General features: G+C 38.2%; 2 protein-coding genes and 1 pseudogene across 12 annotated transcripts; 2 read left to right on the top strand and 1 right to left on the bottom strand.

Annotated features, from left to right (window-relative positions):
* Positions 1-32,824: 32,824 nt before the first annotated feature.
* Positions 32,825-87,457, top strand: HNRNPC (heterogeneous nuclear ribonucleoprotein C). Of its 11 annotated transcripts, XM_015541688.2 has the most exons (11): positions 32,826-32,980; positions 33,604-33,649; positions 37,009-37,172; positions 37,503-37,528; positions 59,506-59,783; positions 65,241-65,355; positions 65,954-66,001; positions 85,771-85,931; positions 86,472-86,585; positions 86,828-86,988; positions 87,088-87,457. In XM_015541688.2, the coding sequence occupies exons 5-11, from the start codon at positions 59,543-59,545 to the stop codon at positions 87,169-87,171; spliced, it is 924 nt and encodes a 307-aa protein (XP_015397174.1). In that variant the 5' UTR covers positions 32,826-32,980; positions 33,604-33,649; positions 37,009-37,172; positions 37,503-37,528; positions 59,506-59,542; the 3' UTR covers positions 87,172-87,457. The 11 variants fall into 11 exon arrangements, with proteins under 11 accessions (XP_015397181.1, XP_015397180.1, XP_015397174.1 ...); XM_015541695.2 differs by lacking the exon at positions 37,009-37,172 and having other exon boundaries at positions 32,825-32,980; positions 65,241-65,316; positions 86,831-86,988; XM_015541694.2 differs by lacking the exon at positions 37,009-37,172 and having other exon boundaries at positions 32,825-32,980; positions 86,831-86,988.
* A 14,139-nt stretch (positions 87,458-101,596) lies between these two features.
* On the bottom strand, positions 101,597-101,926 carry LOC107180495 (annotated as a pseudogene).
* Positions 101,927-113,672: 11,746 nt separating this feature from the next.
* LOC102949737 (olfactory receptor 5AU1) lies at positions 113,673-114,677 on the top strand. Its single transcript, XM_015541678.2, has one exon. The coding sequence runs from the start codon at positions 113,688-113,690 to the stop codon at positions 114,621-114,623; it is 936 nt and encodes a 311-aa protein (XP_015397164.2). The 5' UTR covers positions 113,673-113,687; the 3' UTR covers positions 114,624-114,677.
* Positions 114,678-133,028: the final 18,351 nt, after the last annotated feature.

The following is a 133,028-nucleotide window of genomic DNA, read 5'->3' as shown; positions in this document are numbered from 1 at the left end:
TTGAAAAAATCATAGAAGACAGCAGAGAATCTATTGCTACAGAGATCAAGGAACTAAAAATTAGTCATGGTGAATTAAAAAAAAAATTTTTTTTAATGTTTATTTACTTTTGACAGAGAGAGCATGAGCAGGGGAGGGGCAGAGAGAGAGGGAAACACAGAATCGAAAGCAGGCTCCAGGCTCTGAGCTGCCAGCACAGAGCCCGACACAGGGCTCGAACTCACAGACCGCAAGATCATGACCTGAGCCGAAGTCAGACGCTCAACCGACTGAGCCACCCAGGTGCCCCAGTCATGATGAATTTAAAAATGTTGTCAATGAGGTGCAAAGTAAACTAGAGGTGGTGACAGTGAGGATTAAAGAGGAAAAAGAGAAAATAAGTGAAACAGAAGATAAAATTATGGAAAAAGAGGAAGCTGAGAAAAAGAGATTAAAAAATTCTGGAACATGAGGGGAGAATCAGAGAACTAAGTGATTCAATGAAATGTAATAATACCCACATCTTAGGAGTTTCAGAAGAAGAAGAGAGAGAGAAAGGGGCGGAAGGTGTACTTGAACAAATCATAGCTGAGAACTTCCCCAATCTGGGGAAGGAAACAGACATTGATATCTGCGAGGCACAGAGAACTCCCTTCAGACATAATAGGAATCATGCTTCTGCATGACATATCATAGTGAAACTGGTAAAATACAAATATAAAGGGAGAATTCTGAAAGCAGCTAGGAACAAATGGGCCTTAATCTACAAGGACAGACACATAAGGGTGGTAAGCAGACCTATCTACTGAAACTTGGCAGGCCAGAAGGGAGTGGCAGGAAAAATTCAATGTGCCGAATAGGAAAAATATGTAGCCAAGAATCTTTTATCCAACAAGCCTGTCATTCAAAATAGAAGGAGAGATAAAGATTTTCCCAGACAAAAACTGAAGGAGTTCATCACCACTAAACCAGCCCTACAAGAGATCCTAATGGGGGCTCTGTGGGTGGAATGTTGCAAAGACCACAAATGACCAGAGACATCACTACAAGCATGAAGCCTACAGATAACACAATGACTCTAAATCCACATCTTTCAATAATAACATCAAATGTAAATGAACTAAATGCTCCAATAAAAAGACACAGGGTATCAGAATGGACAAAAAACAAGACCCATCTATTTGCTCTCTACAAGAGGCCTATTTTAGACCTGAGGACACCTTCAGATTGAAAGTGAGGGGATGGAGAACCATCTATCATGCTACTGGAAGTCAAAAGAAAGCTAGAGTAGCCATACTTATATTGGATAAACTAGATTTTAAACTAAAGTCTGTAACAAGAGATGAAGAAAGGCATTATAGCATAATTATGGAGTCTATCTTTCAAGAAGAGCTAATAATTATAAATGTTTATGCACCCAATTCGGTGGCACCCAAATATATAAAACAATTAATCACACACATAAGCAGTCTTATTAGTAAGAATGTGGTAATTGCCGGAGACTTTAATACTCAATTTACAACAATAGATAATCTACACAGAAAATCAATAAGGAAACAATGGCCCTGAATGATACACTGGACCAGATGGACTTGATAGATATATTAAGAGCTTTTCATCCTAAAGCAGCAGAATACACATTCTTCTTGAGTGCACATGGAACATTCTCCAAGATATATCACATACTGGGTCACAAAACAGCCCTCAATAAATATAAAAGAATTGAGATTATGCCATGCACATTTTCAGATCACAGTGCAATGAAACTTGAAATCAACCACAGGAAAAAATTTGGAAAACCTCCAAATGCATGGAGGTTAAAGAACATCCTACTAAAGAATGAATGGGTCAACCAGGCAATTAAAGAAGAAATTAAAAAATACATAGAAACAAATGAAAATGAAAACACAACAGTCCAAACCCTTTGGGATGCAGCAAAGGCAGTCCTAAGAGGAAAATACATTGCAACCCAGGCCTATTTCAAGAAACAAGAAAAATCCCAAATCCAAAGTCTAATAGTACACCTAAAGGAACTAGAAGCAGAACAACAAAGAAACCCCAAGACCAGCAGAAGAAGAGAAATAATAAAGATCAGAGCAGGAATAAACAATATAGAAAAAAAAAAAACAACAATAGTGGATCAGATCAATGAAACTAAGAGCTGTGTTTTGAAAAAATAAACAAAATTGATAAACCTCTAGCCAGGCTTCTCAAAAAGAAAAGAGAGAGGACCCAAATAGATAAAATCACGAAAATTGAATTATTACAACAAATCCCTCAGAAATACAAGCAATTATCAGGGAATACTATGAAAAATTATATGCCAACAAAATGGACAACCTGGAAGTAATGGAAAAATTCCTAAACACCCACACACTTCCAAAACTCAAATAGTAAAAAATAGAAAATTTGAACAGACCCATAACTAATGAAGAAGAAATTGAATCAGTTATCAAAAATCTCCCAACAAATAAGAGTCCTGGACCAGATGGCTTCCCTGGGGAATTCTACCTGACATTTAAAGAGATAAATGTCTGGTAGATAATACCTTTCCTTCTCAAGCTGTTCCAAAAAATAGAAAGGTAAGGAAAATGTCCAGACTCGTTCTATGAAGCCAGCATTACTTTGATTTCCAAACCAGACAGAGACCCAGCAAAAAAAAAAGAGAACTACAGACCAATATCCCTGATGAGTATGGGTGCAAAAATTCTCAACAAGATACTAGCAAATCGAATTCAACAGCATATAAAAAGAATTATTCACCATGATCAAGTGGGATTCATTCCTGGGCTGCAGGGCTGGTTCAGTTTTCACAAATCAATCAGTGTGATACATCACATTAATAAAAGAAATGATAAGAACCATATGATCCTGTCAGTAGACACAGAAAAAGCATTTAGCAAAATACAGCATCCTTTCTTAATAAAAACCCTCAAGAAAGTTGGGATAGAAGGAACATACCTAAACATCATAAAAGTCATATATGAAAAGCCCACAGCTAATATCATCCTCAGTGGGGAAAACTGAGAGCTTCCCCCCCAGATCAGGAACATGACAGGGATGTCCGCTGTCACCACTGTTGTTTAACATAGTTTTGGAAGTCCTAGCGTCAGCAATCAGACAACAAAATGAAATAAAAGGCATCAAAATTGGCAAAGAAGAAGTCAAACTTTCACTTTTCATGGACGACATGATATTCTAGATGGAAAACCCAAAAGACTCCACCAACAAGCTGCTAGAACTGATCCATGGATTCAGCAAAGTCACAGGGTTCAAAATCAATGTACAGAAATTGGTTGCATTTCTATACACCAATAATGAAGCAACAGAAAAAGAAATCAAGAAATTGATCCCATTTACAATTGCACCAAGAACCATAAAATACCTAGGAATAAACCTAACCAAAGATGTAAAAGACCTGTATGCTGAAAACTATAGAAAACTTATGAAAGAAACTGAAGAAGATACAAAGAAATGGAAAAACATTCCATGCTCATGGATTTGAAGAATAAGTATTGTTAAAATGTCAATACTACCCAAAGCGATCTACACATTCAATGGAATCCCAATCAAAATTGGACCAGCATTCTTCTCAAAGCTAGAACAAGCAATCCTAAAGTTTGTATGGAACCACAAAAGATCCCAAATAGCCAAAGTAATGTTGAAAAAGAAAACCAAAGTGGGAGGCATCACAATCCCAGACTTTTGTCTCTACTACAAAGCTGTAATCATCAAGACAGCATGGTATTGGCACAAAAACAGACACATAGACCAATGGAATAGAATAGAAAACATAGAATTAGACCCACAAATTTATGGCCAAGTAATCTTTGACAAAGCAGGAAAGAGTATCCAATGGAAAAAAGACAGTCTCTTTAGCAAATTGTGCTGGGAGAACTGGACAGCAGCATGCAGAACAATGAAACTAGACCACTTTCTTACATCATACACAAAAATAAACTCAAAATGGATTAAAGACCTAAATGTGAGACAGGATACCATCAAAACCCTAGAGAAGAAAGCAGGTGACAACTTCTTTGACCTCAGCTGCAGCAATTTCTTGCCTGACACATCTCCAAAGGCAAAAGAATTAAGAGCAAAAATGAACTATTGGGACCTCATCAAGATACAAATCTTCTGAACTGCAAAGGAAACAATCAACAAAACTAAAAGGCAACTGACGGAATGGGAAAAGGTATTTGCAAATGACATATCAGACAAAGGGCTAGAATCCAAAATCTATGAAGAACTCACCAATCTCCACGCCTGAAAAACAAATAATCCAGTGAAGAAATGGGCAAAAGATATGAATAGACACTTTTCCAAAGAAGACATCCAGTTGGCCAACAGATACATGAAAAGATGCTCAACATCACTCATGATCAGCCAAATACAAATCAAAATCACACTGAGATACCACCTCACGCCAGTCAGAGTGGCTAAAATGAACAAATCAGGAGACTATAGATGCTGGTGAGGATGTGGAGAAACAGGAACCCTCTTGCGTTGCTGGTGGGAATGCAAACTGGTGCAGCCACTCTGGAAAACAGTGTGGAGGTTCCCCCAAAAATTAAAAATAGAGCTATCCTATAACCCAGCAATAGCACTACTAGGAATTTATCCAAAGGATACAGGAGTGCTGATGCATAGGGGCACATGTACCCCAATGTTTACAGCAGCACTTTCAACAATAGACAAAATATGGAAAGAGGCTAAATGTCCATCAACTGATGAATGTGGCTTATATATACAAAGGAATACTACTTGGCAATGAGAAAGAATGAAATCATGCCATTTGTAGCAACATGGATAGAGCTGGAAGGTATTATACTAAGTGAAATAAGTCAGTCAGATAAAGAGAGAGATCATATGTTTTCACTCATATGTGGATCTTGAGAAACAACAAAACCATGGGAGAGGGAAGGGGGAAAATAGTTACAAACAGAGAGGGAAGGAGGCAAACCATAAGAGACTCTTAAATACTGAGAACAAACTGAGGGTGGATGGGGGGTGGGGGAGAGGGGAAGATGGGTGATGGGCATTGAGGAGGGCACTTGTTGGGATGAGCACTGTGTGTTTTATATAAGCGATGAACACGAGAATCTACCCCCAAAAACCAAGAGCACACTTTGCACACTGTATATTAGCCAATTTGACAATAAATTATATTAAAAAATAAATAAAATAAATATGGAGAACAAACTGAGGGTTACTGGAGGGGTTGTGGGAGGGGGGATGGGATAAATGGGTAAGGGGCACTAAGGAATCTACTCCTGAAATCGTTGTACTATACGCTAATTTGGATGTAAATAAAAAAAAAACAAAATGAGGGTTGATGGGGGGTAGGAGGGAGGGAAGGGTGCGTGATGGGTATTGAGGAGGGTACCTTTTGGGATGAGCACTGGGTGTTGTATGGAAACCAATTTGACAATAAATTTCATATATTGAAAAAAATAAAATAAAACCATTTCCAAGGCAAAAAAAAATTAAAAGGAAAGAAAAAAAAGTTAAAATTAATAAATAAATAAAAATTTGGAAAAAAAATAAAAGTGGCACAAAGAGGAAAAAAAAGAAAGTGAGACTTTTATTATACACATATGTATATTATACATATATATTATACATACATTATACATATGTGTGTTATACATATGTATACACATTATACATATATACATATTTTATTATACGTATACATATTTTATTATACATATACGTATATATACATACACAAGGTGCACGGGCATGTGTGCATGCATACATACATACGTACAATGTATACATATATATACACACATACATACGATGTACATATATATATCTTTATTTATTCTTTAGAGAGAGACAGGGCGTGAGCAGGGGAGGGGCAGAGAGAGAGGGAGACACAGAATCCGAAGCAGGCTCCAGGCTCTGAGCGATCAGCCCAGAGCCCGACGTGGGGCTCAAACCCACAAAGAGCAAGATCATGACCTGAGCTGAAGTTGGACGCTCAACCAACTGAGCCACCCAGGCACCCAAAGACTTATTTTATTATAAAAAATACATTTGTTATTTCATTTTATGAATGCATATCAATGTATATTCATTTTCTGAACTATGGACATTCATGTTGTTTCCATTTTTTTGTCTTATGAATAACACTGCTATGAACATTCTGGTATAGGTCTCCTGGTACACATATGCAAAATTTTCTGCAAATTTTTTATCCAGAAGTAAAGTCTTACGTTCAACTTTACTAGATAATGCCAAGCTTTCATCCAAAGTGACTGCATCATTCATACACCCATGGCAGTGGGTAAAGTGCCCTACCTTTGAAAAAAAAAATTTTTTTTTAAGCTGTCTTTCTTTCGAGAGAGACAGAGACAGCACGAGTGGGGAAGGAGCAGAGAGAGATGGGGAGAGAGTGAATCCCAAGCAGGTGCCATGTTGTCAATGCAGAGACTGATGTGGGGCTTGAACTCACGAATTGTGAGATCATGACCTGAGCTGAAACCAAGAGTCAGACACTTAACCAACTGAGCCACCCAGGCACCCCTTTTTCTTAATGTTTATTTATTTATCTTGAGAAAGACAGTGAGAGCATGAGTAAGGGAGGGGTAGAGAGAGGGAGAGACAAAAAATCCCAAGCAGGCTCCACGCTGTCAGCGTAGAGCCCAATGAGGGGCTTGATCCCACAAACCACACCAACCATAAGATCATGACCTAAGCTGAAATCAAGAGTCAGACACTTAACTGACTGAGGTGCCCCTGAAAATTTTTTATAGAAGTAAAATCAAGTGAAAATAAAATCAATAGTAGCTATGATTAAGATTGAGGGGTGGGAGAGTAGGAACAAAGTTAACAAAAATATCTTAAGGTGTGTGTGTAAGCTCTTGTGGGCTGTGCTATTTCATCTCAAGTCGCCCACCTCTGCTCAGTGAGACTGAAGGACTAATTACATGGATAGAGGAATGAAACCATTCATTTGTTCTCAGCTTTTGTTGTGGTGGCATTTAGCTTTACCTCCTAAATCCACACAGTAAAACTTTTATTATAAGAATTAAGGAATAAAATTTTAAGAAGATTGAGGAAAAGAGTTAAGAGCAAAGCAGTCACTATGAAGGCTAGCCAGCTGCCCCACAATGACAGACTGAACATTGTCTTAACTCTAAAAGGTTTCCATCTTCAGGCACTGAATTTACCTTTTGATGCTGGTACCATCAGAGGTGTCCGTCTATGTCTGTACTAGGTCCTTTGATGTATTGTCCTCAGGAGATATGATGTCGTATCAGTTCCCAAGATATAGGACATCCCACAGGACACTGAAATAAAGGAAAAGTCCAGTCAATTATATGCAACTTTAGGATGTCTTCTGTAGGCTGTACTTAGGTTGTAGGAGGAATTTATCAACATCTTCATGATGGTACAAGACACACTAGCATTTTGCGGGGATGGTGTTGACCACTCTTTACTAAAGAGTAAGACTAAGTGGTGCCTGGCTGTTTCAGTCAGTAGAGCATGTGGCTCTTGATCTCAGGGTTGTGAGTTCAAGCCCCACATTGGGAATAGAGATTACTTAAAATAAAATAAAATGAAAAAAATACTTTGGGGTGCCTGGCTTGCTCAGTTGGTAAAGCATGCAACTATTGACCTCAGGGTTGTGAATTCAAGCCCCATGTTGGGTATGGAGTATATTAAAAAAAAAAAAAGAGTAAGATTAAGCATTCAGTAATAATGATGTTACTTACTTAAAATGAAATCAATTTTTCTGATTATAGAATTGATGCATATCATTTAGGGTCATTTTTTTAAGTGTCTGCTCATCCTGCAAGCCAATGATCATTGCTTTCTCTAAGAAATAAGCCTCTGACCCCGGCCTCCTGACTCCATTTATAGGGATTGACCCTCCAGTAACCAGTTTATACTCTATGATCCAGTACCCATTGTCACTGTTCATTGGACTAGGGGTAGACAACTGACCAAACTGGGCCAATCAGATTCTCTTTCTCAGGTGGTTGGAAATGGGACCAAGAGAGTTAAATTAGCCTCTTTGGATGGCTAGAACTATTATGTCAACTTGCAAGTTCTGGTATAGCCATATTCTGCTCTGTAGCCTGAGACATAGCATGAGTGGGGGAGGGGCAGAGAGAGAGGGAGACCCAGAATTCCAAGCAGGCTCCAGGCTCTGAGCTGTCAGCACAGAGCCTGACGCAGGGCCAGAACTCACGGACTGCAAGATCATGACCTGAGCCGAAGTCTGATGCTCAACTGACTGAGCCACCCAGGTGCCCCCAGAGTGACCTTTATAAAACAATCCAGGTCATAGCATTTCCTGATTAAAATTCCCTAATGGATTTACCTTACAATTAAAATAAAATCTAAACTCCTTACCATGGCTGACACAGCCCTCCACTATCTGACCATCTTCCCATTTCTCAGATCCATACCTTGAACATGACCTCCTCTAGCAAACCACACTCCTGGACACTGGCCTCCCCTCTGCTCCCACAACTGTCCAGCTCCTTGCCCTAAGCCCTCTGTACTTTAGAGTAATGCTCTTTCCCTTGCTCTTTACATGGCTGTTTCCATCTCATCCTTTAGTCTCTCAGCATCTTTTCCTCTGCCAAGAGGACTTTCTATGACCTTCATAACTAAAGTGAGCACTTCCTCAGTTATAGTCTGTTGTGTGTCCCTGTTTATTTCCCTTGTAACACTTACCATACTCAAAACTACCTCCATCTTTTATATTTATTGTCTGTCTCCTCTCACTAAAATAGGAGGACGTTGAAGGCAGAAAATTGGTTTATTTTGTTTACCTCTATTTCCCAGTGCTCAAATAGCTCCTGGAACATAGAACGTTTCTAATAAATATATGTTGAATAAATGAATAGATGAATGAGTAAACAGATCAAGAAAGAGAATGACACTGAGCGGCTGAGATAAGTCAAAAAGTCCTGGAAGCTTTCTGTTCTTGATTCTAGTCCTTTACAAGGCCAGTCTCTGTTCTTGCTCTTAGGTTCTGGAGGAGAGTCCAATGTCCTGTACAAAAAATACCCACTTTTTGCTGAAGCTAGCTTGACTTGTCAACTAAAGAGGCTTGTTACAAGCTTACTTTGAACAGAGAATTGTAATAGAGAAATTCTGTCACTGGGAGAGAATATTGATATTTGTTGATCTACTTTCCAAACAATTTAACTTGAACTGGATCATTCATATTCCATTCTGTAATGTTTCATTTTTTTAAAAACATAATAAGTGGAGAACATTTTTCTAATGACATATTTTTAAATGAATCTATACAGATTTCATAGCATGCCTATTTTAAAGAAACTAAACAATCACCCAAAAGTTGATGTGTTTTCACAAGTTAGACAATAATCCTAAGATCAGGACAGAATGGAAGCAATCAAGGAAACCATTTTGTTTTAAAGTAAATCTCACATTTAAGTAGCTTTTCAAGTTTGCTAAATTATCTCGTCTTCCCAGCCTCCTATTGTAGAGAAGTAACATGAAGGAAAAGGTGAGGTGACTGCATTAGAGCCCTTGTTTTCTGGACCTAAAGCCATTTGCAAAAATATAACTGTAGTGGAAGATGAAATGCTGTAGTTCTTGGGGCGACTGGGTGGCTCAGTCGGTTAAGCGGCCGACTTTGGCTCAGGTCATGATCTCGCGGTCCGTGAGTTCAAGCCCCATGTCGGGCTCTGTGCTGACAGCTCAGAGCCTGGAGCCTGTTTCAGATTCTGTGTCTCCCTCTCGCTGACCCTCCCCTGTTCATGCTCTGTCTCTCTCTGTCTCAAAAATAAATAAAAACGTTAAAAAAATTTTTTTTAAATAAAAAAATTTAAAAAAATAATAAAAAAAAGAAATGCTGTAGTTCTTTATTGAGTTCAGAGAAGACTGTCCTCATTTATGATCATTCCAAAATACACCACCAAAGACGTACAGCATGGTGGATCAACTGAAAAGTACCAAAATTAAAGTAAAAGAAGCTCCAATAAAGAAACACGGGTTCTCAGAATGCAGTAAAGAAAACCCAGGAGAGATGGTCAGTAGAGGTGTGATTAAAGGAACATCCAAACCCAATGAAGTCACCAGAGTTAATCTCTCAGGAAAAACGGATTGGAGAGGAGATGTAAGTAAGGAGGGTTTATCAGTTGTTTGAACCCAATGGAATGAAAAACTAAAAGAATTCCCTTGAAGTAATATTCAGAACTGCAGTGCACTGGGACAAAGGTAGGGTGAAGGAGAACAAAGAATAACCCTTTAACAGTGATAGATGCATGAAGCCAGCTCGATGACACCAGCAATTAAAATTAAACAGCCAGCTCCTCTACCTCTGATTTTATCCTCACCTCTGATTAAATTTGGAGGGAATGAACTGTAAATAGTGGCTATAATCAAAAGTGTAAGAATAAGAAAGACATGGATTCACATCTGTCCTTTATGTGTGACCAGGGACAAGTTAGTTAACCTCTTTCCTTAGCTTCCTTATCTATAAAACAGGGATGAAATACTAAACTCATGTGGTTACGAGGATCCACGAAGATGATACCTATAAAAAGGGAAGCATAATGGTTGGCATTTAGTACAGGCTCCGAATTAGTAAAATGCTAGCCGTTTTGTTGTGTCCACTGAACTAATCTCTGGCCAATTGGTAAGTGTACATTGTATTTATCTGTATATGTTAATGATTTATATGATGGTATATGTAATTTTCTTGCGTGTTGACTAATAGGAGTCAGTTTTCTATAGGGCTTATATATCATGTCTCTCCTCACTAGTCCATAAGCTCTTTTGAGGACACCGCTGTATACAGAGTACTTAATACAGTGCCTGGTACATGCAAATGTATAATAATTTTTCAGCAGATATTATGACATTGGATTATAGCAGAAATTGTTTCCCTTTCTGAAATTGTTTTTAATAATTTCACGAAGTTTTGTATTAATTCCCTTCCATACTCAAGAACATAGTGAAGTGAAAGCCACAGTGGTGTCTCCCACTTGAGTAGGAGAGGGGAGGATAAGAAAAATTCAAAAATCAAGTGAAAAATCTGCTCCAAGGAAAAAAATAATCTGCTCAAAGGAATGCCAATATCATTTCAGTAGCAATAGGAAAAGATGCTGCAAAAACATTCCCCTCTTTTAAAAATTAATGCATTAACTAGGCCTGCATGACAAAATATAGAAGTAGGATTTTAACTAGTTCAAATTGAATATGGATTGGGAATCCAAGTCTTCTCACATTATAAGGGACTAACTTTAGCAGGCCCCAAATAGTCAAGTCCCTGAAATGGGGGCTGCAGTTGGGCTCCTTTGACTTGAAAGTCTGGAGGAAGGAAGAGACAAATTATGAAAATACCTTTATTTAAGTTTATTTATTTAAGTAATCCCTACACCAGGGGTGCGTGGGTGGCTTAGTCGGTTAAGCATCCGACTTTGGCTCAGGTCATGATCTCATGGTTTGTGGGTTTGAGCCCCATGTCAGCTCAGAGCCTGGAGACTGCTTCGGATTCTGTGTCTCCCTCTCTCTCTCTGCCCCTTCCCTACTTGCATTCTCTCTCTCTCTCTCTCTCTCTCTCTCTCTCTCTCTCTCTCAAAAATAAACATTAAAAAAAATTTTTAAGTAATCCCTACACCCAATGTGGGGCTTGAACTCACAATCCTGATACCAAGAGCCACATGCTCCTCTGACTGAGCCAGCCAGTGCCCCAGTAGACTTTTATTTATTTTTTAATATTTATTTATTTTGAGAGAGAGAGAGAGAGAGCATGCATGCAAGAGCGGAGAGACAGAAAAAGAGAGAATCCCGAGCCCGACTTGGAGCTCGATCTCACACACTGTGAGATGATGACCTGAGCTGAAATCAAGAGTTGGATGTTGGGGCACCTGGGTGGCTCAGTCAGTTAAGCGTCCAACTTCAGCTCAGGTCATGATCTCATGGTTTGTGAGTTCCAGCCCCCCATCAGGCCCTGTGCTGACAGCTCCGAGCCTGGAGCCTGCTTCAGATTCTGTGTCTCCCTTTCTCTCTGCCCCTCCCCCACTCACACTTTGTCTCTCAAAAAGGAATAAATGTTTAAAAAAAAATTTTAAAAGAGTTGGATGCGTAACCGACTGAGCCACATAGTCTCCACCACCTCCACAGACTCTTAAATACAATATTTTTACAGTGAGTGAGAGAACTCAGGAGGAGCTGATCTTTTACGTAAGAGGATAGAAACAAATGAGATGTGTAAGTATTGTGAAAGAAACTTGGAACAGAGATAAAGGGAGAAATGTACAGGCTCTGTAACTGTAGCATTTGTTGTATGAGTGCTCAGAAAAGATAACCGGAATTCCTGGAATTTGGATTGAACTTAATTTGACAAGTATTAACCGTGTGCCCATTTTGTGTAGTTGCTACAGGGAGAAGAAAAATTGAGCTCTTGCTCTTAGGAGATGAATAATTGAGACAAAAAATGAGAAAAGCACACACTTAACTAAGGCAAAATATAAAAAGTCAATCAGAGAAGAACAAAGCAAAATGAGAATGTAAAGATTGAGATTCCCATTCACTTGAAGGATCAGATAAAGCTTTGTGGAATGGGGACTGTTGGTGTCTGGGAGAGATTTTGGCAGGTAGAGATAGAGTATCCGACACACAGAGGGCACTCTGAATAGTGTCAGGGGCGAGCAAAGAGCAGGGTGGTCTTGGACAGTAGTGGGTAGCTGTGCTGAGCTGGAGAAAGAGAGCTGTGGGAATTTAAGTGAAAGGAGGCATAGTTTGGAAGACCTTGCATAGAAGTCAGAGGAGTTTTATTCATTCTGCAGACATTTGGCAGCAATTATATATTTTGAGCACAAGAGCAGTAGGGTTAGAGCTGTGGCAGAGCTTTAGGAAGATTTCTCTGGTATTAGTGACTTAGTGAGACTGGCAGAGGGGAGGAAAGGGATACTGCTGTGGTTCAGACAAGTGGCCTTGAAATAGGAAGGAGGATGGCAGGGGGATGGAAGAGGGGGATGGATCACAAAGACACTGAGGGAGGAGAAAGAAAAGTCTTGCCAACTAGTTAGATGTGGAATGGAGTCAAGAGGGTGATAGGATTAAAGATGACCTAGTGACATGATGCCTGCATGCCTGGGAGACTGGCAGGATAATATCCAATGAATAAACGTATTTTACTGTTCTCAAAACTACCCTAGGCAAAGAAATGGGAGACTATGTGTATTACATATAAACTTACAGTTCTTGGGCGCCTGAGTGGCTCAGTCGGTTAAGCATTCGACTTCAGCTCAGGTCATAATCTCACAGTTTGTGGGTTTGAGCCCCACATCGGGCTCTGTGCTGACAGCTCAGAGCCTGGAGCCTGCTTTGGATTCTGTGTTTCCCTCTCTCTCTCTGCCCCTCCCTTGCTCACACTCTGTCTCTGTCTGTCTCTCTCTCTCTCAAAAATAAATAAACATTAAAAAAAATTTTTTTTTAACTTACAGTTCTTGCTTCCTCCAGAGAGTTCACTCTAAATTCTTTTCTGACTGTTCTGGTGTCCTCTGGTCCTCTAGAATCCTCTTGTCCTCCTGGCTCGTTAAGAGAGGAATTAATACAGTTCTGTTCAGCTATTAAGATATTAACCCTTTGTAGAACAGAGCTTGAAGGCTGTGCTCTTTCTCTATGCATGCTGTAGCTGAAGAAAGTATAGCTACCAGATTCCTTAACGTACCAGTTTCTCAACTAAAACCAAAACTGAAAACATTTATCTGATTTGAGATTAAACAGAAATTTGTTGGTATTGGGAAAATGATCTTTAAATCTCTTCCTAAAGGGCAACCGCAGTGGGAGAATTTCTGAATCCCTGAGATCTCTTTGAAGAGAACAAACCCTGCTCCATTGGTGGAATCAGTATCTGCTCAATCCACATATGCCAGAAAGTAAAAGAATGTATATCTCCCATTTCAGTGTGATGATAGTTTCCAAACCAAACATTGGGCTGTGATTATGCAACAGAACTTGATATTTGAAAATAGATGTTCTTAAAAATTCTGCATGGGCGGTCATTGCATTCATACCATATATTAAGTGGTATACAGTCCCAATTGTCACATGAAATCCTCTCCTTCATGTACACTGTGTGTAGGCAATGGGAAATTCCATTCTGGTTACTGTCATGAAGTACAGGGATTCCCAAAAGAGTGAACTCATGATTAGTGGTCCTTGTGTAACTTCCCCTATATCCTATGAAGTAATTAATAATAAATTAAATTAAATTAAATTAAATTAAATTAAATTAAATTAAATTAAATTAAATTAAAAACGAAAGTGAGGGAGGAGCACCTGGGTGGCTCAGTCAGTTAAGCATCTGACTTTGGCTCAGGTCATGATCTCACAGTTGATGAGTTTGAGCCCATATCAGGCTCTGTGCTAGCAGCTCGGAGCCTGGAGCCTGCTTTGGATTCTGTGTCTCCCTCTCTCTCTGCCCCTCCCCTGCTCACACTCTGTCTCTCTCAAAAATGAACAAACATTAAAAAAATTTTTAATGAAAATGAGGGAGATAAATAGTAAGTATAGAAATAATCTAGAACAGGCGTGCCTGGGTGGCTCAGTAGGTTCAGCATCCAGCTCTTGGTTTCTGCTCAGGTCATGATCTCACTGTTCCTGAGTTCAAACCCCAAACTGGACTCTATGCTGACAGTGCTGGAGCCTGCTTGGGACTCTTTCTCTCCCTCCCTCTTTCTCTGCCCCTGCTCTGCTCTGTCTCTCTCTCAAAATAAATAAATAAACTTAAAAAAAAAAAGAAATGATCTGGAACACACAAATTTCCCAGTGAAAATAAGAAAATCAACAATGTTTTCCCAGGTTTTAAGTGACAGAATTAAAAACCGGCCTTTTCTGTACCTAAGATTGCTTCCTGCCCAAGCTATTTCACAATAAATCTTAGGTTTTCTCTCCTTTTTTGGATGATCTAACCAGAGATAATGCTGGGCAAAATTCTGAAGCAGGCCAAGTTTGTGTTTGGTGATTTTGCTCTTTTCTGTATCTCTGATTTTTGTTGTTTTTTAAAACATTTTCTCCTGCCCCTTTCAGGCAACCAGTTACCTCCTGCTTTTTTCCTTGATATCCTCATTACATCTTAGAGTGAACTTAGACCATTTGATATTTTTTTCACCAGGCTTAATGTACTTTTAAATGTGGAATGTGGGGCACATGGTGGCTCAGTCAGTTAAGCTTCTGACTTCAGCTCAGGTCATGATCTCGTGGGTCCTGAGTTTGAGCCCCGAATCGAGCTCTATGCTATGAGCTCACAGAGCTAAGCCCTCCTCAGATCCTCTGTCTCCCTCTCTCTTTGCCCCTCCCACACATGTTCTGTCTCTCTCTCTCTCTCCCTCTCTCTCAAAAATAAATAAATAAACATTAAAAAAAGTGTAATGTAAAGCCTTGTTGTTAAAGGAATCTCAGTCATCACAAAGGAGTTGGACAGACAACATTTTTCTCATTACAAAAGTACTGTGTCCATGGTAGACATGAACAGAAAAAGAAGAAACTGAAACATACTAATAATCCTATCACCCAAAGATAATCATTGTTATCACTTTAGTTTGTATATGTATAAAAGTATACATTATATTTAAAATAAAAATAGGATCTTTTTTAATATTTAAAAAATTCTAACTGCAATAAAATACACATAAAATTTACAGTCTTAACTGTTTTTAAAGGTACAGTTCAATAGTGTTAAATAATGTTAAAAAACAAAATTTGAGTAAATTTTGAAGATCTTACTTATGAGGCGCCTGGGTGGCTCAAGTCCATTGAGCATCCAACTTCAGCTCAGGTCAGGTCATGATCTCGCAGTTCATGGGTTTGAGCCCTGCGTCGGGCATGCTGCTGTCAGTGCAAAGCCTGCTTCATATCCTCTGTCTCCCTCTCTGCTCCTCTCCTGTGCTCTCTCTCAAAAATAAATTTTTTAAAAAATATATCTATTTCATAGATGAAAATATGAACGCACTGTCCTGTTAATTTGCATTTCTTTGCTCTTTAATGTGAACTTTAAAAGTATTATTACTGTTTATTTCTTTTTTAAAATATTTTTTTGAGTATACCGACACACAATGTTACATTAGTTTCAACGATACAACATAGTGATTCTACATCTCTATACCTTATGTTTACAAGTATAGCTACCATCTGTCATCATGCAAGGCTATTACAATACCATTAACTACATTCCCTATGTTGCACCTTCTTTTCATGTGACTTACTCATTCCATAACTGGAAACCTTCTTCTCAGAATTCCCTTCCCCCATTTAACCCATCCCTCCTATTTTATGTTTAAGAGTCCCTGATGTATTAAGGATACTAAATTTTTGCACGTTTCTGCTTGGGTTATTTATTTCTGTTTTAAGTGTAAGTATTTTGAAACAGATTTAAGAATGTATTCTTTAAAAGCACGGAGGGGCGCCTGGGTGGCTCAGTTAGTCAAGCGTTGGACTTTGGCTCAGGTCATGATTTCACAGTTCATGAGTTCCAGCCCCATTGGGGCTGTCTGCTGTCAGCACGGAACCTGCTTTGGATCCTTGGTCCCCTTCTCTCTCTGCCCCTCCCTTCCTTATTCTTTCTCTCTCACTCTCTCTCAAAAATAAACATTAATAAAAATAAAATCATGGAAAAGTTTTATGTACTAGATCTATGCTGTTCAAAACGGTACTCACTAAGCCACATGTGCTTATTAGGTACTTGGAAGTGTAGCTAATGTGACTAAGGGAATAAATCTTTAATGTTGTTTCCCTTTTTCCTTCCAGTTTCAAAAAATAACTTTATTGAGGTATAGTTTACACATGGCTACTTCATATGTAAAATACGATCTTTTTAAAACAATTTTTTAAAATATTTATTTTTGACAGAGAAAGAGTGCGAGTTGAGGAGGGAAAGAGAGAGAGGGAGACACAGAATCCAGAGCAGGCTCCAGAAGCTCTGAGCTGTCAGCACAGAGCCCGACGAGGGGCTCAAACACATGGACTACGAGATTATGAGAAGTAAGATGCACAACCGACTGAGCCACCCAGGTGCCCCTACTTTATATTTAAATTCAAAGGGCACCTCACTGGCTCAGTCAGAAGAGCATGCAATTCTTGATCTCAGGATCTACTCCCCTGTCAGGAGTAGAGACTATTTACTTACATACATATATAAATAATCTTTAATTTTAATTTTGAAAACTGATACATGATTCAGTTATCAGAAACCTTACTCACACAGGATTTATTTTACTTTTTAAATAAAAATCTTTTAAATTTTTTTGTCTTTTGAGAGAGAGTGAATGTGAGCACACAAGCAGGGGAAGAGCAGAGAGAGGATGAGAGGGAATCCTAAGCAGGCTACAGGCTGTCAGCACAGAGCCTGATGCATGCCTTGATCTCATGAACTGTGAAAGTATGACCTGAGCTGAAATCAAGAGTTGGATGCTTAACCAACTGAACCACCCAGATGCCCCACTTACTCATTGTTTCTTTTAAGTAGGCTTCACACTCAACATGGGGCTCCAACTCACAACCCTGAGAATAAAAGTGGGATGCTCTACTGGCTAAGCCAGCCAGGCACCCCACGCACACACTTTGTAAGTCTTTCTTTTTCTTTCAAGGACTCAAATAAAAGGGAAGGGAGTTTTGCCAATTTAAAAATTGAATTACTTCATTTTTTGGTGTTGGGTTGTATAAATTGTTTATATATTTTGGACACTAACCCAAAGCGGATATGTCATTTGCAAACATCTTCTCCCATTCAGGAGACTGTATTTTATTGATTGTTTCCTTCACTGTGAAGAAGACTTTTATTTTGATATAGTCCTACTAGTTTATTTTTGTTTTTGTTTCCCTTGCCTCAGGAGACAGATCTAGAAAGAAGTTGGTATAGTCAATGTCAAAGAGGCAGTTGCCTATGTTCTCCTCTAGGATATTTATGGTTCGAGGTCTCACATTTAGGCCTTTAACCCATTTTGAGTTTATTTTTGTGTATGGTGTAAGGAAGTGGTCCAGTTGCATTCTTTTGCATTTAGCTGTCCAGTTTTCTCAACACCGTTTAAGAAACAGTCTTCTTCCCATTGCATATTCTTGCCTGCTTTGTTGAAGATTAATTGACCATATAATTGTGGGTTTATTTCTAGGCTTTCTACTCTGTTCTATTGATCTAAGTGTCTATTTTCGTGCCAGTACCATACTATTTTGATTACTACAGTTTTGTAATGTAACTTAAAGAATAAGATTGTGATACCTCCACTTTGTTTTTCTAGATTGCTTTTGCTACCACAAAAACAGACACTCAGATCAATAGAACAGAATAGAGAACCCAGAAATGGACCCACAAACATATGGCCAACTAATTGTTGACAAAGCAAGAAAGAACATCCAATGGAATAAAGACAGTCTCTTCAGCAAGTGGTTCTCGGAAAACTGGACAGTGACATGCAGAAAAATGAACCTGGACCACTTTCTTACACCATACACAAAAATAAACTCAAAATGGATGAAAGACCTAAATGTAAGACAGGAAGCCATAAAAATCCTCAAGGAGAAAGCAGGCAAAAACCTCTCTGACCTTGGCTGCAGCAACTTCTTACTCAACATGTCTCCAGAGGCAAGGGAAACAAAAGAAAAATGAACTATTGGGACCACATCAAAATAAAAAGCTTCTGCACAGTGAGGGAAATAATCAGCAAAACTAAAAGGCAACCGACAGAATGGGAGAAGATATTTGCAAACGACATATCAGATAAAAGATAAGTAACCGAAAATCTGTAAAGAACCTATCAAACTCAACACCCAAAAAACAAATAATCCAGTGAAGAAATGGGCAAAAGACATGAATAGACACTTCTCCAAAGAAGACATCCAGATGGCCAACCAACACATGAAAAAATGCTCAACATCACTCATCATCAGGGAAATACAAATCAAGACCACAATGAGATACCACCTCACACCTGCCAGAATGGCTAACATTAACAACTCAGGCAACAACAGATGTTGGTGAGGATGCAGAGAAAGAGGATCTCTTTTGCATTGCTGGTGGGAATGCAAGCTGGTGCAGCCACTCTGGAAAACAGTATGGAGGTTCTTCAAAAAATTAAAAATAGAACTACCTTACAACCCAGCAATTGCACTACTAGGCATTTATCCAAGGGATACATGTATGCTGTTTCAAAGGGGCACATGCACCCCAATATTTACAGCAGCACTATCAACAATAGCCAAAGTATGGAAAGAGCCCAATTGTCCATCAATGGATGAACAGATAAAGAAGATGTCGTATATATATACAATGGAGTATTACTCAGCAATCAAAAAGGATGAAATCTTGCCATTTGCAACATGGATGGAACTAGAGGGTATTATGCTAAGTGAAATTAGTCAGAGAAAAGACAAATATCAGATGACTTCACTCATATGAAGACTGTAAGACACAGAACATATGAACACAAGGGAAGGGAAGCAAAAGTAATATAAAAACAGGGAGGAGGACAAAACATAAGAGACTCTTAAATATGGAGAACAAACAGGGTTACTGAAGGAGTTGTGGGATGGGGGATGGGCTAAATGGGTAAGGGGCATTAAGGAATCTACTCCTGAAATCATTGTTGCACTATAGACTAACTTGGATGTAAATTTAAAAAATTAAATTAAAAAAAAGGTTGCTTTTGTTATTCGGGGGCTTTTGTGGTTCTATACAAATTTAAGGATTGTTTGTTCTTGTTCTGTGAAAAAAGCTGTTGGTATTTTTATAGGGATTGCATTAAATGTGCAGATTGCTTTGGGTATTATGGACATTTTAACAATATTTGGTCTTCGAATTCATAAGCATGGAATGTCTTTCCATTTCTTGTTTCATCTTCAATTTATTTCATCTTTTTTTTTTAAGTTTATTTATTTATTTTTGAGAGAGTGTGTTTTGGGGAGGGGCAGAGAGAGTCCCAAGCAGGCTGTGTGATCTCAGTGCAGAGCCCAATGTGGGGCTCTATCTCATGGACATTGAGATCAGGACCAGAGCCTAAATCAAGAGTTGGATGTTTAACCAACTGAGCCACCCAGGTGCCCCCATCATTGTTTTACAGCTTTCAGAGTATAGGTCTTTCATCTCTTTGGTTAAGTTTATTCCTAGGTATTTTAGAAAGACAAATACCATATGATTTCACTTTGTGAAATCTGTGAGATTTAAGAAAGAGCAAACAAAGGGGAAAAAAAAGAGACAAATCAAAAAACAGACTCTCAATTACAGAGAACAAACAGATGATTTCCAGAGGGGAGGTGGATGTGAGGGATGGGTGAAATAGTGAAGGGAATTAAGAGTACACTTATCTTAATGGGCACTAATACATGGAACTATTGAATCACTATTTGTGCATCTGAAACTAATATAACACTGTATGTTGACTACACTAGGATTAAATAAAAAATATTTTTAAAGGGAAGGAACTTTTTTTTTTAATTTTTTTTAGCATTTATTTATTTTTGAGACAGAGAGAGACAAAGCATGAACGGGGGAGGGTCAGAGAGAGGGAGACACAGAATCTGAAACAGGCTCCAGGCTCTGAGCTGTCAGCACAGAGCCTGACGCGGGGCTCGAACTCACAGACCTTGAGATCATGACCTGGGCCGAAGTCGGCCGCTTAACCGACTGAGCCACCCAGGCGCCCCAGGAACTTTTTTTTTTAATGTAGTTTTGAGAGAAAGAGAGACAGAACGTGAGCAGGGGAGGGGCAGAGAGAGAGAGACACACAGAATTTGAAGCAGGCTTCAGGCTCTGAGCTGTCAGCACAGAGCCCAACATGGGGCTTGAACTCACAAACTCGTGAGATTATGACCTGAGACAAACCAAGAGTCAGACACCTAGGGCCAAAACCAAGAGTCAGATGCCTAACTAAGTGAGCCACCCAAGCACCACAAAAAGGGAAGGGACTTTAATGATCTCTCCTCCATTGCTCAGATCTGCCAATTCAAATTCATGCTACCTTAATGATATATATATAGATATATATATATAGATATATATATATATATATATAAAATATAATAATAATTATATATATAATATATAATGCCAAATTCAGCATTTTTTTTCATTTTAAAATTTACCATTTTTTAACTCCTACTATTCTATTTTCACCACTCTTTAGAAAAGAGCAGCAGTCAGGGTTCTTTGGACAATAAAGAAGTGAGCAGGGGAGTGTGTTCTGAGGTTTTAGGCATCTGAGCATAAATGGAAATGATGAAAATGGCAGGATTCTGGGGGTGGAGTTGTGGAATAGGTAGTACTCAAAGATAAGAGTACACATTCTATTGGAAATGTTCCTCAGGCATTAAGAGACATCTCTCAAACTGTGTTTTAAAAAATCCCTTGGTAAACTTTAAAGTGGTCAGTAGTGTGAAAGATAATTACTATGTAAAATATAATTTCATAACTGAAAGGATCTGGGCCAGTTCACATGGTATTTTTATAACATTTTGATGGGTGCTTACAAGGTTAATTTCTACTTTAATAGTAAAATAAGTACTAATGATGAAATGTAAGGCTTGTCAACTGAAATGTACTCTGTACGCTGTATAAAGATTAGCCTAATGAAACATTACCAGAGGATAAAATCTTGTGCTTCAGAGCCAGAAGGAGAACAGATGGCGAGTGTGTTTAAAGAAGGCTTAACCTACAAGAAACCAGATTCAGGTCATTGCTGGGATGAAAATTACAAGAGGAGCAAAGACGACAAAGGAAAAGATGGAGAAAAACATTTGGTAGGAGGGGAAAAAAACAAATTGAGGAAACAAAGAAATATAAAGTTTTTTTTTAAGGAAGTTTTTTAAGTGAAAATATTTTCACAATATCTCCTTGAAGAGGCGAAGGGCCTATATTACACAGGTTCCAAAGTACCCCATACTTATCTTTAGTAGCACTTAATGCAATTTACTATAAGTAATTAATTATTCACGTAACACTTGACTCTGTTCTGTAGGGCAGGAACCACGGCTATTTATTTATTTCTGTGTTCTTATGACCTGGCATAGTACTTGGCACAATGCTTATTACATAGCATGTACTTCATAAACATTTGTTGAATAAATGGATAGGATTTTTCCACCTTGGCAAACTATGAATAACTGTATAATGGTTGTATGCACACACTCAAGAATCAGACTTGCTAGCATCAGAATCTTAGTTCCAACAAAAACTGGCTGTGCCACCTCAGGCAAATTACATAACCTCTCTTTAGTTTCCTCATCTTTAAAACGGGGATGAGATGGTGCACCTGGGTTCAGGTCATGATCTCACAGCTCATGAGTTCGAGCCCCAAGTTGGGCTCTGTACTGACAGCACAGAGCCTGGGGCCTGCTTTGGATTCTGTGTCTCCTTCTCTCTCTGCCCCTCCCTCACACACTGTCTCTCTCTCTCTCAAAAATAAATAAACATTATTATTTTTTTTTTAAAGAAGGGGTACCTGAGCGGCTCAGTCAGTTAAGCGTCTGACTTTGGCTCAGGTCAGTAGCTCGTGGTTCATGAGTTCTGGTGGTTCATGAGTTCAAGCCCTGCGGCGGGCTCTTTGCTCTGTGCAGAGCCTGGAGCCTGCTTCAGATCTGTCTCCCTCTCTTTGCCCCTCCCCCACTCCTTCTCTCTCTCTCTCTCTCTCTCTCTCTCTCTCTCTCTCCTCCTCCTCCTCTCTCTCAAAAATAAACAAACATTAAAAAATTAAAAAATGGGGATAAGAAAATCACCAAATGAATTAGTTTGTGTAAAACACTTAGAAAAGTACTTGACACATGGTATCTGTTCAATAAAAGTTATCTTTTATTATTTTAATTTGAAGTTGGCCAATGACACTCAAAATCAAATGCTACTCAACCTCAAAAATACTAAAGTGGATGTAATGATTCAAAATTTCTTTAATCTAACTTTTTCAAGCTTTATGAGTAAACACTTTTCCTTGTTTATTTTTTTAATTTTTAAGCTCAGGGTTTTGCCTGTTAAGAAAAAAGGTGAGGGTGCCTGGGTGGCTCAGTCAGTTAACCGTCTGACTTGGTTTCAGCTCAGGTCATAATCTCATAGTTTGTGAGTTCAAGCTCCACATTGGGCTCTGTGCTGAAAGCGTGGAGCCTGCTTGGGATTTCTTTCTTTCTTTCTCTCTCTCTCTCTCTCTCTCTCTCTAAATAAATAAATAAATAAATAAATAAAGCATTAATACATTTTAAAAAAGGATAAAAACAAGTCCTTGATTACAGATTATGATAATATTTAGGTAAAAATAAATTCATACATACATTTTCTTTAATCTGTACAGAGACATACCAAATAATTAGGAATGGATGCTTTTAGAGGATGGATCAAATAGAAACTTTAACTTTTTCTGTATTTCAAAGTTTTACAAAAATCACATATTCTTAGAAAAAAGAAAAAAGCTTATTTCCATATGGAAAGCTTTAAAATAATAAGATAGGGGAGAAAACACTGGAAGCCTTAAGAAGGCATATATCCAACTAAAGTGACCAATAATTTTATCAGCACGCATGAAGTCTTTTTTGTAGAATTCAGAAGCCAGATCATCAATAATCTATTCACTGGAGTCTATATTCCAAATTCCCTTAGTATGATTTTACCCACTGCCAAAGGCATTTGCAATGAAAACAGAAATAGATATGACAAGATGCTATGACAGATAGTCAAGCCATCAATCTATAAAATTTTGTGATTCACACATACATACCAAGTACAAAATGAGGTCCATTAATAAAAGAATTACACAACAAAAGAGTGCTATCTTGTTATGGGGTAAATAATAACTGAAATGAGTTTGAGTAGGGGTACAAGGCTTGAGGACTAAAACTATGTTATATCTGGTTTTGTGATGTCAATACAGTGAACACAGAAAACAAAAAATACATGAAGTACTGGTTGATTGAATAAGCAATTGAATCAATCATCATATATTCTTTAAAAGCATTAATTGGGACTTGAGTTCTGTTTTAAAAAATAGTTGGGCAACTATGTGGATGCAACTGGAGGGTATTATGCTAAGTGAAATTAGTCAGAGAAAGACAAAAATCATAGGACTTCACTCATATGAGGATTCTAAGAGACAAAACAGATGAACATAAGGGAAGGGAAACAAAAATAATATAAAAACAGGGAGGGAGACAAAACAAAAGAGACTCATAAATATGGGGAACAAACTGAGGGTTGCAGGAGGGGTTGTGGGAGGGGGAATGGGCTAAATGGGTAAGGAGCATTAAAGAATCTACTGAAATCATTGCTGCACTATATACTAATTCAGATGTAAATTTTAAAAAATAAAAAATAAAGTTAAATTACAAAGTTAAAAAAAATAGTTGGGACTATGGGGAAAGAGAATGGCAATGTGGCCTGTTGGAGAAAAAGGACTGCAGGGGCTGCCTAGGCATAGGGTCTTGTGGAGGGGATAACATTGACAGGTAAGGCGGGCTCAGTCAGGGAAGAGCTGTGAATGAAACAATGAAAATGTAGGACTGAAATAGAGAGCTATTATAGGATTTTAGTGTGGGAGTCACACAAAAAAAGCAAATGCTTTTAGATGATTACCATGACAGTAATTTGCAGAATGAGCTTGGGGGACAGATTCAATGTGGGAGAAACAGAATGCAGCCAAAGAGGAAGGGTCTTGAAAGTGATGTGTAATATCTTTATCATATTTTTTTTTCATATAGACTAAAGTTGCCTGTATAAGATACACTGTGAACAGTCAGAAAGGTTTCCAAATTAGTGTAAAGAATTATAAAGTAGTGTTAGGTAAATCAGGGAGCTCTGGAAGTTTAAACTTTTTTTTTAATGGTTATTTTTGAGAGACAGAAAGAGCATGAATGGGGGAGGAGCAGAAAGAGAGGGAGACACAGAATCCAAAGCAGGCTCCAGGCTTTGAGCTGTCAGCACAGAGCCTGACACAGGGCTCTAAACCATGAACCTGAGGTGAAGTCTCAACCAACTGAGCCACCAAGGCACCCCTCTGTGAAGTTTAAATTAAATGCTTTGTCTGGATTCTTCAGAGACCATGTCCTCACTCTCCAGTGGGAAATGCTTATGACAACCTTGGATGATGGAGGATGCAGAGGAAGAGAAGCAATGATGATTGACTAGTAAATTCCTGTTTGACTTGTTGAATATAATAAGGTAGAGAAGTACAACAAGGGTATGTAATATGATAGACATAGAGTACAACATTCAGCTAATTACTTAGGTAAAAAGTAACTTAGGCATTTCACAGATGTTGCTGCTTTTCCTTTCTCCTCCTTCTTCTTGGCAGGTGGCTTGGAACTGGGAGGTGGGACGGTTGCAGGGGATATATTACTCTGATAATAACTCCAAGCCACATAAAGCCTTCCTCAAAGAGAATTACTTCTTGAATGGAAAACAAAAGTTCAGGGGCACCTGGGTGGCTCACTCGGTTAACTGTCCAACTTCACTTCAGGTCATGATCTCATGGCTCCTGGGTATGACCCCCATGTCAGGCTCTGTACTGACAGTTCAGAGCCTGGAGCCTGCATCAGGTTCTGTGTCTCCCTCTCTTTCTCTGCCCCTCTCCTGCTTGTACTCTGTCTCTCTCAAAAGTAAATAAACCAAAAAAAAAAAAAAAGAAAGAAAAAAGTTCAGTTTTGTTTTCTCTTTAGCCCAAGGTAAGGAGTTACTACTTTGTTTCCTTACCTCTTCCCCAACTCTTCCTCCACTACTGGAGTCTGGCTCCTGGCTTGCTTTCTACTATTCACCACTACCAACAGAAGCATTCAACTTTAGAACTGTAAGGTGTTTAGAGTAAGCAGAAGAGATCAAGGGCACTTCCTACTTTTCATCTCGCCTACCTAGGTTTACAAAGCTTTAAAACCAGAGTCATAAATATGTGTCTTCAGCAGAGTGCTTAGTAGTTTGCCTTGTATTATGCTATTTTTGCATTGTTTTCTCACCGTTAGTAAATTCTAAGTTACTTGATGGAGGGACTGGTTGTCAATTCTTCCTGTATTTTCTAACTCTACCCCACCTAGCAAAGGGATGAACTCCTTGAAAACATAAATGGTCTCTTAAGTACTTCTCTTGCATCAAATACAGTGGTTAATAAGTAGGTCGTGATAAAGATAATGCACTAAAACAGATTTCTGGTAAAATGAAAATAAGTAGGTTTTGTTAACATTTTATGGATGTATTTATTCTATGAGAACAATGAGTAATAAAACATGTTAGTGTTGTGAAAAAACAAAATTCAATTGAGTAAATTTGAAGATCTAATTGACTTCATTCAATGACTCATGAATCAGGCAGCACCATATCTAGCAAATAGAAAGGAGCTCCAAAGAATTATAGGAAGGAAAGGTTTTCAAAGGCAGAGAGAGGGTGAGATAAGGAAGACGTAATGGGGGGGGGAGGGTTATTTCAGACAAGGTCACCTTCCTATGGAGGACAAAAGGGTCTATTAGGCAGATTACCTCACTGGTGCTGATCAGGAAATTTCTTTTTTTTTTTATTTTTTATTTTTTTTTTTTTATTTTTTAATATATGAAATTTACTGTCAAATTGGTTTCCATACAACACCCAGTGCTCATCCCAAAAGGTGCCCTCCTCAATACCCATCACCCACCCTGCCCTCCCTCCCACCCTGCCCTCCCTCCCACCCCCCATCAACCCTCAGTTTGTTCTCAGTTTTTAACAGTCTCTAATGCTTTGGCTCTCTCCCACTCTAACCTCTTTTTTTTTTTTTTTTTTTTTTTTTGATCAGGAAATTTCAGAGGGACTGGTTAAGATTACACTCCTGGAAGAGAATCAAACTGCAATTAGGTAAAGTATTAAGTTTCATTTTGGTAGTGTGGGCATAGCACGGGTGATTCCATCGGGGACTGTTGTTGCTTTTTAAACAGTGATTATTTTTATTTACTTAAATCAATAGTTACATGCATTGCAGACCAAGGAAGCCTCACAGCCTCTGGGTCCCTCTGAGTAAATGCTATATAAAATATATAATGAAGAAAAGACAGTCTACCTGTATGTCCTGGGAAAATAACAATTTCTCCTGATAAAGTTACTGATTAATACAAATTTCAAATACACTTTGTGTAAGATCCTGGAATATGCAGTAAGCCAGGGGAATACAGAGAGTAATATGAAACTCTGCTATCAAAAAAAAACTTACCAACCAAAAACAAAGCCCAAAGTTAATAAAAGGAAGGAAATAGCAAAGATCAAGGTGGAAATGAAATAGAGACTGGAAAAAAAAAAAAAAAAAGCAATGAAACCAAAGCTGGTTCTTTATCAATTTTGTTTATCTTTTCAAACAGCCAGGAAAAAAAGAAAACTTTTTTTTTTCAAGAAAAAGAAAAGAACTCAAATAAAATCAGAAATGAAAGAGAAGAAGCAACAACCAACATCAAAGAACAACAAAGGATTACAGTGAATGCTACAAAAACTTATATGCAAAAAATTGTACAACCTAGAAGAAACAGATAAATTCCTTAAAATATATAATTTTGCAAAACTGAATCAGGAAAAAATAGGAAATATGGGCAGACTGATTACTAGTAATGAAATTGAGTCAGTATTCAAAAACCTCCCCAGAGGCCCCTGGGTGGCTCAGTTAAGTATCTGACTCAATTTCAGCTCAGGCATGATCTCATGGCTTGTGAGTTTGAGTCCCACATTGGGCTCTGTGCTGACAGCGTGGAGCCTGCTTAGGATTCTCGCTCATATTCTCCTTCTCTCTCTCTCTCTCTCTCTCTCTCTCTCTCTCTCCCTCCCTCCCTCCCTCCCTCCCTCTCTTTCTTTCCCCTCCTCCCGTGCTCTCTCTCACAAAAAATAAAGAAAACAAAACCCTCCTCAAAACCAAATGTCCCTGACCCGGGGGCTTCACAGGTGAATTCTACAAAATGTTTAAAGAAGAGTTAATACCTATTTTTCTCAAGCTATTCCCAAAAAAAAAAAAAAAAAAAAGAAGAGGAAGGAAAACTTCCAAACTCAAGCCAGCATTACTCTGAGACCAAAACCAGAGAAAGACACCGCAAAAGAAAAAAAAAAAATACAGGCCAATATCCCTGATGAACATAGATGCAAAAATCATCCACAAAATATTAGCAATCCAAATTCAACCATACATTAAAAAAAAAATCATTCACCACAATCAAGTAGGACGGTGGGCACAAGGATGGTGCAATATCCACAAATCAATCAACGTGATACATCACTATAACAACATGAAGGATTAAACCATATGATCATCTCAGTAGATGCAGAAAAAGCATTTGACAAAATTCAACATCCATTCATGACAAAAAATTCTCAACAAAATGGATTTAGAGGGAGCATACCTAAATATAATAAAGGACATATATGACGAAACCATAGCTAACATCATAAAGGACATATATGACAAAACCAGAGCTAACATCATATTTGATGCTGAAAAATTGAAAGCTTTTCCTCTAAGATTAGGAACAAGACAAGAATATCAATTCTCGGGGTGCCTGGGTGGCTCGGTCGGTTAAGTGTCCGACTTTGGCTCAGGTCATGATCTCGCAGTCCATGGGTTTGAGCCCCGCATCGGGCTCTGTGCTGACAGCTCAGAGCCTGGAGCCTGTTTCAGATTCTGTGTCTCCCTCTCTCTCCGACCCTCCCCTGTTCATGCTCTCTGTCTCAAAAATAAATAAATGTTAAAAAAAATTAAAGAATATCAATTCTCACCACTTTTATTCAACATTATACTGGAGTCCTAGCTGTGAAAATCAGACAAGAGCTAAAAGGCATCCAAATTTGTGAGGAAGAAATAAAACTGTCCCTATTTGCAGATGACATGATACTACCTAGAGAAAACCCTAAAGACTCCACCAAAAAAGCTGTTAGAACAAATAAATTCAGCGATGCTGCAGGATACTAAGTTAAAAATACAGAAATCTGTCACATTTCTACACACTAACAATGAACTAGCAGAAAGGAAATTAAGAAAACAATCCCATTTATAATTGCACCAAAAAGAATAAAAGACCTAGGAATGAACTTACACAAGGAGGTTAAAGGCCTATACTATGAAAACTGTAAGACATTGATGAAAGAAATTGAAGACATAAACAAGTGGAAAGATATGCCATGATCATGGATTGGAAGAATTACCATTATTAAAATGTCCAAACTAGCCAAAGCAAACTATAGATGTAATGCAATCCTTATCAAAATACTAATAGTATTTTTCATAGACCTAGAACAAATAATCCTAAAATTTGTATGGAACCACAAAAAACCCCAACCAGTCAAAGCAATCTTGAGAAAGAACAAAACTAGAGATATCACTATCCCAGATTTCAAGATATAGTACAAAGCTATAGCAATTGCAACAGTATAGTACTGACATAAAAACAGACACACAGATCAACGGAACAGAACAGAAAATTCCACAATGATCCCACGCGTATATGGTTGATTAGTCTATGACAAAGGAGGCAAGAATATACAATGGGAAAAAGACCATCTCTTTAATAAGTGGTACTGGGAAAACTGGACAGCAGTGTGCCAAAGAATGAAACTGGGCCATTTCCTTATACCGTACACAAAAATAAAATAAAAATGGATTAAAGACCTAAACATGAGACCTGAAACCATAAACCTCCTAAAAGAAAATACAAGCAGTAATCTTTTGGACACTGGCCTTAGCAACATATTTATGGATAATGTTTCCTCAGACAAGGGAAACAAAAGCAAAAGTAAACTATTTATACACCAAAATAAAAAACTTTTGCACAGCAAAGGAAACCATCAGCAAAAGAGGTAACCTATTGAATGGGAGGAGATATTTGTGCAATATATATCCAATAAGGAGTTAACATCTGAAATATAGAAAGAACTTATAGGGGTACCTGGCTGGCTCAGTCAATAGAACATGTGACTCTTGATCTCATGGTCTTGAGTTCAAGCCCCATGGTGGCCATGGAGTCTATTTAATTAAGAAAAAAAAAAAAAGAACTTAGCTCAACACTAAAAAAAAATCCAATTAAAATTGGGCAGAGGACCTAAATATACATTTTTCCAAAGAAAACATACAGATGGCCAATGGACATGAAAAGATGTCCAACACACTAATCAGAGAAATGCAAATCAAAACCACAAAGAGATCATTTCATACTTGTCAGAATGGCTAGTTTCAAAAGGACTAGAAGTAAGTGTTGGTGAGGATATGAAGAAAAGAAAACCCCCTGGGGTGCCTGGTCAGGGCAGGTCAAGATCTCAAGGATTCTGGGATCGAGCCTTGCCTTGTGTAGCACTCTGCTTTGTGCTGATAGTAAAGAACCTGCTTGGGATTTTCTCTCTCTGCCCCTCCCCCACTTGTGTGCGTGTTCTCTCTCTCTCTCTCAAAAATTAAACTTTTGTGATTTCACTACTGGGTACTTATCCCGAGAAAACAAAAACACTAATTGGAAAAGATCTATGCACCCCTATGTGTATTGCAGCATTATTTACAACGGCCAAGATATGGAAGTAACCTAAGTGTTCTTCAATAGATGAATGGATGAAGGTATATGTATGCATATACACACACAATGGAATATTTATAAGACATTAAAAAGAATGAGATGTTGTCATTTGTGACAACATGGCTGGGCCTACAGAGTATTATGCTAAGGGAAATACATCAGACAGAGAAGGCAAATATCATATGATTGCACTTATGTGTGGAATCTAAAAAATAAAAAATAGAAAGAGACTGATAAATACAGAGAACTGGTGATTGCCAGAGGGGAGGGAGTAGGTGGGATAGGTGAAATAGGTGAATGGGATTAAGAGATACAAACTTCCAGTTATAAAAGAAATAAGCCAGAGACTTGAAAAGTACAGCATAGTGAATACAGGCTACCATAATGGAAAAACATTGTTTGGTAACTATACTTATTGTGGGTGGTGAGCACAGCATAATGTATGGCACTGTCAAATCTCTAGGTTGTGCACCTGAAATGAATACATTGTCAATTATACTTCAATAATAAAAATTAAGAAAAACAAAACAAAACAAAACAACTTACCATCCGGGACAAGACTGTAAAATTAACCACAGCACTATGAGAGAGTTTCAAATGCAACCTCAGCTTGAGCTGAGGCTTCAAGCACTTGTAGGATGTTTTCCTCTGGTTACTTGTTTAAAGTTGACAATTTGGAAAATACAGAAAAGAACAAGTAAAACAAAGAAACAACCCAACAAATAAAACAAAAAGTGCCTGTAATTCTCCCACCAGGAAGCGAACTATGTTAATAATTGAGTATGTTTTTTTACATGCTTAGATTTTGTTTCCAAATTTGCTTAAAAGCATATAGCCAAAAAATTCAAGCAGTATAACAAGGCATACCACTGAAAAAGATAAAGTCTGCTCCCCAAGGGCATGTTGAAATAAATTTCTAGATCCAAGATGGAGTCCCTCCTTCCAGGTGTACCCTATAAATTCTGCTTGACCGGAAATGCTATATACCCTGTTAGCCAATCCCCAAACGTCAAGCCAGCTCTGGCCTCTAAACTTGTTTCTTTTTCCTTGACCTTTCTAAATAAGGTCAGATATGCAACCCCAATCCTGTTTCTGAGTTGCCTCTTCCAATGCTACGTAAAAGTCGCCGTTGCCCAAACGTCCCGGGTAGACATTGCTTGTGAGGCACCGTATTCTCCCAATCCGTGGATTGTTTTCTCTTGAAGGAAAGACATCAAGCTAGTTAATAAATTGTTTTGTCATTTGACAGGTTAACAGCTAGCTTCATTGTGAATCTCTCTGCAATTCAGAATTAATTCAAAACTAATGCATAAAACTGCATTCACTTATACATTTACCCCTTAAGATGGATACAGATGAAATCACATTATCAGGTGTTCTGCATCCTCCTTTCCTTAACTGTGTAAAGAAATCTCCCCCATTCTTAGTAGAGCTGGAGCTATTTTGATTGCGTTCATGGCTGCTATAATATAACCAGAGGGTCTGGCAGGCGGTAACCCCAGGGAGTAGGTGGTAGGCCATTTCAAGATGAGGGGACTTGAGGGACCAGATTTGGACGGTGAGAGGAGATGGAGGGGTAAGCCAATTTGGTTGGCACTAGGGTATCAGCAGGATGACTTGAGGCCAGAGGGTGGGCCTAGTATTCCAGGCCAGCACTTTGGACTTCTTTACTTTTTGTAGTGGAAAGGAATAAGGAAGTTAGTTGGTTTGGCTGAGATATGGGTTGTCTGAAGCAAGGCTTGACAGGCTGACAAGTGGAGTTGTCCAGGAAAGGGCTGACATTCGGGTCTAGAACTGAGAAGGGACTTGGGTTGGAAAAACTGCAGGGCTGGTTTGTTTTCGGCAGCCTGATCCTCATTGCTCCCTTTCCTCTCTAAGAAAAGTCCTCTCTTTACCCACATTCGGTGGAGGATTCAGTAGGTGCGTCACCTTTTTCCTTGACCCGAGGCTAGGGCAGTTCATTCCAGCCTGCTATCTAAAAAAATCCCTCAATCCTTCCCCGCCCCCACGCCGCGGGAATTCCGAGATCTGGGCGGGCCTTCTACTTGGAGATCTAAGGAGCAGAGATAGGAGAATGCGGCCGCCAATCAGACCTCCCGGATACCCGGATGTGAAGCGGTGCGCGATACAAAGACGAGTTTCCACCCAGCGCTTCGTCAGGTACAGTGACCAATAAGCACTTCTCAGGTGATAAATGACAGGAAAAGTAGCCATTTGCAAACTAGTTTCTCCCACGCATGTGGAAATTCTCCCCAATAGTCTAACCCACTACTGGTTGTGATTGGGCAGCGTTGTGAAGAGCAGTAGAACTGTCTAATTAGAAGCGGGAGCGAGAAAAGTCGCAGCCAATAGCAGGATTCTCGGGAGCGGGGCGGGGGCTAGGCCTTCGCCTCGGCGGCAGAGGAGACTCGGGGGCCATTTTGTGAAGAGACGAAGACTGAGCGGTTGTGGCCGCGTTGTCGACCTCGAGCAGCAGTTGGCTTCTCCACGTAGAACTCGGGAGTAGGAGATTCAGAATCGAATCCCTTCTCCCTCCCCCCTCCTGGTAAGTGGAGGGGGCGGAAGCAGGGCAGGCGCTGGGTTCCTCCCGGAGCGCGAAGGGGTGTGGGAGAGAAGAGGGAACCCTACCCTCGGTAGAGTAACTAGGCCCCCATTTATTCAATTTGCGTTGGGCCATTAGGTTTTATGCAGGACAGAGTTTTATAGGCCTCAGCCCTTGCGTAGATTTAACCTGGTGTCCTCTGGGCCACGATCGGCAGGGGAAATGTCCTTTTTCTTTTTCGCTCTTTCTGTGTTAACGGCTGCTTCCTTTCATTTTCTACGACCATGAGGACTCCAGGAGAGATATGAAAGGGAAGATCGAGATGCTTCTTATTGCAGTGGAAGTTCCTGTAATGTCGATGCCTCCTGTTAAATTTAAAAATTGGGCGGGGGATGGGTAAGGGTTACCGAGTAAATCTTGTACCGCAAGCCTTTAAATTCTGGAGCGTGCCGCAGGGTATGAGTAGTAAATATAACAATAGATTTAACGTTTTGCCGATTACTTTTTTACACCTCTCTGAGCAATGGCGGACCTCGAAGTAGTTACTTTCAATTCTATTTTTTAAAAATTGTGATCGTTTGCATATTAACAGTAATAATTAAAGCTGGCTTACTTTTTATCTGCAGGTTACAAATCACTTGAAATATATAAGTTAGTGGAACTTTGCTTGAGGTAGGTACTACTATCTTTCTCAGACAGAAACTGAGGCTCTAGAGTGTCGGTTACTAGGGTCATACTAAATCAGTAGCGGAACTAAGGAATTTGACCACTAGGTTGGTTAGTCAAGTGGTTTTACCTAGCTATTTCAATAGTAGGTATTAAAAGTACTATATTTGAATCTTTACAAGAAACTAATTACAGCAACCACTAGCGGTAACTGGAAATTTCCAAACTGCACTTGGGGAAAATATTAGTTACGAGAATTGCAGCTGTTATTAATTTAACATTCTAAAATAAACTTAAAATTTGATTTTCAGGATATTCTGGCATTAATTCTCCCGAAATATCTAAATCTTTTTTATTAAGAAACTATTATAGTGCCTACTTTTTAGATCCTGAAATTTACTAAAAATGTTCACGAAATTTATAAAAATTACATAGGTTTCTAGGTATCACATTCACTTATCCAAGAAACCACTTTTTCTTAATACTCTGGGAAGGGGAAGATTTAGTTGATTTTATTTTTTATGATGTGTTAGAAAAACTTACTAAGCAAAATTTAAACCAATACTGCAGGGTAAATTCATCCTTCAGGAAACAGAAGGTAAAAGTACTTTTACCAGGAATAATGATGCATTTGTTAATTCCCTCACTCTGTAGATACTGTAATAGGGATTAAAAGCATTGCCCATTAAAAATGTAAACGTATATTAAGTGGGCTTAAAACTAAAGTTTATCACTGCAGAACTGTTAGAAATGAGATAAGGGTAGTGATTGGTTAAGTCGTTGGCAAATAGAGAAATGTGAAGAATTAATATTTAATAGCAGTTATTGGTAAGAATTGAAATTAATTGAAGGGCTCTTTTCTTGCCTCTAGGTGTTAGAAATAGGGGGTTTCTTAGGATCAGCATGTACCAAAGAAGCAATTACTTTAGTATCCAGCTGGAAAGATTTGACCCCAGAATTCATGTCTGAAACAATTTTAGAGGTGTTTTTAGATTCGTAGGATTTAGTAGCATTTTCATATGGCTAAAGAGGAAGGGTTTAAGAAGGGTGACTAAGTTGCAGGTCTCCTGACCTTCTGGTGTTTCCCATGCCCGTAGCAAGGGAATGCTTGGTGGTGGTTGCTGTTTTCTTCTGTAGAGAATTTAAATATTCCTTGTTATTTGTAATGAGGTCTTCACTGGGTTTCATATAGCATGCGACTTTGTTTTGAATGGAACTGCTGTAAGAACAAAAGTATAAATCCAAAATAGTTCATTATTGTAATATTAAAGATCACATTAAGTGGTTATTGTCTAAGGTGTTAACTGGGGAGTGACATAGTTAAGAGAACTAGACTTTATTCCTTATCTCCCCCACCCTCTTTATTGCGTTAGCAAATCATTTAAACCTTATGGCTTTCAGTTTTATACTTAACAAGGGGGCTTAGACATCTTACCTATTTTCATGTCTGATTTCTACTCGTCATTTGTTGTACGGAGGCTGAAAAGTGTACAGAAAGTTTTATTAAAAGCAGTTTTTGTATATTAGTAATTGTTTTCTACCTTACTAACATTTTTTTTGTCTTGAAAGAGTTTTGTTAATTATCTGGAGTGCATTACTCATGCTTAATAAGTATACTCATAGGGATCAGGGAAGATGATGATTTTGTACATATTAGATATATTAGAGAATTGGTGAGAACTGCTAGTACTATTAGTTGTTAGATGTATAACTGCATGTATTTTCTTAGATAATAGAAAGCTGGGGTGTGTTAAGGGGAAAAGGATTACTGTACAGTTTTTTAATTCTCTTGGTGCAATTACTATGATAGGTTATGATCTTAGATTTATTTTATAGTGCTCATACCTAAAGGGGTACCAGTTAAGCTCTCATAGTGGTTCTTAAATGTGAACTGACATTAGAATTAGCGGGGGGAAGAACAGTTGAAATAGTTTTCAAGGCTCTCCACCACCAGAGTTTCTAATTAAGTCTGGTGTGGGCCCTGAGAATTTGCATTTCTAATAAGTGCCACTTGGTGCTGGTTCGCAACCCTCACTTTGAGAATAGTCCTTTAGAAGAAGGGATCCAAACCTCCCAGAGGTTGGACAAAGTATTCTCTAGGTATAATTAGGCACTAAAGTTATTTATTTATTTTTTTATGTGTTGATAGCTCATCTATTTAACATAACCTTTTGGAAGATTTTCAGAATTGTGAATGCTTTTCATATTAACTTCTGTTTTCATAGTTTGTATAATTTTTTTTTAAAGATTTTATTTTTAATCTCTACACCCAATGTGGTGTTTTCAACCCACAGGCCTGAGATCGAGAGTCACATGCTCCTCTGACTGCGCCAGCCACACACCCCTGTAGTTTGTACAATTTAACACATCAGTCCAAGTATAAAAGTAACTTCCTTGTCATGCCTCAACTAGTCTGCTTTGAAAAAGTTAAAATTTTAGAGGTTTAGTACCTGTTCTGTTGCTGTAGTCATTGACACATAATTGATGTAAGGAACACTTTAAAAGCTCAGCATAAGATGTTTTAGTTTACTGACATTTGGCCGAATACTGAAATGTGAGGGCAACCAGTTCCTTATTTGCTCAGAAGACCTACAATCTAATTTCAAATCTTACCTGATGAAACAGCCAATCTGGTCATGTATGTTTCAGTGGGTGTTATGTATCAGATTCTTGGATTTCATATCTTGGAATTAGCTGTGTATACTGGCTTATAAACAGTGGGACCACAGAAACAAATTCCTCAAGGACCATAATTTATTTTTTCACCTATTTTATGACATTAAATATTCAGTAGCTCTAATAATCTTGTCCTTCATTTGTGGTTTTTCTATTGTCAGTGAGTGGAATGATGAGCTCCTTATTTATTTTTATGATGTGCTTCTTATTTAAAACACCTTTCCCCTTTTTGTAGAATCTACCAGGTCTTGTAGTTCGATCACTTACTAGTTTTGAGAATAGATATCATCTCTAGTATGTATCTTCGTGGTAGACCATTCCCCCTTCATAATCTTGATATTTGACTTATGCTCACTTCTTCATCTCTTTTGGCCTGGTTTTTCTATAATTTCCTTGCCCAAACTGCTGATGTTCAAGATGAACATTCAGTTGTAGATTTTTGTTTTTTTAGACCCTTTTGGGAATATAGGCATATATTTAGTAAATTTTAGTCACCTACTGATAATTGAAGAATTGTGAAGACAGTCACTGGAGGAGGGGATGGTTCTGTAGAGGCTTTCCCATCCCAGTGTAATGTTATGCTTTACCAAAATGTTTTAGATGCAGTGGACAGATGTTTCTGTCTTGGGGGTTTAGGGCACAACATTTCTGAGGAACTCTGACTCAATCTGTCCCTTCTCCTTTCACAGGGCAGCAAGGCGAACCCCATCCCTACTCACTGGAGCTCAGCTTTGATTTTTAACCTCCCTTCCCCACCCTTCCAGAACACACACATTCCCATTCCAAAACTGATTTTATAAAGACATTTTAAACATAATGATGCAACTTGGTGTGCACTACGGCAAATTTACAGGTGTTTTTTTTTTAATTGTTTCCAAAAACGGGCCTTGGATTTAAGATGTAATTTTTAAAATTTCTATTTCTATTTTTTCTGCAGCAGTTGGGTTAGAGGAGGAGGAGCCTTTTAGCCTCTCATAAACTGACCTCTCTACTTCCTCGTGTATTTTTAAGATTGATTGATGATGTGGAAAGGGCTTTGCTTGTCTGCTACTGAGAACTTTACCCTTGCGGTTTTTGTGGAAACTGCTTTTGGAGAAAGAAAAGAAATGAACTTTACTGACTTGACATTTTTGCACCTCCCGTTTTTCTAATCTGGGCTATTTTTATTTTTGTTTTTTTACAGTGAGATTTTTTTGATCTTCAGCTACAGTAAGTTATTCCAATTTTTTTTTTACATTTTTCCTGACTTTCCGCTGATTTCCTTTTTATTGTTGTTACTAGTTACTATTATTATTTATTATTATTATACTTATGATGGTGATGATGATGATGATGATGACACTGATGATTTTTAACCGGATTAAAATCGAGTTTTTCTGAATGTTCATAAGAATTTCTCCGGCCTCCTGATTGACTTTGGAGTTTTACATCTTGGGAGAGAAAGTGAAGGCATTAGCATTTTTAAGTGGATTGATCACATAAACCTTTTCTCTCCCAACCCCACCCTTGCCCTCATCCCCTTCCCCACGCTCGAAAGAATTTTACTGGCTGTTAAGTCTGTGACCTTATTTTTCCTGATCTTTAACTTAACTGTTTTAGAGCATCTCTGGACGTCTGTATTTTTAATTTTTTATTTTTGTTTTTTTATTTTTAATCTTTCATTTGTTAAATTTTTAAACTGTGCTGCAATAAAATGTGTGTGGTACTACTTAACACCTATAATGGTGATGGCATTTTCCCAGAAAGCCATCTTCCTCCTGTTTCCCTTGAAATCCCATCCTGCTTTTCCTGTACACTACTACCCCTCACAAACCACAAGCTGCAGCAACATGGATGCCCAGCCTGGAACAGCAGCAGCCAGGATGACCTGGAGCCAGGGGGGCCTTCGGAACAGATGCACACCCTTCCTGGGTGATGGTAAGAGGTGTGAGGTCCACTTGGTTTCATTGCAAAGTCTAGGAAATACACCCCTTTAAGTCTAGTTGATACGGTGTAGGTGGTAGCTTCTGGAAATGTTTAGGTTGAGATTTTTGTGTATCTCAGATGTTTCCCAAGGGATGCCACCTCAGTTTTTTGTAAACTATGATGGAATTATGAGTTTGTAATTGGGCTGACTGAGAAATTTTGGTAATTGGAAAGAGCAGCTGAAGGTTATATATACTTTAGAATGAAAATGGCTTGTTTTTATTAGCAACAAGACGTGGACATACTACGTGTTTTTTTTCTTCCTTAGATTATTGCTAATTAGTGTCATTCGGAGTAATCTTCATTGCGTTGTGGATTGTATTCTGTTTATTCTTAATAAAATTTAACATGAATCAAGCTGTAAGAAACATCCTGTAATAATAAATGCTGTCTCACTGGGAGTTTTTTTAAAAAAGGATAGCTAGGCTTTTTAATCTCAGAAAGTGAAATCTAACCTGTATCCAAATTAGGAAAGATCTGGGGCTGACCTCTTTCAGTGATGACTTGGGACCCAGCTAAATGTTGGGGAATCTGGTGTGTTCCCAAGAGTACTAGGAAGGAATGAGAACCTAAAGACTTAAGAAATTTAGCATCGTCTAGTATTTTACTGACAACAGTGGAATATTTTGATAACTCACTTTAGAGTTGCTCTAGTAGATTTTGAACTGAGGTTAAAAAGTAAAATGATTTTTAAACGCATTATTGAATGCTGTGTGGTACTAGGGTCATTAACATACATCCCTTGCTTGTACTAAAAGAATAAAGTCCGATTAAAGTGAACACTGAAGACATCCTCAAAGTAAACCAGAATGGGAGAAATTCTATGAACTGTACTGAGGTTATACGGAACAGGAATGGAAAATTTTAATAGGTCCAAGTACTATTGATGGCCTTTATTGTAGGAAAGCTATTTTTACCTGTTAACTCTCTGTCATTGTCATTGTGTGGTTTCTGTTCGCTATATGCTCTTTCCTGTTCATGCTACAAATTTATCTTGTGTTACAGTTTGGGAGATACAAAAAGGTGTAGTTCTTCAGGGACTCATAACCTTGTGAGGGAAATGGGTGAATGAGATGTCACCATGTGATTAAGAGGTAAACATAGATTCTATAAAAAGTATGCAAAAATGAGTACCTCATTGACTCTTAAAAGGTCAGGAAATGCTTTAAAAAAAAATTTTTTTTTTAATGTTAGAGTGTGCAGGCAGTAGAGGGGCAGAGAGGGATAGAGATTCTGAAGCAGCCTCTTCCCTGATCGGGGCAGGGAGCCCGATGTAGGGCTCGAAATCACAAACCATGAGATCATGACCTGAGCCAAAGTCAGGTGCTCAACCAATCTGAGCTACCCATGTGCCCCAGTCAGGAAATGCTTCTAAGAGAAGGAACTGAAGTGAACCTTAGAATTAATAATGCCAGATTATAAAAATTTTAATGCCATGCCAGGGAGTTTTTATTTTATCCAAAACCATTGGTGAGCTATTGAGGTTTTAAACTGGGGAGTGAGATCAGATTTTCATTTTAGAAATGTAATAGTGTGGAAAGGGCTTAGAGGAGGGTGAGATTAGAAGTAGGTGATAAGATACTCAAATACACAGAAAAATAATGAGCTGGCCTCCTCAAAAGCAGTGTAATTGGGATTAGAGAGGAGCTGATAGATGTTGGGTAAACAAAAGGAGCAGATTAGAGTTAAGAGTAGGAGAAAGCAATTTAAATACTGCTTTGTGAGGTAGACATTTGAGTGCTTATTCTGAAAATCACTGTTAGGCTGGGGCATATAGGGATGAACAAAACATTGTTCCCTAGCCCTCTTTGTTATTATAGATCATTGAGCATTTTATAATCTAGAAGGAAAAGAACAGGGTGAGATGATAGGAAGAGAACCAAATTTAGAGTATGGAGGTGGGAGGGTGCTGCCAGTGAGAGACCTTAAAGGAATTAGTGTTGAAATTAAGATCTGGAAGTGGATTATCCTACCTAAAAGCACAGATGATTGGGAGAAAAAACTTGGCTTCAGAGCAAGAAATAATTGGAAAGATAGGCAAGTACCAAGCATAGTATATAGGTCCTTGTAGGGCCACATTTAATATCTAGATTATTCTGGGAAGAAAAGGAGTCTTTTGAAGGAACTTGAGAATGCTGAGATCCTATTTCTTTGGAATTTCCTTCTGGCTATTGTATGGGGAATGTTAGTAATGAGGACAAAGTTCAAAGAGGACAATAAATTAGAAGAGTTACCAGAGTAGCCAATCAGAATGGTCACTATCTGGTTAATCTCTTAAAAAAAGCACATAATCCTACTTGCCCAGGTTTTTCAAATGAGTTTTTTGGGGGGGCATGTATTACTGAGCAGATGTAAGTAGTTTTAAGAGGGCAGGTTGATCAGATTGTAGGAATTAACTGGTTACTTCTCTGACAACCCCTTTGGTTCAGACATGATAGGATTGCTTCCCTATTTGAAAAGAAAAATGAAGTAGACACACAGTTTTTTCCTTTTGGAAGCGATAATATGGACACTTTACCATGTTTGTGTTCATCAGTGTTAAAATTCTTGTAACTTTTCTTAATTTATTTTAGAGGGGGAGGGGGCAGAGAGAAACTTAAGCAGGCTCCATGCTCAGCACAGAGCAGGGCTAGATCCCACGACCTTGGGGTCACGACCTGAGCCAAAGTCAAGAGTGAGATGCCTAACCACCTGAGCCACCCAGGCACCCTTGTGTGAACTTTTTAAATCATGATCGTAATCTTTGTATAAGTATTCACATTTTGGAGATGAGAATATTGAAGCACAGAATTTTTAAAATTTGCCCAGTTAGACATACTTAGTAAATGGTGACACATGGGTTTAACTCAGGCAGTTAGGCCTACAGATTTCAACTCTTAATCATACTAGGTTGACCTTTACTTGACATATTGAAGTGTTTATGGAAAACAAATCTTTATTGGGTTAAAGTTACCCTCACCTAATTGTGTTGGACCTCCATTTTTAAAGAGTTTCCAGCTAAATATCGTTACATATTTTAACTTAGGTTAAATGGCATAATGAAGTGTCCAAGGTAATGAATTACTTAGATGTAGCTTTGTGGTATAATCTTATAAAATATTTGGATGTGACAGTATTCTTTTGAGGAGGTAAATATACTTTAAAAGTGAGTTTTAGTCAAATAAATATTTGTATTTATGGTTTAAAAAAATACACATCCTAGAGGGTTGTGTTGCCAAATCCAGCAGTCTTTTTAAGTCCTCATCACTGTTGGTATGATTTAACCAGTGGAGCCATTTTCCTCCTTGAAACGTTTTTTTACTTAGCTTTCCGGTTTTTGTTCTGTTTCTGGGTCACTTCATTCAGTCGGATGGTTTTCTATACCATTTATAAGCTAATTATTCCCATGGTTCCATCACCAGCCTCGGCCTCTTTTGAATGACTTGCCAATCTGTTTAACTGCCTGGCTGACTACTCCCTTTAAGTGTATCAACTTAAAAGTCCAAAGCTGGGCTCTTGCAATTCTCTCAAACCAGTGTTGACTGTTTCAGTTAATGAAACTCCAGTTTTTATGTCAGTTTAGGTCAGATGTTGGTTAGCCATCCTTATCTGTTTTCTCTCATACCTTACCTTTGGCCTTGTGAAATATACTGTCATTGCTTCCTTTAAAATACAAGAATTGACCCATACTGCCGTTCCTTGGTCCAGTTTCAAGCTGTCATTGTCTGGTGCACCATTGGAATAGGTTTAGGTTTTTTTTGCCCCTCCCACCAGTTGTGGTAGCTGCATTGGTCCTACTGAAATGTAATGCTTGATAAATGTATTGCCTGAAGGAGTTTCTTCTTGAAACTCAACTAATAGCTCCCTATTTTCAGTGTTAAAAATTCACTGTGATTTAACAAAGTACATGATGTGTTGTGCTCCTCTTTACTGATAGTATACACACAGTATGCTCTAGCCACGTTGCCTCCTTACTGAGTCTTGAACACACTAGATGGTCCTGTCTCAGAGCCTTTCCTTGGAATGTTCTTCCCTGAGACATTCCTAAGATTAGGTTCCTCACTTCGCTCAAAGGTCATCTCCTCACTGGTGTTTTCCCTCTCTTGGCCCTTCAGGCTTTCCCCCCACTAAATACTCGAGCACTTTTTGACAGCACACGTATTAAGAACTTTGTCTTCTACGTAAAGGTGTGAGAGAAATATCTGGAAAGCTACATGTGAAAAAACATTGATTACCTCTGGGCAAGGAGGGATTTAAGGTTGGAAGGAAGCTTGCTGTGTGCCTAGACTGAGGACTATAATGAGCAACACTATTTCGTTTCTAATTTAAAAACTTAACTCCTTTTGTAGAAATGCTTCAATTCTTCAGATTCTGTGACTGAAGTTAAATAGCTAAGGCCTATGGTAGGGGTTTAGTAAACAGTTTTGTAGTTAAGTTGAAATGCAGTTTTAAGATAGGTTTGGCTGGAGGCAACTGGGTGGGTCATCCAGTTAGGGGACTTGGGCTCAGGTCACTATCTCCTGTGGTTCAAGAATTTGAGCCCTGCACTGGTCTCTGCGCTGACAGCTCAGAGCCTGGAGCCTGCTTCATTCAGAATCTGTCTCCCCCTCTCTGTACCCCTCCCCCACTTGCATTCTCTCTCTCTCAAAAATAAATAACATTAGAAAAAAACTAAAGAAATAGGTTTGGCTGTGGTGGAATGAGTTGAATTGTAATTTGAGGACATGGGTTGTGTTTCCTGGAATGGGGCTGTAGACAAAATTTGGAAGAACTTTGTCATTTTCTTAAAAAGTTACTCTCCAGGAGTATGCATACATAGGCTTTTCAGAAAGTCATGTCATACATACAGCACATAACATTCAAGTAGAAAAAATGTCTTGATGTGAATATAATATTAACATAAAATTAGATAATCTAAGAATTTTAATAGCTGCATACATTGCATACTTAAACAATATTTTACTTAAAACTATTATTTGGGGCACTTAGGTTCTTGCCATTTTTCCCTTTTATACACAATTGAACAGTCCTAAAACTAAAATTTTATAAGTGCTTTATATTTTTATATACATGTATGTGGATATTTGATGCTGTTTCAATTTTGTGAAAAATTCTTGAACTTACACAAAGAGGGATATAATCAGTTTCCATGAACTTGTTCCAGTTTTAACAGTCCTTGTGTAATCTTGTTTCACCTATACCTGCATCTACTCCCTCTGCTTCACATTATTTTGAAGTAAATCAAGGATTTACTTTTTTGCTTGGTCTTTCTGGACTTAGAGAAGCTCTTTTATTAGAGAAAAGTTTTTTGTTAATTTGAGTGAATCTTGGCATGGTTTTTCTCATAGGTGATAAAATTGAGTTCAGAGTAACAGAAGATGGTCATCTTATTGTCAGTTCTCAAATTTAGGTATAATCCCATGTTCTAGCTGCTTAGGTCTGAGTGATGGAGAATGTTGTAACTTTAATTCATTTCCTTATTAAAAATTATTTCCTTATAAAAAATTAAAATTTTATGACAAATTTTATCATCAGTTTGACAAACTCATTTGGTGACAGCCTGACTTCGATTGACTTGATTATTTACAGTCTGTTACATTAAGTGACTGTGATTATGCATATCTATTACTGTATAAAAACTAATACATTTGATTTGACAGCTGAGTGGTTCCCCAGATCCAGCTGGGGTGTAACATTAAAAAAAGGCACAGTATTGGTAAATACTGAAAAATCCTGATTATCCAAACACCTCTCTCCATGGTAGACTTTAAAAAATATATTTTGGGCACGCCTGGGTGGCTCAGTCAGTTGAACATCCAATTCTTGATTTTGGCTCAGGTCATGATCCCAGAGTTGTGGGATTGAGCCCCGTGTGGGCTCCGCATTGAACATGAAGCCTTCCTTTCTCTCTCTGCCTCCCCCCTGCCCCGACACGCTCTTTCTGTTTCTCTCTAAAAAAAATAAGTAAAATAAAACAGTATAAATTTTATAACTGAAAAGTATAATTTGTTGGAACTCAATTGCAAGATAAAAAAGAAATGAAATCTTGTGAATAAGTATCACTTTCTATTTGCTATTCAGAATATGGTCTGTGCTCCAGCAGCAACATCATCATCATCATCATTGTCATCATCATCATCATCATCATAACCTGGAAGTTTCGTAGAAATACAGAATTTTATGCCCTATCCTAGAACTGATGGGCACATCAAAGAAAAGTACTGGTCTAGACCACTTGCATTCCCTTATTATTGCTTACTTGTGATGTAGACATTTTGATGGGCTTTGTGGCAAGAGGGTTTTTTGGTGTTTGAGGGGAAAGTTGGGGATCATGGTATGTGAATTTGCAGTAATACAATATAGAAAAAATGTAAAAATTGAAATAATGACTCATAAATAGGATTAAGAATCAAGTAATTCAGACGGGTAATTTGATAAATGGTAGATAATTTGTGGATACCACTGAAGCTAGTAATCAAATATTTGTTGGTGATAAATGATAGCTGAAAAGAGAAATGTTTGAAAAACATAATTTTGCCTATCAATGTGGATCCGTGACTATAATACTTAGGAACATTTTTACCTTTTCCCCACGTTTAAAGAGAATATTCAGACATACAAAACTACTGTATATTATATATATATACACATACACACACAGATTGCCATGCTACTGTTTTCTTTTGAGTGTTACTTACTGAACCACTTAAGGGAAATTGCTGATTTAAGACAGATCCCTAATATTTAAAGCATTAATCTCAAGTATAAAGATACTGTTCTCTTGATCAAGAGTTCATGTGCACCTTAACCATTTTGTCACTATTATGCACATAGGTTCTCAGTGATACTAGAAATAAGTACTTCCTGTATTTTTTTTTTTTAATTATTTTATATATTGCATGTGTCCTTGATGTTTTAGTGTTTGGTCAAGGTTTATTGACTTTACTGAAGTAACTATGAAATGTCGCTCTTATTTCTTTTCCTGTGAAAAGCATTCTTTTACATAATCCTAATACTTGTTTGATACTTGTAGATTTGGGAACCTCTTTTTTTGAAATGGGTTGAAACATCCCCAGAATGGCACCAGGGTGGCTCATTAGGTTAAGCGTCCAACTTCAGCTCAGGTCATGAACTGTACTGTGACTTCAAGCTCCCATTGGGCTCTGTGCTGACAGCTCAGATTCTGTGTTTCCCTCTCTCTGTTCCTCTCCCACTTGCACTCTGTCTCTCTCTCTCTCTCAAGAATAAGAAGATTTAAAAAAAAATTCCCAGAATGAGTAGATGTTTGTTGAAGGGGAGTTTTGCTATGTAGAAGCTAGTCTAGTTAATATGATAGGCTTATAACAGAGAAAGACAGATACCATATGTTTTCACTCTTTTGTGGATCCTGAGAAACTTAACAGAAACCCATGGGGGAGGGGAAGGAAAAAAAAAAAAAAGAGGTTACAGTGGGAGAGAGCCAAAGCATAAGAGACTCTTAAAAACTGAGAACAAACTGAGGGTTGATGGGGGATGGGAGGGAGAGGAGGGTAGGTGATGAGTATTGAAGAGGGTATCTTTTGGGATGAGCACTGGGTGTTGTATGGAAACCAGTTTGACAATAAATTTCATATATTAAAAAAAAAGAATATGATAGGCTTTGGGGCACCTGGGTGGTTCAGTAGGTTAAGGGTCGGACTCTTGATTTTGGTTCATGTCGTGATCTCGTGGTTCATGGGATGAGCCTTACATCAGGCTCTGTACAGCATGGAACCTGCTTGAGATTCTCTCCCCCTCCTCTGTCTCTTTTTCTCTCTCTCTCTGCCCCTCCCCCACTCTTGGGTGCGCCCTCTCTCTCACTCTCTCTCTCCCTCAGATCATTTTTTGTTTATTTTTGTGAGAGACAGAACAAGTGGGGTTGGGGCAGAGAGAGAGAATCTCAAGCAGGCTCCACAGTGTCAGCACAGAGCTTGAAACCATGAACCAGATCATGACCTGAGCTGAAACCAAGAGCTAGACACTTAACCCACTGAGCCACCCAGGCACCCTTCTCTCAAAAATAAATGAAAGTAGCAGCCTTCCCTTTTTTAGGAAAAACAAACGGGATTGCCTGGGTGGCTCAGTTGGTTAAGCATCTGACTTCGGCTCAGGTCATGATTTCACATTTTGTGGGTTCAAGCCCTGTGTCAGGCTCTGCTGACAAGCTCAGCCTGAAACCTGCTTTTGATTCTGTGTCTCCCTCTCTGCCCTTCCCCCACTCATGCTCTGGCTCTCCCAAAAATAAATGAAAAAACACTTAAAAACAAGAACAATACAATACGCTTCTAAAATGCTGAGGTTTGCTTTTTTTCTTCTTTTATTTTTAAGTAATCTCTGCACCCAGCATGGGGCTTGTATCCACAACTCAGATCAAGTCACATGCTCTACCCACTGAGCCAGCCAGGCATTACCTAACCCCCTTATTTCCTTAAGTCTGATGTAACTCTGACTGAAACTGACAGGTAACTATTTAATAATGCCAACAGTTGATAATGAAGGTTGAAATGTGGAGAGAAGTACCTGTCTCTGTTGGGACTACTAATGAGATACCTTGAATTTGTGAAACACAGTATCCAGTGAAAAATTTGGTTGAGAGATGCCCATTTTCTAAAATTTTATATAGTTTTGAATTGGTCTTTGTGGAAGGGAAGCACTCAACCATTACAACTTGTTTGTGGGGGGAGGGTGGGTTATAGAAATCTTTGCTTATTCTAGGCCAAGCTGTGCATTATAATCTTTGAATTGCAATGTTGCATTAAGCTATCTTTGCAGAATGACGAATTATGAAAGCAATATGGTTGTTGAAGAAAAATCAAGGAAAAAGTACTTAAAAAATTAAGAATATTACTACATCCTGAGATGTCTAATACTTAGTAATTTAGATAACTTCTACAGTTGACCTTTGAACAACATGGATTTGAATTGTATGGTTCGACTTACATGTGGGTTTTTAAAATATAAATGCAAGCATTTATAAAATATAAATGCATTATATTTATATATATATTTATATATATTATTTATAACGCAAGGATTATAAGATATAAATGTAAGCATTTTTCTTAGGATTTAAAAAAACTTTTTTTTTTTTAGGATTTAAAAAAACTTTTTTTTTTAGGATTTATTTTTGAGAGAGACAGAGACAGAATGCAAGTGGATTAGGGGCAGAGAGAGAGGGAGACACAGAATGGGAAGCAGGCTCCAGGCTCTGAGCTGTTAGCACAGAGCCTGACACGGGGCTCGAACTCACGAGCCGTGAAATCATGACCTGAGCCAAAGTCAGATGCTCAACTGACTGAGCCACACAGGCGCCCCTTTTCTTAGGATTTTAGTAACTTTTTTCCTTATTTTTAAGGAGCATGTGAGCGGGGGATGGGGGGAGGTAGAGAATCTCAATCTCTCTTAATTACAATTAATTCTTAATTGTAAGAATGCAGTATATAACATACACAGAATACGTGTTAATAAACTTATTGGTAAGGCTTCCAGTCAGCAGTTTTTGGGGAGTCCAGTTCCGTTTGGCTTTTTTATTGCACAGTGGGGACGTTGGTGCCCCTTGCCTCCTGTGTTGTTCATGGGACAGCTGTATATCATGTGTGCTCCTTAGCATCTTGAACATCTCTCAATGTCAGTACGTTGTCATTTTTAAATAATTGTTGCTGCTTGTATTAATCAGATTGATGTACTGAAATTCATTAATCCAGTCCTATATTGTCAGGCACTTATTTTCTAATTTTTCACTGTTAATATGTCCAAATCCTTGTTTGCTTCAGATGAGTTCTCAAAAGTGAGATTGAGCCAAAGAATGTGTACAGGTTTAAGGCTTTTGATAAAAAAAAGTCCCATTGTCCGCTGAAAATAATGGAACCAATTCATAGAAAAAATGTATAAATATGACCATTCCAAGTTTAAAATATTTTTGCTTATTTGGTAAATGAAGTATGGTAATTGATTTCATTTATGTTTTCATTTTAGTGATGTTGAATTAAAAAAATCTCCTTAAACCTTTAGTAGTACTTGCTAATAACCTGTTTGTGTCCTTGGCCCATTTTTTTGTTGTTGGTATTTACCAATAATAGTAAATGATGTAGTAGTAGCAGCAGCTGCAGCAGCAACACTTCCTGTGTGCCAAGCACCATGTCAATGTTTTCTGTACTTTGTTTATGTCTCCTACCTCACCAATGAGACAAATACTATCAATGATACTGATTTTACTGTTGAAATAGCTGGTTTTTGGAGGAATTGGCTTCTCAAAGGGGTTGACCTTGAAAGTGAAACAAGTCTGTCTGACCCTAGTCTCAGAGCTCTTGATCATTAGGATGTATTCTTTTCATGCATTTTTGTGTATGTTACTAAGAACTTGAATTGTGGACAAATAGACATTACGGTTTTTTGTAACTTTTATTTTTCGTTATTTTTGTATTTTAGTGTGGGAATGTGTTGTATTTTTATGTTCTATTTAGGAAGTTTTCGTTAGTCACTATTGCAAGTGAAATTTGGTCATGGTGGCCATGGCTTGAACTTGTGGGGATACATATCTTCCATTTTGGTTTAAAAAAAATTTTTTTTTGAAAACAGTGTTTACCTAAACTTTTAATTTGCAATTTTTAAAGTTATTGACTCTGGTCCTGTTCAAAACTAAACCAGGATAGGGCTGATCAGAATACAGAAAATACGCAGAAGCACTTGTCAGTTGAGATTGACTTTTGGTTGTCATTGTTTTAAAACTAATGTGACATAGAAAAAATCTTGTGCTATCGAAGGAAAATTGTGTTAATCTTATTAAACTTCTCTAAATGATTTGGGCAAGATTCCTCAGGGTATGTTGAACAAATCAGTGAAGGATATGTAATTGTAAGTGACTGTTAATATTTTAATACTTAAAATCTGAATCTGACACTTCAGGCTGGAACAAGGGTCATTGAAATAGGTCTAAAAAGGATGAGGGGCGCCTGGGTGGCTCAGTCGGTTAAGCAGCCGACTTTAGCTCAGGTCATGATCTCGCGGTCCGTGAGTTCGAGCCCTGTGTCGGGCTCTCTGCTGACAGCTCAGAGCCTGGAGCCTGCTTCAAATTCTGTGTCTCCCTCTCTCTGACCCTCCCCCATTCATGCTCTGTCTCTCTCTGTCTCAAAAATAACGTTAAAAAAAAAAATTTTTTTTTAAATGAAGAGGATGAAATGGTATTCCAAGTGTAAGATGTAAAGAGACCCAACTCTATAGTCGTACAAATAGGAGTTAGCATTATATTAATGAGTAAGAATTAGGTTTTACTTTATGAATTCTGCATATGTTGACAAGACAAAAGTTAGCAGAAGCACTAGCATCTGGATAGCATCCAGAGTGTATTACATTCTTGAAAGAGCAACCAAATTTGGGCTGCTACTGTGTTCAAAGGGACATTGACAGATTAAATTGTTGCATGGGACTTCTTTCTTATTTTCACAGATGGTGAGGATAGATAACACTTTGAATAAGATGATTTATGTTAAAAAGAAAATTTTAATGCTAATGAAGAGACAAGGGAAGAAGGAACTAAAGAAATTAGTTAAAAGCCAATTAGGTTTTAGAGTTGAGTATCTTTAAATTGTGGATTCCTTGACTTTGGTGGCAGTTCAAGAAGCTAGATTATTAGTGAGCAAGGATGTTGTTAGGGGATTTTAACATGCTCTGAAGAATTGTGAAGCTGTTGAACTACATGATTTAGTTTTTTCATCTTAGAGATTCTGGGAATATTTTTAAAACCTACAGTTTAAAATTTGTTGTATTACGTTACCTATTTATACTTTGACAGGAACAATCTTATAAAAATGTTTATTAAAATTTGAAGGAAACATGTAAAGAAAATACTTAAAGCATCAGCAAACATAATCACTATAAATATTTGCTATCTTGGTCCATTTTTCTGTCTCTTAGCTATGGGTGTACCTGTACATCTCTATTTTTTTCGTATGTATTTTATATATTTATAGGTTTTTAGCAATGTGGAATTGTTACCATATGTATTCTTAGAGCATTTATATTGTAAGTGTTTTTCGCTTAGTTTTCTACAACATGCTTTTATTAGGGGGTTATCTAATGTTTTTTGTTATAGGGATCTATAAAAATTACAGGCGTCGAAGTTTCTCATTTTCAGTTCCAAATAGGATGGCCTGAAATTAATTTAATATTGTCACTTGGTTAATTAATGCAAGTATATAGACCTACCCGTTGCTTGGCACTTAACTTTAAGAATTTTCAGGGGCGCCTGGGCGGCTCAGTCGGTTGAGCTTTCGACTTCGGCTCGGGTCATGATCTGGCGGCTCGTGAGTTCTAGCCCCGCATCGGGCTCTTTGCTGACAGTTCAGGGCCTGGAGCCTGCTTCATATTCTGGGTCTCCCTCTCTCTCTGCCCCTCTCCGGCTCATGCTGTCTCTCTCTTTCAAAAATAAACCTTAAAAAAAATTTTTTTAAAATAATGAAGTATTTTCAAAGGAACCTATAGAAACATGTACTGGTTTACTTAGCTATAGCAGAGGAAATGCCATTTCTCTTCCAATTGGATGATCATTGATCATTGTTATATTAGTAAATCTAAGAAAAATGTAATTTTGCTATTTTCTGGGAACTTGTTAAAGTGTGTGACCCTGTATATATCATTTTCCCATTTGCCTAAACTAGCTTTAAGAAACTTTGGAACAGGTAATATTACACATGTAAAATACACCATCTGTGTTCCCGCCTTGTGCTTGGTTCTGGTAGCTGCTTCCTAGATTGCCATGTTTGTTCTCTATATGCGTTTTTTTCCCCCTCCTGAATAATTTTAAAATTCTAGGCATGATACTTCACTTAGGAACTTGAACGTGGCTGCACCTTGTAAGAAGAAAGATAGTATGTATCATCACATAATTATCAAAATAATATATAATATTCAATATTCTCTTGTGTACAGTCCATAATAAAATTCTCTAGTTGTCACCAAAAAATGTTCCCTATCCAGTCAAGGTTCATACATTGCTTTCTTAATCTAGGAAAGTCCTTCCTTTAACCTATTTTGTATGTATGTATGTATTTTTGAGGAGTTTCAATCAGTTGTATTGTTGTATAATGTCTCTACAAACTTGAAATTGATTGTTTCCGTATGTATAGGTTCAAGTATTTTACCAAGAATATTGCATAGGTGATGGTGTTTGTTACATCAGCAGGCATATGTCAGATCAGTTGGTTTAAGTTGTGGCATTTATGTCTCCATTGTAAAAGTACATTTTTCTGTTAAAATAGTATTCTTTTTGGTAATACTTTGAGATCATGTAAATCCTGTTCTACTCAACAAGCTTTTGCCCAGTGATTTTAGCATACATCAATAGTTGTCTGAATCAATTCTTAAATTGATGTAATCTTTACCACTCTAACAGTTTTAAGAAGTATCTTTAAAATTTTTCATTTCAGTATGTTTTTCTTTAAAACATTTGATTGATTTTAAATGATTTGTTTTGAGTTTCCTGCCTTTTATTTTCTCTTCATACTTTTTGGGACTGTTGCATGTTTTGTGTTGAGGTTTTGACAATTGCATATATAATTTTTTACATTTAAATTTTGACCCATTTATAATTTATTTTGGTGTACTGAGTTTGTTTTTAGATGGCTGTGTGCTATCATTTATTGAATTATCTGTTTCTCCCTATAATTTATAATATCTTGAGTATTCTTAGTTTAATTCTTAGACATAGCAGTTAGAATAGCTTATCTAAAAATGGCTAGCGTCCCTTTTTGTGACCTGAAAATGCCCTAAAAATAAAGTATACTGTTCTTTTTGCAGACAGATGGACAGTTCATTGTTGACCAGAGGGAAATAATTGAATGCAATAAAGATAACAGGCAGAGAACAAAGAAAAGGGGCCAGATTGGGTAAGAGGGAACCAAGAGGGACAAGTGATTTATAAAGGGGCAAAATAAGAGCTTAGAATTGTTAAAGGAGGACAATTTAGTGCAGATGATGACACTCTAATTGGGCAGAGAAATTTATAGTATCGGAAAAAGAAACTTTGTCAAGAAGTTGTGAAAGGCGGTGTGAAGTAGAAAATCTTTACACTCCAGATTTAGTCATGTATTTTTAAAAATGCCAACTCATTGCTGCCATCTAGTGATACTTTGCTTTTTATATTGAAAGAAAGATGGGAAATAACATTAGTCATGTATCTAATTTGAATTGGATGTATAGGGTAGTTAAAGGGTAATAAAGAAAATTTTAAGGCAGAGTTCTGAATTTTCTAGTTTGAGGCAAGTTATTTTTCTTACTATGATTTGACATCTGATAAGCCATACAGATGTTGTCTTTGATTTATTTTTTTTTCTGGAGTAAAAGGTAATGTGCTATGAGCAAGTTTAAACGTGATTAGTCTAGGTGTATAGGGTAAGCAGGTAGAGGTTTAGCTGAAATTTTTTTTTTGAGCAGCTGGCAAAAGTTTATTAGAATATAAGATGGGAAAGGAAGAAAATAGTATGAAAGCTCTCTTTACAGAGAGGGGACATTCAAAAGTGAGGATTGGCTGAAATCTTAAGTAGAAACCTTACGGCTTGTGTACTTAACTTTCTGCTGCTGGGATTTTTGTTTGTAGTAAACATGCCTAAATATTACTACTGTGATACTAAACACAGTCTGAATGAGTGGCACAGTTTTGTCAAGCATTTATCTTTCCAGTCCTTTTCCACTAAAGGTACATTTCTGGTGTCCCAGACATAAAAGCAAGGGAGCTAAAGTCTTGGTTCCAGTTATAAATTTGTTTTGGGCCAGCTCCCAGCAAAGTCAAGGACCTTCATAACCTATGTTTTTGGGCCATTTGAAACTCTTCATAATCAGAGAGTGTAATCTGAATCTCCCCTTGCTGCCCCTCTTCCCAGCAGAATTTACTTGACATTTAATGTGAACTTGAGAGATGGAGTAGTCATTAATAAACATCTCCCAAATTTTTAGATTGGCAGTCCCAAGTTAGGTTGGTCTCAAGAGGGCAAAGAATCGGGATAGTGCAAACCTGAGAATGAACAGTTGAAATAAAATTTGACAGGTTTGTTTGCATTCCAAACAGATGGAGATTTTATTTACCTTTTTTTTTTTTTTTTGGTTTTAGGATATAATTGGAATGGCAAGAGTGTGAATAAAAACATTTCTATATCCACAAGTCTTAAATATTTGTCCATCACTGCCACTAAAATCTCTTGGTTTTATTGCTTTAGCATAAAGCCTATGATCAGACACATAGATCCTTTGGTGTAATGCAATAAAGGTAACTGAGTAGTCCTAGTTTAGATTTACTTACCAGATAAAACACACCTTAGATTCTTTGATGGGATAAAAATATATATGTAAAGTATGTAGTATGCAAACACCTGCGTGCATGTGCATCTGTGCTAGTTTTGAGTGCTACAACCCAGATAACCTTTAGGAAAATGTTCATTCTTTCCTTCCATTGTATTTACTGTGTTCGAATTCTGCTCTTCTGGAAACCAGATCTATTTAAATCTTCAGCAGTGAATTACACAGGATGCAGAGTATCCAGGGAACATAATCATTTCAGAAGTCTACCCTGTTCATTTTACTTTTTCTTTTTATATAAATTGTTTTAAATGTTTTTATTCATTTTTGACAGAGACAGCATGAGTGGGGGAGGGGCAGAGAGGGAGAGACAGAATGGGAAGCAGGCTCCAGGCTCGGAGCTGTCAGCAGAGCCCGATGTGGGGCTTAAGCTCACGGACTGTGAGATTGTGACCTGAGCCAAAGTCAGACACTCAACCAACTGAACCACCCAGGCGCCCCTCATTTTACTCTTTGAAACCAATTTTAGAAAAGAACCTTTTTTATTCTGTGTAACTTTTATTTATTTAGATGTTTAAGAAAGAATGAATTTGACTTATAAATGAGTTCTGTGGGGCGCCTGGCTGGCTCAGTTGGAAGAACATGCGACTCTTGATTTTTGGATTGTCCGTTCAAGCCCCACATGGTGTATAGAGATTACTTACTTCCCTACCTACATACATAAACTTTAAAAAAAATTTTTTTTTCTGGTAACACCTGAAACTAATACAACACTATATGCTAACTAACTAGAAATAAAACTTTAAAAAAATGATTTCTCTGAGAACACTTTAAAAAAATTTTTTTTAAGTTTATTTTTGAGAGAAAGACAGGGCATGAGTGGGGCAGAGAGACAATTCAAAGCAGGCTCCTGGCTCTGAGCTGTCAGCACAGAACCCCATGTGGGGCTCGAACCCACAGGCCGTGAGATCATGACCTGAGCTGAAGTTGGGATGCCTAACTGACTGAGCCACCCAGGAGCCCCTCTCTGAGAAAACTTTAAGGATGTTACTAGACTAATTTCATCTATGAGGAATTTCATCTAGTTTCATCTACGGAACATTTAGAATGTGCTAGCAACTTCTGGTTGTCAGAAAAATGGGAGAAGTTGTGGAATTTATAAACTAGCTTGAGGAACTAGACTATGAAGGTCATAAGCATTAACCGAAAGCAGAGTACCCACAGGACAACATTTTAAAATATTACTGCTTTATCTTTTGTAAGCATGTGACTTTTATGTGAATAGTTTATATGTGCTTTCTTTTACCATACAGTTATATATGCTGCTTTTCAACCTAAACATTTAATCATAATTCCCCACATTATTTAAAGTAATTGCCAGATTTTTCTCTTTAAGTTTTTTGTTTGTTTTTGTTGAATCTCTACACCCAATGAGGGGCTCAGGCTCAACCCTGGGATCCAGAGTTGCATGCTTTCCCCCACTGAGCCAGCCAGGCACACCTAAAGTGATGTGCAGATTAGTCTAAAGACTGCAATTGCTGGTAATTAGAATGCTGAGTTAAAAATTAAAAATCTGCTGTACAAAAATGCATGTAGAATATAACATGCTATAGATATTTGTAAGGTAAAAAAGCAAAAGTTAAATTGTTCTGCAACTGCTTTTATACTGAAATCTGATGTATGTCTTGAAGACTGTAGCATTTGGATCTGATTATTTAAGCTAGGCAGCACTTCCACCCATATCTTCTTGCCTAGCACTTATTTTTAAAAAGCTAGGAGAAATCTGCCCAATGAGGAAAAATTACTCAAGTGTAAACCTTTATGACCCATAATGTAGCCTCAAATAAATTCATTTACATCTGTTCCATTTCTGTTAGGCCGAGAAAAATAATTAGGAAGCAAAACCTCTAATGACTAAAGTCCATAAAAATACAACTCTGCCAACAAGGTTTACACCTTGGAATGACCTGTGACAGCTGAGAAGTAAATGAAACATATTTAAGGAAAGAAAATGCAGTGATAAAATTTCATACCCAGCAAAACTGACAAGTATAGACCGCATAGGCCAGCTGTTAGTAACATGTAAGAACTGAGAAACTATTCTCATGAATTCTGAGTAATACGTTAGAGATAAACCTGAGATACTATAATTTTAAGTCATGGTAGAATTTAAGCAGTAATGTCACAAAAAAGACGTGTGTGTGTGTAATTGCACTAAGAGTATGAAATTATGGGAAATCCAGACTGGGAAACTTGAGGTTGAATACCCTGTACTCTTCAAAGAAGTTGTTTTGAGTTAAAAGGATGGAAGGGGAACATATCTAAAAGAAGTCATAAAAGACACATCAAATTCACTTTAATGGGTAAGACTACTAACTAGGGATATACATCAACATGATAGAACTATTTTGAAAAGAAAGTGATTATGGCACACCTGGGTAGCTCAGTCCTTTGAGCATCTGACTTTTGATCTCAGTTCAGGTCTTGATTTGAGGATTTTGAGTTCGGGCCCTGCTTAGGGCTCTGTGCTGGGCTTGAAGCCTTCTTCCCCCCCCAAAAAAAAAAAAGCGATAGTTAATTTTTGGAGGTTGGAAAGAGATTGAGAATGGAATGGTGCACATAGAGGGCTTCTTAGTTTTGAGATTTTGTAGAGGCTCTGGTACCTAGAGATTTTTACAATAGTGCCTTGTACTCACCCACACTTGGAACAGGAAACACACTCTGTTTCAACTGCTTTTCTTAAAATTGGTTCCCTTGGCTATCCAGTAAATGGATATTTGGGGATTCTTCAATTCCTGAGTCTATTTCCCCCATGTGGGCTGTTGCATGGGCCGTTGGCTTCCTTACCAGCCTGGCATTTTGGCATTTTCATTGGGGTACCTTGACACTAAAGCTCACTATCTAGTTGCTTTTATCTGGGGATTCAGAAAGATCAAAAACTATGCTCTGCTGTTGGTGCTTTCTTTTGAGAATCTGTTTTTTCCCAGTAGTTTCTTTGCATTTGGGATATTGGTCACTATCCACCCCTACCTCCCCAACAGAGATTTCAGGGGTAAGGTACCTTAAGGATTTAGAGGTAGGGTGAAAGGTGAACTGAGATAATTTGTATTTGTGAAATTTGTAAAATTTTGGGGAATCTGTTCCTCTCTTCAATTTTTTTTTTTTTTTAATGTTTGTTTATATCTGAGAGACAGACACAGAATCTGAAACAGGCTCTAGGCTCTAAGGTGTCAGCCTAGAGCCCTACATGGGGCTCAAACCCACGAGCTATGAGATCCTGACCCAAGCCAAAGTTGGATGCTTAACTGACTGAGCCACCCGGGGCCCTTTCAATAAAATATTAAACAGTAGTATTACTAGAGTGTAAACTCTGAGGAATTATAGCTGTTGCTGGTTTTCCTCTGAAGTAGCCTTGGTAGCTCGTACTTCTCAGATACATGTTCAGTGAAAAAATGTATTTATTTGTACTAACCCTTTTTTTTTTTTAGGAAGATGTGTTTCTCCTTGAACCAGGATTAATGAATCTTTGTGGGTTCATTTGTCTTTACTATTGCTCATAATTTGATTAAATCCTTACAGTGAGTATGGGCATTGAAAGCTATACCATTGACTTTAGCCAAGCCTTTGAAGTTGAGGTCAATATATTATTTTTCTGTTAACAATTCATGATTCTTGTAGCAAATTTAGAAACCATATATAATCACCTAAAAGATAAAATCATATTCTTAAATTCAGAGATGGCACCCAAATTTACCACCTTCTTATTTGTGTCTGGATGTTTCTTTACTGGCCTTTCCAAATGGAGTTGCTTAAGAATTAATCCGTAATGCCCAGTGGCATTCTTTATATATAATGAATTCTATATTTCTAGATTGGTACAAGCTATATACCTACCATCTTTGTGAAAATTGGAAAAACAGTCATATAAGTCCATTTGTTTTGTGGTTCCAAGGAGTATATTTGAAGCAGGCATTAATGTCCATTGTTTGGTGGTTTACCCTCTTGTTCAGTATACTGATAGCATGTAGAACCATCCTCTTTCCCCTTACAGGTAATTTCTAATTAAACCCAGGAAGATTTTTTCCTGTATTTATTATTATTTACCATAACATGTAGAATATATGTTTGTTTTTCATGAAAAACATTTGTAGAAACCTGGCTTAAGTTGTCCCCATTTACAATAATAGGAAACTTTAATAGCCAGCAGTAACATTTGAAACCAGTTACGCCTTTCATTTCATTTTTGTTTTTGGTGTTCTAAGGCTTTCTGGCACTCACACTTAGAGTTGAAAATGTGTTCACGACTCTCACGACTGCTGTTTGATAAATTTTTATTGCTTAGTCTTAAAATTTAAGAACTGCTTAAAAAGCTATAATTTAGAAACCAAAATCAAATAAAGACAATTTCTTGAATTTTAGAATGGCTAGGAGGGAAAAATGGTTTTGGCAGCTTTAAAATCAGTACTGTTTGTGGGGCGCCTGGGTGGCTCAGTCGGTTAAGCGTCCGACTTTGGCTCAGGTCATGATCTCATGGTTTGTGAGTTCAAGCCCAGCATCAGGCTCTGTGCTGACAGCTCGAGGCCTGGAGCCTGCTTCCGATTCTGTGTCTCCTCCTCTCTCTGCCCCTCCCCCACCGGTGTTCTGTCTCTATCAAAAATAAATAAATGTAAAAAAAATTAAAACAGAAATCAGTACTGTTTGAAAGGACTAGGTGTTTTAAGGGTCAGAATATTAGTGGTCCAAAAAAAAATACCAGTGGTCTGTATAAATGATACTGTACTATTTTGTTAACGTACATATATAGAATATATTTTTACATAATCCATGAGAACTAGTTTGTCATGATTTCTCCTGAGGATTAGAAAGACACTGATAACTGATTTGAGTTTCAAAAGGATGAATGGGGAAAAATTAATCTTAAGAATGTTACTCTAAATCTAAAGTGGGTTCATCTTCAGTTTGGTAGTTGGAGTGGGAAGGGGCAGCAGATAAAAAAGCTTAAAGAATGTCAAAACTTTTCTCACATAAAAAAAGACCTAAGATGGTAGTATCATGAATCTCCATGTAATTGTGATTGAACCTTTATAACATACATAAAGATAATTTTTGTTTTGAAAAAGTCTGAGGAAAGTAGTTTTCTTGGTCCCCTTTTGATTCATGCAGTGTTCTACTTACTAGTTTTATCATCATCATCATCTAGTAGTAAATGTCCCAACTGTATTTTGTAGATTATCACATAAAAAGTAAAGTAGGTCAAGAGTCAGTACATTGTGTAAAGTGTTAGTACTGATACTGGAGATACCTCTGGCATATTATAAGTCAATTGAAGTACCTGGAAATAGTTCCAGAGTGAATGAGTTGGGTCTATATATTGCTTTAGTATAATAAGGTTAATTATACTTGAGGGTGTCAGCTGCCCACATTTATCTAGCTAAAGAATGGTTGTTTGTGGGCAGAATTCAGAGTTTTATATATCTTTGGAATAGTTGAGACTCGTTTTAGTAATAGCACTGTGCAAGAAGGTGGAGTTCTTTATACGTGGCAAGGAATGGTTAGGTTAGTATGAGGGATAAGGTTAGAAATCTGAGAAGTTTGTAGTAGAAGGCTTAAGGATTTCAAATTTGCTTCAGAACTTTAGAACAGAGATGGTCACTTATAATTAATAATGTCCGTGATTGTGTTACTAGTAGTCTCTGAGGAGGACCCCCCCCAGCCCCTCATGGGATAGACTTGGGGAAGAGGGAGCTAAATTTTCATAAGAATACATATATTCAGGAGCTCTCCTCTCTAAAACAGATAACTTGCTGCTATGACAACCCTTTTGGTTGACTGATACTCTAGTCACAGTGGTTCAAAATAAAGCGTAGAAAGTTTCATCGAGGAGTATTTTGTTTTTATCTCCTTTTCACCTGAACGCATTTTTTTTTTCCTTCCAGCTTTTCAGCTTTGTGAACAACCATATCATCAAAGACCATGGCAAGCAATGTTACCAACAAGACAGATCCTCGCTCCATGAACTCCCGTGTATTCATCGGGAATCTCAACACTCTTGTGGTCAAGAAATCTGATGTGGAGGCAATCTTCTCAAAATATGGCAAAATTGTGGGTTGCTCTGTTCATAAGGGCTTTGCCTTCGTTCAGTATGTTAATGAGAGAAATGCCCGGGCTGCTGTGGCAGGAGAGGATGGAAGAATGATTGCTGGCCAGGTTTTAGGTAAGATCTGGGTTGAATTAATTTTTTCATTGATTGTATAATTCACATACCGGTCATTTTTCTTTTTTTTTAATGTTTATTAGTTTTGAAAGAGAAACAGAGACCCATGTGCATGTAGGGTACTGGTAGAGCGAATCCCAAGCAGGCTACATGCTGATAGTGTGGAGCCTGACACAAGGCTCAGTCTCACAAACTGATGTCATGACCTCATGAGCTGTAGTCAAGAGTTGGACTCAACCAACTGAGGCACCCAGGTGCCCCCAGATCTAGATTTTTCTATTCAAGCTTCTGTTTTTCTTTCCCTTTTCCACTAAGCTAACAGTCAAAAAATGTTAGGGTTGTAGGTATAATTGGCTAAGGATTTTATTCCATTTTGTGTAGCAGAGTTTGGATAAGCTTCAGTTGGCAGTCTTGAGTAAGATCAGGAGAGTAGGAATGACGTTACATAAGGAACAGTTGCTGCCTAATGGCTGTGTCCTACCATTCACAGAAGGGATGAGGTGAAGACAATATAGCTTAGTCATTCTTGAGCTGTGGAGCCGGGTGCTTGGCTCTGCATTGGCGATTCATAACTGTGTATTGGGCAGTCTGCATAGCTTGGCTGAGCCTTAAATTTTCTTAGTTTTTAAAAACTGTACCTCAGAATTTATTATCTATTCTTACCTGAGGTAATAGTACTTTGGTGTTATCAGGAATTTGTCTTAGTTGAGATGATTCATGAGAAGCTTCAAGTATAGTCTAGCATGTTACACTTAATAAAAGGTACTTATTATTAAATATATTTCAGCATTAGCAGCACAAAGTGGTTTTGTCGTAGGTGTTAGTTTTCCCAATAAGTGTCTGCTCTGATCTAGCATGTTCAGATATTTTAGAATGAGATTTAAGCCCTATTTAATAATAGTTTATATTCTAAACTTCAGAAGATTTCATTACATATTAAGACTTAGCACATAAGTCTTACAGAATTTCATCTCCTTGAATAGTTTTCTAACAACTTACCAGTTGCTAAGATTTGCTGTCAGAATCATAGTAATTTTATATAGCTTATATTTTCTTGGGTGTGAATAATATTAGGGAAGTTGAAGGGTTCAGTAAGAGAAGTCAATTTCTCTTTTTTTTTTTTTATTAATAAAAAGGAATAAGCACATATATTTTGAATGCCACATAATGGCTAGTGGCATTGTTGATGATACTGTGGTTATCAATTTAACAATTATTTAGGTTTATAAAGTTTATAGCAATTCATAATTGAGAACTTAGTTTTCTGATGATTCCTGTAGAGGCTTATTTAAGTTTTCATTTTGTTTTCAGCATTTTCAGGACTTTGTATTCAGTTGTATAATGTGCAAATTTGAATTCCAATTTAAACATTTTAACTTCTAACTGCCTTCCTCTCCAGGTTGGAGTGGGTTCTTTCCTCCTTAAGTGTATTCATGTTGGTGATTTTCCCTCTAATACTAGATAAAACTTGAGCATTTCATAATGATTGTAGCATTTAATAAATACTTTATATCGTGATTTATTGTAAAGTTTCAACAGCTTTTTAGACTATTTTGGATGTTTATGGTTTTTCAGTGGCTATTTCATGAAAGCCCTTTGATTTTAGAATAAAAGTTTAGTGTAATTTGTATTTCATTTGTAAACCCTTTTCAAATGCTGTTTTAGAAATCTTAACCACAATGGATTGGGAAGGAGAAATATTAGAAGTTAGAGAACCTTGTAATCCTTGCTATTGAAGATAAAAGTAACAGTTTTAATTGAGAATACATAAGAAATTTCCATACCCACTTGTCCTATATTCAAACTATAGGAAAACTCAAAGTATAGGAAAACTTTGATACCTGTAAAATGGGTGTGGTGGCAAAAGTGAACTAAAACAGTTTTCCATCATAAAATGAAGTCAGGTTTTTTTTATGATACTTGTTTATTTTTTAATGGTCATGGAAATTTACTAATACAAAAATAGAAGAGTTTAATGAGCATGTGTGTATGTCCATCTCACCTGTCTTACCAACCAGATACCAACATTTGACTAATCTTGTTTTCGTCTGTTGTTTCTTTTTTTTCCCTTTTTTCTCTTAAATTTTGTTAGAGTCGAGTCTCTTTTTAAGACTCCAACATATATTTAGCAGACTGGGACTTTTAAACCACACTGCCCTTATCACATACCAAAATAAAGCCTCCCAGAAATTCCTTAATGCCATCAAATATTCATTCCATGTTTAGATTTCTTCCTTTAGAGTCTGAAACTTTTATTGTTATTATTTTTAATGTTTATTTTGAGAGAGAGAAACAGTGTGAGTGGGGTAAAAGGGCAGAGAGAGAGGGAGACACACAATTCAAAGGAGGCCCCAGGCTCTGAGCTGTCATGTCAGCAACAGAACCCCACTCAAACCCATGAACCTCGCGAGATCAGTGACCTGAGCCAAAGTTGGATGCTTAACTGACTGTGCTTTCCAAGCATCCCTGGTCCCCTGGTTGCAAACTTTTTTTTTTAAGTTTTTGTTTTGTGGTTTGTGTGTTTTTATTTTTTATTTATTTATTTTTTTTTACTTTTTATTTTTTTGAGAGAGAGCTAGGGGTAAGGGCAGAGAGAGGTGGGGACAGGATCTGAAGCAGGCTCTGCGCTGAAAGCAGAAAGCCTGATGTGGGACCAAACCCACGAACTGTGAGTTCATTAACTGAGCAGGGATAAAAGTCGGACATTTAACTGACTGAGCCATTCAGGTGCCCCTCAAACTTTTTTTTTAAATAACTTGATTAATTCAAATCAAGATCCAGTTCATGTCTGTATGTGTGTTTGATTAATTCCCTCTTAGATGTTTTTAAATCTGAGTTTTCCTGTCCTTCCAATTTAAAAAATGTATGACATTTAATTTGTTGAAGAAAATGTGTTCCACACTGTGTACTGATTGATTCTTTGTGGTGTCATTTAATTGTTTTCTACCTCTGTTTTGTGTAATACTGCTACATCTAGAGCAGTGCTGTCCAATAGATGTATAAGAGAATATATACTTAAAACACATCTGAATTCAGACTAGCAGCTTACTTCCTTAGACTGCAGATCTAGAGGCTTGATATTGATAAAATTCAGATACTATTTATTTTGGTGAAAATATTATACGGACCGTGTTCTGTGTTTTATATTATACCACATCAGGTGACCTAATATGGTCCCATTTTTAGTGATGTTAAGGATAATTTGTGGGTTCTGAGTTTACATCCTGACACATCAATGATAAGGTTTCCCATCAGTTTTTAACTTTAATGGTGATTATCCATTGATGATCATTGCCTACGTATTTCATTAGGGCTTGCAAAATAATTTTTCTAAAACTGCTATGTAGCAATCATTAAATATAATCATTGCTTAATAATATAAACTCTTATATTTTAGCTTTTTTTATTTTTGTTTTTTTTCATTTTTTTTAACGTTTAGTTTTTGAGAGAGTGAGAACACGGGAGCAGGGAGGGGCAGAGAAAGAGGGAGACACAGAATCTGAACCAGGCTCCAGGCTCTGAACTCAAGAGCTGTGAGATCATGACCTGAACCAATGTCAGACACTTAACCCACTGACCCACACAGGCACCCCTAGCCTTTTTTTTTTTTTAAAAAAAGAAAGCTCTAGGGGTGCCTGGATGACTCTGTGAAACCTCCAACTCCTTAATTTCTGCTCAGGTCATGATCTCATGGTCGTGAGTTTGAGCCCTGTATTGGGCTCTGGGTTGACAGTGTGGAGTCTGCTTAGGATTCTTTCTCTGTTCTCTCAAAGTGGATAAATAAAAAAGTAAGCTCTGTTCTATGCCCAGCATGGGTTGAAGAACTCGCAACCCCAAGTACAAAAGTTGCATGCTCTACCAACTGAGCTAGCCAGGCATCCCCATAAACTTATAAATTGATACATTTTCGTGCATTGCAGATCATTCCTTAGAGCTTAAAATATTTCTTCTGTGGCCAGTGGATCACCTTCAAATTGGTTCCTATGTCCTTGAGATCTTACTCTTGTAATATTTTATTGCATCCTTAACTTTCTGGCATCACAAGATATTTCAGGTCATCTGATAGATTTCTTGACCTAAATCTCGATTTGCCCCTTTTTTCTAGGAGCCTTGGCTCCTTTAAATGGCACTTAACATAGAAACCATGATCTGTACACTGAGAGTGTTTATTATTGTTGAATTTTTAATAGCTTCTGTCTAGTTTCAGCGGGAAAAATAGGAGCACCTTGGTTTTTAGAAAACAAAACATAATTTTATGCATTGTGCCACAGTTTTAAAATAACTACGCCTATTAGGTTTTGTTTTCTGGTTTTTTTTTGTTTTTTTTTTTTTTTACCAAAATTAAGATTATTAAATGCAATTTTAGCTTTTAGTTTCTTTTTATTAGTATATATCCTATTATGGATATCAACACAGTACTATAGTTTAAATCATCACTTGAAATAATTCTTCTATAAGGTTGTGTAATTAGCATGATACATAGTTTATTGTATTTGTTTTAGAAAATTTTTAAAAACTACATTCTCAACAACAAATGTTAAAAATTAAAAATGAGTTTAGTGAACTAAGAACTGAAGATTATTCATAAATGTAGTGGTGCTCCGCAGATAGTGTACTGAAATTCTGTTTTTCAATTGGTCATTTGATGAACTGAGTTTTGGAGAGCTGGTTTTTGGCAAATGTATTCTTATTAGAATAAGAAAGCAATCATTAATTCTTTTGTTTGTTAGTGGGTAACGGTAAACAGCTGGCCATGTTGGAATATGTGTTTTAAAAATGATGAGGCATATGAAAACTAGGGCTTTTCCTTTGTTCCCTTGCTTCCCTTTTCTTTTTGTTCATGTAACAGTTGCTCAGCAGTTTAGTCTGCATAATATGTTTTTTTTTAATGTTTATTTTGAGAGAGAGAGAGTGCAAGCTGGGAAAGGGTAGAGAGAATCCCAGGCAGGCTCTACGCCCAGCACAGAGCCAAAGTAAAGAGTTCGACACTTACCCAGTTGAGCAACTCTACGTGCCCCTGCATAGTATTTCTTAACCAATTTTTATTCATCTTTACAGCTGATTCTGTTTGTAAGGGGAATGAAAATCTGAGGGCACCATACTCCATATTCATGAATTGCTGTATATTTTATGTCTCTGAGGTCACTCACTCATTCCTAATATATGCTCTGAATAGTGAGTTTCAGTGGCAGTTGAGGGTAGAAGGTACCAAAGACAAACCTAATGCTTTATGTATAATGAATACTTTGTTACAGAACAGAGGACAAAGGAATGAAAGACTAAGTCTTAGCCTTATAAAAATTCATGAGCCCCTTTTATCTAAGGAAAGATGAGATACAGTGTTAGTCCTTTGTTGACTTATATACTGTGTACGCATTTTAAAACTGTAGTTTAAGATATACCCTACCCCACCCAGAGTTGTCATTAAAGTTTTTGTCTTTGTTTTTGCTTTTTCAGATATTAATCTGGCTGCAGAGCCAAAAGTGAACCGAGGAAAAGCAGGTGTGAAACGATCTGCAGCGGAGATGTACGGGTCAGTACCAGAACACCCTTCTCCGTCCCCTCTACTCAGGTCCGGAACTTTATTATTTATAACTGCATTGTGTCCATCAGTGGGCATCTTCTCTATCTGTTTTCTGGATGTGGGGAGGGTTAACTGTAGTATGTTTTATCTGTGTAAAAGTGATGCTTTATTAATCTTGTATTAGTATACCTCCTTTTCGCCCATTTCCCAGAGAATTATTAGAATTCCCTGAGGTTTTTACTTACTAAAGAGCAGTTTGATATTTTTAACATAAAATGAAATCCTTCAAGAGGAATTGTTTAGTTTAAGAAGCTGGGAAATAAGAAAGGGAAGGAGGGTAGTATAAGAATGTTTGGTTTATTGTTGTATTTTTCAGTGTTCCTGTATTAGCTGTTAATGTTGTGTGTTGAAATTGTAGCATACGTATGTGCCTAAATTTGCAAATTGGCTGCTGCATGTCCAGTGGCCTCTAAAATGATTGAAATTTTAGTGATTTGTTTGAATGATTGGATATTATTCCATGCTAATCTCTTGATCTGTTTGTTATGATTGGTTTTGCATGGTTTTTGTTTTTGTTTTTCCCATCTACTGTTGTAAATTTACATCAGCAGCTCCAAATTAATCCTTTTTGGTATTTGTTTTTCAGCTCCTCTTTTGACTTGGACTATGACTTTCAACGAGATTATTATGACAGGTATGTTAAAGGTGTTTTGTTTTGTCTATTCTGGTTAAAAGCCATTTAAGTAAGAATCATTTTATTTTTCAATTTTGTAACAAACATTCCCTTTTGTAGTAATGAGCAATAAGCAGGTTGTCAGAGTCCCCCCTTTATAAACAAAATGAAAAATACTTTCTTACAAATTGTCAGAGGTAGATGAGGGTGGTGTTTTTGTTAGTCTCAAAGAATCAGTTTATATATGGTCTGGGCATATGGGGACATGTCCAGTGTTTTGTTTGAATATGGTCTGGGCATATGGGGACATGTCCAGTGTTTTGTTTGAATATGTATGCCAGATAGAGAAGTAAGGATCCATTGACTGCTCAATGAGGAAATAGAACTTAATTAGCATTTCCATGCTCTCTTCATTTTGTCCCTGTCACATACTTGTCATTTGGCTTTGCTTTGTAGGGGATTACAACAATTTTTTTTTTTTTTTTTTTTTAAGATCCCTAAGTCTCCCTTGAGTAAACCAACTAATACAAAACAGGATACAGTGAGCATACGTAAACGAATTAATAATATGCACTCCAGACACCTGTGTTGTTAGCTCAATCGGTTGAGCATTCGACTCTTGATCTCCACTCAGGTCATGACCTCATGGTTCATGGGATTGAGCCCTGTGTGATGCTCTTTGCTTACCGCTTAAACTTAAAAAAAAAAATCCTCTCCTTGAAGGACATTTTAAGAATTTGTGTTAGGAGGTAAAAGGTGTTGAAGACTTGCAGACTGGGGATGGTGGTAACACCTTTCTAAAAGACAAGGAGGTTGGAATAATGGTTGGAGAGTGTGGGTGTGTGCGTGCACGTGCATGGGCACATACCTTTAGAAAAGCAATATTATTTTGTTGGAGCATGCTGAGAAATAAAATAGGAATATATGTGGATAGGCATAGGTTATGGAAGGTTATGAATGATTTAGACCTGCTGATACAGGAATTAGTTCTTGGAATGATATAATACACAAAAGATATCAGTATCATACTAGCATTCTGATAACAGTTTTCATTAACATTAAAAAAATATTAGTTTTATTTGGTTTCCTGCTTTTAAAATTATGTATCATATGGAAGTGTATGGTGTATGCTGATACATTGGGCTTGATCTAGTATAAATTTTTCTTTGGTGTTTTTCATCTTAGGATTTCAGTATTCCAATGATTAGTATAATGTTATTAATATATAAGAAAATTAATTAAATTTCTGCTTTGGGAGTAAAAGTAATAGCTTTATTGATTTGGGAATAGCTTTTTTTTCACACATGAAAAACTTTTGAACTGAGTTGATGAGTCATGCTAAGGCAGTTGGGTAAAGGATTATCAAGTCAGCCAGTAAACACCTGTGTAAAGATCTGAGCGTGTATGTTTTTTCTGTTTGAGAAATATATGGGCTGCGGTAAGCTAGTCATTAATAGGCCAAAAAGAATTAAGAATGGAAACATAGTTTGGGCCTACATTGTTAAAAGTGTTTGAATGCCATATTAAAATTGTGTGAGTATTCTTTGTGCATCATCAGTATGGCTATTTCATTTGTCCTTCGTGATTTCTTCATATTTTTATGTCTATTTATGTTTGAACACATGTTTTGAAAACCATGATTATTTTCATATTTTGGAAATACTAAAATACAAAAGATGGCAGTTGAGAGATCTGGGCATCTCTTTGCTCCTAAAAATGTGATCATTGGTTGGGTGACTTCAAGGGACAGAGAGAGACCTAATGAGTTTATCTGAAGCAGCTGCCCTTTACTCTCTTAAAAAAATACTCATGCCCAACTATACCTGTAGGGATTCTTATACATATGGTCTAGATAGATGCTTGAGTGTTGGTGTATTTTTCTTAATGCTTCTCAAGAGATTTTGATGTCAAAGGGTTGAGAATCCTTGATTAAAGAATGGGGAAGTAGTTTTGTTTCTTTGATTCTTACCCTATTTCTTTGTCTATGAATCTCTTTAGAAAAATTCTAATACATTTATATATGTATGTATAATTTCTGGGGTATCCTGGACTCTGGCACAAAAAACTCCTGTTTTAAATTTATTATATAGAGAATTAACGTGTACAATCCTAACTTCATGACAGTAGTCCTCTAAAGTTTTACTTTTAGTTGTCTTGGTGAGGCAGCAAAACATTGACCATTTCTATCATGCCACTGTAAGTATGTTTGGAAAAGATTTTTTTGAGTGAGGAATTTTGGATGAGTTAAGGTGTCAACAGCAAGGAATAGTAAGGAAATTTAGATGTTTGCAGAAATACCTTCAAATTTCTTGCCACTGCTCTTTGATCCTAAAAATTAGTGGCGGTGCCACTGTTGACCTCATTCTTCAGTTTTTCAAGAGGCAAGAGAATACCTTTAATTACTCTGGTGTATTTGCTTGGTATTAATAGAGTGTCAGTGAAAAGTAATATTTTCTTCCATTCTAATCTCAGCCAATGGAAAAAGCCTTATGATGACTGATGGAGCAGCCAGGTAGTAGCTGGTAAAGAGCGGATTCAAGTATAGTACTGAGGTCTATAATGAGAAAATAAATTTAGTCAGGCATAGAGAAACTAGTCAGGAAAATTGCATTAGAAAATCTCACTGAGGGGCGCCTGGGTGGCTCAGTTGATTAAGCGTCCGACTTCTATTCAGGTTATGATCTTGCAGACCATGAGTTTGGGCCCCATGTCAAGCTGCGTTTTGACAGCTCAGAACCTAGAGCCTGCTTCAGATTCTCCCTCTCTCAAAACTTAAAATAAGGATTAAAAAAAATTTTTTTTTTAAATCACACTGAGAAGTCATTCTGAAGATACTTATTTGGAAAGTTAAGATTTGTATTAATTCTCATAACAACATAGTGGTCCTAAATCAACTATGTTGGATTCTTTATTGAAATAGGTTATTGATAATGGCTCTGAGATGAGCTGAAAGCTCTGAATCTTCCTATGTAAATGGGTTAAATCAGTGTTTATTTAAACCTTTTAGTCATACCTTTAAGAACATAAGATTCACACAAATATTTCAAGACCTAAAATTGGCATTTCTTAATTATCTAGCTTTCTGAGATCTTGAGTTCTACTTATTTTTATGGTAGAGAGGTAGCTGATCTGGAGCCTATAAAAAAAGAACAATTGAAGAATCCAAAGACCTAATATTTAGCAAAGAAATTTTTGACTGAAGTCCTATGTAATCTCAAGTTTCTTATCCCTAATATGGAAATAATCTTACTAATAGAGTTGCTATGAAGACTAATGGAAACATGAAAGACTAGAAATTGCATTATAAATGTGATGATTCGCAAATATCATAACTGTTTACAACCAATCAATAGAATTCCCAGTCTTTAGAGCATGAGGATTCATTCCTGTTAATTATCAAGATCTGCACATTTCTTATATGCAAAGTTGCTGCAAGTTACACTTCTGGATTATCAGAACGAAGGGAATTGTGGATACCCCTCCAATCCTCTTCCCCAGAAAACTAACATCTCTAGCATACTCCAGTTCTCTTCAGGTGTGACAACTGTCTTCTCAACTTTAATGCATATTGAAATGCTTAGTATTTTCTAGTGTTTTCTGGACCTCTTTTTAATGGTTAAAAGATTGCTTTTATAAACATAATCACACCACCATACTTATAATAATATTAATCTCATCAGTTTTTCATAGATCTCATTTTGTGGGTTATACTTTGTGTTAAGCATGTTTCAGTCCCACCTGTATTTGTGAATTGGTGGATAGATCTGCAGGCTTGATCAGATTTCAGGTTCTATCTTCTTTTTCTTTCTCACCCCCCGTTCCCCACCCCCCCCCCCACATGAGGGAGTATGTTGGGAGTAGTGGGGAAGGAGCCCAGAATACTTCATAGAGGTATTGTGCACTTTAATCATTAACCTGATTTGGCAGAAATTTTAAGAATACAGGAGGCATTGGGTGTTTTATAAGAAGAAACACTTTAGATATCAGGAAATAGGTAATTAACACTTTTGTTAGAATTAGAGTCACTTGGTTTTTATTGTTTTGAGAGCCCTCTCCTACCTGTGTTGTATTTTGTTCGGGGATGCGTGATCAAGACCCAAGGATTGTAAAATACTCTTTATCTTTAAAACTGGAGGGCAATCAAACTTTAAAACTCAAACCAAGTTACTTATATTTTAGTATTTTGTCTCCTGAGGGAGACAACAGGATCAAATTCTGTAGCCTTAATGCTGCCACCTGCACTGCAGTAATATTACTGATTTTAATTCAGGGTGTGGGTGGAAAAATGCAAAACTGTTACCTGTGATCATTTTTTTTTTTTTAACATTTATTTTTGAGAGACAAAGCACCAACGGGGGAGGGGCAGAGAGAGAGGGAGACACAGGCTTCAGGCACCGAGCTGTCAGCACAGAGCCCGATGTGGGGCTTGAACTCACGGACTGCGAGATCATGCCCTGAGCTGAAGTCGGACGCTGAACCGACTGAGCCACCCAGGCACCCCTACTTGTGATCATTAAAGCTTACTGTAGTGTGAATGAATTCTTAGTACATTTTTTGCTGTTGGCATAACAGGAATGCTGCTGTTCTTCCAACGTTAACTACATGTATTTTGTTAATATTTTAGCATTTTTACAGTTCTCAGATTTTGCATCTTTTTTTTTTTTTTTTTTTTTTGAGAGAGTGAGAGCACAAGTCGGGGAAATCAAGAGTTGGATGGTTTACTGAAGTGAGCCACTCAGGCACCCCCAGATTTTTCATCATTAAGATGAAATTATTATTATTATTATTAGTTTTTTTTTCCCAAAAGTTACCTCTTTCATTAGGTAGGTCTGAATATTCGGTCTGTCTTTTGTTCTTAAGACCATTCCTAATTTTATAGGTTTTGGAAGTTTGGGGATGAATTTTTAACATAAAATTACTGATATATGTGGAACTACCATTTTAGATAGATGTATTAATGTTTGACAGACACTGTCAACTGTTTCATGTATGCTGTAAACTCTATTATACATAGTTTAGAATTACCTAGAAATTCATTAACCAACACATTTTTCTGGTAGGATAGAAGCCCAAAAGTAGCTTTTTGTTTTAGGATGACTATTCGTGGGCTTCTATGTATAAAACAAAGGGAATTACGTAAGTCTCGCCTGTGTGCAGAACATACTATTTGTTGATTTTGAAAGCCTGAAAACCTGGGGGTGCCTGGGTGACTCAGTTGAGTAAGCTTCTGACTTCAGGTCATGATCACACAGTCTATGAGTTCAAGCCCCACTCGGAGCCTGGACCCTGCTTCGGATTCTGTGTCTCTCTCCCTCCCTCTCTGCCCCTCCCCCCGTTGCATTTTGTCTCAAAAAACAAAAATCAACATTTAAAAAAAAAGTTTTTTTAATCCTGAGAACCTGTAAGATTCTAGCAGAGATCCAGTTTTTGTTGTGTCCTGTTGAGAATCATGTTGCTTCTAGGAAAATTGTTGCTAAAGGACTCCTTATGTGAGCAGTTGCTTTGAAATACTTAGAAGTGATTTTTCAAATTCTTTAAGTTTTATTTATTTACATAATCTCTACACCCAACATGGGGCTCGAACTCACAACTCTAGGATCAAGAGTTGCATGCTCTTCCGACTGAGCCAGCCAGATGCCCTGCTTTTTAGTTTCTTAAAATTTATTTTTAATTTTAAGGTTTACATTTGTGTCACAAAGATTTAGTGTTTCCTTAAGTATAAAACCGTATCCATTTTTTGAAAAATTCTGGAATTCTTTAGATTTTCATCAGTTGTAGTCCCACTTTTCTTTCCCTTACAAGATCCCTGATGAAATTATTCTGGAATTACATAGTGGTAATGATTGCAGAAGTTTGTGTGTGGAGGGTGTTTTTTCTATGGTATGTGAATCATATGTTAATATAAATTGGAAAAAAAATTACTCCATTATGGACAGCCAAGTAATTCTTTCTCAGTCATTTCTTCTATAGAAACTTGGGAGCACAGAAAGCAATAAGGGTTTATTAGGTTTGACAATAGGCTACAGTATAAAAGTGAAGACACAATAAACCTAGTAGCAAAAGATATGGTAATAAGTAACTTATCACACATTACGTATGGGCCATGAATAATAATGTAAATAGTGTATAAGTGACTGGACTGTAAAAGTTCTTACATGAGAGCTTTTTCAGAGTGCTAATACTGCTTCATATCTAAATATATTAAGTAAATATGCCATCGCACCATGAATAGAAAGAGGAATGGAGTACATCAACTCACATCAAATACAACACATGGATGACAAGCAGTATGTTATCCAATGAAGAAGCTATTGTAGGAAGCACAATATTATACAGTGAAGACAGTGATGTGGAATTAATATTGGCTGCTATGTGTCCTGCATTTGTATAGGATTGTGTCATAGAAAGACGAGTTGTGTTTCCGAGTTGTGTTTCCCGTTGTGGAGCTCTGAGCTCTCTTCACATTTAAAGATCCCCAGGTAGTTTCACAAAGTGCTATTTTTGAACTTACCTTTGATACTAAGTATCAAAGGTTTTGAGGCAGATAGAGTAAAGGTACAGTGGTAAATATCCCTGGTTGTATTTGGAGAAATAGCCTGGTATAATTGGAAAGAGTGGTTGTTGTAAAAGCCTTTTATGGTCTATTAGGGAGTTGTGTCCTGCAGGTAGAGAGGTCTTAGAAACTGCTTCATGGATAGAAAAGAGAAAGTGGAGGGAAAAAAAAGATGTATTTTAAGTAGTTAACATTGTAAATGTTGGAATGGAGAAGGATGTACAGGAATTTCTGGGGTAGACTGGTCTTGGTATAATTTATTGAGTTTAAAGTTAAATGTTTTGTAGGGAGAAAAAATGATGTATAGCAGAGATCTTTTATGACTACAGTTATACCATTAAAGGTTACATGAAAGGGATGTTGGAGGGTTTGAGTTGTTTGAATTTTGGGGAACAATTTTACTGTTAATACTTATGTTAGAGCTCTTTTTTAGGAACGTATCCTGGTAGACTGTAGAACAGCAGTTGAGGTGAAGTACAGTTGTTAGGGGAGTTTCCTTTGAAATGCAAGACAGGTGAAAGCGGCTAACAATCATATTAAACTAATATTTACCCCTTTTTTGTTCTAAGCACCCAGTTTTAGGTTTTGGTTAGTAAGTTAAAGAAATACTGACTACAGGAGCACCCAGATGGCTCAGTAGGTTAAGCGGCAACTCCGCTCAAGTCATTATCTCCTGGTCTATGGGTACAAGCCCAGATTGGGCCCTGTGCTGACAGCTCAGCCTGGAGCCTGCTTCAGATTCTGTGCCTTTGTCCCTCTCTGCACCTCCTCTGCTGCTGCTCTGGGGTCTCTGTCTCTCTCAAAAATAAATCAACATTTAAAAAAAAGAAATACTACAGATTAAAGGATACTTCCACCCCCCATGTTCTTGGGATTAGTGGGGCTGTCATCCTGCCTCCCTCCCTTCCATTTTTCTGATATTCCTGAGTAACACTAGACCTGAAGGAAGAACTCCTGAAATATTTTAGGTTTTGAAGAACTGATTTAGACCATCTGCTTGGAAAGGCATGTGATTCAGAGATAAGAGGGTTCTTAGCTACTTGGAAAAGCTAAGGGACACCTCTGTAGATGTGATTTTAAGCATAAGGTGAAATTTTGCATTTGCTAAGAGCCCTTCTGTTGGTTTTATCTTTTGCATGGAAACCTCATTGCCAGGAAGATTTTAGTTGAGGACATCAATTAGTACAAGTATACTCTCAACATAAACCTGCTATTACTGACTTAAAATTTTGACAGTATATTCTTTATTTCACTTCACTTTCATTTCGGGTTGTTGATGTTTATTGTGTCTTGGACTCTTACTAACTAGGTGGGAGGTATTTCTTTTGCAGGGGAAGCATTTGACTTGGTCAGAGAATCTGCTATATGGCTCTGAATTAAGTGGTGTTCTGGTTATGACCTCTAATGCAAAATTAGCCACTGCTGTTTTAGGATTCTACTTCATGATATTCTTAATCCAGGTAGATTTTGTCAAGCTCCTTGACATCAGTTTTTTTTTCTTTTTTAAAATGTAGCTTTATTGAGACAGATGTATAATATATAACATTATAAAATTCATTTTAATGTGTATAATTCAATTTAGTATATTTAGAGTTGTGCAGTCACGATCATGATTTAATTTTAGAACATTGCATCACCCCAAAAATAAACACCTTACTTATTATCAGTCATATCTATTCTATCCCTAGGCCTGCCAACTACTAATCCATTTTCTATCTATAGATTTGCCTATTCTGCACATTTCATATCAATAGAGTCATATAATATTTGTCTTTTATGGCTGGTTTCTTATACTTTATACTTCATAATTCATCTATATTTTACCATTTGTTAGTACATCATTCCTTTTTATATTCCATTTTTCTGGGTGATAACCACATTTGGTTTACCCATTCATCACTTGCTGAATAATTTGATATGTTTCTACATTTTGAATAATGCTTTTGTGGACATTTGTATGTACATTTTTGCATAGACATGTGTTTTCATCTGTCTTGGGTATATACTAAGAGTAGAATTGCTGGCTGTGATGGTATTTCGTTTTTAACCTTTTGAGGAACCTGCCATACTATCTTTTCAAAGCAGCTGTACCATTTTGCATTCCTGTCAGCCATGTATAAAGGTTGCACTTTTCACATCCTTGCCAACACTTAATTACCTGTCCTTGTTATTTAACTATAGTAGTTCAAGTTTGCATAATGTTATCCCCTTGTGGTTTTGATTTGCATTTTCTTAAAAACTAATGACGTTGAGGGGCACCTGGCTGGCTTGGTCAAAAGAAAGAGCACACGACTCTTGATCTCGGGTTGTGAGTCCATGCCTCACATTAGATGTAGTGTTTACTAAAAAAAAAAATAAAAAATTATGGTGAGTAATCATGGGCTTATTGGATATCTATTTTTAGAAAAATGTATTCAGATCTTTTGCTTATTTTTATATTGAGTTTACTTACTGAGTTGTAAGGCTTCGTATATTAAAGATACAAGTCTTGATATAACATCCAATACTGACATTTTTGATATTTATTACTTTTTTTATAGTTTCACGATTCTGCTTTGTGATCACAGGAGATGTGTTAACTACGGTTTTATACAAAGAACCTTTAGGTTTGTTTAGTTTGAGATAGAGCAGGAGAGGGACAGGAAGAGAGGGAGGTGTAGAGTATCCCAAACAGTCCCTGTGCTGTTAGCGCAGAGCCCAACACAGGGCTCGATCTCAAAAATGGTGAGATCGTGACCTGAGCTGAAATCAAGAGTCACTCTGGTACCCCACAAATGAATTTTGAGCAGTGTTTCAATATGAGAATTGTAATGACTGAGGACTGCTCTTCAGGCAGGAAGTTAGAGAACCCAGACTGCAGTTTTGAAATAAAGCTACAAGGAATTTGAAGGAATATCCAGGAAATCAGTCTTTCAGGGAAAGAAAGAGAGGGTACCCGTTGATACATAGGATAAGATGATAATTTAATCTCCTCTTAAAGACTGTAATCCCAGGAATAAGAGGAAAAGGTCCACCAAATATAGTTTGACTTATTCAGGCAGATCAACTTTTTTCCCAGGACTTTATTACTTTATAGTAATAAATGTGTTACTATTGTGAGATTGATGGGGCTTAAGAAGGGAAATAGGTTAATATTGTAAAAAACATATATAATTGCAAGACAAAGTTACCACTGGAATTTTTTTTGCGGGTGAATTCCTTAACAGCAGGTATGACCTGATAGTCTCATCACATCCCATTATAGGCACAGGATCTGATATTTATTTTGGGGTAGATTATTTAGCTTTTCCAATAGTTTTCATACAGCTGGGGGAAAAGCAGATTAGTGCTTTTGGCTTTCCAGCTATAAAGATAGGTTTGATTTGTTGCGTGCTGATAGTGTGATTTGTGACAAATCTTTCCTAGAGTCTAGTTTAGGAGAGGCATTGTTGTGTTCACCAGGGATACTATAGTGGAAAATAAATCGTCTCAGAGAAGGTAGGTTGAACACATAAAAGCATGTTAAGGCATCTTTAGCTTTTATGAAATGAGATGAGAAGGCAGTGGGGAGAGTTGAACTGAGGAGTGAGAGGATCTTACTTGTATTGTAACAGGATTAGTCTGATTATAGATAATAAGTGGCTGATAGAATTATCTAGATAAACAATCATTTGGGAAAGGACCCTGGGAGGTAGACTTGGAAATGGTAAGTAGTAGTTGAATTTTGAAGTTAATAAAGACCAATTCACTTACACATCACTGTGAAGGCTAAGAGAGGAATCAGATGTCACCAAAGTTTGGCCTGCACAACTAGCGACTTGGAATTTGCAGAAATCGTGATAGAAGAACATAGGGGAAACTAGGTTGAGGAGTGACTATCACAGATTGGCCAGTGACATGTTTATTATTGAGAGATGTTATATAGGCAGTTGTTTATGTGGAGACATAGTAGTTGTCTGCTCGTAGGTCACAAAACCACAATACTGGGTGAGTAGAGACAGAAAATAGAGATCATTAGAGCACTGCAACTATTAAAAACTAGGGAGATGAGGAGTGAGTACAAGTGATTGAAAAATGCCATAAAAAAAAGCTGGGGCATCTGGGTGGCTCAGTTGGTTAAGTGTCCGACTGCAGCTCAGGTCATGATCTTGGGGTTTGTGGGTTCGAGCCCCACGTTGGGCTCTGTGCTGACAGCTCGGAGCCTGGAGCCTGCTTCGGATTCTGTGTCTCCGTCTCTGCCTCTCCCCCACTTGTGCTCTGTCTCTATCAAAAATAAAGAAAATGTAAAAAAAGAAAAAAATTTTAAAAAGCTGGACAAAAACCAGAAGCATGAAGTGTCCCAGCTGTGTGAATATGTATTAAAAGAGTAGAAGGATGAACTACAAATGTTAAGTAATATGAAGATTGAGAAATGCGGCGATCATTGGTGACTTGACAAGGGTAGGTTTGGGTAATGGTAGGGGCAGAAATTTTACAAAGAGGTTCGAGAATGGAAAGAAATTGAAGACCTCAATAGGATACCTTTTTATATATAGCAGAATTTACTCTTTCAGTGTATAATTTTTAACAAACATAGTATATTCAAGTTACAGTATCTACCAGGATATCAAGATACAGATAGGTCATGCTTCTCACAAATTCACCATGAAACTCTTTTTCTAGTCAGTTTCTCCACCCTATTCCTAGCAACCACAAGTCTGTTCTCAGACAACTCCTTAAAGGAAATTTCATTGTAAGCAAAAGAAGTGTACCCTTTGACCTGGATGTAAATTGAGAATATAGGAATGAGTGGTCTTACATGTTCTTAACATACAGTTTATAAACAATATTTGTCATAAATACTGTTTTGTAATTTCAGCTTTATTAAAAAAAAATTTGACAACACCTACAGTTTATTACCTTTGGGAAAGACCCAAAGTGATATGTGGGGAAGTATATGTGTTAACATTATGACAAATGAATAATGTTGTAATTTTGGCGGAAATTGTGTCAATTAAAGATGGTCACCTGGATATAAAGCTTCATAATCAGAAGCAAAGACAGATTAAAATTTTTTTTCTTAACATAGTCTTGGATCCAGTACTGTTTCTGAAAGGATTGATCAAAGCAACCTACATATTGCTCAGATTATTTTTCATTTAGAAAGTTTTGAGATGAATTTTCAAATTGTCTTTCCTGGAAACCTCTGGTTTTGTGTTAACAGCTTTCCAAATGAATTTGTCAAGACAAATCACTGTAATTTTAAGATGCAACTTTTTACTTTTTTTAATATATAAAACTGGATGCATCCTGAAATGAGTATGTGCAATTAATTTTTTTCCTTCTCTTTGAGAGATGCAAATCAGTCAAGCAATTTTTAATCAAATGTATCTTTGAATTTACAAAAATACTCGTAAGTGTTAAACCAACAATTCTTTGTGAAAGAAGGTTGTAGAGCCAGTTGTTCATTGACAACTTTGGTTCTACGTATACAGGGGCTGTCTATGTATATGTCTATATTGTAAGCAGGAATGCATGTGGTGGTCTCAACCTTGATCATTGTTCTTTGGGTAGTGTTCTTTTAAAAAAAAGGTAGTTAGGTAATCTTTGTTTTCCTTTAATTACAAAAATTTTTTTTTTTTTTTAAGTTTTTAACGTTTATTTATTTTGAGAGAGAGCGCATACCTGCGTGAGCAGGGGAAGGATAGAGAGGAGAATCCCAAGCAGGCTGATAGTGTCAGTGGGGAAACTGTTTGGGGATTGATCCCTTGGGGCTTGATTCCAGGACTAGGAGATCATGACCTGAGTACAAATCAAGAGTTGGACCCTTAACCCACTGAGCCACCCAGCCATTATATATGAAATGATCCTGTGCAGCATACTGGTTTGTCCTTCAGTCCCTTTACCATTCATATGAGTAGGGCTTGCTGTTTTTCCACTGTCCTACAAATCTGTATCCTTAATGGGCGCAACATGAAGAAAGTTAAGGAATACAAAGTACAACCATGCAAATTTATATTGGGAATTGGCACTCTAAACATAAATTGTATTAGGGAAACAAATTTAACAGTTGCATTCACTTCAGTCCTTCTCTGAAGAAGACTCAACTAAGGCAGCATATTTGTGGAGAAACTACTTGCTACTAAGGTTTAGAAATTGTCTCTTACTGGGCCTCCTGGGTGGCTCAGTTGGGTAAGCATCTGACTCTTGACTTTGGCTCAGGTAATGTTCTCACAGTTCGTTAGTTCAAGCCCCACATTAGGCTCTACACTGACAGTGCAGAAGAGCCTGCTTGAGATTTCATTCTCTCTCTCTCTCTCTCAAAATAAATACACATAAAAATGATTGTAAAATTATCTTACTTTAGAAATAAAACAAGTTATAAAAATTTAGCTAGTTGATTTATTTTTAGGGACAAAAGCAAGTATTCTTACAACATGAAAGGTTTTTTGGGATCTGTTTTTGGTATGACATAGTTTCATATTTACATTTTAATGTAAATCTTAATTAAACACGTTACAGAGACATTTTTAAGCCCCCCCATTTCTTACATAAAGCAAAGTCAGTGGCATACTCATGTATTTATTTAAGTTTGTTTATTCTTGAGAGAGAGGGAGAGAGAAAGAGAATCCCTTGCAGGCTCCGCACTGTTAGCACGGGGCTCGAACCCACCAACTGTTGAGATCATGACATAAGCTGAAGTCCAATGCTTAACCAGCTAAGCCACCCAGGCGCCGTATCAGTAGCCTACTCATAAGTCTTTGAGATTTAAATAAATATATACTATTGAAATTACATTAGGATGAACTTAAAAAAGTTTTTTTTCCTAAATTCTTAAATTCTAGTTGGTTAAACACAGTGTAATACTGGTTTCCGGAGTAAAATTTAGTAATTCATTACTTACATATAACATCCAGTGCTCGTAACAAGTACCCTCGATACTCCTCACCCATTTAGCCTACCCCCCAAACTCTGCCTCCATTAGCCCTCAGTTTGTTCTCTATTGTTATAAAGTTTGCCTCCCTCTTTTTTTCCCCCCTTTCCACGTGTTCATCTTTTTTCCCTAAATTCCACATGAGTGAAATCCTACGATATTTCTCTTTCTCTGACGGTCTCTGTCCATGTCATTGCAATGATTTCATTTTTTTGTTTGTTTATTTTGAGAGAGAACACACGTGGATGAGGGGTAGAGAGAGGAAGAGAAAGAATCCCAGGCAGGCTTCCCGCTGTCAGTGTGGAGCCCAGCACGGGGCTCAGTCTCTTGGTTCGTGAGATCATGACCTGGGCCAAAATCAGAAGTCAGACACTTAAGGGCGCCTGGGTGGCTCAGTCGGTTAAGCGTCCAACTTCAGCTCAGGTCACCATCTCGCAGTCTGTGAGTTCGAGCCCCGCGTTGGGCTCTGGGCTGATGGCTCAGAGCCTGGAGCCTGTTTCAGATTCTGTGTCTCCCTCTCTCTCTGCCCCTCCCCTGTTCATGCTCTGTCTCTCTCTGTCCCAAAAATAAATAAACGTTAAAAAAAATTTTTTTTAATAAAAAAAAAGTCAGACACTTAACTGAGTGCTCACACCAAGACACCCCAGATTTTTTGATGGCTGAGTAATATTCCAGTGTGTATGTGTACCACATTTTTATTGATTCATCAGTCATTGGACACTTGGGCTCTTTCCATAGTTTGGCTATTGTTGATAATGCTACTATAAACATCAGGGTGCATGTACCCCTTCGAATTTGTATTTTTGCATTCTTTGGAAAAATACGTATTAGTGCAATTGCTGAATTTTAAGGTATTTCTATTTTTAACTTTTTGAGGAACGTCCTTACTGGTTTTTAGAGTGGCTGCACCAGTTTGCATTTCCACCAGCAGTGTAAAAGGGTTCCCCATTTTCCACATCTTCACCAACATCTTTCGTTTCCTGTGTAGTTAATTTTAGTCATTCTGACAGGTGTGAGTTTGTACCTCATTGTGGTTTTGATTTGTATTTCCCTGATGATGAGTGATGTTGAATATCTTTTCACGTGTTTGTTAGCCATTAGGATGTTGAGTAAAAATTTTGGTTTTTAGTTATTTGTGTACATGTTAAAATGAATTTTATACCAGTGTTTAATTGTGCATTTAAGGTAGCTTGATTATGTTAATTCTAGCACATTAAAAATGAATAACATGATTTTATTTTATTTATTTATTTTTTAATAACATGATTTTAAAAGTCTGAGGGGTTGCACTATCTGTAGTCAAGTGAAAAAGTTTTGGTAGTCTTAAAGATAATGGAAAATAGTTAATCTAAATCATTCAAATATGTTTTCATAGAAGCTCTTTTTTTTTTTTTTTTTAATTTTTTTTTTTTAACGTTTATTTTTGAGACAGAGACAGAGCATGAACGGGGGAGGGGCAGAGAGAGAGGGAGACACAGAATCGGAAGCAGGCTCCAGTTTCTGAGCCATCAGCCCAGAGCCCGACGCGGGGCTCGAACTCACGGACCTTGAGATCATGACCTGAGCCGAAGTCGGACTCTCAACCGACTGAGCCACCCAGGCGCCCCCATAGAAGCTTTTATAAAAAGTGGGAAACAGAGGTGCCTGGATGGCTTAGTTGGTTAAGTGTCTAACTTACGCTCACTCAGGTCATGATCTTATGGTTCATGAGTTTGAGCCCTGGGTAGGTCTCTGCTGACATCTTGGAACCTGCTTCAGATTCTGTGTTTCCCTCTCTATCTGACCCTCCCCTGCTTGCTTGGGTGCTCTCAAAGTAAAACATTTAAAAATTTTTAAGGAAAAAAGTGAGAAAGAAATATTCTTTTCTAATTCTCAAAGATACCAATTGCTGAAGGCTTTGGTTCTTGAATAGTTCTTAAGATTCTGGTATTCATTAGTATCAGTCGTCTTGTGTAGTGCAACGCTTAGCTTCAGTCTACACAATCCAAAGATAAAGTAAAATTTGTAAAGTCCTTTTCTACAAAACCATACAGAATGTAATGTAAGGTGTGTATTCTGAAGGTTTACCCTGGATAAATCGTTGGGAAACCTGTAGTTAAAGTTGTAGATTGTCATAGGAGAGTACACTAACAAGAATCAAACTCAGGACAGTTAATAGGTCTTCACTTAGGGCTTTAGTTTAAAAAAACTAAGTGAATTGTTAGTGTGCTAGTTTCTGTGTAGAGTCATTGTGGGTACAGAGTTTGAGGTATCTGTCATCGACTAGTAATTACTGGAACTAGGATGGAAAAAATCTGCTCTTTTGGCTCTTAAACTCTATACATATTTGCTATTGTGTCACATTGATTTCCATGGTTTCATCTAGATCTATCCAATAGATTACTTCTATTTATTCATCAGGATTTTGTTCCTGACACTTTCTTAAGATCATGCCTTTTGTATAACATGGATTGTACATAATTTCCCCTGTATTTCTCTAAATTAAAGCACGTTTTCAGGTGTCTGGCTAGCTTATTCAGTGGAGCGTTATGACTCTTGGGCTCATGATTTTGAGCTCCATGTGTGGTGTAGATTACCTAAAAAAATTTTTTTTTTTCGTGAATTAGAGCACATTTCTTAGAAATGAGCAGTCATTTTAGATTTGGTCCTGATTAGCTTAAATAGAATGGAAGATTCCTCTTGTTTCTGCCTCAGTGATTTTTCACCTTATTGGGAATAGGTACATTTGTAGAATTTTAGCAGTTTCAGAGATGCTTACACATTCCAAAGCCCAAACAACATGGTAGCCTATAAAATCAGTCCTAGGAAAATCAAAGGTAAGCAGGAAGAAACACCATCTTGAAATCCCATTATAGATCATAATGAAGCAGAAGAAAATACCTAACACTTGAATGACTTTTTTAACATATTTGTGGGCCTAAGCTATCTGGCAGTTATTTCCAGAATTGATAATTTGATAATTAACCTAAACCATCATTTTTAATCTATCTAAATTTTTAAGACCTGAAGGCAGGTATGGTACATTAAACAAATAAATTCAGGAGAATATAGATATTTACTAATATATTCTAGTTGTTTCTGCTTTGGTAGTGATTGAAATTTAATACTATTAATCAGGGTTTTTGAGACCCAAAGATCACTTTTACATCTAGACATTTAATAAGCTTGACTCTGTAAACTTTATTTATTTAAGATTTTTATTTTTAAGTAATCTCTACATCCAACGTGGGCTTGAACTTAACCCCAAAATCAAGAGTCACACGCTAGACTAAGCCAGCCAGGCGCCTCTATAAACTTTTATTTTTATTTTATTTCTTTAAAATTTATTTATTTTGAAAGAGCAAGAGCGAGCAGGAGAGGGGCAGAGAGAGAGAGAGCGAGAATCCCAAACAGACTCCGTGCTGCCAGCACAGAGCTGGCTGGACCTGGGGCCATGCATGACCTGAGCCAAAACCAAAAGTCTGACGCTTAACCACCTGAGCCACCCAGGCACCTCTGTAAACTTCTAAAGTTTATTTATTTATTTTTGAGAGAGTAGGGAAGGCGGAAGAGAGAGAATCCCAGCCTAGAGCCCAATCCAGGGCTTGAACTCATGAAAGGAGATGATGGATGACCTGTGCCCAAATCAAGAGTCAAGACACTTAACTAACTGAGCCACCCAGGCATCCCTAAACTTTTATTTTTAATAAATGACTTGTTAGGCGTATGTTTTGCTTAGAGATTAGGACAGAGTTCCTTTGTCTTATCTGTTCAGATAATTAGCTGGCTCATGTGTGATCAGAAGTGATTTAGGGTTGTTTTTTTTTTTTTTACGGTATTTTAATTACCTTTTTATTCTGGCTAGATTTTATACCAACACTTAATGTCCAGATTGCTGGTTTATGGGGCAGTCATAACCCGTTTAGGGTTTCTAGTGCTTTTTCCTTTGGTAATAGTGAAACTTGTGTGAAGGCTTTTTAAGGACTTGGGCTTTTATCAATTATCAGTAGGGGATCAGCACATGATGTTCATCTTAATAAGGTTTTCTTGTGGGGAAAATGGTTACTTAAATTTGTAGCTGGTTTTTGAAGGTGTCATACTCAGCTTTGTATTTCCTATCCCTTTGACCTTGAGGGGTATAGTAGGTATGGTTTTCTCCTCATGTTTTCAGTCATACACTTTGAGATTTTACAAGGAAGGTCTACTTAAATTTCTTCCTTAGAGTTTTTCAAGAGTTCATTTTTGTTTGAGTAGCAGTTAAGTTCCATGGCACTAAAAGCCATTCAGCACTAACAGTTTATCTTCCAAAATACACTTTTCTGAAAATTGGAGCATTTGACTTGAAAACTGCATTTCTTGCCTTATTTTCATTATGACGATTTACCTGCGTTGAGCGAAATTGTGTATTTCCAGTGAGGTGAAGTATAAGGAATGTGAACTGGCAAGGTCATTGGTTTGGAGACTTGTGCCAATGACAGTGAGTGGGTTGGTTAGGAGGGGTAGGTTAGATCTCTAAATCCAACAGGATTGGGCCATGAGTTGTTCCATGCCCAAAGATATGGATTAACTCACCATCATTGACTGAAACTGCTTTTAAAGTATCTTCTTCCTCATTAACAAATTTGTCTACTGAGCAACAACCTCTGTAGAAGCACCAATACCTCCCTACCTTCTAAATCATACATTTTCTTATTTCCTAGAGCTCAAACATAAAAGTGATCCTTAAGGGGTGCCTGAGTGGCTCAATCAGTTGAGCATCCCACTCTTGGTTTCAGCTCAGGTCATGATCCCAGGGTCTTGGGATTGAGCCCTGCACTGGGCTCTGCACTAAGTGTGGAGCCTGCTTAAGATTCTCTCTCCCACTCGTCTTCTTTCACACTCACGTTCTCTCTCGAATAAAAAATTGTTTTTGATAGAGCTTAAAAACAAGAATTATGAGCACTTCAATAACTCTTAACATCATTTTTCACTTGGCAAATCAATAACTGCTGTGTTTCAAGGGTGGTCTTGACTGAAAACTGCTTAAGTGAAAATTTAGTTGTGCCCTCACTTGTTTGGCAATGTACATGTGCTCTTTCTTAATTTAGGAAAATGTTCCTGTGATAGCTACTCCTAGGAAAAACTAAAATACTACTATGTTAAAGTATAATGGAAACATTTTATATTAAATTGGGTTGAGGAGAAGAGAATTCTCTGAAGGACCATATAAAATCACTGTTTTCACTACCAGGAGGATTGAAACCTTAGAGATTTCAGAGATTAGCCACAAATGAAGTATATTAGAGGGAGAGTCCACATATATGAATTACATAATTTTAATACATCACATTTGCTCCTTAAAACTTTGGAAGTTAGGCAGAGCAGCACTTGGTGGGTAGTTTTCGTAGAAAACTGGGCCTTGAAATTAAGTTAGTTACTAAAAAGGTGCAGAACTAGAATTATAAGATTTTTTTTCCTACTGCTATGTCTTACCTTCTTATGCTGCCACAGTATTTTGTAAAAATGACATGGAATGTAGAGATTTTCTAAAACTGATACCCATGGAAGAAGCTTTTTGTTGTGCTTTGAATTTTCTCTTTACAAATTGTAGAGCCATACTTCCCCAGTGGAAGAACCAACTGAGCAACCAGTGTCTGTATTTGAGAGCTGAATGCATGCTGGGCATTGGATTTAGGCACTAGCGAATAGCAAATAAGACAGACAATATTCTCCATCTTGTTGTAACTATGAGTACATCTTATGTTTAAATGTTGTTAGAATTAATCATGGCTTTTTATACACAGCAAACACATTTGAGTGGCTCTTTGTTTTTATAGTCCTAAGCTGGTTAATCTTGGCAGTTTTATGTGGTTCAGTCTGTTATCACAAACTAGTTAGCAGTAATGATTTATCTGTATAATTCTGTGGATAATAAAAATCAGGGATTTAGCTAACAGTAAATATACCACTGTTGGCAGACACCAGTAATTGCAATCCCTTCTTGTGAGAACTTTATTTGGGATTGTTTTTGTTTGTTTTTTGAGTTATATATTATGTGTTGTGTTACTATGTATTGTAACACGTATAAAAAGAGATCAGTATAGACTATTCATTATAAAAAGCAGTGCTTTATTGATATTGCCCTAGTACAAAGGAGGCTTTTATGTCCATCCCTTAAGATCAACCAACTATCCTTGGGTATGCATCTTCTTGAAGTAGCTGCAGTATTCAAAGCAGTAAAGAAGAAAGGTTTGAAGTGGACTTTTGAATGAAATTAGCCAAAAGAAACAAATAGACAGTGAATATTATTCTTGTATAAGATCACTGTTGGGTCTTGCTGACTTAATTTTAGTTGTGAAGGAATTCTGTTTTCTTTTTATCCAATAGGATGTATAGTTACCCGGCACGTGTTCCTCCTCCTCCTCCTATTGCTCGGGCTGTGGTTCCCTCAAAACGCCAGCGTGTATCAGGAAACACCTCACGAAGAGGCAAAAGTGGCTTTAATTCTAAGAGTGGACAGCGAGGATCTTCGTCCAAGTCTGGAAAGTGTATGTATTACTGCAGTTTTGTGATTCTGCTATTTTCTTGTGTTGAAATAGGGAAATTAGTGCAGCCAGTAGTCAATTTTTATACAAATAGCTCCGCATTATCAAAACAGTGGAAGAGGAGAAGGTAGTGGTTCAGGGGCCAATTTAGACTGCCTTCTATAAGTTACATAAATTACAAGGCCTTGGTAATTTGAAAAAAGTTGCTAGACTTTAGGGAGCTAACTAAGCATTTATAAATTTATGAAATGTGTAGGTCAGTAAAAACAGTACAAAAAATGCTTTCAAATATAATTGAGGTCTTTAGCGGGCCTACAAAAGTAAGATTCTACTGCTAAGTGAGCAGGCACATTAGATTTAGTTTTTAGCTACCAGCTATAAAACCGAGGGTCCCCACATTACCGGGAGAATATGGTCCTGGCTCCATTTCTCTCCAGTGATCTTCTGTTGGCTACGGCCATATGGTTTAGCTGGGGATGAATTTGGCAACTGGCAGCTTTCTGGTATAGTTGATTCTAATCTAGAGTTTCGTTTGTATTAAAGTGAAAGGCGATGACCTTCAGACCATTAAGAAGGAGTTGACCCAGATAAAGCAAAAAGTGGATTCTCTACTGGAAAGCCTGGAAAAAATTGAGAAAGAACAGAGCAAACAAGGAGGTAAATGGTTTTCCTGCTTGTTGGGTATAAAGTTGGGTTAGCCACCTAAGATAGTTGAAGGTATATGTTGGAGTAGTGGGATATAAAGCAATTGAATATGAAACTTGGGGAGTTTGAATTGGGAAGGGCATTTGTGTGGGAGGATTTAGGTTTGTGCTGCAGTTCTGTGATCATTAGTGGGGATTGTCTACATCCTGTGGACATTACTTGCCCCTAGACAGACTTGTCCTTCTCATCCCCAGTAGAGATGAAGAATGATAAGTCAGAAGAGGAGCAGAGCAGCAGCTCCCTGAAGAAAGATGAGACTAATGTGAAGATGGAGTCTGAGGGGGGTGCAGATGACTCTGCTGAGGAGGGGGACCTACTGGATGATGATGATAATGAAGATCGGGGGGATGACCAGGTGAAAACCACGGGAAAGGAAAGAAAGAGGTGGTGGAGGGGGGATCAGGGACACATGGAGTGCCTCTAACTCCATCCTATTTGTGTCTGTTTCTCACAGCTGGAGTTGATCAAGGATGATGAAAAAGAGGCTGAGGAAGGAGAGGATGACAGAGACAGCGCCAATGGCGAGGATGACTCTTAAGCACATAGTGGGGTTTAGAAATCTTGTCCCATTATTTCTTTACCTAGGCGCTTGTCTAAGATCAAAATTTTCACCAGATCCTCTCCCCTAGTATCTTCAGCACATGCTCACTGTTCTCCCCATCCTTGTCCTTCCCATGTTCATTAATTCATATTGCCCTGCGCCTAGTCCCATTTTCACTTCCTTTGACGCTCCTAGTAGTTATGTTAAGTCTTACCCTGTAATTTTTGCTTTTAATTTTGATACCTCTTTATGACTTAACAATAAAAAGGATGTGTGGTTTTTATCAACTGTCTCCAAAATAATCTCTTGTTATGCAGGGAGTGCAGTTATTTCCATTCATACATGAGCTCAGTAGTTGCTTCCCTAACTGCAAAGGCAATCGCTTTAGTTGAGTAGCACCTGAGAGAGCTTTGAGTTAGAGGTATGTGTGTTATACCCCACATAAGAGTGCTTATGTGGGGATGTTCAACACAAATGTAACAATGTATTTTTGTGAATGAGAGTTGGCATGTCAAATGCATCCTCTAGAAAAATTAGTGTAATAGTCTTAAGATTTGTTTTCTAAAGTTGATACTGTGGGTTATTTTTGTGAACAGCCTGATGTTTGGGACCCTTTTTTCTCAAAATAAACAAGTCCTTATTAAACCAGGAATTTGGAGAAAAAAAAGAACCTGGTTTTTTATTTTTGTAGTTGATAATTGTTTACTTCCAATTCTTTGTTTCACAGCGGCTTCCACAAAACCCTTAAAATGTACTAAATATATTTTTCTTTGAGTCATAGTCATTATGCATACCAACATACACTACTCAAACGATGTATCATTGGGGTGGGTATTGTGTTAAGGAGACAAGTTACTTAAATTCTTTTGCAGAATGGCTCTTCTTTCCAAATGAAAAGGTTTGGGAACTACATTAAGCCTTTTCATCAATGTTTTGTGGTCCAGTTGGCACCCTTTTTGAGATTTTTGTTGTGTGCTAAATTGTTTTCTCCTTAAATAGATGAGGCTCAGACATGTCAAGATTTTGGGAAAATTGAAACAACTGGAGAACGAAGTTTCTTTTTTCTCCCATTTTATCCTTTTAATTGATATAGTCCCAGTTGCTTTCTGGATTGAGTCTATGCCTCACTGTTACTAAAAATAGGAAAGCTCTTTCTTTACTTCTCTTCTATAGTATATAATAACCTTGCAAGGTTGCTGAGAACATGTATTTTACTTTAAATTGGTTTAATCCCTGTAAGTAATTTTTGCGCCTTTGCCAATATGATTAATTGTTGTGATTTTTAGTCACGATACTAATTAGCACCCAAACTTCTAAGGACAGATTTATTAAACAGCTTCTAGATTTGTGATGTTTGCCTAATCCTGAAAGGTCCAGTTTATTTATGTTTTATACTTCAGTTTCCAGCCGAACAGGACAAAAACATGGTTAGTTTAGACTACTATCATTCACACAAACCTTGGGTTCCCCAGAAAAGTTGTTGCAACAAGGCATTTGTATCCAGCCTACCAGGAGAAGTCCTGTCCTATTTATTAGAATTCCATAAATCATTTTATGTAACAGGTGACAAAGCAGAAAAGAAGGAAGAGCTGAACTATGGACTACCTTTGGACCTCATGTCCACAGTACGAAAGTAGCTTTTTACCCACCCTGTTTCTGATCTGACATGATTTCATGTTACACAAACTCCCTTTCGGCACATAACTCCCAACAAGAAAATAAATTGGATGCTTAGAAGAAAGGGACACGGTTCTAAGATGTTAATAAAACCTGTTTAAGGTTATAATGTTAGCCATCAGTACTTAAAAGGTAATAGACTAGTCAGGCCAGGCCTAAAAATACCCACTTTTATAATTTCGTATGAAACCAAATATTGAAAGAAACTGCAGAAAGCTTAGAGAAATGATCATATGCTGTTAGAAAACATATACACATAGGGTTATTGATACAATGCCAAGAGACCTCTAGTTTATCTTGATGGGGAAGAATCATTTCATACTTGAAGATCCTCTTAGAACTAAGAACAATACTGTAGAATTCTATAGCCATAGGTGTACTCTTTTAATACTTTGAAATTGAGGCTCCAAGGCCAAAACTGTACAAAAGTAAAGGAAACATGATTGAAATAGCATATAGTTCTACATCTTGCAATCTGATGAAATGGATAGATGACAAACTTTTTTTTAAAAAAAGAGAGGCCATCGTCTTACCACCGATCTAATGAAGGTTTATAGTCACTGTTACGTTACTTAACTTTGGGCCCCAGGAAAGAGATTGGAGTAGTTTTAATAGAAATCTAGGCAGAGCAAGTGGTGGGCTTTGTTAGCAGTGCAGGTAAGGATGAAAAGCTTGAGTTTCAGACTCAGCTAATTGTTTAGAGGGAATTCTGGGTAACAACAATCTCAAATTCCAGGACCTTAAAGCTATTCAGTAGAAGATTTAAAACAGTAAAATGTGATGTATTTGTTGGGTATAAAATTCAGAATAATGTTTTCCTTTTTTCCCCCAATATGCCAAGAAATCGAAGAAAAAATAGCTTGGAAGCTTTTAAGAATGGTTTCCAGCCAGGAATTGATTAAGAAGGTAGATGACTTAAAATGAAATCTTTGAAACTTTTTTTTTTTTTAATGAGTTATAATTTTTTTTAGAGAGAACAAGCAGGGGAAGGAAGAGGGTGAGAGAGGATCCCAAGCAGGCTCCACACCCAGTCTGGACCCCAGTGTGGGGCTCTATCTCATGACTAAAATCAAGAGTTAGATGATTAACTGAGCCTCCTAGGCTTTGAAACATACCTGATACCCAATTTTTAATGGAGAAACTTCTTTGGAGTTGACTGGCTAAGGTAGTTTCAAGTTTCATCTGAAAACTGCAAGGATTGTTAGTACTATTTAATACTTGTTTTAAAGCCTCTGTTTTACAGAGGGAACTAGGCATAACAAAATAGGAAAATGTAAACAAGAACAACAGGATTATGGTAAATTGGAACCAGGGAATAAACAAGTCAAATGAATATTAAAAATGTAATGGAAGGAATAGAAAAATAGGCATCATTCCAGCCATACAGTAACCAGAAGATCCAAAAAAGGAGTCTACTGGATGACTTCTAGCAATAGGTTTATTCAAAAGAATAAGTAGCTAGGAGAAGCAAAGCCCATGGATATGATATGCAAAGTAAAGAAACAGAACTGATGAGACATGGTTTTAGACTACCAAATGAGGTATGTTATGGAAGTAGTTGGGAAATAGGAAATAGCTGTGTATTTAATGAGATCAATTGAAAGCTATACTTAGTTCTGAGCACATGTAGCTGACCTGTGACAGCATTGACTGACTAATGATGAACTAATGAATATTATTTTTAGGAAAACCAGAAAGCCTCATCATTGTGGCCTAGGAGAATGAAGGATTTAGCCATATTCGTTGACCTTTTTATTGAATGTGAGGGAAATTCAGCTGCACCAGTGTCAAATGGGGTTTGAGTTTCTGGACCCTGGTTCAGATCACACCAAAAATTGCAATTCAGTGGAGTTCTAGATAGATTTAAGGAAAAAAGACACTGTGATGAGTTGAAGCCAGTTAACAATAGTAGACACACAGATAAGACATAAAATGAGAGCGACCAGTAAATGAGCTACATATAATATGCAGAGTATGGGCTGGTAAGTAACTATAAAGAACTTCATTTGCCTTATCAATGCTGAATCTCATAGAGAACAGGTATCATTTACACTGTGTTTGACAAATGGGGCATTATGTTGGAGAATTTTTAGTGTTTGGAAAGACCTTAGGATAAAGTGAAAATCTGCCCAGCTAAACTGTACAGAAAAGGCTAGATTTTAGATATATATGTGACTGGGATGACAATTCCAAATATTTAGAGGGGAGACTAAAGTAGGAGTGTTGGAAAATACCTATTTGAATTTTAATCAAATTAGTCCTAATAAAGAAGGCCTCAAAACAATATATGGTTCATAAGTAACTTTCAAGTTAATCCAAAAACTTAAAATCCCAATTTGGAAAAGCAAAACCTGTTTAAAGCCCTGTTGAGAGCTAGTCAGCCTCCCCCACCCCGCACTTAAGTCAGAACTACAATAGAAAGAAGGGACAGTATAATGGAGTGCGAAAAGGCAAAGCAGTTACATAATAGAAGCCCAAGATTTGATTGTGCAAAATGACTCCTGCAGGCTGGCCTCTTCACAAACAGTTTTAAAATAATTATTAGTTGAGTGGATCTCAACCTTGGTTGTGCATTAAAATTACCAAGGGAGCTTTTAAAATCCTGACACCCAGGTGTACATTCCAGACCAATTAAATCTCTTCAGTTGGGACTTAAGTGGATTAAGAGAAGTGCTTACAGTAAGAAAGTATGGTGGCAACGCATTATTTTAAAAAATGAAAGTGTCAGGTGAAAGGGTGAGAGTGTACCTGCATTGAAATCTATGGCCAAAGTATAGAAAGCACTGAAGAGGGGGAGGTGTCTGGGTAGGGTTATAAGTTGAGAAAAGCTACGGCTGGAAGAGAGACACATGTTAAAGTAAGCCCAATTTTATCCATCCACCATTCTTAAAGCTATTGCACTGTCCAGTAGAGCTTTCTGTAATGGAATTATTTCATAATGCATTGACCAATATGCTAGCCCTGTGGCTGCCACCCTTGAAATGTAGGTAGTGTGACTAATTGGATTCTAATTTTTACTTTTATTTTTTATTAGCACAATGCAGGGGATGGGCAGAGGGAGAGAAAGCAAGAATCTTAAGGGGCTTGATCCCACAACCCTGAGACCATGACCTGAGCTGAAGTCAGAGTCGGATGCTCAACCAACTGAGCCACCCAGGCGCCCCAAATTTTATTCATTTTTAATTTAAGTTTAAATAGCCACAGGTAGCATGTGGCCAGTTTATTGGATAGTGTAGTGCTAGAGAATACTGAGCAGTTTTCAAACAAGTACAGATGACTTAGTGAACAAATGTGACTTTACAAGTTGTTTCATGCCCTGAGTTCATTGAAGACATTTCTAGGCCCTAGGCCCTACAGTATTCAAGAGTATGAGGACATCCACAGCTACAAGTTTAGTCTGCCAACTTCATTAAGCAATGCTTCTCGCAAGATATAATCTTGTCAGGGGGGCCCAAGGCATCCATCCAAGCATGATGCTGGGCAAGCATTTAACACAGTCTTACTGATTTTCACACAATCCCATTGTATTAGATTATATAATCCAATATATATACAGGATTATATTCCATATATATATATATATATATATATATATATATATATAGAAGTAATTCTGTGTTTCAGAGAGTTTCGGATTAAGTGCCTTGTTGAATGCCCCATAATTATGTTAGCACCAACATTTCAACCTGTGATCTGACTTGACCAAGGATTTTGGACCTTAGGAGAGAAAATGGTATCTTTGAGCTTACATCCTGAATCCCAAAAACTGACACCTGTTACCAAACCAGGATAACAGACTTTAGGATCCCAGCACTCTCTTTCTTAAATTTAACAAAAGAAGAAAAACATCCTTACAATTTTTCTCTCGATTCTGTACACTGAATACTAGGAGGGATTCATAGACGTAACAATTATAACACATCTTATTGAAAAACACCTAAGAATATAGTCTCTCTCACCCGTTTTCCTTAGCTCTTCCTGGGTAACCCAGAGGCACTATTTTGAACTATTCTATCTCAAGCAACAAACTTAACAAATATCTTGTAAAAATTACTTTCTTCAGGATAACACTGATTATACAACTTTGACCCTGTATCTTTATGCCTGCAAGGTCCATTAGAAGCACCTGGCAGTGTCATTGCAAGAGTGTCCTTAAAAAAAGGCTTGATCTTTACCCCAAAAGATTTATTAATGTGAAAGGGTGTTCAGTGACACAGGTTGAGGTACTGCTGCAAACTTACAAGCCACAATAATGAGTTTCTGGTGTGAATTTGGGACATAAGGAGCCCCCCACCCCCACCCCAGGCAAAAGTTTGAGCCTGAGAATCTACCTGTCAAGTTCAATGACTCACAAACCCCGTGCCCATTTCCAGCTTGGTTAACAGCTTTACTAGTTCCCATCCAGACTTAAAAAATCTTCCTATGGATCATAAAGTCTTGGAGTCTGATAACCTTTTGCCTATTTTGTCCCTGCCCTAAAGGATACTTGCTTTAGAGAGAGATGAGACACTTAAAGACCCTCTTGGCCCTCCTGGAGGGATTTACCAGAGGGCTTGTAGTGGAGCCGGGTGGTCTGCTAGATGAGCTAGAGCCAGCTGCCAGCCCACCCTATCTCACAGTATTCCTCTCCCTACTCAGAACCCATGCTACTACATTTTGTTAGTTTCCTCATCCAAACCTGCCGTTTCCTCAGAACTTTACGTGGACTCCACAGAAGCTGTTCTATAGTGGCAGCTAGGTCATTCACAGGGTCCTGGAAGCTGCCGGGGTGTAGTTGCCAGAAGGTTGTCTGCTTAACTGCTGGAAATACTGCAGTGGTCTGCTCTGTCCTTAGCAGGTCCTTCATCCTGGACTGACCCTCAGCGTTTTTCCAGCTAGATTCTGTGTCTTGGGAAGGAGGAGCAGCTCTTAGAATCTACTCCCTTGTAGGAAGTCTAGAAGCATCCTCACTTGCTCGCTGTTATTTGACCACCTGTGGAGATAGCTTCAGTGTTTGCTGTCAGTGTTTTCATTCCCTCTCACCTGGGCAAACAATCCTGATTCATTCCCCTGGTGGGACCTAGTAACTACCTGGCTACATACCCAGGGCCTTGCCATCTCCCTACCTCTCTGAAGCTTAACCTGTCTTGTCCTCTTAAGCACTCGCCTAAGTGTAAGGATACACATCTTCCCTTTTAAAATATTAACCCTCCAGCACAGTCCCTCACTTTGTGAAGGAGTCTGCAGTCTTCACACAAATGGCTCAAAGGTTTATTTTCCTTAGATCTCTACAGACCTTGGGAGGCTTTGTCTCAGCTTTGGTGTATCTGAGGAGTCCTGTTTTAACTTTTCCCACACAAGACGGCAGCCTCCTGCCTGCCCTTTATACACTCGTTTTTCTTGCCTTCCTTGCAATGCCCGTTGGATGTCAGTGGTTTCATTACCACATTTCCCCACTCCTGCCCTCTTGCAACTTTGGTAGTCTTCAGTCCTCCCCCTGAGGAATAGTTGTACTTGACTTCAGAATAACAGCAGCTTCAGAATCTCCTAGGCACAATTCAGTTGCAACATGATCACATACCACTTTTCCTAAGAAGAAATAGGCTAGTGAAACAAAAATAACCAAGTTTAACAAAATGCATATCCCTGTATCCAGCTGAGGTAAACACATGGTTCTATTTGCTGTTTAGAAATAAATGCCATATTTTATTGCTACTGGTAAAACTCATGTGCCTCATAAATGTCTGTTCAATCCGTTTTACTTTCTCTCCACCTTCACCTACCATCATTCCAGTCCAAGCTACCATCACCTTGCCTCTGGTTTACTGCAGTACCCTCTTGTATACCCACAGCCACTGTGATCCTTTTCCAGTCACTTCCGCACAACAGCCATAGCGATCTTTTCAAAACACACCTATAATCATGGCACTTCTTGGTTTAAAAGCTCTTCTGGCTTCACTTGCCTTACGATAACGGTAAAACTTCTTACAGTCTACACAGGCATAAATGGTCTTCCCTTGACCATCTGTCCAGCCTCTCTACCGTGTGCTTCCTTACCTACCTTGTCCAAATTTTCTTTTGTGCCTCTTACTCCCCATGGTCACTCCCCACACCTTTGTCCATTTGGGTCCCTAGTTAACTTCTTTTCATCCTTAGAGTTCAACTCAAGTGTTGCTTCCTCCAGGAATCCTCCCCTGCCTTTCTTAAGTAGACCAGTAGGCTCTCAGAGAACCAGTAATCTCTTTGTAGCACAAATTACAGTCACACTCATCAATGTGTATGATTTCTTAATTAATACGGCTTTCTTATTAGAGTGGCACTCAGTGAGAGCAGGAACCACATCTGTTACTGTTCACCAATATATCTCAAGTGTTTCACTGTGTCTGAAACTTAGAAATAGGCTCAATGAATGAAAACGGAAAGTGAAAGGTGAAGTGGGGGAAGGTTAGCTCTGGTTAGGGAAGTATTGGAAACACAGCCTGAATGCCAAGCAAGGTTGAAGAACTGACTGTACAACACACCTGAAGGAATGTTGTAATGCCTTGGGCCTGTTCCAAGGAGATGCATTCTTGCAGGTGAATTTCAGTGCCCCTGCTTTCATTGTAATATTTCACAATCCTTTCCCTGTGCCTCCAGTAAATCCCTAATAATCCATATCTGGTTGCCAAGGATATGAGAGAGTGCATTATCCAAGAAAGATGCATATGCTCATTGAAATTAACCTCTTTTAATACCTGTAAGTCCAGTTTCCCTTACAAAGACCACTGTACCCTTAATGAGTTGCTCTCTGACCCCTCAACACCTGTATTCTTTAATTTTTTAAACTATACATATATAAAATGCATGCATTTTAAGCATACAGCTTCATGAGGATTTACAAAATGAACATGCCTGTTTAATTAAACACCACCTTGATCAGGATATGGAACATTACCAGCACCCCAGAAGCAACCTTCATGCCCCCTCCAACCATTACCCCACTAGGTAACCACTATTTTGACTTCTATCACCATAGATAGGTGTTGTTTGTGAACTATACATAGATGGAATAGTACTGTTGAAGTTTGGGCTCCCCTGGGAGAAACACTTGGATGTAGTTTGTGTGGGGAATGACTCCAGGAGACATGACTCCTGAGGAAGTGGAAGAGTGAGACAGTTAAGAAGAAAAAGCCAATATAAAGGTGTGTTACTGAGATCAGGTACATAATGCTCAGAGTTTTCTGAAGGATGGGGGAACAGGAGGCTGGAATATTTATCCACTGGCTCCTGTTCCCCATTGACAGAGGGATGCCACAGCAGGGGTTCACTTCTCTGCAATTTTGGGCTGTAACTGATCTTAATCAGCTCCAACAGCATTGAAGGACATTTGGATTGTTTTGGTTTGAGTAATATTGCCATGAACATTCTTGTACCTGTCTTATGAGAACACATGTACACATTTGTACATATTTCTGTTGGGTATATATATAATCGGGTGGTATTGGGGCATAGGTTATGTGTGTATGCAGCTTTAATAGATATTGCCAAACAGCTTTCCAATGTGATTGTACTAACTGATATTTTCACTAGCTGTAAATGAAATTTTTCGTTGCTCCACATCCTTATCAGCACTTGGTATTGTTAGTCCTTGTTCTAGTTTTTTTTAATGAGTGTGAGTGTGCCTCAGTTTGCTCTTTGGTAAACTTTTTATTGTATAATTTACATACAGAAAAGTGCACAAATCATGTGTACAGCTGTTACTTGTCACACACTGAACACACTCACAAAAAATAGCAAGAAATCAAGAATTGAAAAATCACCAGCACTACAGAAGTCCCATGCATGCATGCCCTCTTCTGGCAACTTATCCCACCATCCCAAAGGACATCTATTATCCTGACACCATAGATTCTTTTTGGCTGTTTTTGAGCTTCAAATAAGTGAAATAATATATTATGTGGGGTTTTTTTTTGTCTATCTTCTTTGAGTCAACATTATGTCTTTTCAATTCATCTATATTGTTGCATGTTGTAGGTGGTTCGTTCATACTGTTGTATAATATTACATTATACAAATATACTGCAATTTATTCATTCTGTGAGTAGGCATTTAGACTGTTTTCAGTTTGGGCTATTATGAATAAAGCTGCTATGAACATCCTAGAGCATGTCTTTTTTTGAACAAATGTGTCTATTTCTGCTGGGTATAAAACTAAGAATGAAATCACTAGAATAAAGAATATTATCCCATACCCTTGCCTATCTGCTATTTTCCAATTTTAGCCATTCTAGTAGGTATCCTAGCAGTGTCACATTAATTTTTTTCCCCCTTGGGGCTCCTGGGTGGCTCAGTCTGTTAAGCATCCAACTCTTGATTTCAGTCTTGATCTCATGGTTCATGGGTTCAACCCTTGCATTGGGCTCTGCACTGACAGTGTAGTTGGGATTCTGTCTCTCCTCTCTGCCTCTCTCCCACTCACACTCTCTCTCTAAATAAATAAACATTAAAAAATATTTAATTTTTTTTTTAATTTTTTTTTTCTTTCCTTTTTAAAAAATCAGCTTCTAGAGGCACCTGGCTGGCTCAGTCAGAAGAGCATGTGACTCTTGATCTCAGGGCCCAGAGTTCAGGACCCATGTTGGGTATAGAGATTATTTAAATAAATAAAGGTTTAAGAAAAAATAAGCTTCTAATGTTGGAGTAACATTTGGTTTACAGAAAAGTTGCAAAGAGTACAGAGAGCTTTTTGTCTACCCACCCTCCAGTTTTGCCTAATGTTAACATCTTAATGCTACCATGGTACATTTTTCAAAATTAAGAAACCAACACTGGCACATTACTATTAAACTCCAGACCTTATTCAGATTTCAGCAGTTACTACATTCACTCATGTTGGTGGCGGGGGGCGGTTCTGCACAATTTTATCACCTGTATGATTCATGTAATCACCACCACATTCAATATGCAGAACTGTCCCATCACCACAAAAGAACTCTTATACTATTTGTCATTGTACTGTGTCCCCCATCCTCCTACAACTGTTCCTATCCCTTGTAAACCACTAATCTGTTCTTCATCACTATAATTTTGCCATTTCAAGAAGTTCTATAAATGACATCATACTATGTAACCTTTTGAGAAGGGCTGTCCCACAGACACCCACAGCACAGTGCCCTCGAATTTCATCCAAGTTGTTACATGTAACAATAGTTTGTTCTTTTTTATTGCTGTGGATGTACCAATTTGTTTAACCCATTCATCTGTCGAAGGACATTTGCAATGCTTCCAGTTTGGGGCTATTACAAATAAAAGTTGCTATAAATATTTGTGTATCAGTTTTTGTGGACATAAGCTTTCATTTCTCTGGGATAAATGCCCAGGGGTGTGGTGATTGATGAGTGGCATGGTAAGTATATGTTTAATCTTATGAGAAATTGCTAAACTATTTCCCGGAGTTGCTGTGTTATTTTACATTCCCACCAACAAGTACAAGAGATTTAGTTTCTCTGCATTCTTGGCAAGATTTGAGATTGTCACTACTTGCTTTTTTAAAAAAGTAATCTCTATACCCAATGTGGGCTTCAACTCAACCCTGAGACTAAGAGTCACATGCTCCACTGACTCAGTCAGACGACCCAGGATTGTTGCTAGTTTTTATTTTCACTTTTTTTTCAGGCTTATTTACTTATTATGAAAGAGACAAAGACAGCATGAGCATGGGAGGGGGAGGGGGGGGAGAGAGAGAGAGATTGAGAGAGAGAGAGAGAGAGAGAATATCCCAGGCAGGATCCGCACCTCAGTGCAGAGCCCAATGCGGGGCTCAAACTCACAAAACCTGAGCTGAAACCAAAATTTGGACGTTTCACCGACTGACCCACCCAGGTGCCCCTATTTTCACTTTTTCAATAGGTATGTAGTGGGGATTTGTTTTCATTTTTTTGTAGTTTTTGTTTACTTGTTTGCATTTCCCTAATGGCTATGATATTGACCATCTTTTCACGTGGTTTTCTGCCATCCACATACCCTCTTTGGTGAATTGTCTGTGAATGGCTTTTTTCTATGTTATAATTGTTTTGTTTTGTTTTGTTTTGTTTACACTGCTGAATCTTGAGGGGTGCCTGGTTGGCTCAGTCAGTAAAGCATGTGCCTCTTGATCTCAGTCATGAGTTCAAGCCCCACACTGGGTACAGAGCTTACTTAAAAAAAGAAACTTCTGAGGGGTGCCTCTGTGTCTCCCTCTCTATGCCCCTCCCCTACTTGTGTGTGTGCACTCTCTTGCTCTCTCTCTCTCTCTCTCTCTCTCTCAAAAATAAACTTAAAAAAAAGAAACTGCTGAGTTTGGGGAGTTATTTATATATTCTAGAGACAGATCATTTGTCAAATGGTTTGCAAATATTTCCTCTCATTCTGTAATTTTTTTTATCTTTTTATTATTTTATTCTATATTATTTTATTTTAAGTTTACATCCAAGTTAGCTAATAGTGCAATAATGATTTCAGGAGTAGATTCCAGTGATTCATCCCCTATGTATAACAACCAGTGCTCATCCCAAGTGTCTTCCTTAATGCCCCTTACCCATTTAGCCCATTCTCCCACCCACAAGCCCTTCAGCAACCCTCAGTTTGTTCTCCATACTTAAGAGTCTCTTATGTTTTGTCCCCCTCCTTGTTTTTATATTATTTTTGCTTCCCTTCCCTTATGTTCATCTGTTTTGTCTCTTAAAGCCCTCATATGAGTGAAGTCATATGATATTTGTCTTTGACTATTTTCGCTTAGCACAATACCCTCTAGTTCCATCCACATAGCTGCAAACATCAAGATTTCATTCTTTTTGATTGCCGAGTAATACTCCATTGTATATATATATACCATGTCTTGTTTGACAGTGCTGCTCTCAACATTTGAGTGCATGTGTCCCTTTGAAACAGCATACCTGTATCCCTTGGATAAATACCTAGTAGTGCAATTGCTGGGCTATAGAGGAGTTCTATTTTTAATTTTCTGAGGAACCTCCATACTGTTTTCCAGAATGGCTGCACCAGTTTGCATTCCCACCAGCAGTGCAAAAGAGATCCTCCTTCTCCGCATCCTTGCCAACATCTGTTGTTGCCTGAGTTGTTAGTGTTAGCCATTCTGGCAGGTGTAAGGTGGTATCTCATTGTGGTTTTGATTTGTATTTCCCTGATGATGAGTGATGTTGAGCATTTTTCATGTGTCTGCTAGCCATCTGGATGTCTTCTTTGGAGAAGTGACTATACACGTCTTTTGTCCATTTCTTCACTGGATTATTTGTTTTTTTGGGTGTTGAGTTTGATCTTTATAGATTTTGGATACTAACGCTTTATCTGATATGTCGTTTGCAAATATCTTCTCCCATTCTGTCAGTTGCCTTTTAGTTTTGCTGATTGTTTCCTTTGCTGTGCAGAAGCTTTTTATTTTGATGAGGTCCCAATGATTCATTTTTGCTTTGGTTTCCCTTGCCTCTGGAGACGTGTTGAGTAAGAAGTTGCTGCAGCCGAGGTCAAAGAGGTCTTTGCCTGTTTTTCCCCTCTAGGACTTCTAGGATTTTGATGGCTTCCTGTTTTACATTTTGGTCTTTCATCCATTTTGAGTTTATTTTTGTGTATGGTGTAAGAAAGTGGTCCAGGTTCATTTTTCTGCATGTCGCTGTCCAGTTTTCCGAGCACGATTTGCTGAAGAGACTGTCTTTATTCCATTGGATATTCTTTCTTGCTTTGTCAATAATTAGTTGGCCATATGTTTGTGGGTCCATTTCTGGGTTCTCTGTTCTGTTCCATTGATCTGAGTGTCTGTTTTTGTGCCAGTACTATACTGTCTCGATGATTACAGCTCTGTAATATATCTTGAGGTCTGGGATTGTGATGCTTCTTGCTTTGGTTTTCTTCTTTAGGATTGCTTTAGCTATTTGGGGTCTTTTCTGATTCCATACAAATTTTAGGATTGTTTGTTCTAGCTCTGTGAAGATTGCTGGTGTTTTTGTTTTGTTTTGTTTTGTTTTGATAGAGGTTGTGTTTGTTTTTTCATCTTAACAGAGCCTTTTGTAGAGCAAATGTTTTTATTTTTTTTTATTTATTTTTTTTTTTAATTTTTTTTTTCAACGTTTTTTATTTATTTTTGGGACAGAGAGAGACAGAGCATGAACGGGGGAGGGGCAGAGAGAGAGGGAGACACAGAATCGGAAACAGGCTCCAGGCTCCGAGCCATCAGTCCAGAGCCTGACGCGGGGCTCGAACTCACGGACCGCGAGATCGTGACCTGGCTGAAGTCGGACGCTTAACCGACTGCGCCACCCAGGCGCCCCGAGCAAATGTTTTTAAATTTGATGAAGTCCAGTTTATCAATTTTTGTCTTCTATGGATCATGCTTTTTTAAAAAAAATTTTTGAGAGAGAGAGAGCACTAGTAAGGGAGGGGCAGAAAGAGGGAGACACATAATCCAAAGCAAGCTCCAGGCTCTGAGCTGCCAGTAGAGCCCAACGTGAGGCTCAAACTCACCAACAGTGAAATCATGACCTGGGCTGAAGTTGGATACTTAACTGACTGAGCCACCCAGGCACCCCAATCATGCTTTTAAGTGTCATTTCTAATAACTCTTTACCAAGAACTAGGTCCTGATGATTTTCTCCTATGTTTTCTCTGATAAACTTTATAGTTTTATCATTTACATTTTTTGACTATTATGAACGTTTATTTAGCAAAAAAAAAAAAAGTTCAATAAGAAAATGCATAGCCTGATTTGTATTTTGTAGTAAAACAGGTGCTAGGAGAGGGGACATGTGGAAGCAGTTGGTTTCTTCCGGTAAACACACCCATTGTTTATACTTGTCCCAAGAATTCTAACATGATAATACTATTTCTTTGAATTACCACCATTCCAATATTGTTCTGTTGCCCACTAGTGCCATCTCCACACACTGATCTATCACAAGATTCGTAAAGGGATCGAACCCCAGCAATATTCCTTGGACATCTGCCACCATTTAATTTCAATGATAATTTCTTGTCTATAAATTTTTCCAACACAGGAGCGTGAGCTTTGCTCATGGTGTCTACCTCAAAGATGCCTCCTCATTTACGTTTTTTAAGTTTATTTATATTGAGAGAGAGGGCACACGTGCGCGCACACATACATGAACGTGCAGCAGGAGAGGGACAAAGAGAGGGAGACAGGGAATCCCTAGCAGGCTCCATGCTGTCAGTGCAGACTCACAAACTGTGAGATCATTACCTGAGCCAAAACCCAGAGTCGGACACATAACCGACTGAACCATCCAGGCACCCCTCTTTTACATTTATGATCCACTTTGTTATTTTTTGTATAAGATGTAGGGTTTAGATTGAAGTTTTTTTTTTTTAATTTATTTTTTACCTATGGTTATTCAATTGCTCCAGCACCATTTGTTGAAAAGACTATCATTCTACCAGTGACTTGCTTTTGCACCTTTGTCAAAAATCAATTGGGCATATTTGTGTAAGTTCTATTTCTGGGTTCTCTATTTTGTCCCATTGATCAATGTATTTATCCACCTGTCCATACCATGTTTTTGTTAACTGTAAAATTGGGTAAAACTGTCTTAAAATTGGTTAGAATGATTCCTTCCACTTTATTCTTTTATTTTTATATCTTGATCTTGTATCTTGCAGCCTCACTGAACTCTTATTCTAGGAGTTTTGTTGGTTAATTTGTTGGTAGCTTCTTTGAGAAAAGAAATTTCTCAGTTCACTGAGAATTTTGTGGATTCATCTGCCTAGATAGTCATGTCAACTGGAAAAGGGGATAGTTATAATTCTTCCTTTCCAGTACGGATGCCTTTTGTTTCCTTTTCTTTCATTCTTACACTGGCTAGGATTTCTAGTACAATGATGTATAAGGATGGTAAGAGCAGATATCCTGCCTTGTTCCTACTTCTAAAGGGAAAAGTATTCAGTCTTTTACCATAAGTATGATGTTAGCTGTAGGTTTTATTAGGCTAATTTTCCTCTACTCCTAACTTTTTGAGAAGTTGTTTTTTTCCTCACATGAATGAGTGTTGAATTTTGTCAAGTGTTTTTTGTGCATTAGATGATATTGTGTGACTTTCTTCTTTAGCCTATTAATATGGTGGATTTATTGACGGCTTTCCAAATGTTGAACCAATCTTGCATCCCCAGAATCAATCCCATTTAGTCATGGTGCATAATTCTTTTTATATACATGGTTAGATTTTGTTTGCTAATATTGTGTTGCAGACTTTTGTGTCTATATTCATGAGGGGTGTGTGTGTGTGTGTGTGTGTGTTGTTCTGGTTTTTGGTTTGGGTTTGGTGTGCTTTGGTATCATGGTAATACTGGCTCCATTAAATGATTTGGAAAGGATTCTATTTTCTTGAAGAGATTATGTAGAACTGGTGTAATTCTTTTCTAAACATTTGGTGGAACTAGCCACTGAAACCATCTAGATCTAGAGATTTATTTGTAAGGATTTTTAAAACTAGGAACCCAATTACCTATTATCTATTTTGTATTGAGCGATTTTTATAATTTTTTTTATTTTTTAGGAATTGATCGATCTTGTCTAAGTTGTTGAATTTGGGTAGAGTTGTTTGACCTATGCTCTTATGATTCTTTTCATGTCTGTGGGCTCTGTAGTGATTATCTACTGTTTCAATCTTGATATTGGTAACTTGTGTCTTTTTAATTTGTCAGTCTTGATAGAGGTTTATTAAGATGGTTGATTTGTTCAAAGAGCCACATTTTGTTCAGATTTTTCTAGTTTTCTATTTTCAATTTCATTTTTTCTGCTCTTATCTTTATTCCCCTTCTTTTTTATTTTTTTGATATTATTTTTAAAATTTACATCCAAATTAGTTAGCATATAGTGCAACAATGATTTTAGGAGTAGATTGCTTAATGCCCCTTACCCATTTAGCCCATCCCCCCTCCCACAACCCCTCCTGTAACCCTCAGTTTGTTCTCCATATTTATGAGTCTCTTTTGTTTTGTCCCCCTCCCTGTCTTTGTATTATTTTTGTTTCCCTTCCCTTATGTTCATGTTTTGTATCTTAAAGTCCTCATATGAGTGAAGTCATATGATATCTGCCTTTCTCTGACTAATTTCGCTTAGCATTTTGACCTGAGCTGAAGTCAGACCCTCTAGCTCCATCCACATAGTTGCAAGCGGCAAGATTTCATTCTTTTTAATTGCCAAGTAATACTCCATTGTATATGTGTGTGTGTGTATATATATATATATATATATATATATATATACACACACACACACCACATCTTCTTTACATCAGTGGGCATTTGGGCTCTTGCCATACTTTGGCTATTGTTGATAGTGCTGCTATAAACTTGGGAGTGCATGTGTCCCTTTGAAACAGCATACTTGTATCCCTTGGATAAATACCTAGTAGTGTAATTGCTGGGTCATAGGGTATTTCTATTTTTGGTTTTTTGAGGAACCTTCATACTGTTTTCCAGAGTGGCTGCACCAGCTTGCATTCCCACCAGCAATGCAAAAGAGATCCTCTTTCTCCGCATCCTCACCAACATCTGTTGTTGCCCGAGTTGTTAATGTTAGCCATTCTGGCAGGTGTAAGGTGGTATCTCATTGTGGTTTTGATTTGTATTTCCCTGATGATGAGTGATGTTGAGCATTTTTTTATGTGTCAGTTGGCCATCTGGATGTCTTCTTTGGAGAAGTGTCTATTCATGTCTTTTGTCCATTTCTTCAATGGATTATTTGTTTTTTGGGTGTTGAGTTTGATAAGTTCTTAATAGATTTTGGATACTAACCCTTTATCTGATATGTCATTTGCAAATATCTTCTCCCATTCCATTGGTTGCCTTTTAGTTTTGCTTGTTGTTTCCTTTGCTGTGCAGAAGCTTTTTATTTTGATGAGGTCCCAATGATTCATTTTTGCTTTGGTTTCCCTAGCCTCTGGAGACGTGTTGAGTAAGAAGTTGCTGCAGCTGAGGTCAGAGAGGTTTTTGCCTGCTTTTTCTTCAAGGATTTTGATGGCTTCCTGTCTTACATTTAGGTCTTTCATCCGTTTTGAGTTTATTTTTTTTTAATCTTTATTTATTTTTGAGAAAGAGACAGCATGTGAGCAGGGGGAGAGCAGAAAGAGAGAGAGACACAGAATCCAAAGCAGGCTCCAGGCTTTGAGATGTCAGCACAGAGCCTAAGGTGATGCTCGAACTCATGATCTGTGAGATCATGACCTGAGCTGAAGTCAGACGCTTAACTGACTGAGCCACCCAGGTGCTCCAGTTTTGAGTTTATTTTTATGTGTGGTGTTAGAAAGTGGTCCAGGTTCATTTTTCTGCATGTCGCTGTCCAGTTTTCCCAGCACCAGTTGCTGAAGAGACTGTCTTTATTCCATTGGATATTCTTTCCTGCTTTGTCAAAGCTTAGTTGGCCATATGTTTGTGGGTCCATTTCTGGGTTCTCTATTCTGTTCCATTGATCTGAGCATCTGTTTTTATGCCAGCACCATACTGTCTTGATGATTACAGCTTTGTAATACATCTTGAAGTCCGGGATTGTGATGCCTCCTGCTTTGGTTTTCTTTTTCAAGATTACATTGGCTATTTGGGGTCTTTTCTGGTTTCATACAAATGTTAGTATTGTTTGTTCTAGCTCTGTGAAGAATGCTGGTGTTATTTTGATAGGGATTGCGTTGAATATGTAGATTGCTTTGGGTAGTATTGACATTTTAACAATATTTGTTCTTCCTATCCAGGAGCATGGAATCTTTTTCCATTTTTTGTATCTTCTTCAATTTCTTTCATAAGCTTTCTATAGTTTTCAGTGTATAGATTTTTCACCTCTATGGTTACATTTATTCCTAGGTATTTTATGGGTTTGGGTGCAATTGTAAATGGGATTGATTCCTTGATTTCTCTTTCTGTTGCTTCATTGTTGGTGTATAGGAATGCAACCGATTTCTGTGCATTTGGTTTTTTGGTGGAATGTTTGGGGTTTTCCATATAGAGTATCATGTCATCTGTGAAGAGTGAAAGTTTGACTTCCTCCTGGCCAATTTGGATGCCTTTTATTTCTTTGTGTTGTCTGTTGAGGCTAAGACTTCCAATACTATGTTGAATAACAGTGGTGAGAGTGGACATCCCTATCTTTTTCCTGACCTTAGGGGGAAAGCTCTCAGTTTTTCCCCATATAATTTCCCTTCTTCTGCTTGCTTTGGGTTTGTTTTGCTCTTTTTTAGTTTCTTAAGATATAAGCATTTATTACTATAAATGTATTTTTCTGCTCTGCTTTAGCTGTTTCCCACAAATTTTAATATGTTGTATTTTAATTTTTATTCAGTTCAGTGTAATTTTGATTCTCCTTGAGACTTCTTTTTTATCCATAAATTATTCATATTTGTTTTGTTTAAAGTTCAGGTGTTTGCATATTTTCCTATTTCCTGTTCTCTTATTTATTTCTGGTTTGTTGCAATTATGATTAGAGGACATATTCTGTACTATTTCGATTATTTTGTTTGATTTATTTGAGAAAGAGAGAGAGTGAGAACAGGAGTGGGAGAGAATGGCAGGGAGGAGAGAGAGAAAGAGAGAAAGAGAGAGAGAGAGAGAGAGAAAGAGAGAGAGAGAGAGAGAGAGAGAGAGAGAGAGAATATACTAAGCAGGCTCCATGCTCAGCATGGAGCCCAACATGAGGCTTGATCCCATGCCCCTGGGATCATGACCTGAGCCAAAATCAAGAGTTGGACACTTAACTGACTGAGCCACCAGACACCTCTCAAGTATTTTAGAGTTGCTGAAGTTTGTTTTATGACCCAGGATATGATCCATCTTGGTGTATGTTCGGATGCTTAAAAAGTATGCCTATTCTGTTGTTTAGTGGAATGCTGTATAAATTTCAATAAGATCCTGGGCTGATGGTGTGATCCAGATTTTCCATATCTTTTTTTTTTCAAGTAGGCACTAAGCCCAAGGTGGTGGTCAAACTTATGACCCTGAGATCAAGAGTTACATGCTCTACCAACTGAGCCAGCAAGGTGTCCCTCCATGTCCGTGTTTATAATCTAGTAGATATATACAGTGTTTAGAGAGGGATGTTGAAATTTCCAACTATGATTGTGGACTTATCTACTTATTTCATATCTATCAGATTTTGATTTGTGCATTTGGACCTCTATTGTTTGGTCCATACCTATTTAGGATTTAAAGTTAACACTAACAAATGGCAAGTGGGAAACGTAAAACTTAAGGCATTCTTAGGACAACATTGTCTCAAGATGAAGTTGAAGAAGACAGTAAATTTTGTTAAGACCATATAAAGATACAGGACACCTGGGCGGCTTAGTCAGTTAAGCATCTAACCCTTGATTTCAGCTCAGGTCATGATCTCATGGTTTGTGAGTTCAAGTCCCACATTGGGCTCTGCACTAACAGTGCAGAGCCTGCTTGGGATTCTCTCTCTCCCTCTCACTTTGCCCATCCCCTGCTCGCTCTCCCTCTCAAAATAAATAAATAAGCTGAAAAAATAATAACAAATTTTTTTATCTTAAAAGAAAAAAAAGACCATATAAAGATCCAAGGTGGTGGTACCTCAGAGATTAGTTCAAACAATAGGGTTTCTAAAAAGCTCACAGGTATTGTGCCTCAGCAGTTTCAGCAGAGGCTCAAGGAAGAGAGTTATCTCAAAGACATGTATTAATGCGATTTTTGTCTAGCAGACAAATCCTAGTAAGATTCAGAGAAGTTTTTAAGAGAATAATAGTGGCAGAACCACTACCAGCTTGAGCTGTAGAACAGTAGAAAATAAAACGAAGTGTTTTGATTTGCCAAACTTCTTCAGCCAGGAAGCAAACCACGAAAACTACTCAGCCACAAACACAGGCTAGTTTTCATATATAGGAGAGTTCAGTGAGCAGAACCGTGATCTCAGAGGTGGAGCCAGGAACCACAGAGAATTTCCCAGGACTTGAATCCTAATCAAGGAATTGCCAACAAGTGCCTACTGGCTTTCAGAATTTCTATGACTCAATGACTTTTGTGTGCCTACCTTCCCTTACCCCCCATCTTTATTCTATAGTAGTTATCCCATCTCTGTCCTGCCATTATATGTTGTGAGTGTAGAAGCCAGATGTAACTTGTGTGTTTAGCTCATCAGTCTTATGACTGAAAGGAATTGTACAGGAGAAATGCTGTGTAACTCTACTTAATGAATTTCATCCATACCTGTACCTGATATGGATGATGTGATCATGGACTTGAGCTAACACTGTAATGAGATGTGACTGTGGAGGGCCTTGAGAGCAGATGAGTGTATTTTGCATGTAAGGTGGACATGAATCATTGAGGGCCAGAGGGCAGATTTTGATAGCCAGTCTTCAAGATGGCCCCAAAGATTTTCACGTCCTGGTATTGATACCCCTGTGTTGTCCACTCCCACAGTGAATAGGGCCAACCTGTGTAACCAATAGGATATTGTGGAAATTACAGTATATCACTCCCAAGTAGCATAAAATAATAAATTTATTGATTTAACTAAGTTGGGGGAGAATTTGTTGTATGGCAATAGGTAACTAACCCAGTGATCAACGAATTTACTTACATATCATTATAAACTCATGGGTTTAAGCATATCTGATAGACTGCTAAATATTATTGTTAAATACTTAAGGATAGCTACTAATAGAAAGAGAAGAATCAGTGGAAGGGGGAAAAGTACACTGAAAAACAAAGAGGGGCACTTGGGGCTCATTCAGTTGAAAGTCTGACTTTGGCTCAGGTCATGATCTCAGTTTGTGAGTTAGAGTCTTGCATTGGGCTTCCTGCTGTCAGCGTGGATCCTGCTTCAGATCCTCTGCCCCCCACTCTCTCTGCTCCTCCCTCACTTGCACGCATGCTCTCTCTCTTTCTCAAACATAAAAATAAACCTTAAAAAACTAAATAAAATTGAACCCAAAAGGAAATAAAAATAAGGTCAGAGAATGGGAGAGGGAAGCAAATTGGAAAAAGTATGATAAATAGAAAAATCAAAATGAGATGTAAAAATAAATTCAATGTATATCAAAAAGACCCCAAAACTAAAAAAAAAAAAAAAAAGCCAAAAACCAAAACCCCCCAATCTCACCAACATAAAGACAGAGATACTCTGAATGGCTAAAAGAAAAAATTCCAGATATATGATGTTTACAAAGGCCACACCTAAAACTTTGAGTGTTGGTTCTCAAAATGATTTTAATGAGTGACAAGCCAACAGACTCAAATAAAGGACACAACTTCCTTAACCATAAATAAAGGATATGAGAAATGAATTGAATGATACCTGCATAGAGAAGACACAGAAGCACTCTATCAATGGGACAAGGTCTCCATTAAGGTATTCAGCTACCTGTGATAGCATCTGATTGGGGTGAGGATCTTACCCCATTCTTCACAAAGTTGCCTTTGAGGGGGTTTGTTTGATTTTTGCCTAGTCCATACCAGCTTTTCTGGTAAAGCCTGAAAACATTCCTGAATGTTTACTGTGTGACAAGGTACATCTGAAATCAGTTTTCCAGGCATATCATCATCCTAGAAAGACCCAGATTTCAGGTCTGCTTGGGGAAATTCTGCAAATATAATGGCACAGAAAAGTTGCAAATAAAAAGAGTAAAGGTAATGAAAAAGATATACCATTCTAGTAGTAATCAAAACTGTAGTGACAGTTTTTCTATCAGAAAAAGTGTATTTCACAGCAAAAGTATCAGCAGGCACAAAGAAAGTAATTTTATAATAAGTGGGTAAATTTATCAAGAGGACATAACAATCTTAAATGTTTATTTACCTAATAAAGAAACTTCAAAATATCTGAAGCAAAAAGTAAAGAACAATAAGGAAAAATAAACAAACTCAAAATTATAGTTAGAGGTTTCAATATACTCCCATTTCAATCCTTGACTGAACAAGTAGGCAGAAAATCCGAAAGGATATAGTAGACTTGAACAACTCTATCAAGTAAGCTGACCTGATGATTATAGAACACTCTACCCAAGAACAGCAGAATATACATTCTTTTCAAGTGAACATGGAGTGTTCACCAAGATGGAACATATTCTGGGCCATAAAATTAGTCACAATAAATTCACAGGCATTCAAGTTATACGAAGTATGTTCTTTGACCACATGCTACTAAATTAGAAATCAATAATGGGAAGATCCCTGGAAAATCCCCAAATATTTGGAAACTAGTATACATCTTTAATTTTACTATGATCTTGGGCAGGAAGGTCCTCAGCCATAGTCTAGGTTACAGTGTACATTGGTAAAATGGCATACAAGAACACCAAGAATACTTCGTCTTCCACTGTACTGGAAGTACAGATAATAATTACATAAGAGTTAAGTTTAGGGTCAATAGAGAACAGTCTTTGGGGGCTAATGATGAACATATTGGTAGGGATCTCGTGTGGATCCATTCTCTCCATTCCCAGTTTCCCAATCACCTTATTATTCCTCAGGATAGAGGCTCTTGGAGAGGTTACTAACTTTGCCAACACATTAATGGGTCTACCTGGGGCCAATTATTCTCACTTCCTCAGCTGCCTCCTAAACCCTCATCGGTGAACACATCATCCTCCCCAGCTGTGAGCTACTAGGCTGCCCAGGGGAAGGGATGTCTCTCCTCAGGACAGGATCAGTTGAGGGGATGCCTTGGGGAACAGGGCTGTCTTCCTCCCGTCACCACGTGAGAGGTTAAAGTCAGTAGCATCTCTGATCTCCAGATTCAGTCTATGTACCCAGTAAATCTGGTTTTGTCTTTATGGTTTTTCTACTGAAGGCTTGTGTTCTGACCCCCAGAGCAATAACAGCTTTGCCATCAAGTCATATGCTTTACTTGAAATAAAGTATTTGCTTAAGAACATGTCAAGCAACTTTGAAGGAGGAAATTCTTCTGGTGTTTGATTATCATCAGGTAATACTTCGATTTCTGGAAATTGATGACTATTGATACACATTTAGGAAGAAAATGACCAAGACAACTATCCTACCCACGGGCTGATTTTCCAGGACACAGAGGATTCCAGTAGGTTAGAAAAGGATATTTATATGTGGCTCAGGAGGATCTGTCTGTTCCTGCAGGTATCCCATGGTTTAGTGTTTCTTGAAGTGTGGTTCAGAGATCACCTGTTTCAGAATCACCAGATTTGGGCCCACAGGATCAAATTTTCTGAGGTTGGGACCTGGATCTGCACATATAGCAAACTCCTCCAGTGAACCTTGGGAAGGGCACCTTAATGTTTAAGAACCACTGTTTGGGGTCATCATTGCTCAAAGAGACCCACTAGCTGCTTCCTTTGGCAGCCTTTTCTCTATCTGTGCTCCTGCTCTGCTGCTATCCCAGGGAGGAGGGCAAAGAGGCAAGAGTAAATAAAGCCTCTTGCCTACTCCTCCCTCACCTACAGGCCCAAGGTATTGGTTCTCACCCCTAGACACTCCCCTCCCCAGCCTATTTCCATATGATAAGACCATCCTTAAGTTTTCTTCCTAGTTTTCATTCACAGGTACAAACTGTAGCCAACAGAAATAGAGGGTATTCCAGCATCCTTTGAAAAACTGTCAGAGATGTCAATTTCTTCACAATCCCTCGCTTGGTGTACTCTCTATGTTCAGAGTAATTTTGAATTTAGTGCAGAGTGGAGAAGAGAAATAAGAGGGGAAAGCAGAGGGGAAGAGAGAGAGTGGACTTAAAGCGAGTAACAAACCTGGAGCCTCTGATCAGCTATCCCTTGTATTACCTACCACCCTACCCCATCCCATCCCACCTCTGGACCTCATCTATGCTCTCCTGATAATTGGTCACATTACTACTTGACTTAGCTTTTGTCCATCCTTTTAATCAGAGAATTAGGGATACTTGACCAGTTACCCACACTGAAACAGTCTATTGAGGAAAGATGCAAAGCTGGATCTCAAGAAGTCCTATTCCACTCTTAACAACCACTTCTCAACTTCCTTGAAGTTCCTGTAAGTTATTCCATCCTGAGATTTTTACTCACTTCTCTGAAGTCCTTGTAATTTGCCTTGAAGCTGGGTTGGCTTTGAAACCAATGGAGCCAGTGACATTTGCAACCCAAATCTAGGGCTGCGCACATCCTTGAAATAATGCGGTGTATTACAAACTAGCAGCTATTGGGTTAAGAATGGCTGAATGTTACACCTCAGTGACATCAAATCAATCACGGAGTTATGCTCCATGTGCTTTAAAAGAAGTTACCAATGCTCTGTGTTCAAATTTGCCCTCTTATATTTTGAGCATCCCAGCTTTAGTAGAGTGTGTGACCTCTTTGGGCACTACAATGCTTTCTTGTCACCATTCACAGTACTCTATCAATGGCCACAGTGCCTTCATTACCTACTTGACAGTCAAAGTTAGTTGTTCATATGTTTAGAATCTTCTCCTGCCCTGGTAGTTTGATGATTCTGGGAACTTTGCTAGTGGGATAAACTAGAATCTTTGCCTGCTGAATTCAGCTCTCCTCTCCCGAATCCTCCCAATATCTTCCGTGGTGTCATTCACATACACTCCTCAGGGCAGGAGGAGGGGGCTCACTTACGCACTTTTCTGTCTTACCCAATTACATCTGGCTTCAAAGTCTTCACAGCTGAGTGTCCTCACCTAAGACCATAGAGCTCTTAACTGACTTAACTGACTCCAGAACCCAAAGGTAATTCAGGAACATGGTGGCAGAGCAGCCAATGGAGGGGAAAATAGTATGGTGTTTATTTAGGTAGTGCATCCATGGCCTCGTTCATTCTCTGAGTAGGAAAGGCATTTTATTTACAGAGCTTTACAGAGCTGTTCCTTCCCCTCTGGCTCCAATGGCTTCTCAGTCCAGGATGAACCTGTTTCCTGGCAATGACTGGTGACTTTGTAAAGGATGCTCCCAAGAACAAAGTCTCAGTTTGCTCTTCAGAGCCCTACATCATCCCCATGTCTCCACATCCCCAACCCTCATCACTGTTAGAACTCACAGTAGGGTTTGGCTTGTGCCAAGTTCACAGAGGCAATTTTATAGCTGAGCCAAGAAATCACCCCTAACTCCCCTAGAATATTCAGGATCCTCTGAAGGCCTGTTCAGTCACTCCTGCTTAGTACAAGTGTCTCTGTCTTGTATTGTTTGGTGGTGGGTTGCTTGCCAAATTTTGTCATTGTTTCATTTTATTTATCATATTTAGTTATGTGCTAGGTCTGTCTCTCTTGTGAGAATAATCAAAGCTAACGTTCTTTGAACTTTCTTAGCCTGCCAGGCTTTGTTCAAGTGCCTTTGCATGGATTAGTTCATTGGATTCTTTCAACAGTCTTTTAAGATTAGTGCCATTATCCCTATTTTACAGATGAGAAAACTGAAATCAGAGAGGTTAAGTAACATTCCCAAGGTTACACAGCTAGTTAGTGGTGAGGTCCCAGCATGGAAACTTGGCAGTCTGATGCCAGAGCCTGAGTGCTTTAACACAAAATATACTATCTCTAGAATATAAGCTCCCTAAAGTCAGACACTTTTGTATTGCTGACAAGAAGAACACAGAGCTAAGCATATGGAAGACTGTCAACAAATATTTGGTAAGTAACTGCTTCATTATTGAGAACTTCTTAAGGTCGCTGAGAGACCAAATGGTATATGTTGCTTTTCTATTTTTCATTGCTGCTCTAGTAATGCTTACAGACTATCCAATCAACCAAGTGGAGAAGACCCTCTCTATGACCGAGTTCCAGCTACAAAGGACTTTTTCAGTGAGACCAGTCTTCAGAAGGCTGTCCTTAGCCAAAGCAGAACTAAATCCAGTGAGAGCCCCTGAGGGTTCCACATCATTTCTGGTGGTCCCCTCTTTACACACCAGGGCACTGGAGAAATATGGAAGGGGCAAACCTGAGCCAAGAGATTGAGTTTGAGCTCTTGGGCCTCACCAGGGACCCCCAACTCCAGAGGTTGCTCTTCATGGTATTCCTGGGCATGTACACCATCACTCTGCTGGGAAATCTGATCATGTTCCTTCTAATTCACATGAGCACCCCTCTGCATACACCTATGTACTCTCTCCTGAAGAGCCTCTCCTTCTTGGACTTCTGTTACTCCTCCACGGTTGTCCCTCAGACCCTGGTGAACTTCTTGGCCAAGAGGAAGGTGATTTCCTATTTTGGCTGCATGGCTCAGATGTTCTTCTATGCAGGTTTCGCCACCAGCGAGTGCTATCTCATTGCTGCCATGGCCTATGACCGCTATGCTGCTATTTGTAACCCCCTACTCTACCCACTCACTATGTCTCCTGAGATCTGCCTGTCTCTCATTGTGGGCTCCTACGGTGCAGGATTTCTCAATTCTCTTATCCACACAAGCTGTATCTTTAGTCTGAAATTCTGTGGTGCCCATGTGGTCACTCACTTCTTCTGTGATGGACCACCTATCTTGTCTCTGTCTTGTGTGGACACCTCGCTGTGTGAGATCTTGCTTTTCATTTTTGCTGGTTTCAACCTTTTGAGCTGCACCCTCACCATCTTGGTCTCCTACCTCCTAATCCTCATCACCATCCTGAGAATGAACTCAGCCCAGTACAGGTTCAAGGCCTTTTCCACCTGTGCTTCCCACCTCACTGCTGTGTGCCTCTTCTATGGCACAACACTTTTTATGTACCTGCGCCCCAGGTCCAGCTACTCCTTGACTCAAGACCGCATGGTGGCCGTGATCTACACAGTGGTAATCCCAATGTTGAACCCCCTTATTTATTCTTTGAGAAACAAAGATGTGAAGGAAGCTTTAAGAAAGGTTTGGGGCAGGAAAATAATGGAATGATCTTCTCAACTCATTACCACATCCTTCCTTCCTTCTTTCTTTCCTTCCTTCCTTCCTTCCTTCCTTCCCTCCTCCCTTCCTTCCTTCCTCCCTCCCTCCCTTCCTGTCTCTTTCTCTCTTTCCCACATACCTTTAGAAAGCCAAGGGAGGGAGTCTAGGTGGCTCAGCTAATAAGCATCTGACTTTGGCTCAGGTCATGGTCTCATGGTTTGTGAGTCCAGGTTCCACATCAAGCACCCTGCTTCTGGTGAGCCCCACTTCTCTTTCTCTTTCTCTCTCTGGCTCTTGTGGGATTCTCTCTCTCTGCCACTCACTCACCTGCTTGCTCTCTCTCTCTCTCTCTCTCTCTCTCAAAAAAAAAAAAAAAAAAAGCAAGCAAGCCAAGGGAACTTTACCAGTTGGGAGTTGTGGTGCCAACCTGTGCACATTTGCTCACTCCCTGCTATGAATGACCGGCATACACTCTGGTCAGCCGGTGCTTCTGCATCTACCTTCCGCACAAAGAATTGTTGATATCATAGAAACTAAACACAGCTGAGGGTGTCAGCTTGTTGCATAATTGGACCACTGGCAAGACTTAGTCATGACTTTGTTCAGATGCTTCACTCATATTTCCATGTGTGAGTACTTTATTATTAGAAACTGATGTTTATATTCCTCATAATAAAGTCTCTCCTTAACTAAGTTGAAGACTTTGACTCCTCCCCTCCTTTACCATCTCCTCTTTGTAAAAACTGACTTTTTTTTTTAATGTTTTAGTTTTGAGAGACAGAGACAGAATGTGAGTTGGGGAGGGGCAAAGAGAGAGGGAGACACAGAATCTGAAACAGGCTCCAGGCTCTAAGCTGTCAGCACAGAGCCCCACGCAGGGCTCGAACCCACGAGCTGTGACATCATGACCTAAGCTGAAGTCAGACACTTAACCGACTTAGCCACCCAGGAGCCCCAAATGTATAGATTGTACGAATTCCAGTTGTACTAAATGTATAGATTTGTTTGGGAGAATTCACATCTTTAGGATACTGAATTTTTTTATGAACATGCTTTATCCTTGTACTTATTAGGTTTCTTTAGTGTCTTTTATTAATGCTTTATGACTTTGTTCATAATTTCTCCCTATCCAGAGACCTCATATCTTTGCTTATCTATGTAACTTATATCTAGTATTTTTTAAAGTTTATTTACTTCAAGAAAAAGAGAGCATACACATGGGAGGGGCAGAGAGAGAATCCCAAGAGGCTCCATGCTGTCAGCCTCAGAGCCTATTCGGGGGGCAATGGGGAGAAGGAGGGGGCAGCTCCTCTTACCTGTTTCATGCAAACCCATCCAGAAATATTCTATGCATCTCTGGGAAATCACACCCCCAACACACACTCAAAAATGATAATATTGTATACCCGGTGCTCAGCATCCAGATTTTTTCATTTAACAACATGTATGGATTGTTTTAAATGCTTATTTATTTTAGAGAGAGACAGACAGAGCACAAGTGGGGGAGGGGCAGAGAGAGCAGGAGACATAGAATCTGAAGCAGGCTCTAGAATCCAAGTTGTCAGCACAGAGCCTCATGTGAGGCTTGAACTCATGAACCATGAGATTATGACCTGAGCCTAAGTTGAATGCTTAACCAACTCAGCCACCCAGGTTCCCCTAACAATGTATCTGTTTTAAAACCTAGTCCAGAGCCCAGATGGCAGAACAGCATGGAAGTTTTGTGTGTGTGTGTGTGTGTGTGTGTCTTGCATCCATGAAATACACCCAGATCAACACTAAACCATTCTGAACACCTAGAGAACTGATATGAGGATTAACACAACAATCTGCACAACCTGAACCACAGAAATCAGCAGGTATGCAGCGCAGAGAGGTGAACTGGAGAGAAGCTGCAGGGGCAGGGGGCTGTTTTTGCATGCAGATCGAGGATGGAGACACCAGGGAGATTACAGGAAAATCACCTCCCTCAAAATCAGCTGGAGAGAAAGTGGAAAAGTGGAAACAGCCGCAGGGACCAAAAAGGGAGAAAGGAGAAAGGAGAGGGTTTAAGTTCCATTAAGACTCTATAAACGGGGAGTGCAGAGCCTGAAACTCCACAGCTCAATACCTGGTGGTGCTCTGGTGGGAAGGGCGAATCCCCAGGAGCAGAGTGAAGTCCAATGGTCTTCAGGCCACATGGGGAGAGGCGGTTCCCCTGCTTGGAGGACATCTGGTAGATGTGTGGCCCCCCACACGAAAAGGCCCCAGTGGGCCTGGGAGAACAACCACATTCACCGGTGCTGGAACAAGGTCGTTGGCGGTGAAGCCTGGTGCCAGATGCGTGTTGTGATTTTCCATAATCCCTGAAATGCTGCTGCTACACGATCGCGTGAACTTTTTCTGGGCGGGCTGGAGTCCAGCCTCAGTCTCTGGGCATCAGCAGCAGCACAGTCCCATAAATGTTCCTGGGTGCAGCCGGCACTGGCCATTGCTCGTTGACACCCTTCTACAGAGGGGCAGAACGGGTTAAAACCGCAGTCCCTCAGAAGTGAGGGGTCGGGAAACACAGCCGCATCTGAGATAAAACTCAGGAGCGAGGTGCTGCCTAGCAACCTGACGGCTTGGTCATGGACAGTGTAAAAGCGGGGAGTGGACGAAAGCTGGAGACAAAGGACAGGTGTGCGATTGCTGGTCGGGGAGAACGGAGTTCAAATACTAGAGACGGGGTAGTTGGGTGACGCCATTTTGACCACTCCCGCGCATGCGCATAGGCACCTACAAGCACCGCAACAATCCGCCCCAGTAAGCTAAGCAGCGCCATCTAGTGGAGAATGGAGCTGTTACACTAAGCCCAACCCAACTGGGCCAACCTCTCTTCGGAACACGTCTCTCCGCCTGCTTCATTTACGGACTATAAAGTGCTTCATAGTTTGACTTCTAGGGGAAAACAATGTAATTTCAATCGTATTTAAGTCTGTTCGCTGGTCTGTCTATTCAATTTTTGTTTTTTTTTTTTCTTTTTCATTTCTTTTCTTTTTCTTTAATGCAGAAAGAGAAAATATTTATTTCTGTTTTTGATTTTTATTAAAAATATTTTTCCTTAGGGGCACCGGGGTGGCTCAGTCGGTTGAGCGTCTGACTTTGGCTCAGGTCACAATCTCACAGTTTGTAAGTTCAAGCCCCACGTCAGGCTCTGTGCTGACAGCTTGGAGCCTGGAGCCTGCTTTGGATTCTGTGTCTCCCTCTCTCCCTGCCCCTCCCTTGCTCATGCTCTGTCTCTCTCTCTGTCAAAAATAAACAAACATTTAAAAAATTTTTTTTTATATTTTTCTTTAAATTTTTTCTACTATAGTTTTTACTTTTTTTATAAATTTTTCAAATTCTATTTTACTTCCATCATTTCATTTTATTCTATTTCTTTGTATTCCTTTTTTCAAATTTTCAAAAGTTTTCCTTTTTTTAAATTCCTTTTTCTTTAATCTATCAAGCTCCTTTCAACACCCAGACCAAAACACACCTAGGATCTAGAATCATTTTATTTGATTTGTGTGTGTGTGTGTGTGTGTGTGTGTGTGTTGTTTCTAATTTTTTTACCTTATTAATTCATTTTCTTCCTTCAAAATGATGAAATGAAGGAATTCACCCCAAAAGAAAGAGCAGGAAGAAACAACAGCCAGGGACTTAATCAACACAGATACAAGCAAGATGTCTGAACAAAATTTAGAATCATGATAATAAGAATACGAGCTGGGATCGAAAATAGATTAGAATCCCCTTCTGAGGAGATAAAAGAAGTAAAAGCTAGTCAGGATGAAATAAAAAATGCTATAACTAAGCTGCAATCACAGATGGATGCTGCGGCGGCAAGGATGGATGAGGCAGAGCAGAGAATCAGCAATATAGACGACAAAGTTACGGAGAATAATGAAGCAGAAAAAAAAGAGGAGGACTAAGGCAAAAGAGCATGATTTAAGAATCAGAGAAATCAGTGACTCATTAAAAAGGAACAATATCAGAATCATAGGGGGTCCCAGTAGATGAAGAGAAGAAAAAAGGGTAGAAGGGTTATGTGAGCAAATCATAGTGGAAAACTTTCCTAACCTGGGGAAAGACACAGACATCAAAATCCAGGAAGCACAGAGGACTCCCATTAGATTCAACAAAAACCAACCATCAACAAGGCATATCATAGTCAAATTCACAAAATACTCTGGCAAGGAGAGAATCATGAAAGCAGCAAGGGAAAGAAAGTCCTTAACCTACAAGGGAAGACAGATCAAGTTTGCAGCAGACCTATCCACAGAAACTTGGCAGGACAGAAAGGAGTGGCAGGATATATTCAATGTGCTGACTCAGAAAAATATGCAGCCAAGAATTCTTTATCCAGTAAGGCTGCCATTCAAAATAGAAGGAGAGATTAAAAGTTTCCCAGACAAACAAAAATTAAAGGAGTTTGTGACCACTAAACCAGCCCTGAAAGAAATTTTAAGGGGAAATCTCTGAGGGGAGAAAAGAAAAAAAAAAGACCAAAAGAAACAAAGACTAGAAAGTACCAGAGAAAACCCTGAGGAACTCCAACTCTACAAGAAACATAATGGCAATAAATTCATATCTTTCAGTACTCACTCTAAATGTCAATGGACTAAATGCTCCAATCAAAAGACATAGGGTAACAGAATGGATAAGAAAACAAGACCCAACTATATGCTGTTTACAAGAGACCAACTTTAGACCTAACGACACCTTCAGATTGAAAGTAAGGGCGTGGAGAAGCATCTATGATGCTAATGGTCGACAAAAGAAAGCCAGAGTAGCCATACATATATCAGTCAATCTAGACTTTAAAATAAAGACTGTAACAAGAGATGAAGAAGGGCATTATATCATAATCAAGGGGTCTATCCACCAAGAAGATCTAACAATTGTAAACATTTATGCTCCAAATGTGAAACACCCAAATATATAAATCAATTAATCACTAACATAAAGAAACTCATTGATAATACCATAACAGTAGGGAACTTCAACACCCCACTTACAACAATGGGCAAACCATCTAAACAGAAAATCAACAAGGAAACAATGACTTTGAATGACACACTGGACCAGATGGACTTAACAGATATATTCAGAACATTTCATCCTAAAGCAGTGGAACACATATTTTTCTCCAGTGCACATGGTACATTCTCCAGAATAGATCACATACTGGGACACAAATTAGCCTTCAACAAATACAAAAAGATTGAGATCATACTGTGCATATTTTCAGACCACAACACTATGAAACTCAAGATCAACCACAAGAAAAAATTTGGAAATGTAACAAATACTTGGAGACTAAAGAACATTCTACTAAAGAATGAATGGGCTAACCAAGAAGTTAAAGAGGAAATTAAAAAGTACATGGAAGCCAATGAAAATGATAACACCACAGCCCAAAACCTTTGAAATACACCAAAGGTAGTCATAAGAGGGAAGTATATAGCAATCCAGGCCTTTCTAAAGAAGGAAGAAAGGTCTCAGATACACAACCTAACCTTACACCTTAAAGAGTTGGAAAAAGAACAGCAAATAAACCCCAAACCAGCAGAAAACGGGAAATAATAAAGATTAGAGCAGAAATCAAAACAAAACAAAACAAAAAACCCAGTAGAACAGATCAATGAAACCAAAAGCTGATTCTTTGAAAGAATCAACAAAACTGATAAACCACTAGCCAGTTTGATCAAAAAGAGAAAGGAAAGGACCCAAATAAATAAAATCAAGAATGAAAGAGGAAAGATCACAACCTACACAGCAGAAATAAAAACAATAATAAGAGAATATTATGAGCAATTATATGCCCAATAAAATGAGCAATCTGAAAGAAATGGACAAATTCCTAGACATATATAAACTACCAAACCTGAAACAGGAAGAAATAGAAAATTTTAACAGACCCATAACCAGTAAAGAAATCAAACTGGGAATCAAAAATCTCCCAAAAAGATTCTCCAGGGCCAGATGGCTTTCCAGGGGAATTCTACCAAACATTTAAGGAAGAGTTAACACCTATTCTCTTGAAGCACTTCCAAAAAATAGAAATGGAAGGAAAACTTCCAAACTCTTTCTATGAAGCTAGCATTACCTTGATTCCATAACTAGACAAAGACGACACTAAAAAGGAGAACTATAGACCAATTTCCCTGATGAACATGGACGCAAAATCCTCAACAAGATACTAGCCAACCAGATCCAACAACACATTAAAATAATAATTCACCACGACCAAGTGGGATTTATACCTAGGATGCAGGGCTGGTTCAATATCTGCAAAACAATCAATGTGATTCATCACATCAATAAAAGAAAGGACAAGAACCACATGATCCTCTCAATAGATGCAGAGAAAGCATTTGACAAACACACTATCTTTTCTTGATAAAAACCCTCAAGAAACTAGGGATAGAAGGATCATACTTCAAGATCATAAAAGCCATATATGAAAGACCCAACGCTATCAATGGGGAAAAACTGAGAGCTTTCCCCCCAAGGTCAGGAACAAGACAGGGATGTCCACTCTCACCACTGTTATTCAACATAATGCTGGAAGTCTTAGCCTCAACAGACAACACAAAGAAATAAAAAGCATCCAAATAGGCCAGGAGGAGGTCAAATTTTCACTGTTCGCAGATGACATGTTACTCTATATGGAAATCCCAAATGATTCCACCAAAAAGCTACTAGAACTGATCCATGGATTCAGCGAAGTTGCAGGATATAAAATCAATGCACAGAAATCGGTTGCATTCCTATACACCAACAATGAAGCAACAGAAAGAGAAATCAAGGAATCAATCCCATTTACAGTTGCACCAAAAGCCATAGAATACCTAGGAATAAATGTAACCATAGAGGTGAAAAATCTATACACTGAAAACTATAGAAAGCTTATGAAAGAAATTGAAGACACAAAAAAATGGAAAAATACTTCATGCTCCTAGATAGGAAGAACAAATATTTTTAAAATGTCAATACTACCCAAAGCACTCTACATATTCAATGTAATCCCTATCAAAATAACACCAGCATTCTTCACAGAGCTAGAACAAACAATACTAACATTTGTATGAAACCAGAAAAGACCCCAAATAGCCAATGTAGTCTTGAAAAAGAAAACCAAAGCAGGAGGCATCACAATCCCGGACTTCAAGATGTATTACAAAGCTGTAATCATCAAGACAGTATGGTGCTGGCACAAAAACAGACACTCAGACCAATGGAACAGAACAGAGAACCCAGAAATGGACCCACAAACATATGGCCAACTAATTGTTGACAAAGCAAGAAAGAATATCCAATGGAATAAAGACAGTCTCTTCAGCAACTGGTGCTCGGAAAACTGGACAGTGACATGCAGAAGAATGAACCTGGACCACTTTCTTACACCATACACAAAAATAAACTCAAAATGGACGAAAGACCTAAATGTAAGACAGAAAGCTATCAAAATCCTTGGAGAAAGCAGGCAAGAACCTCCTTCACCTCGGCCACAGCAACTTCTTACTCAACAAAACTCCAGAGGCAAGGGAAACAAAAGCAAAAGTGAACTATTGAGACCTCCTCAAAATAAAAACTTCTGCACAGCAAAGGAAACAATCAGCAAAACTAAAAGGCAACCGATGGAATGGGAGAAGATATTTGCAAATGACATATTGCATAAAGGATTCATATCTAAAATCTATAAAGAACTTTTCAAACTCAACACCCAAAAAACAAATAATCCAGTGAAGAAATGGGCAAAAGACATGTATAGACACTTCTCCAAAGAAGACATCCAGATGGCCAACCGACACATGAAAAAATGCTCAACATCACTCATCATCAGGAAAATACAAATTAAAACCACAATGAGATATCACCTCACACCAGTCAGAATGGCTAACATTAACAACTCAGGCAACAACAGATGTTGGTAAGGATGTGGAGAAAGAGGATCTCTTCTGCACTGCTGGTGGGAATCCAAACTGGTGCAGCCACTCTGGAAAACAGTATGAAGGTTCCCCAAAATACTAAAAATAGAAATACCCTACGACCCAGCAATTGCACTATGTGGTATTTATCCAAGGGATACAGATATGCTGTTTCAAAGGGGCACATGCACCCCAGTGTTTATAGCAGCACTATCAACAATAGCCAAAGTATGGAAAGAGCCCAAATGTCCATTGACTGAAGAATGGATAAGGAAGAAGTGGTATACACACACACACACACACACACACACACACACACACACACACACACAATGGAGTATTACTCGGCAATCAAAAAGAATGAAATCTTGGCATTTGCAACTATGTGGATGGAACTAGAGGGTATTATGTAAGCAAAATTAGCCAGAGAAAGATAAACATCATATGACTTCACTCATATTAGGACTTTAAGATACAAAACAGATGAACATAAAGGAAGGGAAATATAAATAATATAAAAACAGAGATGGGGACAAAACAAGAGAGACTCTTAAATATGGAGAACAAACTGAGGGTTACTGGAGGGGTTGTGGGAGGGGTGATGGGCTAAATGGGTAAGGGGCATTAAGGAATATACTCCTGAAATCACTGTTGCACTATATGCTAACTAACTTGGATGTAAATTTAAAAAATAAATTAAATTAAAAATAAATAAATAAGTAAATAAATAAATAATTAATTAAAATAAAACCTAGTCCATATTAGTCGTTATAGATCTCTTGTTCTTTTTTATAATTTCATTGTTTGGATATCCCATCATTTATTTTACCAGCTCCCTCTTTCATGGATATTTAGGTTGTTGCAAATCTTTTGCCATTACAAACAATGCTGGGAGATATGCAGTTCCTGACCAAAAAGTATATACACTTTAAGTTTCGGTAGTTATTGCCAAATGGCCTTCCTAAAAAGTTGAAGAACCAATTTATTTATTGTTTTTTTAATTTTTTTAAGTTTATTTTGAGAAGGAGTGCATGTGCACATGAGTGAGAGAGCGCAGAGAGAGAAGGAGAAAGAGAATCCCAAGCAGGCTGTACACTGTCAGCACAGAGCCCGACACAGGGCTCCATCCCATGAACTGTGAGATCACGACCTGAGCTGAAACCAAGAGTCGAATGCTTAACCAGCTGAGCCATTCAGGTACCCCTTGAAGAACCAATGTATATACCCATCAGCAATGAATTAGAGTGCCTGTTTCCATTCACAGTTTATGCTCTAGAAATATGACCTATTTGAATATCCCAGAGTACACCATGCTTCCTCAAATCTTTTTTCTTGGTCTCATACTTGTGTTCTTTGCCTGTAATATTTTCCTTCCCTTTGCTTTCTTGGGAAAATCCTACACATTCTTCAAGTTCTTTACTCAAATGTCACCTTTCTGTGAAGGCTCCTTTTGCCAAGGACCCTATACTCTCAATAACCTTGTACATATCTCTATTAAGGGATGTGATTATCATCATTTACGATATTATAATTATAATAAAATAATGTTTATTCTCTACTAGAATGTAGTGACAATTTCTTTTCACTTTTATTTCTAGTATATAACACCATGTCTGGCTTAACCACCCAAGTATTTGTTGAGTTAATTAAGATGAATCTGAATCAACAATGCATTCCAGATCCCTTCCCAGGGTGCTAATTATTGCATCGATGACAGTAAATCAGACTTCTATAAGTTGCGCAGTTTGGAGGTTAAAAATATCTCTATGCCAATCCCTCCTTACAATAACAGTGTAGTAACCTCCTCCAATAACTATGGGAACATTAGCTCAGGTTGCTGGCTCTTTCCTCTAAAATCAATCCTGAAGAAAATATAAAGAGGAAAGCACAGGATCCAGGAATGAACCACCATAACTACACCCTCTATGAGACACTGCTGGGGGAGCCACAGTGTCTTGAACTGGAATGTGTGCAAAGAGATGGGAGAAGATGAGGGGGAAGAGAGTAATAGAGTCAGCAGGCTATGCTCTGGGAAGCAGTGAGAGATTAGGTGGAGAAAAGCCTCCTAAAGTCTGCTCTCTGGTACAAACTTTCCGTTAGAAAATAAAATAAGTCATGGGGCACCTGGGTGGCTCAGTCTGTTAAGTGTCCGACTCTTGATTTCAGCTCAGGTCAGGATCTCACGGTTTGTGAGTATGAGCTTTGCACCAATTCCTGCTTGGGATTCTCTCTCTCTCTCATTCTCTCTCTGCCCCTCCCACACATTCTCTCTCTCAAAATAAATAAACTTTAAAACATAAAATAAAATAAATCACAGAGAGGAAAAAAAAAAGTACAGCAGAAGAAACATAGTCAATAATACGGTGATAAGGTTGTATGGTGACTGCACTTACTGTGGTGAGCACAGAGTAATGTATAGACTTGTTGAATCATTATGTTGCACACCTGGAATGAATATAACATTGTATGTCAGCTATAGTCCAATAATAAATTTTAGAATATTTGCTTGCTAAAAAAAAAACTCTCTCTTGTCTTTTTGCAGGGTTGTTTTGAGATAGACAATCATTCCTGCCCCTTCACAGCAACATGCTAGACCGTTGAGGGTGGTACTCATGGGGCTGTCTCTAAGAACTGCACAATACTCCATGATTTTATCTGTTATTCTGTTATCCATTCTACCAGGGCTGCACACCAGTTTGCCTCCAAATTCCCTGCTACTATTCTAGTCCTTCAAATTCTTTCTTTCTTTCTTTCTTTTAATGTTTTATTTACAGTAAAACCTTGGATTGCAAATGACTTGTTCCCCGAGTGTTCCACAAGAGGAGCAAACATTTTTAATAAATTTTAACTTGATAAATGAGCAATGTCTTGCAATACAAGTAGTATGTGATGTCAAACGTCACATGGTCACAACTGAGCCAATGGTTCTTGAAATTGGCTTTGATATACAAGTGCTTTGGATTACAAACATGTTTCCTGAGTGAATTATGCTCATAAAACAAGGTTTTACTGTATTTTTGACAGAGAGAGAGAGAGCACAAGCAGGGTTGACCACGGAGAGAGGGCAACAGAGGATGCAAAGCAGGCTCTGAGCTGATAGTACTGAGCCTGATGCAGGGGTCCAACCCATGAACTGAAAGATCATGACCTGAGCTCAAATTGTCTCTCATCTGACTGAGCCACTCAGGTGCCCCTCAAGTTATTTCATTTTCTGTTTAATTCAGCCAGTTAGTTTCTGATATTTGTAACTATTAACCCTGTTAGTGGAAACAAGACTGGAAGGAAGGAAAGAGTTAGGAGGTCATTATTATAAACCAGGTGATGACGGTGTGGGGAAGAATGTTGGAGGAATAAGAGATTATTGGATTGGGAATATATTTTGGATATAAAGGAGACAGAATTTTCTAAAGGATTGGATAAGGAAGAGGAAGAAAATAAGGTAACCAAGGATGACTCCTAGGTTTTTGGCTAGCACAGCTCTGTGATTGGTAGTGCCATTTAATTGAAATGGGAAAGACCGAGGGAGAACGTTTTCCTAAGGGTAGAAATTGGAAGTTCTGCTTTGGTCATGCTCCACTCCAGATTCCTGTTAGACGTCCATGCGGAGATGATATACGAGCCTGGGGTTCTACACAGAATCACATCTGGAGCTACAAGCTTATGGGATCAGCAGCAAATAGAGTATTTAAAGTCATAGGACTGGATGGAATCATTAGGGAAATCGTATATATAAAGAAGATGGCCATGAAATGAAGCCCGAGGCAACTGATATTTAGATATTGGGAAGAGAAGGAGGATCCAGAAAATTTAATATTAGATATGAAAAGATAGAAATAATTAGTGAACTTGACAAAGGCATTTTCATACAGTTGTGTGGAGAAAAGCCCAGGCTTTACTTCCTTTTTCCCTCCCTCCAACTTTCTCTTTCTTCCTACCTGGAATGCAGATAAAATGCCTGACGCTACTGTAGCCCTGTTGGATCGTTATATGCACTTGAGAATGGAAGTTTTGTGCTAAAGATCTCGGAGCAGGAAGACAAAGGGCTCCTGGGTCCCTAGTGACAACATGGAACCATACTATCTACCTCTGAGCCTCCATCACATAAAGGAACACAAAACTTACCTTTTTTAAAAAAATGTTTATTTATTTTGAGAGAGAGAGAGAGAGAGTGCATGTGCGAACAGGGAGGGGCAAAGAGAGAGGGAGAGAGAATCCCAAGCAGGATCTGTGCTGTCAGGACAGAGCCCGACATGGGACTCGATCCCACAAACTGTGAGATCATGACTGAAATCATGAGTCAGACACTTAACCAACTGAGTCACCCAGGCGCCCCAAACCTTATTTTATATATGACTCCAATTTAGGTTTCCTGTTATATGAGACTAATCCTAATTCACACTGACATAGGAGAGCAAAGAAAAGAGGCAATATCCCTACAGAAACAAAGTTATTTAAAAAAAGGGGGGGAGATACTATAACATATTTCTAGGCTGATAGGAATAATTATACAGAGGAAGAAAAGATGATGTAGAAGAGAGAAGGTATAATTAGAGGAGCAAAGCAAGTGAGGAAGGAAAAGGGGTTGGAGTCCCATACACAGATGAGGGGATTGGCCTGAGATTGTATAAGGAGAGAAGACAGACAAGTACAGGCCCAGGCAGTTTGATAGCTTTGGTGAGGAAGAGGAAGTAGTTTTCAACTGGATTCTTCTATTTTCTCAATAAAATATGAAGTGAGTCATGAAATTACTTTAATAATAGTTTATCCGTAAAATGGAGATAATAGTGCTTGCTTCCAAGGGTTAATGTTCATGTATTTAGGTCACATACAGTATATAGGTCATGGCTAGGTTTGCTGTACTGAAATCTCCAGGAGGCCTAATTGCACAGCAAGAAATGACACTCGAGGGGTGACTGGGTGGCTCAGTCAGTTAAGTGTCCAACTTCGGCTCAGGTCATGATCTCACGGTTTGTGAGTTCGAGTGCCGCATTGGGCTCACTGCTGTCAGTACAGAGCCAGCTTTAGATCCTTTGTCCTCCTCTCTCTGTCCCTCCCCCCTCATGCTTGTGCTCTTTCTCTCTCTCTCTCGAAAATAAATAAACATTGGAAATAAAAAAAAAAAAAGAAATGACACTTGGAATGCTTGAAATGACACTTGGAAGCTAATGCTTCCTATGGATTTTGTGACTAGGTTATATTTCTAGGGCATAGAATGGATTATATGAACCTGGAACTCAGGTGTTAGTTGGGGTGATGAGCCCTGACATTTTCTCCCAAGGTTCAAAATGGAAGAAAGTTCTGTTGTTCCTGGCCCTTACGGTTGAGGTCACTGAACTTTGGGCACAGCCCCATGAGAAACAAGGGAAGGTCTGGGAATCTGCTCCAACTTTTTCCTCATTCTCTCATCCTCAAGGTCCTTGAACTTTGGCCAACCCTCATTGTCTGTTCTAGTCTAAGTGGTCACTTTGTAATTTGTATTATCATCTGAGTTGACGTAATTTGTTGGGGAAAATAAGTGACTGAAATAGTGCACCAAATCAGTTAGGTCTTTTATCAACCCTCCCTTCCAGTTCTCATAAAGTTCTCTCATGCTTAGAGGCCATATAGAAAAAGTCACACCGGATGTGAGAATCCTTAGTCAGCAGTGTGGCATTCTAGCCAACTCAACCCTGCAGTGGACTGGGAACTCTGCCTCCCCCGATTGACCATTCCTACCTAATATTAGATGAAAACCTGTCTCCAGATTAGCTTTGAACCACTGGTATCTAGTCTACTTCTGGAGTCACACCGGTCTTCTTATATGGTGATCACTTTCATCTCTGCAAGTTTTCTTTGCAGGCTAAACAACCACTAAGCCAGTGTTTTTCAGTATGTGGTTAGTGGATATTTTACTTCAGAATCAACTTTACAGCTTAAAAAAAAGAAAATTCTTGAGTCCTAACTTCTAAAGACTGAATTGCTATCTCTTGGGGTAAAGCCCCAGAATTTGCACTTAAAAAAAAATTTTTTTTAACATTTATTTTTGAGAGACAGAACATGAACAGGGGAGGGGCAGAGAAAGCCGGAGACACAGAATCCTAAATAAGCTCCAGGCTCTGAGCTGGCAACACAGAGCCGGATGCCTGGCTCAAACTCGCAAACTCCGAGATCATGACCTGACCTGAGATCATGACCTGACATGAAGTTGGATGCTTAACCAACTGAGCCACCCAGGCGCCCCCAGAATTTGCACTTTTAATTAATTTAGCAATGGATTCCATGCACTCTGATGTTTTAGGACCATTGCACTAAAATCCATGAGCCAAGGGACCATGCTACTCTTGTCCACCACTGTAATCTCCACACCCGGCACAATACGTGCAATGTAGTACTCAACAATTATCGAATGAATGAATGAATGAATGAGTGAGTGAATGAATGAAGGAGTGAATGAGTGAATGAATGAATTACAGCAAGAGGCTGTAATTATTCCTTCAGAAACCACGTTCCCTTTACCTTATGTCGGGCAATGGTTCTCAAACATTTTGATGTCAGGATCCCAAAGAACTTGCCTTAGAAAATCCCAGAAAAATGCAAGACTTTACAAACACATATTCTATTGTCCATTAAAGTGGATGACGTCATCGCACTTCCTGTAGCCTCTGGAAAACTCTAGGTACTCATAAAAGAATGAGAAAAAAAATATTAGGGTTATTATGAAAATAGTTTTGACCTCCAGGATTTCCTGAAAGGACTACTTTTAGTGAATGACTGCTGGAAGGGATGTTTTAACCATCAAGGCGATATAACATGGTGGTTAAGTGCATGAACTCTAGAGTAAGGACTGCTGGATATGATTGGCTCTTTCACTTACCAGCTGGTGACATCAGTGTGTGACACTACTCGACCTTCCTGTGCTTCATTTTCCTTATCTGTAAAATAGGGATAATAGTGCCTGCTTCTTAGCGATGTTATGAGATTTAGGTGAGTTAAAACACTGTAAGTGCTTAAGATAGTGTCAAGCACATAGTAAGCATGACAAAGGTACATGTAAATATTATTATTAGAAATGTAGGTCGGGCACCTGGGTGGCTCAGTCAGTTGAGTGACCAACTCTTGATTTCCGCTCAGGTCACGATCCCAGGATTGTGGGATCGAGACACACATTGCCCTCTGCCTTACGTGTGGAAACTGCTTAGACTTCTCTGCTTCTCTTTCTCTGTCTCTGTTTCTGCCCCTCTCCCCCATTCTTGCTTTTTCTCTCTGAAAAAAAAAAAAAAAAGAAATGAAGGTATCAGGTATCATTAGTAGTAGCAGTAGTATAAATGCTACATAATTGCTCATAACTGTTATTTTCTCAGGCCCCTTCCAAAGGCCTTTTCATGAACACGGACCACATTTGCAGCCCTTCTGTCCTGCAACCCAGTGGCCAGCTGTAGTCAGAGGTCACAGTTTGACCACAGGTTTCTAACTGCTTCTCTGACTTGTTTTGAAATTCCCAGGTGCTGTCTGTCACACATTGCTCCAAAAGCAATTTCTCCTCTGCAGCACTGAATATGATTTGGTTGCATCCTCATTCTTTTTGCCTTTGCCTTTTTGAATTCTCCCTCACAATAATGACATTTTTGAGTCTGTGAGTTAGCTATGCAAGAGGTTTATTTTTTTTTCTTTCTAAGCACGTGTTTACTTGTTTCTGAATATTCTCTTCCATTTTCAGTGTAATAGTTTCCAGATTCTTTGGTGTTATTTACCTTTAAAACTTTACCTTTTGGAGGTGCCTGGGTGGCTCAGTCAGTTAAGCGTCTGACTCTTGGTTTCGGCTCAGGTCATGATCTCACAGTTCATGAGATGGAGCCCCATGTTGGCCTCTGTGCTGATGGTGAGGAGCCTGCTTGGGATTCTGTGTCTCCCTCTCTCTTTGCCCCTCCCCTGCTCATGCTCTCTCTCTCTCAAAAATAAGTAAGTAACTTAAAAAAATTTTTAAAAGAAAGATCTCATCTGCCCAGATTATATAAATATATACCTATATTTCTTCTCATATTTTTATGGTTTTGATTTTTTTCATTTAAGTTGTTAATCATCTAGAGTTTATTTTGGCGTAAAGTTGATGATAGAAGTATAACTTAATTTATTTGCAAATGGGTATTCATTTGTTCCAACATCATTTATTGAAAAAAATCATTTCTTTTAAGATTTTATTTTTAAGTAATCTCTACACCCAGTGCGGGGCTTGCACTTACAACCCTGAGATCAAGAGTCCCATGCTCCACTGACTGAGCCAGCCAGGTGCCCTGAGAAAAATCAGTTTGTAATTAACTGACTGTTGAGAAGTAGTGCCATTAAAATATATTAAATCTCTGTATATACTTGAGCTCTCTTTTTAAATATATATTTTTAAGTAAGTTCTATACCCAACATGGGACTTGAAATCAAGAGTTTCATACTCAACCAGCTGAGCTAGCCAGGCACACCCACTTGAGCTTTTTTTTTTTTTTTCTCTATTCTGTTCCATCCATCTATCTGTCTATTCTGGCGCCAATACCACACTGTTGTAATGTTTTTAATCTTTATAATATATATTAATAGCTGATAGACCAGGTCTCACCTTATTACTTTTTGTTAGAAGCTCTTTCCTTTCCTCTCTTCCTTCCTTCTTTTCCTGATCATTTGTTTATTCTTCTAGAAGCACTTTACAGCAACCAGTGAGAACAAAGTGAAAAAGTTGAAGTAGCAGCTGTGGAAACTGACAGCTGCCAATAGTAGTATTATGGTGTAGCCTTTAAGAACTAGTTGCAGTTTGAGATCACGAATTTGTTGTGGCACCAGCTGCCACATTTGAATGACTTTCTGCAATGGCATTATTATTGTTAATGTTTCAGCAGACTGAATAAGTCAGAATATTGCACGGGAGCTTGTATGTTGAGTAGAATGCCTTTTAAGGTTCCTTCTGGCTTAGTCTATTTATTCAGTAAATATTGAATGTCTCCTATACGTCATTCACTTGGCTAAGTTCTGAGGTCTTAAGGACAAACAAAATGTTTCTCACTTCAAAGGTGGACACATAAATGATACTTTCAATTGTAGGGGAAGAAAAAACTTCTCTATCCTCTTAGGTTTAGTAGCTGGAGTTTGCAAATTAGATTGACATAAGTCAAATTAACAGGATAAAAGGCATACAAATTTTTATGTTAATATTTTAATTTTTCTGTGCACAGAGGGCTTTCATAGAGAAGAGATGGAGACCCAAAGAGGAGATTAGATACAAAGCATTACATACCATTTTATTTTTTTTTAATTGTTTTTAATGTTTATTTATTTTTGAGACAGAGAGAGGCAGAGCATGAATGGGGGAGGGTCACAGAGAGAGGGAGACACAGAATCCAAAGCAGGCTCCAGGCTCTGAGCTGTCAGCACAGAGCCTGACACGGGGCTTGAACTCATGGACCAAGAGATAATGACCTGAGCTGAAGTCGGACGCTCAACTGACTGAGCCACCCAGGCGCCCCATTACATACCATTTTAATAAAGAGTCAGAAATTAGGGGATCCTGGCTGGCTCAGTCGGAAAAGCATGGGACTCTACCTCGGGGTTTTGAGTGCGAGCTGCACGTTGGATATAGAGATTACTTAAATAAATAGAACTTTAAAAAAAAGTTTGAGATTATAACTGACAAGACAAAGGAAAGGGGTTTGGGCTTCGAGGGGAGGTAAATTGTAGAAAAGCAAATATATGGGGGAAATTGATGGAAGATAAAGGTTATTTTAGTAAGGTTTGTTTGTGCAGACCCATCACAGTGGTGGCACTCCATCTGCAGTGATAATGCTAGTCTTTCCTCCTCCTGCTTGGGGAGAGGGGAGGGGAAGAGCTTCACAAAGGGAACTTTATATCCCACTTTAAGGCAGATGGGGGAAGGCAGAGAGTTCTTTCTGAGTTTGCTGCTTCTTATTTGCCTTCAGCTCCAAACAATCCTTATGCCGATGTGGCATATTCTGATCCCCTTCACAATAAAATGTTGTAAGTATAGAACTATGCATAGAGCACTAAGGCAGTATTGAACAGTATAGTCTGGGTGCTAGTGGGAGAGGTCAGGGAAGCTTCCCAAAGTAGGTGAGGACGGAACTGAGTCTTTAAGGATCAGTAGCTGTTGTGAAGGGCTGTTGTAGGGCTAGGACTAGATACAACAGCTTGAATAACGCATGGAAGAAAGAAATATATGCACTGGGGGCGCCTGGATGGCTCAGTCGGTTGAGCGTCCGACTTTGGTTCAAGTCATGATCTCACGGTTCATGGGTTCAGATCCCACATCGGGGTCTGCGCTGACAGTGCAGAGCCTGCCTGGGAGTCTCTCTCTCTGCCCCTCACCCTGCTTGCTCTCTCTGTCTCAAAATAAATAAATAAACTTGAAAAAAAAAAAAAGAAATATATGTGCCCAAATCAGATGTTCTGACTTATTTTTTCATGATATGGCTTTCACCTCCTACTAGTGTTTTTATTTATT

This window comes from Panthera tigris, chromosome B3 (assembly GCF_018350195.1).
Source record: "Panthera tigris isolate Pti1 chromosome B3, P.tigris_Pti1_mat1.1, whole genome shotgun sequence".
Taxonomy (NCBI): Eukaryota; Metazoa; Chordata; class Mammalia; order Carnivora; family Felidae; genus Panthera; species Panthera tigris.
Note: the sequence above shows the minus strand (reverse complement) of the source record. Positions and strands in the feature narration are given on the sequence as shown.

Coding starts and splice junctions, on each gene's coding strand:
- HNRNPC (XM_015541691.2), top strand. CDS start 59,543: ATGGCAAGCAATGTTACCAACAAGACAGATCCTCGCTCCATGAACTCC. Junction 86,586..86,827: donor AGAACAGAGCAAACAAGGAG/GTAAATGGTTTT, acceptor TCTCATCCCCAG/TAGAGATGAAGAATGATAAG. Junction 86,989..87,087: donor AAGATCGGGGGGATGACCAG/GTGAAAACCACG, acceptor TGTTTCTCACAG/CTGGAGTTGATCAAGGATGA.
- LOC102949737 (XM_015541678.2), top strand. CDS start 113,688: ATGGAAGGGGCAAACCTGAGCCAAGAGATTGAGTTTGAGCTCTTGGGC.